This window comes from Pseudopodoces humilis, chromosome 2 (assembly GCF_049639895.1).
Source record: "Pseudopodoces humilis isolate 2021_Gansu_Grassland_sample_001 chromosome 2, ASM4963989v1, whole genome shotgun sequence".
Lineage (NCBI taxonomy): Eukaryota > Metazoa > Chordata > Aves > Passeriformes > Paridae > Pseudopodoces > Pseudopodoces humilis.
The window spans coordinates 68,856,150-69,000,328 of record NC_142201.1 but is presented as its reverse complement, the minus strand read 5'-3'; the positions used below and the strand labels follow the sequence as shown (position 1 = coordinate 69,000,328).

General features: G+C 43.1%; 4 protein-coding genes and 2 non-coding genes across 6 annotated transcripts in view; 5 read left to right on the top strand and 1 right to left on the bottom strand.

The window, feature by feature from the left end:
* Positions 1-24,666: 24,666 nt before the first annotated feature.
* On the bottom strand, positions 24,667-55,954 carry USP12 (ubiquitin specific peptidase 12). The gene is made up of 9 exons (XM_005516277.3): positions 55,762-55,954; positions 44,868-44,948; positions 39,325-39,538; positions 37,268-37,494; positions 32,327-32,403; positions 32,075-32,158; positions 29,519-29,716; positions 27,697-27,775; positions 24,667-27,282 (listed from the first exon to the last, which is right to left on the bottom strand). Exons 1-9 carry the CDS (start codon positions 55,807-55,809, stop codon positions 27,181-27,183), a joined length of 1,110 nt encoding a protein of 369 aa, XP_005516334.2. The 5' UTR covers positions 55,810-55,954; the 3' UTR covers positions 24,667-27,180.
* A 13,227-nt stretch (positions 55,955-69,181) lies between these two features.
* On the top strand, positions 69,182-74,006 carry RPL21 (ribosomal protein L21). Its single transcript, XM_005516278.3, has 6 exons — positions 69,182-69,330; positions 70,686-70,764; positions 71,294-71,355; positions 72,339-72,451; positions 73,106-73,256; positions 73,876-74,006. The coding sequence occupies exons 2-6, from the start codon at positions 70,698-70,700 to the stop codon at positions 73,963-73,965; spliced, it is 483 nt and encodes a 160-aa protein (XP_005516335.1). The 5' UTR covers positions 69,182-69,330; positions 70,686-70,697; the 3' UTR covers positions 73,966-74,006.
* On the top strand, positions 72,073-72,153 carry LOC148184876 (small nucleolar RNA SNORD102). Its single transcript, XR_015772070.1, has one exon. It is a non-coding gene; the product is annotated as a small nucleolar RNA SNORD102 (small nucleolar RNA).
* On the top strand, positions 72,511-72,643 carry LOC148184875 (small nucleolar RNA SNORA27). Its single transcript, XR_015772076.1, has one exon. It is a non-coding gene; the product is annotated as a small nucleolar RNA SNORA27 (small nucleolar RNA).
* A 4,695-nt stretch (positions 74,007-78,701) lies between the features above and the next one.
* RASL11A (RAS like family 11 member A) lies at positions 78,702-80,288 on the top strand. Its single transcript, XM_005516280.3, has 4 exons — positions 78,702-78,868; positions 78,946-79,002; positions 79,076-79,155; positions 79,355-80,288. The coding sequence occupies exons 1-4, from the start codon at positions 78,748-78,750 to the stop codon at positions 79,805-79,807; spliced, it is 711 nt and encodes a 236-aa protein (XP_005516337.1). The 5' UTR covers positions 78,702-78,747; the 3' UTR covers positions 79,808-80,288.
* A 63,779-nt stretch (positions 80,289-144,067) lies between these two features.
* Positions 144,068-144,179, top strand: part of GTF3A (general transcription factor IIIA) — a 5,083-nt gene continuing 4,971 nt past the window's right edge. Inside the window, 1 exon segment of the mRNA XM_005516762.3 lies at positions 144,068-144,179. This exon segment is cut by the window's right edge and continues 37 nt beyond it. Within this exon segment, the coding sequence (XP_005516819.2) occupies positions 144,068-144,179 (112 nt within the window).

Sequence of the window (144,179 nt, the reverse complement as noted above, 5' to 3'; positions counted from 1 at the left end):
CAAAGGCGCCTCTCAGTCTGAGGCTGGCTGGAGTTTATCTCTTACCTTCAACTGGCAGTTTAGAAACATTACGACAATCAGATAACCAGAAATGAATAAGCACTTTGATGGCTCAATATCTCACTCCACAAGTGACAATAAAAAGCTCATAACTTCTCCGGTGGCACATTTGTGTGTGCAGCAGGCAGGGGAGGCAGAGTGGCAGGGGCTGCTGACGCCAGAGGTGTGGCACTCACTGCCCACCCACAGGTCACACATAGGCTGCTTAAAGAAGAGCCCACAAACACAGGTCTTCACAAAATATTTAGGTCTCCCCTGTAGAGCTGTAGCCTAAAGTTATTTTTCCTGGGAGCTCACTAGACTGCAGACAAAAAGGGCTCCCTTGTTCTTACCCTTTTGCAGGGAGAAAAAATGGGGGCTCTGTACAGGTGTGACAGGCCGAGGTTAGAATGCACAATTTGTGAGGCCTCCCCCATGTCCTGAGCTTTCCCCTCCATCTGATCGGCTTGATTTCCAATGGGATGTGCAGCAGAAGTTTTATAGCACCTCAGGGAAAACGCATGCCTGTTTCCAATGGAAATGGGAGGCGGTGAGGTGCAATAGGCTGCGTCCCTGATATAAACAATGGAGCAGATCTGCAGCAGCTCAGCCAGTGGTGACTTTAATTTGCCTCTCAGTGCAAATGTGCTGCATACAGACAGCAAGATGGGAAGCAGAGGGGCTGGAAATCTTACTACTCTCCAAAAAGTCTTCTCCAGGATTGTGCAGGATGTGACTTCAGACAATTTTTCCATGGTGGGAACTTCGTTAACACCTTTTGGGTGCATTATCGCTAATTCCGCGCTAATCCTCCACGGAAGGAATCATTGTGCATGTTCCGTAAGCACAGACACTGCTTTCCAAGGTTTTTCAAGGTTTCCAACCCTTTTCAGGCTTGAGGGAGTAGGATTGTGCGGCCGCTTGGGCAGCGATGGGGGCCGGATTTTGCACGTCCGGGGAGGGCAGAGCCAGCAGCTGTGCGGGGCTTGGTTGCCCTGCCGGGGCTGAGCCACGGCACCTGCAAAGCCCATCCGGGCGGGGTTCAGCCGTGCTCCGCTTCCCGGGAGGTGCCCGGGGGACCGGGAGGTGCCGGGGGGACCGGAGGTGGCTCCGGGCAGCGGCAGGAGCCGCCCTGTCCCACCTGGTGGCGCTGCGACACCGAGCGAGCCCTGCCCGGGGCCGGGCGGACGGCGCGCTCCCGCCAGAGGCGCGCTCCCGCGTCGCCTTTATCCATGGATAATGCCAAGCCTCAGCTGCTACAGAGGGCGTACAGGACTTCTTGGGGACCCCCAGCTGTTTTCTCAGCTGGGTGGTGGGGATGGGTGTTGACTGTGGCCATCTTCTGCTTAAATTAGGACACCCAGACCAGCCAAGGTGCTGTGGAAGGGCCGGGATGTCCAGGACATCGTGGTTACAATTTGCCGAAAGGGAGAAGAGTGAGGAAGACGGGGGGGGGGGGAAAAGGAATTACGAAAATATGACCATAAGGGGAGGGCAAACAATGTTTCCTAAAATCATGGGCTGGGGCCAAGGCTAAGGTGGGCACGGGAAAGATGCAGAAAGGGCAAGAGCTGGAGTTATTGAAGAGGGGTTTCCTAAGGCATGGGAGCAAAGCGAGTGGCTGTGGCTGGTAGTTTACACCTCCTCTTCCGAAAACTATCCACCCAAAAACTTTATGGTCTGTGATGCTTCTGAGGCAAAACAAAGTGCCGGGGCACTGGTATAGTCTGTAAGGGCTGAGATACTCTTCTCCTCCCCGGAACACGGGTCCCCGTCTAGGCTGCACAGAATTAGACCAACACAACTGCAAGTGGGAGTGATTGAGAGCACCCATTTTTCATTTTTTCATTTTTCTGTGAGTCTTTTCCTTTAAAACTGTAAAACCTGGTTGAAGAGAAGGTGCACAGATGTTATGATCGGTCTTTCTGCCAGTGCTGAATTATTCTTAGTGAACATTCTTATAGCTTTATTTAGTTACATTTTATATGGCATATAAATTCACTATCTAATCCATCTTCTGGAAAGCTCAGCGGATATAGAGCTTAAGCTCTCAAAAACATTTCTTGTCTTCTTTGAGATGATTTGGGCTAATGTTTAAGCAAAACAAGAACAAAAAAATAGTAGGCTCATAGGTCTCTGTCACTGTGGACTTTCAATATTGGCAATAGACTGCTGCTGTTTAAGTTCAGTCTGGTGAAATAACTCTAGCTGACGTACAGCAATATCTCTAAAAAATATTCAGTGTTCCAAATGTAGCCAATAGGAGAATGAGCAATCAAAGGAAACAATCCTACTCTGACTGTATGTTGGTACTTCTTTGGAGACTTGCCTATTAGCATTAGCAGTAGTCCATGATGAAAACTTTGAAAAGCCTGAGAATAAGTGGACTTAAAATTTATGCACTGAGGAATTGGAATTTGAAGAGATGTGAGAAGTGAGTGCCTGGGTGAGAGCCTTCCTGGACAAGCAGACCCAAGCTGATGGCTTGAATGACTTACAGGAAGGACGAGGAGTTTGGCAGCTGCAGCAGGAGGGGATGTGCTGTAGGACTCTGCTCCTGGAGCTACTCAGATTTGCTGATTATAGCATGGGGTTGCTCAAAAGAGGAATGAAACAAGAAAGGGCTGTTCCATCTCTCTGAGGAATGGAGAGGAGGTTGCATATGTGGTGGCATTTCCCAGGTGCTCTCAGTGTTGTAAGCAATGTCTACTTTGTCATAGCAGAGGTCTCGTAGCACAACGGTGCGTACAGCCCACTCCTTCCTCTCTCTCTTCCTTCCCTTTCCAGAGCATGTATGAGCAGTAATTCCTCTCTGCTGAAGCCCAGGAGACTCACACAAGCTTTCTTTGGGCATGTGCAGCTGACTGCAAGGATCTGTGGCCAACAAGTTGCTTCAGGACCCCCAGGGACACCCACGTGCCAGTGCCCATGTGTCCCGACTGTTGACCCCATGCCATCTCCACTGCTGATGGCAGAGATGTTGCTGGTTGCACAGGAATGTGGAGAGCTGCCAGGGCTGGCTCCTGTTCCAGGTTTCAAGAAAGGAGTGTGCTGTGCTGATTACAGACTGTTCTTCATCTGTTTATCCCCTCCAAGGTAGCATGACCCCTTCTGCCCCTGCTGTCTCCAGTCTGTCTGTCTCCTCAGGCCCTGCTCCTCCTCCCCCCAGACCTTTTATCCTTGAATGAACTTATTTCTGTGTGGCATTCGAACAAAGATACTTCCTTTCCCTTCTTGCTTCTCTGTGCCAGCGGGAGAAATATCAAAAGCAGAGGCCTGGAGGCTTTCTGGCCTCTGGTCCATGGCACCCAGGAGCTGGAATAAACTATTGCTGAGAAAGTCCTGCTCTGACACTGCCCTGTGGAGCAATCAATGGGTCATTTTCCCCTAGAGATGGCAAGTGTGGAGGGCAGGCAGTGCACAGGGTGCAGCAGGCCCAGTGCTGCTGTGAAGCATCTGCAGAGAAGCTGGATCTGGAGAAGTCTCTGGGGAGCACATGAGATCTGACAAAGCAGAGGCTGATACATTTCAAAAGCATTCATGTCATGTGGTGGTGTTTTGAGACCAGAACATCTACTGTTACGTCCTGCCATGTATTAAACAGTGATGTGCAGAACATTTCCACCTAATTTAGTTCTCAGAAGCAGCAGAAACACCACAATCCTGCTACTAACGAGGACCTCAAGGCAGGCTGCCCACATGGCAACACTCCAAATGGTGCCCACTTGGCAGAATGGTAAAGCCACCAAAATCACAGGAGTGGCATAAATGAAACCCTAAGATATAGGTGGGACCACTTGGAGCATGTTTTGAAGCGGTAGCTACAAGTCTGTTAGATAAGCTGGTACCATCATGTTCCCTTTCCTTGATATCCATGAGCAGCAAATCAGTAATAGCAATTTTTTAAACAAAAAAAACCCCTAACAATTAAACCATGTTTTAAGTCATCAAAAAAAGCACATTTTCCCGAATTGAGTCACCCCAGCATGAATCTCCCTCTGACTAACCAGATTCTCAGGCCACAGTCCCTGCCACAGCATCCTTGCTCCACTGATCTTTCTGCTGCCTTGCTGATCACTGCTTTATCCTCTGCCGGCTTTGGCTTTCACGTGTAGTGATGACTGAAGCGAGGGAGTGATGTGCCTGCATTTAACACCAAACATGATGTGCTTTGTGGAGCCTCTTATCAGCCAGATGAGCTGCATTTTCTGGGCATGACTGAGAAAGAAACAATAGAAAGAAAATAAACCTGGGGCAAGCCTGTGTCTGGATACTTCTGCAAATGCAGCGCAGGCGGTGACTTCACCAAGGAGACGGGGCAGAGTGACACTGCTCCATCTGCATCACTGCAGTTTACTTATCTCCCTCCTGCCCATTTATGGAGGAGAGATGCTCCCCAGCTCAGGATAGTCCATTCAGGTAGGGCTTAGGGACTTTCCCCACTGTGTGGACATTTATTGCAACTGAGGAGGTTCTTTTTTTGTCTAAATTGATCAGTCTTAACTCGGTGCTGACTTTTCCAGGATAGGTATGAGATTCAGGTGGACTTGGAACAGACTGAGCCAGAATCGCTGTGCTCCACTTGCAAACATGAAATAAAGGGAACTACAACAGCCAAACATTAGTGGCTTCAGAGGACCTGCTTCTGGAGAAATGTTTGCATTCTCCAAGGGTGCTGGCTGATGTTTGGAGTTTTCATGATACTTTTGAACCCTCTGTGGCTTTGGCTAGCATCTAGGCCTCAGTTTACTCTTGCTTCTATCTCCTCATTTCCAGAGCCAGTTATGTTCAGTCATTTCTGAAGCATAGCATCCCCCCAACATCACTCACAGCCCCAGCCTCCATTCCAAGGGCTGGACTTGGTCTCTGAGCCAGCAGCTTCTCCCCAGCCATCCATGACTCTCTCAACTCCTGCTGCTGCAAGAGTGAACTATCCCAGCACCGAGAAGGGCTGCAGGCAGTGATTAGAGGACAGCCCTGGGGACTGGGCAGGAGAAAGGGTGAATTGCCTGAATTCAGAGGCAGGAAATGCTCGAGAGCTGGGGAAAACTGTGCTGGTGGGGTGAAACAGAATCATATTGTCATTTAGGTTGGGAAAGACCTCTAAGATCAGCAAGTCCAGACAATAATCCAGCACTGCCAAATCCACTACTAAAGCATGTCCCTAAGTGCCACCTCTAAATGCCTTGTAAATACTTCCAGGGATGGTGACTCCACCATTTCCCTGGGCAGCCTGTTCCAATGCCTCACTACCCTTTAAGGGAAGAAATTTTTACTAATGTCTAGTCTAAATCTCCCTGACCAACTTGAGGCCATTTCCTTTTGTCCCATTGCTTGTTTCCTGGGAGAGGAGCCTCACCCCCACCTGGCTGCACCCTCCTTTCAGGCAGTTCCAGAGAGTGATAGGTCCCCCCTGAGCCTCCTTTTCTCCACCCTAAACACCCCCAGCTCCCTCAGCTGCTCCTCACAGAGCTTGTGCTCCAGACACGTTTGTGCTCTGGGAAATGGTCTCAAAGGCTTTACTGCACATCAGACAGACATCATCCCTGTCTGCAACTTTTCCCTCATCCACTGAAATTGTCATCTTGTCACAGAAGGAGATCAGGTTGGAAGAGCTGGACCTGCCTTTCACAAGCCTCAGCTTGCTGGGCCTGATTCCTTGGCTGTCCTGCACATGCCTCATGATAGCCTTCTAAATGATCTGCTCTGTGACCTTCCCCTGCACTGAGGTCAGGCTGACAGGCCTGTGGTCCCCTGTATCCTCCTTCCAGGCCTTCTTGTAAATGGATGTCACTTTTGCTGACCTCCAGGGCTCTGTGACATCCCCAGTTAGCCAGGACTCTGGCAAATGATGTCCCATCATTGGAAATATTCCAGACCAGGTTGGGTGGGCTTTTAAGCCATCTCATTAGTGACAGATGTCTCTGCTCATGTCAAGGGGATTGGAACCAAATGTTCTTTGAAGGTCCCCTCTAACCCAAACCATACTGTGACTTTATGATTCTATGAAAGTGGCTCAGGCAGCACTTCTTCCAGCTTCCTCAATATCCGAGATGGGCAGTGAGTAGGGCAGTGCGTGGTGGCTGTGGAATACTGAAAAGGATTGAGAGGCACAGGAGGAACAGGAGCTGCCAAGAGCTGTTGGCACAGACAGCCCTCAGGATGATGGCTGCTGACTTTGTCAGGAACCTGAATGTCCTTTACCTTGAGTGGATTTGGTACATGTTGTTTTTGCATAACAGTTTTTCCCAAATGACCTCTCAGGGTGTTTTCTTTCAGGCCTGAGTGTGGTGGGCTGAGTGCTCTTTAACAGGACCGGCTTTTTAAGGGACAAGATGTACTTTCAACTAATTGCCTCTGTGCTCAGGTTCTCTCTTCATTTCCCAACTCCCTGAGCAGTGCCCTTATCTGGAGGGCAGAGGTACTTGTTAGAGCTTTCAAGGAAATGATGCAGAGAACAGATTGACAATTACCATCCATAGAGAACAATCTGTTTAAAATAACATCACTAAAGGCCCAGGTTACTAATTACACTTTATTAGTTGCTTGATATGAGTTTTCTGAAGAAGCAGCAGCAGCTTATGTAAGGCTACTGTTTATACCAAATCCACAGCATGAAGCACCACAACAAATACAGTGTTACCAGATTAAATGTAAAGGTTGTCAGTGGCTACTGAAAATGTGGCCTTTTCTGAAGACAGATAAACCTTCTCATTATTTTTCACCATCTTTTTCCCCATGCAGTGAAAACATCAGTACCAGTTAAAATACAGGTACTGGGGCCTGCCTGAACTGGTGGAAAACCTTGACTGGCGAAAAGGAGATGGCTGGTTACTGAGTGTGCTAAATAAGCCCAGACCCTCATAAACAAATCTCTGTCCTTGTATGAATTAGTAGTATTTTCCACGTGAGTGAGAAGTGTACATCTTCCAAAAGCCAGTCATGCAATCCCAGGGACTCCTTCTGTCTGTCTAAGGCCTGGGAGTTACGGAAATTCTGCATCTCACACCCTTCTCAGGTCTGTTTACCTGTGGGGGCTGAATTCCCTGACTCCTTGTGCATCCCTTACCTTCCCCACGTGGGGGAATGGGAGGCAGCAGCACGGCCATAAGGGTGGCTCTGGCTCCCAGGACCTGGGAGAGCCTAATGGGAGGTGTTCCCTTCCCCAAGGAGATGAGGTAGAAGGTGGTGTGGGATGAAGAGCCCTACCAACATCTCCTGAAAAGCCCAGCCCTTTCCCCCTGAAGGCTATTCTCCATACTCAAATATGTGCCCCAGCATGTCCCCCACACTGCCCCCTCCCTGCTGCCTGCAACAGAAATGAGTTTTCCTGCACAGCTTTGAGCCAGCTCTCGGATTTCCAGAGTTACTGGGAAACCATTTCTTGTTGAATAGATATGCTTATGAAAATAAAGCCATCACCTGAATCCCCAAGAGCTCAGAGACACAAGCACAGTTTGGAGTCCACTGGCTTGTGCGTGATGTGCTTTGCACCTCCACAGGATGTGACTCTGAGCTTCCTCCTGAGCCCAGGAAGCTCAAGGGAGCATTTTCTATGGCACCATATTCTTGCAACAGCTACATGCACGCCCATCCCGGTCTTAGCTAACTCTCTTTTGTTCTGCTAGAGAAAATCATTACTTAAAACACAGTTAAAAAAACCCTCTAAACAGATGAATGGAAGAAAAAGCTACCCATGACATCAGCAAAACAGATACTAATAGACAGATATCAAAGGAATATTGCCTTCAGCTATACACTTGAAATACTCCTGACGTCAGTCTGGGGCACATTTTAGCCTCCTATGCTTTGCATTTAGGAAGCTGAAGTACATTATATATAATTGGTTCCACCTACATAGAATTTGTTGAGGATAAAAGCAACAAGATTGCAGGTTCTCACCACGTCTGTAGGCACAAGACATATTCCTGACACCCCAGCAGCCATCCTGTGCCCACGGGGGTGTACAGGCAGGAGCTGCCACAACTCCCAGCCACCATCTCCTGGTCCTTCTCCACCTGAGCTGCAGACAGGGACAGATTTTGGTGTGTGCACAAGAGGGACCGCAGCCCCATACCCACATACCACTCACAGCAGATGGCGAGGGGGACATAATGTTTTACAGCAGCCTGTAGTGACAGGACAAGGGGAATTGGTTTTAAACTGAGAGAGGGCAGGTTTAAATTAGATATTAGGGAGAAATTCTGTACTGTGCAGTTGGTGAAGCACTGGTTCAGGTTGCTCAGAGAAGCTGTGGATGCCCCATTCCTGGAAGTGTTCACGGCCAGGCTGGATATGGCTTTGATCCACTCAGTCTAGTGGGAGGTATATCTTGTCTGCAGCCTGTCATGGACTAAGTGAGCTTTCAACCAACCCACTCTGTGATCCTATGTGCTTTCACTCGCATTTTCAGCCCAGGAGCTGCGTGGGTGCTATCCTGAACACTACAGATCACAAAAGAGGATAGTGATACTACTGCAAAGGGTTTTACTTCCGTGCTGGTGGCAGTGACGTGCTGACCCGGCTGGGTGCAGAAAGCATCTGCAGTGGACGGGATCAGGAAAGGAGCAAGCCCAGGCAGCACTTGGATCCCAGGCTCCTGTGGGACCTCAGCTGGCAGCATTAGCCACTGAAAAAATGTGTTGAAGACACTTTCTACATGTGACTGCTGGCTTGACTGCTCTAATCAGAAAACAGGTTAATTGAAATAAATAATAGTGCTATTGTATTTCTAGCTGAACTAATGCAATCCCAACAGGCAGGTCAGGACCCCATAGGAGCTGGTGGGAGGAAAGGCCCTGAGATGAGCTCAGTTGTTTGGAGCATGCCAAGGCTGTAAGTTTGATCTCTGTATGGGCCATTCACTTTACATTTGGACTTGATGATCCTTGTGGGTGCCTTCCAACTCAGAATATTCTGTGATTCTGTGAAAGGGAGGCAGACAGAAGCATGTTGCTAGTCAGGGGGACAGGAGTAGCACAGCTGCTTGGCAAGAGTCTTGCAGCAAAAGTCTTCGTCCTGTCCATGAGCTCTGTCTGGTTTGCCAGAGCTCCTACCCTCCTAGATCAGGGCATGGATGTTTTTTCACCCCTCTGGCACCCTGTAAAATCTCCAACCCTGATCCAAATCTGTGTAGCAAGAATTATTGTCCCATTCTTACTGTGCTGCCCATAGCCTCTCGTGGGCAACATCAACGGGTTTCAAAAAACCCTCTGTGTTTGGCTCTTTGAAGAAGCAAACCCTTGGCTCTCTGAGTCAGTCCCACTGAAGTCATTCCCCAGGGAGGCAGGGGCTGCTGAAGGGTGCTGCAGGGAGGTAACATAAAGACTTCTTGCCTTCCCACTGCTCTGCTGCTCCTCTGGATGTAGAAGGATAGCCCAGCTGTGTGGTCTCATTTTAATGCACCTCTTTCCTCTTTCCTCTTGCCAGTTGCAGTTTTTTCCCAAGAAGAAGGTCTCCCCAAGCTCCCAACAGCCCTGAGAACACACAGGTGAGGTGATTAAGGGAACCCAGCAAGACTGAGCAGACAGGCCCTAGTGCTCACATGTTGTTTCTCCAGGTTATTCTGCAATCCCACCAGAAATAACCCCAAAGGCCCATGACTGCCTCTCACAGCACCCACACCAGCAGAGCCAGCTGCTCCTTCCCTTCCTTTCCCTTCCCACTCCCAGCAGCCACACATGGATGAGCACTCCCACACCCTTTATACTCTTCATCATGGCACAGCAAGGAGAGGAGGAGAACAAAGGACTGCCCTGTACCAGTCACTGAACTGGATGAGCCTTTTCTCTGTAGGGATCTCACATCACAAATGACTCCAGGCTCCTGCAGACCTGCAGGGAAAAGGCTGTGTGTGTGATGTGCTGGTGCTCTGCTTCTTCACACACCCCAGGAGCTCCTGAACTTTGCTAGAGGCAGCAGGTGGCACAGCTAGGCTGGGCCTTTGGAAATCAGATCTTTGCCATTAGACTGTATCTAAAGGAAGTTGGCCTATATCTGAGGACAGCAGGCAGAGGAGGGACAGACAAAATTACATTTGTGCTCAACCTGACCTACTAAATCCAAAGAAATTACCTTTGTGCTCAACCTGACCTACTAAATCAAACAGCCCAGCGTGAGTGTAGCAATGTAACATCTTTGCTTCCTACAGACTTGGATTTCCAGAAAAAAAAAAAAAAAAAAAAAAAAGACCTGTAGGTCTTACTGAATCTTTTACTTGTCTGTGCCTTAAAATAAATGTGCTGTTTTAGGACCCAGGCTGGATCTGGCTGTGTCTTTGGGGAAATTCTGGCTAACCCTCCGGAAGGGCACATTAGCACTGCCCTGTCTGCTGGGGATTCTTGTCCAGGTGAGAGCTTGGCTCCTGACACCTGGGCAGCTGGGGCTCTGCAGAGCCACAGGGGAGATGCCAAACAGATCCACCCATGGCTGTCCCCAGCTGCCCAGCACTGAGCTCCACCTCCTGCCCTCCTGCAGAGGCTCACTGCTGCACCATCAGGTCTCTCATTCTTTAATTACATCTCTCACATTATGTACCTGAAATGAGACTGTTTCGTGTGAGGTGAGAATGATTCACTGAAAGGTCTGCTAAGTGACTGAGGCACTTGCAATGCAGACTTCCAGCATCTCTCCCTTTCTATCCCTCATCCCCCACTGGAATAAAATACACTACATGGTAGCAGGGAGCTAACTCTAAAAACCAGAGTCTTGCCACCTGAGAGGGAGCTGCATTGAGCAAGTCAGCACAAAATACTGCAGAGGGACTTTTGAGATGGAGGCTCTCTTCATATCCAAACTCAGGGACTTTTCATCTCATTCCAGATCAAACGTATCTCTGTTAAATTTCAGTATCACTGTTAGGACTGCTTGCAAGCAGGCTTTAGCATTTTCAGTGCAACCTGATTCTCAGAGAGGCCCTGACTAACGTGGGAAAACACGGCTGGCAGCTGCTGTGCTACCCATACAATCACTGCTCGTTGCAGCTACACGTACACCCACTGCTCATGGCAGCCCAGAGGCCTCTTCCCACTTCCTTTCTAGTATTACTAAGAGAATCATCTTAGGGTCTACCTATCTGAAAAATTACCTAAGACATTGGTTAGCCCCGTGGACCTGAGCCATCATTATGCCAATGTGCCTCTCTACTAGGGAGAGATGCACTTGCCAGAAGAACATTAACTTTCAGGGTTAAAGAAGAGGGGGATGGTCTGTTTTGCTAACAGCAAGCAGCATGCAATCAATCCTCAGCTGCTTGGGGAGAGGGGAAGAGCCCCAGTCCCCGCTCTCTGCTCACCAGGTACCCCTCCTCACTGCTGATGACAGCAGGCTGACAGACCACCTGGCTTTCCCTGGCCTTGTCAGACACACTGGAGGGGCTGGTGCAAGCTCTGTCCCCAGGATGGCTGGAGCAGACCATGCCAGGAGAGATCCTCAGAAACGGAAAGTGAGGATTTGTGACTGCAGCTCCAAGTCACTGCCTTCTCCAGACAAGCAAACTGTGGCAGAGTGGGTGAATAATTCTTATTAAGTGGAAGGATATTCACAACACAACCACAAAGCCTTTCCCATGGGTTTATCATCAGCTCTAAAAATAAGCCGCTGCCTACTCAAGTTCTCTCTTGCCTTTGATGACAGCTGAAATATTTGTGGGACTTCAATACCTGTGTCTAGCCTCAAAGCAGCAAGGGCTATTTAAGGGCTTAGACTAGCACCTACAGAAATACAAAGGCTGCCGAGCTCGGTGGATTCAGCTGAGCCGGCCCTGGATTTGTGCAGAGCTGGAGCAGGGCAGCACAGCCTTAGGGCTGCCCTAGGGCGGGCGAGCTGCTCCCAGCAGAGGGATCTTATTTAAATTTCAAGGACATTGTCCACGGCAGAGGGCTTGGGCACCGAGCCAGTGGCAAACTCCTGGGTTGTTTGCTCATACCAGGAATATGCCCTTTAGGGTGTTTCTTAAGAGTTTTGCACACCAGGTAAGCACTGCAAGGCCATTGACCAGAACTAAGGCCCTAGCACTGATACTGGGGTTTATATTTCCCTGTCACCTGTGGAGTTCAAAAATCCTGCCAGTACTTAACCCTGCCCCACCTCTGGCCAGCCTCCTTGTGCCAAGCCTTGAGGGCCCCTAAAGGAAGCTTCAAATGTAGTGAAGGACTAAAAATAGTTAGGAAATATGAGCCCTGATGTGTGTTTTGACAGAGATATTGGAAGAAGAATCATATATAAAATAGAAAATGCAAGCTAAGATGGAAAAAAAAAAGAGATTCAGCCTAGAAAAATACATAGTCCCCTTGGTATGGGAGCAGAGCAGTTATAAAAACCTGAGCTCTCTGAGAAGCTTGGGAGGGTAGTGATGTGAAGGAGACATCCCTGGAATTTGGGCAACGTCACTGACACTTGGCAGGGAGCTTCGTTTTCCATCTTCAGCTCTCAGAAATGGTTTTCACTCCTCAAGAGTGAAAATACCTCAAGACAACCTGTTATGAGAAGTTTTAAAGAGACAACTAGTGGAACTAATTATTTGGGTCTTCTCCTTTACCCGTCCAACAACATGAGTGAAGCTTGGAGAAACTTGATGACCTTTGAGACTCCTGGGTCTGGCATGGGATTGGTTCAGAAGCTGCTGCAGAAAGAGCACTGTGGATAGGGCACAAAACTGGGGGAAAGCTTTTCCTCAGGATGGTCTCTCAGAGGAGGAAATCGGCCTTGCAGCAAGGAGGAGTCCCTGGGTGTGGAGGGTGAGGAGAGGATCCTGTGGAGCCCACTGGGCAGCACACCTCTGGGGGCTGAGAGTACAAACCTGCTCCTCTCTGAAGGTCTCATCAGACCCCCAGGTTCAGCACTTCCTGACAGCTGTCTGCCTCTGATGGAGTTTATTAGTACTTCTGTGATAAGTGTCAGGTGAAGAAGTAACTTCACCTCTGGTTTCCCAGCCTTCAAAGCTCTGGGAAATGTCCTTCTGCCCCAGGGCATTGCTGGCAGGAGAAATGACATGGGGAGCTGTGTCTGTCCATCCCCAAAATTGTTCAAGACCAGGCTGGAGAAAGCTTGAAGAAATCTGGTATTGTGGAGAGTGTCCCTACCCATGGAAGGGAGGTTAAAACTAGATGATGTTTATGGTGCCTTCTAACCCAATCCATTCTACACTTCTATGATTTACCATCGGTCCTGGCTCACTGGGGATGTTCCAGTTGACTGGAGGTCAGAAAATGTGATGCCCATCTATGAGAAGGGCTGGAAGAAGGATTCAGGGAACTACAGGCCTGTCAGCCTGACCTTGGTGCCAGAAAAGGTCCTGGAGAAGGTCATGTTGAGTGACATCATGCAGCAGGGGCAGGACAATGAGGGGACCAGCTAGCCAGCATGGGTGTGTAAAAGGCAGGCTGTGCTCAATCAACCTGATCCTCTTTCTGTGACGAGGTGACAAACTTAGTAGATGGGGGCGAGGCTGTGGATGTTTTCTGCCTGGACTTTAGTAAAGCATTTGACACTGTTTCCCACAGCATTCTCCTGGAGAAACTGGAATGATCATGGCTTGGATGTGTGCACAAAAGGCTGTTTGTTAGAGATAGGACCAACGTCCAACATCTTCATCCCACCTACAAATTAGAAAGTGCAGTTTGCTTGTCTCTCCTTGAATTAATACAAGGTAATTAGCACATCCCTTCGGTAACACTGCACAGGCACCAGCTGCAGGGACAAATTACAGCTCAGGAGCTGATTTCCCAAACAAGCCGTGGCAGGCACACGGCTCAGGCTGGGGCTGGATTTTAGCCAAGCGACGAAGTGGCATTACTGCCATCGGCTGTGAGGAAACAAGTGCGATTTTCTGCAACTGTTTATAAAAAAGATAGCAATATATTTTTTTGTTTCAATAATTGAAATGAGCCCTCTTGACTTTTCCAGAGACCCTTGGATGTGTAACAGCTTAAAGTGAATAGGTTTTGCCATAACTTTTTGTGATTGTAGCTGAATGTCTTTTTATTTATTCATCAGGGGGGAATTGGAAGGGGAGGAATACCGCATTTTGAATTATCAGTGGAGACAGAGGTGCTGACAACTGTGCTCAGGTTTTTAATGCCTAATTAGCAGCATGCTGGAACTGCACCTCCTCTCATTACTCCTGATTACAGCCCCACTACATTTTGTAAAAAAATAGTGCAATGTTTATAAAACACTTCCCCCAGAGTTTGTGTCTGAGCGTTTTTGTGTTGCTGCCAAGCTGTTCACCTCCCCTGGGGGCACAAGAGCTCGTATATTGACAAGGAAAAGGGAAGTGGGTGCTGGGGAGCCATACCCCCTTAAGGGCTTGGTGTAGCTGCGCTGGGGGAGCCACCGGAGCAGCAGCTGGAGAAGTGGCTGCTACCAAAGGCAGGAGCAGCAGCATCCTCTGCTCAGCAAGTGCCTGGGAAAACTGCATTTCTCTCCATCAAAAAGCAGTGTGTCAAACCAGACTGTTGTTTGGATGGGTGGTTAACAACTTACTCCCCATCAGAAGCACAGAACACAACTTTTCAGGGGTCGGTCCTGCAGCCACTCATTACTTGTGAACAGAAAACCAGAAATTCCCCGGGCTGCCACATGTTCTTGGCTAGGCAGAAAGCAGCCCAGCAAGCTTGGTTTGTCATTGCAGAACTGAGGAGTTCTGGCCCTGCTGTTAGATCCAGGAGCAGAAAGCCAGCTGAGGGCAGGAAAGCTGCTGTAACAAAGTCAGTTTTATCTCAGCGTTTCCTTCTTGCCTTACCCAGCAGTTTCTGGATCTCAAGGTGACGCAGTTTGGGCAAGCTGCCCTGTCCTGAGGCTGGGGGTCACAGCAGGGCACTGCTGGAGCTGGAGCACTGCACCCCACTGCTGCCTCCCTGGGACACCCCCATGCCCCCAGCTCCAGTACCGTGGCTTAACCAGAGCATTAACACAGGAAAGCCCGATGTGTCTGCTGTGGAGGGCAGGGAATTAAAATGGCAACGCGTTACATGCAGCTGAGAGTGAGGAATCCTGTGGCAAACAGTAATTAATGATTGATGTGGTTTACCTTTTCCAGCATATAGGCACCCAGCCCCATTGGACTTAAGCTGTATAAACTGGTGGAAATAACCTGACCCCCCCCTACAATTTCAGGATAACACAGTAACTCACTGGGAGATAAAAATGGATACGAGCAGTGCAAATTTAAAATTAGAAAATGAGGAAATAATAGGACATTAGTAGCAGCAGACACAGTACCTCAGATAATTTACAGGTGTTCCAAGGATAATTTTTCTTAAGAAGGAGATCATAAAGTGAAGTCATCTTTCCGATGCTTTTAGTTTACAAATTACTAAATCTTAAGCAGAGAGCTCATGTTACTCACAAATGGAGATGAAGAAAAAGGCATTGTAACTTTGCTAGGAAAAGGAGGCTGACATGGCTGTCCAAGCCAAAGTGCAGATAGAGATGAGGAGCAGACCTGTGACAGGTAGGAGATCTTGGAACTGAAGTGTGTAGTACAACAAAAGCACTGCACAGGCGTTTCCAGACTGAAAACAGAGCAGTGGTCATGTCCCCTCTGGCAAGCAGCATTGCCCAGACTCTGGGCAAGGTTACCCCCACGTTACGTGGACTACCTGGAGCCTGTGAACCTACAGCTCTCAAAAGGAAGAATTCATGAGTCACAAATTGAATTCTGGTTGGGGTTAGGTTTGAATCTGCAGCAGAAACATCCTGCTGCTGAGCCTGGGAAGGCAGAGACCAAGAACTTCCAGTCTGAGTACAAAGAAGACAAATCTCAGACCTACCCCAGAGAAAGGGGAGAGAGTAAGAGGAGAGCAGGACTGGAGCTGGTGGGATGAGTTAGGCTGGGAGTTGAGGCTGAGGAAGGCAGAGGGAGGAACAGAAAGCAGAATCGTGTGCGTGCAGACATCTGCCCTGAGAGGCAGAGTTCAGAGGTGGGGAGCAGATCATATGGAAAACGAGACTTACACACAAACAAGGAAATTTGGAGAGTCAGGGAGAGTGAAGTGAGGGCAAATGTAGGGAAGGAGAGGTTAGTCATATGAGGGTGGGAAGAAATCGCTGGCTCAAACTGACCATATACAAGGTGACATGAAAATTCCCAAGGCAGATGAACAGAAAGGTACTGAGCTGCAGCAAGTAGCCTCATAAGAAAGCCAGCAGGAGGCACCTTAAATGAGGAGCCATTTAGCACTTAGAGGTGTCCCCCAGGAGCAGCAGGATGAAATTTATAGCTCTGTGATACTCAAGGGGTCACATTAAATAATAATAATAGGTCTTTGATTTTAAAACACAGAAGATGAAAGCCTGGCTATTCTCTGTGGTACACAGCAGGAGGATGACTGATCATTGTCATAAATTGAAGAGGGAGAAGTTCAGACTTGCAAGGAGAAGTTTTCCCAGCAAGCACAGTCCAGCAGTGACCCAGGATGCCCAGAGAGGCTGTACCATCTCTGCCCTGGGCATTTTCAAGACCAAAAGAGACAAAGCCCTGAGCAACCTGGCATGACCAGAAATGCTGATTGAACACACATTTGGGAAGGGAATAGCTCCTGCTCTTTCACTAACCAATTTTAATTCATCACAGTGAAAAGCAAACAAGAGGATGGCATTGAAAGATAATTCAAAAAACTTGCCATAGGTGGACATGAAAAAAGAGGGTTAAGTGGGAAACAATCTCCTCCAGACTGGGGAGTCAGAAGATCCCTCCAAGATCACCTATTTTCTTCGAAAGTCTCTGTGAAACTCCTTTGCTATCTCAAATGATTTTTTAATACCAAAATCTCCAGAAGCGAACCATCCTATTTCTCACTCCATTAGCTCAAATGAGTTTCCTGTACATATCCAAAGTTTTCAGTTCTTTAGATACTGATAAATTATCAGTACAATAAACCAGTTATGCTTCTCCCTTTTGTCTTTCAGTGAAATCCAGAAAGCTACAGAGCCAAGCATGCAAAGTTAACAAAGGGAGCAAGGCAGTCTCAATCCAGCCTCTCTGTGTGCATGTTATCAGGCTTATCAAATGTTTCAGCTGAAGCCACTGTGTCTTGTGGAGAGCTCAAATAAGCACAGCAGATTCAAGATATTTATGTTGTTTAAACCCTCATGACTACCCTGTAGTGCTCCTGAAACCTGGACTCCCCATAAACCCATGCAATCAGCTGGCAGGCAAGTGAATGGATGGCTGTCTTCACTCTGCAGCTGTTTCACCAAGAGCTGGTGAACGACATTCCCACAAAACATTTTAGTTTCCACAAATCATCAATTTCTAAAAAAATTTTCTTTGCTGGAAAATCCCTACCCAGTTATAGCTCTGAAGACACAAGTGCACAGATACAACAGGAGCAGACCCTCTTCACAAAGGGCCACACCCCAGTAGCGGATTTTACCCTGGCCCTTGGTGGTTTGGTGATCTCCAGTCCATCAGCTCAGGGAGAGATGGATGGGCTTTGAGGAAGTTGAGACACATTCTGTTGGTGCTCTGGAATAGCAGGACCAGGAATAGCACAGTGGATCTGAGCCAGTGTCCTACTGGAAGCTAGCACAGGGCTCAGCATGCCGTGGTGTTAAGTTTGCTGTGACCAGTGCTGCTTGGTAGGTGGCCCACTGCATGCTCAACAAGCTGGAACTCCTTCTACGCTTCCTCCTGCAGTCCCATTGTTTGCCCAAGCAAATTGCTGGATTTTATTTTGATGTGGAAAGAGAAACAAGTTTCAACAGAACCAGATTCCCTTTTCTCAGAAAGCTGCTCTTGCAGCCCTGCTTTTAAAAGCATGTATTACTGACATGAATGCAATTGCTTTTCCTCACAACAGCACTCTACAGCAAAAAAAAAAAAAATCCCTAATACAGCATTAGTCATCGGCAAAATTCCTGATGACATTGAGTATTTAGTACACAAATATGGCACTGCCTTGGCAGGACTGGTTTAATGTGAATGAATTCTGCAGCAGAGTGTAATGTTTGCCCTTCCACAAAACAGCCAGAGCCTGTCCTGGAGCCCAGGTCCCAGGGCATCCCGGAGGGACCACTGCTCATCTCAGTCACAACCACAATGTTTCAGTCTGCCTTGCTCTTCAGCAGTGTGGGGCAACACTAATGGCTATTTCTGTTATCTGCAGTGGCCACTATTCCTCCTGGTTTACCAGTCCCAATCCAGCAACAGGAACATCAGATTTAGGTTTTAATCTCAGGGCACAGCAGAGGCATAGGGGTAAGCACATCTATACATCCAGCACCCAAAGAATGACTTACAAAACAAAAAATCCAAACCCTCCAGTCAGATGGCCATTCAGTAGCTTGGAATTGCACTTTATTAGACATCATCATCATCATCATCATCATCATCTTCAATGTTTATTCCAGTATTTTATGAAAGATATCCAAACATTTTCACAGAATGGCATGTCTATATTACATAACTTTGTAATTTAGTTTATAACATATTCTAGGAGGAGGCTGTTCTCAAATATCTCTATGATCAAAACAAAAAAAAAAAAAAATTTAGGTCAACAGTATAAGAAAACAGACAAAGCACAATTTTCCAAGGCTTATTAATTCAGTACTGAAGATTTTAAATTCTGTATGGGCTAATTCACCTATTACTGACATGTGAATGAAATAATTATAACTATGTTTGGCTGCATACTTCACTCAGTTTTAGGCTGAAACTTATCCACTTGAATTTATAAAAGCATCCAAATTTACTGCAAATGTTTTCTCTAAGCCCCAAGTGGTATCTGAACAAGACTGAAGTTCTGGAGAAAGACTAGTTCAATTTACTGAGGACAGCAAAGCCATGAGCAAAGACTGCTTTCAAAAGCCTCTTTAAAATTTAACTGCTTTTTCACACTAACATGTGAAAGCTTCACTGTTGACGTTAGTCTTTTTGTATGGATGGTACTAATCATCCAATAAACACAAGCCTTTGCTCACACATGTTTAAATATGCCCAACTTAGGATACCCCTAACACTTTGACCATTACTATTACTAGCTCCAGTGATTTTAAGAAAACAAGGATTTTATAATGCAAATTTTTTTTTCAACACCAGGCACAAAATGGATTCTGTACCTTATGTAAAACTACTGAAAATTTCTATTAATAAGTCAGGCCAAAATTGCCAACTCTGTATAAAAAAAGTTAAGCTTCCAACTCTGTATTAGGCATCCACACTGTAATGACCTTTCCAAAGACACTGTGATTATGCAGCTCCTTTTCATTTCAGGAGACTTCTACTGTTGACACTGAAAAAATATCCAGAAGACGAGAAGGATTTTAAATCATATTGAAACGATTAGTTTCAGGCACTTACATTTTGTTTTTAAATATGTAGCCTGATTTCCCATATAAAAATAGAGGTTTGAAAACATCCACGTTTAGACACCACACTTCAAGCATTTGCACGTCCACATTCAGCTTACGTTTGCATGAATATGTCAAAACGTTATTTTAATTCCTCCTCACACTTTAGGAGAAACATTCAAGAACTGACAGATTTCTGGAAAGAACTCCTCAAGCTGGCCATTAGCAAGAAGTCAGTGATTTACATATAATTATCTAGACATCCACAACAGAGCAATCAGCCAAATAAATGGAACGCTAATGTGACAGCTGAATTCTAATCTCCACACCTTCCTTAATATAATTTAAAAAATAACAGCAACAATGGGAAAACAGCCTTGATACAAGGAGACTTAGAACTTTAATTCACCAAACTTAATCATCTGTAAGAATGATTCCAGTAAATCATTAATCACAAAGCATCAAAATAATTTTCAGTGAAAAACACCTCAAGCCTCCAAAATTACTGTAGACCTTGTCTGCAGAATAGGAAAAATACTTCATTGCTTTTCATTTGACCAGAAAAGGTAACTGCATCTGCACTGAATCAGCATATCAGATAATGCTCCAAGAGAGATGTTGGTTTTTAGGGTCCATATGATCTTAGGGAACACTTGAAAGGTCTGTTCTCTCAGATACTCAAGCCTACAAACATTCATCACTCCTTGCTTCCACACGAATTACGCCTTTTTTTTTCATGATCTGTTTTCCTCATCAAAAAAAAACATTTAAAATAGGTAACTCCTATTAAATTTAATGATTACCTGGATTTTTGTAACCTTCCTGCATGCTGACCCCTTCAATCTTACCCAAACCTTGAAGGAACTAAACAAAAAACAACAGTTCTGCTCCTAGTAGTCGGGTAAACAGCCACAAAACATCAGGAAACGTTTTCTATGCCTGCCCAGCCAGGAATGGAAATTGGAGTCAGATCATGGTTTAATGAGATAATTGCCACGAGCAGATGCTAAAATGCCCCGCAGTTAAAAACCACCCAACTGAGCAAGTTAGAACAAGATGTCTTGACTATGAAAACCACTGAGCATATGCTCACAGCCCTTGAAGCTGCTATGCCTGTTGCACACAAGAGGAAGAGCAGACAACCAGCTTAGGCAGCTCTCTATCCAGGCTTACCACTGATTTTGCAAGGTGTTTTATAAGACGGAATTTTTATCACACTGCACATAGGTGGCTGCAACACTAGAACACAGCAGGACAAGTGCCAGATCACCTGAGATTTGTGGCAGCTGTTTGAAGCACGTTTTCTTGATGGAAAACACTGAAGTGGGACTGGATTAATCAGGGCTCAGCATCCCCACATAAACCCGAGATTTATCTTTTTTTGTGAGGCGGACACTTGGCAGCTGCTTTCTCACATTATTCCTTCTCAGTTTCCAAAATGGAAGTTGGCATTTGTGCACTTAGAGACAAATACTGCTGTGCTGTCACCACTACCCCAGGCAGGTTCCTTGCAGAAGTTTCCAGCTGAACACACAGCTGTGTCTTCTGAAGTGTGTAGATGTATCTGATGTACAGCAAAAGCACCAGGAGATGCCAGGCTTTGGACATGCAGGCTCACTGTGCAGGCTGATAATTGCTGTATTACAGACTGCCCCATCAGCCAGCCTGTCACTGTTTCTAGAGATTTCAAGGCTGTGGGGCTTTTTTTCATCTCACTATAATCCTTATTAACAAGCTTCTGGTATGCTATTCTATTTTATCAAATTTGTCCAAAAGCAGCTTCACATTCTTCAAAAACTTTTACTCACTGAAACACAAAATTATCATGCATTCTACCTTTTTTAAATGGCCCAGTTATTTTTCAAATTTTTTTCTTTACCCCCACAAATATACATTACCTTGCACACAATCCAATAATGAAGACAAAAGACAACTTAGGAATTATAGTATTTTTGTCTCTTTTCTCCTTTGGTGAATTATGAAGTATTCCACATGCAAAATATGTGGAAAAAAAGAGGCCAATTGGTGATGTAATATATATGTGGAACACAATTCTTGATCTCAACTCTTTAATATCTCCCTTTAATACTCCCCAATTCAGAAAAAGTTACCAGAATTAAAAGCAAATAGACAAAAAACACCCCACCCCATCCTCCAGAAAAAAAACAAACAGAAAAAAAAACCCAAACCAACCCAAAAAAGAGTGAATGTATAGCCTGTATATATTGTAATTGTACATTTAAAATGGTTTGTCTCTCTTTTATGAAAAAAACAAAGGAAGGATAAAGAGCAGTGGTGAGTCTCAGAGTCTTACATATGCAGCAAGTACAGCCCTGATGAATGCAGTTTTTCTCCCAATATTTACTGAAGGTTCTTGGTGGCTGCTCTACAAAATTTGGGTCCTCTTAGACTGGGTTTAGCAATTACAGTGACTCCTCTTTGGGAGAAACACTGCATGCCTTTCATAGTCTCCTTAAAAAGAGGAGGAAGAGGGCACATCAAGGTCGCATTTGTTCAATCCCATAATTCCAATTTTCTTTTTTATATTGAAGAGTACTTTCACCACAGAGATGTGACGATTTAGAATACAGAAACCATCAGGTGTTTCCAGTGCAAATACCTTATATCTCATCTCTGACATACAACCCAGTGATTTGCAAACACCGTCTGAGGCTGTGTATCGGCAATCCTCCTTGACATGCAAGATGCAGAGAAGACAGATAACATTAGGATAATGAGCCTCCAGAAAGCCAAATAAATGTCCAAGCACGGAAACAGGCAACTCAAGCTGAACCTTGTTAGCACATCTTGTTAGAGCTGACCACGGCAGCCACTGCAGTGAAGCAATACTCAGTGAAACAGAGTTGAAACAACTTAATCACACCTCAAAGCAGCTGATGTACATCAAGTTGTGTTAGGATGACACTCGAATACAGCCGATCAACTCGAGAGCAGAGGCATCCCTACGTATTAAATCACTTAATAATACAACATGCTAATAAAATGTTTTGAGATCTACACTATTTTTTTCCTAAAATCAGTTACAGAAAATACACAAATGGATCCTAGTGAAGAGTCAGAAAATCTTTGTAGATCAGACCACTAAAATATTACACTCCATATATGCATAATTTTTTTCTGGAGAAGCACTCATTAATACAATCATATCAACCTTAAAAATCAGTGCGGAGACAGAAATTTCAAATAGATTGAAACAGCAAATTGAACACACACACAAAGGCATAAAAAATCCTAGAACAGCAGGATGTTTTGAGCACCCCCTAAATTCTCTGAATACCAGAAATCTGCTCTAAATACAATATTTTGTCTTTTGGGGGAATGCTGCCTTCATATCTGTTGTGTCAGTAAATAAATTATAAAGCTAGTTCTATTTCCAGATAGATTCCTGCTGTGCATTCTCTCTCCTGGATTATATAACCTGCGGAATGCAAATCAAGGACACGACTGATGATCCTTCTGTAATTAGAGTTCCCTAATGATGCCAACATGGGCTCCATAACAAAGACCTGGGTACAAAGTACCTTGCTCTGTTCTGAGCCCTTACAATCCCTTCTTATGCAGGCAGCAATCACAAGCCACTAGAGAGAATGAATATAATTTATTTGTACTTTTATTGGAAACTCAAAGATACCACTCAGTTCATTTTAAAACTGGTAATATCTACAGTCTTCCTTATACATCCAACACATTCTTATAGAAGTTACCCAAAGAATGTATTTTAACAAAGACCAAAGAAAGTTCATTACTGCCTCACCACACTCTACCATTAAAACTGGAAACAATGGATTTCAGGGATCTCTGTATTTAAGAGATGAAGCTGCTGTTTGTTTGCATGGTAGTTGACTTGCACAGTTCATTTATAGCAATCAATCAGTGGCAAAGCTGCTGCAAAGTGAACCACCCTTGAATACAGATTGTGTAGAATATTAATTCAGTAATAACTGAGTACTTGGAGGCTCACAGGTAAAGAGACTAATGTATTATACATCTCACATTATGCTGTGAGAGGTTGGAGGACTTTGAAGCCTTACAAGACCAAAACCATTCATAGTGCATATTGCATTGTTAAGAGGGAAAAACCCCCTGAACATCCAAGACATACAAACTTAAGATCACCTTGGACAAATGTGGGGGAAAAGTGGTAAAGCCACTCTTTGGAAGCAATCAATACCTGCACTGTTTAAACTTTTCTAAAAGTCAAAAGTACTGTCAGTGTAATGCTGCAGCCCACAGATGATTAACATGTACTGAAACATTTTCTTCTTTTAGAGATAAAGGTAACCAAAGAGGTGGTTTCATCTATGAATGCAATTTCAATAAACTGCTCTCAGAGAACTTTAAAAACCCCAAACCAATGACAAAATGAAAACAAAAAACCAAACCCACAAGTGCAAACCAACAGACCACCACCCTGTTACACAGGGAACAAGCCAGGACGTCCTACCCAGCTTCAAGCTGTTGCTCCAGAAGGATACAGATCTGTGGATCTTATCTGCCAGCCCTATGCAGATGTCACAGACTGTGGTGGGGGATCTGAAGTGGCCTCAAATCTCTATGTGGCTACCACCACCTGAATGTCACCTAAGGAGATGCAATCTGATTTATGACTGAATTTTGAAAAAACACAACGTGATTTAACCATTCCTTAAAAGTCACCATTTCTAGGCAATGAAAGGCTACCGATGCAGTCATCACAACTACCAATATGGCAGGGTCTGAACTGTTTGTGAAACCTCAGGTTTATTTACCTCCATTACAAAAGAAGAGTGGACTCCAAGTGAAGAATGATCCCAGATCACCCACAGATACTGTAACCAGCTACAGCTTGTATTTCTGATGCTGAACTCCAGTCCCCTGTCAGTCTCTCGTATGTTAATGCTGTAAATAATTCCATTTTTCTTTCCTTCTCTTTTCCCTCCCACAAGGCGGCAATCCAAGAAGTCCCTTGGGTGACTTGGACGCGTATTTTGTGGCAAGGTACACATTTGTTTTTAAGGGAGAAGTAGTCCAGGAAGAACAGTATTTAAAACTTCCTTCTCTTCGGCCTCAGAGACCACAGACTTACCAAAAACTACTCCTAGAGAAGCACACCACCCAAAACAAGGCTGCCACCCTATGATTTCCCTAACAACACATGGAATAAGATACTTAATGCAGTGCATTTAAACACACTTCTCTGCCCAGGGCCCAGGGCAGTTAGCTCAATACAGCAAGTTCCACATTGTTGTTTTGTTGGTTTTTTTTGTCTGAAAACATTATAAAGTACAAAAGGCAGCTGACTGTCCATCTAGGCTCCACAAAGGATACAGTATATATCTTTAGAGAACATAACTTTATTTAATAGAAGTTTTTTGCTCCAATATACAAAATAAGGGACTGCAATCCCAATTAACATTTACATAGTTACACAGCAAATAAATTCCACCATTTACAACAACTGACAACTTTCCCACACTCCTCAATGTATTACAGTCAAGAAAAAAATCCTATAATGTTTTACATACCAATCAGTTATATTTCATGTTTCTGTCTCTTTTAATTCTGTTTTAAGCTGCAGTTTCTGACATCAGTTTCATTAAGAACTTACAATTATTTCAGCTGCGCTAAAAGAAAAATGAAATATATAATTTGGAATACTATCTCAAAACTCCTATACAAAATAAAAGTCAGTATCTTATAAAAATACATAGCAGGAGTAAAACCAGTGAAACAACAAAAATGTTTTGAATTTTCTTAAGGTATAAAACATTTATCAACTAGCCTCAGCTTTTAACTACATTTAAACAAAAGAAATAAAAAGAAAAAAATAAGAAAAAAAATAAGAAAAAATGAAAAAAGAGACCAAACAAATTAGCAAAGGTAATACGACTGTTCTTTTGCAATACTGTATCTTTAGTATGCAAAGGACTTCATCCTTCTAACATGCACCATTATCCAACTGATTTACCCCTTTAACCCTTCTTCTTTCAAAAGCCAAAAATAGATGTTAACATTATTTGAATCCTTTCAGAAAAATCCAATCACATTTTTCTGCACCTCCCACAATATTTAGGCTTTACTTTACAATGCTGGTAGTTTAATCACGATACGTAATCTTCTATAAAAGAATTTTAGCCAAACCAAGGTGTTAGAAACTCTGCATCTTACAAAAGCGATTTATTATAGTATGACAGTTGCTAAATAGCCCAATTTATTTAGTGACCCTGTTAAAGATTTGTTCAACTGAGTGAATAGGTGAAGTCATTTCCTGAGCTAAAAGATACAGGTAAGTAAATAGGCAGTTATAGCAGCAGACAGGAGACATTCTTTTTAAAAGTTGTAACAGCATCAGTAAAATAACCTTAGAAAATTACAGTAATGTAAAAATCACTAGCTGACAAGGGAGTGACAAGGACATCCAAGACCTGATTGCCATAATCTGGAATGCACATCCAATGACCTTCCAGAAATTACATTCAGCTACTGTCAGACAATATACTCCTAAGAAGGTCAAACAATTCACATTTCTTACAGATCAGGTGTTTTGTCAAGATTTAATTCTTAATGCTGTTTCATAAACCCAAAGCAAGGTAAAACTGCTTAGTTTCAAAAATTTCCACTATACAGCACTTAAATATTATTACTTTTGCAGGAATGTGGTATCTTCAGTCTCATGAAATTCCAAACCTATTTCTTATTACTCAGACTTAATTTAATGTTTAACATAAGTTGACCTGGTTTTAGGAGAGGAAATAATAGTCTTAGAATTGTTTCCTTCGATCCAAATCACTCTAATTTGCCTAGAGGATGAACCATTAACAAATCATCAAAGAACTTCAAAGACCGGTAAACCACCACTGCACCAACATTTTCTTATGATTTAAGTCTTTTACAAAATAGTTTGATCACTTTTTTTCACCCATTAATGGGAAGAATCGATTCTGACTTAATTAAACAAAGTACCTGAGTTAGATACCAGTTCCTCCAGTAGGAAATCTCTCTTCAGTGTTATGAACTTTTTTCCAATATTGTAGGCATCGGTTTTGTAATTTTTATTGTCTCTCCTTGAATATTTAAACATAATTAGTTTAAATGGAAATGAATATATAAAATTTCCAATACTTGTTAGAATAAAGGACAGTACACAAGATCCTAAATTACAATGATCTATAAATAAAAATAAACTATTACAAACCAAATCTTTCCCCATACGGAGATTAAAAGCCATAATCTTGACTGATTGTTCCCGTTCACACATTATAAATAATGTAAGCTTCTCCAGAGAAGCAAAGCATCCTTGCCTCCCTGACACCAGTTTACACCTTCAGTTAAACCACTTCCATCAAGAAGGCAATTGAGTTGGGCCCAGACATAACTTCTTACTCACATGTTAACCCTCCAGTCCTGAATCTTTCCAAATAACTTCACAGGGAATCCTTAACTTTTATGCACAACGTCTGTATAAAATACAGATTTCTAACGCTCTTAACTGCACTGATCTGGCAGCGCAGTGAGAACCTGATTCAAAGGCCACTGAAGTCCATGGAAGGCTTCAAGGGGCTCTGAACCAGGACCACAGAGATGGTATTCCCCAAAGGAAAGCTCCTGCAAGAGTGGCTGGTATCTCTTTTTGTTTATGGGATGCAGTGGAGATGTGCAGTCAGCATACCTGAGCAAATAAAATGAAAATGATACAAAAGTTTTAAGAACCCCAAACTCTTTACTTAGTTGTGTGCAAACTGTGCTATTGCCCCTAGAGCTCCCTGCTTTCCTTCTTTTCAGTGCTTGCTCCATTCCAGGATAGAGAAGATGTGAAACACAAAAATCTCTCTTCATTACAGCTCCCCCTCAGTCCCGAGACTGATAGAAGAGGATGTAACCAGACTCAGAGTTCTTTGAGATGTCTGATGTCAACCCGTAGAATTCTTCAATAGCTTGTGCATCAATTTTCTGCATGTAAAAACACAAAAAATTGAAGTAGGAATGTCTTGTGTAATATACACATAAAATTAGGTTCCACTCTAGAAGTTACTGTCAAACCAAATTCACTTTCACATAATTACATAAAATAAAAAAATCCAAATAATTCTTAAAGTTGTTATGTTTCAGCTTCCCCTCAGCCATCAACTGCACAGAGGGTAGGGGCTATGTATGTTTTAAACAATGGTGAAAGACAGTGATCATAAACAAAGGAGGTTCTTTTAAGTATAAAAGCCTAAATGCAATTCAAAGTGTGCACAGCTCTGCATACACAATTATTGCTTTTTAGACTGGGGTTGAAGCCTCTTTTCATCAGTACAACAGTCACTTTACTTTAAATTATCATATCCACAAGGGGGGTGCATGTGCTCTGGTTGGGCTTACCTCAACAATATCATCATCAAAAAGCAACCAAAAATCATGACTCTTCACTATTGCAATATAATGTCCTCTGTTAGGGCCACTGTAAAATAAAATGAGGAAAGAACATAAACCATAACACACATATGTGATGATGCATTCCCTTTAATTGTACATCTTGTAGAAAAACAATATTTAAAAGTAACTAAAATGGCTTCCACTACAATTTCTGTTTGAATGTGTCTTGCCTTTTTTTTTACTCTCTACTTACATCATCCTTATAATACAATCTTATTTATTAGGCTAAATAAAGGATTATAATTTCAAATAAAGAATGAGCAGCACAGGCACTGAAAATATAAATGAAATCTGAGACAGAGAACTGAAATCACTTCTGATATTTCATAGAGACAGAACAGATCCCAAACTATTTCTGATCTTCAGAAAGAAAAAAGCCTGTAGAGTTGCTGCTCAACTGCAGTCTCTTTATCTGATCCACTGTAAACAGAAACTGAATTAAGCTGGCAGCTTAGGAGTCTCAAGAAGCTCAGTAATGAGAAGGGCTCCTAATTAAAACTGTTACAATGCTTAGCCTCCTCAGTTATGGCAGACAAGAAATTTCTCCACAACTGTGCCAGAAAAAAAACAACCCACCATAACTTTTGGAGTGTCTTATTTCTCATCAGGTTTCAAGTAAGGAAACAGTACAATTTCTGAAACAGCTGCCCTTTACAACTGAAAGTGTATAACTAAGTGAAAGCAGTTCTGGACCTGCCTGAACTGGCTAGCAGCACTCCTATGTTTTTGTGCCCAGATCAGGGAGGGAAGGTTGCCATCCCTGAGGGAGATGTCTGTTATCACCAGATCACCAACATCATGAAAACAGGGGCCACCTCCTGCCCAAGGCTCTGAGAACAGAGAAGTTCCCAAGACTGCAGCTTCAATGAAGAAATGGTCAGAATGGCCAGAAAGCATTTCCCTTATAATCCAGAACAAGAGTGTCCCAAAAAACTATGACACAAAGGCTTATTTTCCAAAATTGTCCAATTTGAGATCTATTTATCTTAACTCTACTCTTTAGTCACTGTGAGAACACTAAATAAGTAGAGCAAATTGCCCAAAGAGAAAGTGAAATCAGGATTCCTAGTTATAAAACTGTGCAACCTAATCTAATGTCAAAGTTACTCTGCTTTGAGTCTTAGTATTTGACATAACATAAATTATTCTGTGATTCTAGATGTCAAATTGCAATTTTCAACTTTGGGGCTTTACCTACTCAATAAGCACTTTATAGAACAACCTGGTTTTAAGCCTTGAAGTCACAAAAACATTTGTTGAATACAGCAAAAACAAATATAAATTCAACAGTCCTATTTTGAAAGCAACAAAACAAAGTAATCGACAAAACTCATAATATATGGATGTATTTCAGAAAATGTTGCTCAAGCCTTAAGAAAAAAAAAACACACCCTAAAGGAAATGCTTTATAAATGAATCTTTCTATAAAGCTTTCCTTCCTAAGAAACCTTTTTTCCTTAGGAACTGTTTTTAAATATTATTATATGATATTGTGCATTTTGTGTTGGGCTTTTTTAAAACATAGTGAAGTTCATATAAAGACCTGAAATGTGAAATTTTTCATAATGATCTGTCAAAGCAACAAGGCCATAATTTCTGTCAGGACTGGTAATTTCTCCCCACAACACTTTTTTTTTTTCCTAATAAAGTTTTCCTTTTAAGAGGTCTTTAAATGCTATTGATTTATATTATACTGCATGCTTTGTGTTGCTCTTTTAAGCACAGTTATGACTATAAAAAAATCCCTTGCTTAAAGCAGAGTTATTACCTTCCACAATGAACTACCACAGCAACAAGGTCATACATTCTGTCAGGATTGGTGGCATCTCCTGAGGTGTTAAATAAACGAAGCTCTAAAGGAAAAACTACTCTATAAGAGAGTTTTGTGTATCGATGCAGCTGATCCATGTACTTAAATCTCTTCAAATGGAGAGCTAGAATCATAGGCAGCTTTTTTACTTTCATCCTGAAAAAGAGAACAAACCCAAAAAACCAACAGTATTTCCAATATCCATCTGAAACATTCAGTCCGTATCAACAAACAAGAAACCTGTTTTACTAACATCTTTAAAAACCTTTGCAAGGACTAAAAGAACCAAAATAATAATCTGTTTAAAAGTATTTTGTGTTGATAAACTAAAGGGAGATTTTTAACTGAGAGAACCGAAAATGTATTTATTTAAAACAATAAGATACAGTTTATAAAAAAAGTTGTGATGAACTCACATGATGATTTAGACAAAGATCACATAGCACAGAATTCAATTTTCAAGTATATCTACTTATAACTTTCTGGAGTTCCCAAAAGCAAAATCTAGATCCCACTTGATCTACCCAGTGCAGGTATTGCAAGACAGATATTTTAGAGGTCCTGTTCCAGCTGAATTTCCCAGTAAATCTGTCAAGTCAAACAAGCTCTTTAAAATAAGCTTTGTAACACCATTTTGTCACTTAGGTGTTATTCTAAGTTTTCCTAGCCATTCATTTTCAAGCCATTCATTTAAAATTTCCAAGGGACATAAATGTAGCCCACTGTTATCCACCTACCTCCTGCTATCCAAACAAGATAAGGCTGTGCTCTGGCACAATAATTTTGCACAAATGTTGCAGCAATGTTTTACGGAACTCAAAGCCAGAACGTGACCTAGTTTTACTGAGGGCTCAATAGCCCTTTTCCCTAGCAAGAGGTATTGAGATCTCACATCAGTGCCTACAAATCCTCCTCAGGCAACCATAGCTGGCCAGGCAGCAAACACAGACTTCCAAATCTTTGGGCAATAAATCTGCCCATCCTCAAAGAACAACCAAACCAGAGCGCTCTGCTTCTTGGCACAGCCAAGATCAGCCTTAGATCAGCACAGTGCTGATTCTTCAAACTTTCAGCTCCAAAAGGCAGTTCAAAAGTCTCTGCAATACAGGCCAGGTTTCAGACATGTCTGTTAAGACCATACCTTCAGAATGTCAGGAAATCTGTAAAAGACAACCCTTTTTCAAGAGATAGGGGGACTGTGGACAAATTCCTTGCTAACTCACCTGCCCACAAGGGAAGTAGGAAATTAAAACAGCTGGAGCAGGGCAGAAAGATGACAGAAGGAGCTATTTTTTTAGGGAGAGTTACATTTTTATTATATTATGACTATAATTTTTGTTCTCTTTTCAAAACTAAGTCCTTTTCCTATAATGTAACTGTGTTTGGTAAGAGAAGCTCTTTCAATGGTGAAGAAATTTGGTAGCTGAGTAGTCCCCATCACAGATAAACTGTTTTATAGAGATGGAAGAAAAATATAGTGTATATGTAGGGAAACTGAACTTATGCCCCACGTGAAAGCCAAAATACAAACAATCAAAGCTGTGTTTTGCCGATACGCAAGTGCCTACAGTACAGGTTTATGTCAACCCAGTTTATACTGGTCAGGGATCACATTGCCTCCCACACAGAAAAAGAGCTCAGGCAACAGAAAACAGGCCAGGCCTGGATTCACAACCTCTACCAGACACCAATTAGTAAGCTCAGGCAATGTGTGCAGGCAGACTTGGCAGACGAGATATTCAAAAGCTGTGTGTGAGATCTATGGTAAAGCAAATAACCAGCAGCAGTGGTATAACCAGTAGAGCACGTCAGAGTTCCCACTCCTTCAGCCAAATACTTTCTCAGATAATAAATAACCACACAGTACACAAACTGACAGGTTTTTCAAAGGTGTAAACAAGACTGGAATTATTAGGCAGACAAGAATTGTTTTTAAACAAACATGATGATTTTCAGGCTTCCACAGAGCTTCTGATGATTTTCAGGAGCACTGCCAAGCAGTTTAGCACAACTAATCAAACATGTTTAAGAAATCAGATACTCAGTTAACAACACCAGTTACAAAAAGTGCTATCAAACTGATGCTTTCAGCAACTGGAAAAATTATTTCATTTTCAAAACAAAAGTAAGTTTAAAAAGTCACATGCAATCAATGACTTTTCATCATTGCCAATTATATTTGATTAGTCACTGACAGTTTGTTTTAACTTGGCTTTTTAACTTATTTTTGGTCTTAAGACTATTCATTTTCTCATTTGTAAAATAAATAATGATCAAAGGAGTCCCAAAATGCTTCACATGGATTCCCACTACTCATGGAAAGAGACACATTGAATTCTAGCAAGGGGAATGAAGGCAAGTTACTTTTAAGTGGAAGAGTAGAAAAATTAAGGGGAAAAGGGTGTTCTCTCCATACACAGACACACAGACACAGACACACACACACAAAAGAAATCCCAGAGTATTTTCATTCAATGCATGGGTTACTTTTCTCCTTTCCTAACTGTGATGTACCTTTTATGTGCCTCTTGCTTACTGCGACATTCTTCACAGTAATACTTGTATTCACTGCACAGAGTTTCTGTGTTGCTGAAACCCCTGAGTAAAAAAAGAAAGCTTTAAATACTAGTTTTTTACATGAAATATCCATATAAATGTACAGTATCAATATAAATGTATACACTTAAATCTGTATTTAGTTTTATTTCCTGCTTTCTGGGTAACAGGTAAAGACAAGCCACAAAAAATTCAGATTTTTGTGCCTACCTTAAACAGTGAGTGATTGAAGTATTCTGCTCCACATCAACTGAAAGGTCTAGGAAGTCTTCATCTTTGCTGCTTACCTGCATGAAAAGAAGACCCAACAGAACACAGTTAAAACAAATAATGCTAATTTACCTCTGTTTTTCAGTACCACTTTCTATTGACAGAATATATCTTTTACCCTATAACATCCTTTAAAAAATATTTTCAAGTGGCCTTTCTATTTCAGAGATTTGCTGAATTTTCTGATTTTTTTCAGAAAGGGTGAAGTGTGGGTGAGTCTCTGATTGTAGATAATGCCAGCTGTCATTATGCTGTGATTTCAGATCAACAATATTAATGTCAAGTTTCTTCTACACCTCAGATTTTTCAAAAGAAGAGAATCACTGTGATTCTTCTGCTTAGTACTCTCACTTCTGTTCTTCTCTGACTCCCTTGAACTGAGAGTTATGTATTTGCATGTCACAGTGTACCTAATGAACAGCATGAATATTTTGAAGCCTCTTCCTGGCTAGATTCATACTCTTAAAGGAACAGCAGCCAATTCACAAAAATGTAAGAGTAACAAGAAAGTAAAACAGAACATTCTAGAAGCAGAAAATAAATCCCACCACAAATCCTGACAAATGATGAAAAAATCCGCAGCTGCCCTGAAAGCCAACTATGTTACTGAAGTTTTTAAAAAAACATTAATGTGCAACTTTAACTATTGCCTGCTAGTGTGTCCTCTCTGTATCTAAACATACTCAGTGTCACTCATGAGAATGTCCTCTGCCTAGACACAGAAGTAAATGCTTTCAAAAAAGATACCTGGCTGCAGTTTCTTGACTGAATGCAGGGAAAGTGAAATGGCTATGGGGAAATAACATAAGTCGATCTTTTAAACATATGAGATTTATTTTCCCTTTCCAACTCAGAATAAAAAAAAAAAAAAAAAGAAGTGGAAAGTTGTATCTCTGATAAGAGATAAGAATCACACAGATCCTAAGGGCAGTGTACATGGAGGAAAAGAAAAAAAAGCAGATGGTCAAGACAACTATATTTGAGAATTAATACCACAGGGCAAATCCAAACACTCATGAAATTAAGTTGAAAGCTTCTATTAATACCTGTGAGAGGACTGGGCTCCCACTGCTCTGTTCCTGGTCTTTCCAGGAGTTAAATGTGCATGTCAAAAAATGCCGTTATGTCAGTACACATAACTTCTATTGCAATATTCAGATGCTCAAGTGTAATGTTAATGCTTTTAGAGAGAGCACAGAACACATATGGAAAACTTCCAAAATGTTTAAAGTGGGGAAAAAAAAAGACACCTGCATCTTCACTGTGCTGCACATTTCCTGCACTCAGGGATGTATTATGGTTTAGTTGTGTGGACAATTCTTCAAAATATCCCCTCACAAATCACTCTTGGAATTATCAGACCTCCATTTATAACTCTAAGAACTCTGGCGGAAATCATTGTAACTGGGGATTAAGAAAAAAAATCAGCTCTAGAAAATACTCTGCTGCTGCCGTCTTCAGCAAGGACATCTGGAATTAGGGAGTCATGTGATTGGTGTTATTCAGAAATGCAATTAGATAATACTTCCTCTTTTGGTCTAATCAAAGAAAATTACGTGAAACAATACAGATTTCACAAGCAGCTTTATCCCACACAGAAGCTGTAAGGGCATAGAGGATATGGAGAGGAGGGAAGGGATGCGTTCTACTTGGTTAAAAAGAGATCAGTACTGAAAACAGAAGTTCACAAAAGGACAATTTCCATTCTCTGTGATAATATGGCCTTAGAACACCTCACTCAAGTTATCAAGAGGAACCATTAAAGGTTTTATTGCAAGAAGAGCCAAGTGAATCTTTTTCCATTTATGCTGGTGATTTATAAACTGTTATTCTTAATTTTTAAGACTCTTTGAGCCTTAGTATTTGAACAGATTTTTCTAACATGAACTCATACAGTTTTAATTAAAAATAAAAATAATTTAAAAGCCACTCTGGAGTCTTACAAGCCTTCTCCCCCCTTTTTGTAAAGGTTCTGTTTCAAATAAACATAACTAGGCTTCTTAGATTACAATCAGCAATACCATGTATTTCAATCATTTATAGAATGAAAAAAAGATGAGCACAATCAGAAAACCTCATCACTTGCAGAATCGAGCCCTGATGTGTTCAAAAAGCTGTCTGAGTGCTACTAACAGGAACATCTGAGTAATAGTGAGGAATCTGGATGTTCCAGTGTTGGTGTGCTGTTCTCACGTCAAGGACACAATCTGCACCCACACAGCTCAGCTGTACTCTGATGACTGAAGCTGCATAGAACACAGAGCTCAGAAGGCTGACACAGAATCCCTTATTGCTTACAGTTGGGAATTTCACTGGCAATGTGAGTCTGCTCACTGGCAAAAGAGCTCTTGCAGCTGCCATGTGTGCTAAAACAGAAAGCACTTTTAAAAGAAGCTGAAATAAAGTGTGTGATTTATCTTGGTTTAAAAAAACAAAAGAGAAATGAAAATTGGATATAGCTAAAGGCTCTACAGTACTCATGAGAGAGAACACTGGGATTTTCCTTATTGCCTTCTTTCAGTCCAAAGCAGAACTGAACCAAAGAATTTTATGCCTTGTAGAGTCATTTGAGCCAAGAGTAAGACCATCATCCGGAAATTGATATGGTGGTTTGGTGGTTTTGATAATTTCCTCTATTTCTCTGTAGAAGTACTGGCCACATGTAGCTGTTTGAAATTTAATCTTAATTAAGCCAATTCCAATACTTTCTGGTTTACTGTTATTCTTCCTTAAACTATGAGAGAAATCTGTAAAACCAATTCACTTCTAGCTAATTTCTATAAATTAGCCATAAAATTTACATTCACTTCATCATTCTTCCTCTACCAAGGGAGGGTGAAAGCATTATAAAGAGAAATCACATTAAAAACACGTAAAGACAACCTACAATACTTTTGTAACATATTCATTTAACAAAATGGCTTGATTCACAACATAAATCTTTGTTAAAGAATCATATCTATGTCCCTTATACTCCAAAGTCCATTCTTAAACTGAGGGTACATCTTTAGCCAGTTCAATTTTTTTCATTAAGATGGGCTAATGAAAGAGTGCATCTGGAAAGATGTTCTTTTCCACAACCAGGACAACTAAAATGAGAATAAAATTTTGCTCATTTTAGGAACATTGAGGAGGTTTGTCCAATTAAAAGAAAATGACTGCCACTTTGAGCAAAGATATATGCTATGATTTATATTTAAATATGCAATAAATTTCCAATTTAAATTAAAAATATACTAAGGCTATCATCTTGTCATTAAGAAGCAGTAATTCATCCCCTATTTCTTGTAATCTTATAGATGAAGTATTTCCAAGTACTCCTAATATTTTAACTTGTATTTCTGAACACAGAAAGAATCCAAATGCCAAAAGCTTCTAACAAACATCAAAACAATCATAGATATACTCAGAATTTTTGGACATCAGACACTATTCACAGTCGTAATTCCCACTGAATGTATTCAAATGTGTTTCTAAGTGTTCATTTTCAGGTCACTGTGTTTTAGACACAAGCTGATATACTAAAAAGAAACTGATAAAATAGTTTCCAAATTACTTTGATTATTTTCTTGTTCAGCAATAGCTGAATATTACTATTAGCTACAGTTAATAGAAAAAAAAACCCCAAACCTGAGCAGAGTTACTAGAATTCTCAAAATTGTGACAGATCTGATAGCTAATAAAATATGCTGGCAAAGAGCATATCAATGTTTTAAAATTGCATTAAGGATGGTACCTAGATCAAAATCCTGACAGCAGTAATTCATAATGCCACATGAGGAAAGGTAATGATGCCATTTGTGTCAAAAGACTTAGGCTAAACTTATGTTTCAAGAAAAAAAACAAAAAAAATCCCACAGCCGAAGAACTAGAAGAGAAACACTTGATAGTTGCAAAGAAATACTTATTAGGGAGGGGAAATCTGCTAGAAAACAAAAAAAGATAGCATGGACTCAGCACCTAAATTACTCATAGTCTGCAGTTACATTATACATGACATTATGAAGTTCTATTCTTTGAAATAAAAGAGTCGGGTATTTCTAGAAGACTGAGAAAATTACATGTGAAATATACAGATTTGATTAATTCCTCCTTTCCAGCGTCATGCTGACATATCTGCATTACCTATTTAAGTTGAAGAAAATTGGTATGAAGAGTTATACAAAAACCAAGTCATTTAGCTTTTTTACAATTTCTAAGAAATAGATCATGACAGAATTACTGTAATTTTTAAATTGTGCTGCTTTTCCTCTATCTCAAGCTGGCAAAATCCAATTTTAATTTTTTATGAAATACATTCTTTGTCTTATTGTAGAACTTCTCAAAAAATATTTTAGTATAGCATACTCAGAGTTCATTTCTTGGGGTGTAGCATTAGAAGAATTCCTGTGGACAGACATTTAGAAAAGGATTACTTTTCATGAACATGAAGGTATGTTTTTTGAGAATCTCCATCTACTATCAACGTGCCAAAAGCCAACCATCTTAATTTCTTGGTATCTTGATTACAATGGCTTTAAATTTAAAAACTAAGAATCCATGGAAACTGATTCATAATACTTGTTTATGAGATGTATCACTAAGCATGACATTGAGTTATTAAGACATTAAATTAGAGAAGAACCTCACACCCTCAAATCACAGACTATATTTTGGTTAAGAATACACCACTTTAGTATTTTCTGATCTAAATTTTGAAGGTGATTATGATTGCACTGACAAAAAATCCAACTGAGCATTTTCCTAACACTGATCAAATGTCTCTTCCTACAATTCATGCATCAGCTGCTGGAATGTTTTCACTAACGAAGAAAAAACACAAAGAGCATGCAGCTCTGAAACACAGCAGAATTTTCGTTTACAAAGCACATGAAAACTCACAGTTTCACAGGTAAGACATCTGGTTTCATTAGTTAATGTTCCCTGAAAGATTTCGTGCACCCAGGTGGGGTCTGGCGGGCTGTTGTTTTCGCTGTCCACGTTGCCGTTAGGCAGGTGCCCGTTCTGCTTCTCTTGCTTTCTCTCCTCTTGCAAGATGTCCGCGATTGTATTTAAAAGATAGTTTAGGAACTCGTGTGCATCCTGCTGCATGTAGTTATCAAAAAGTTCTGCGAGATAAAACAGGTTTATGAATGGCTCAGTTAGTGCTATACTACAGAAAGGTTTTTAAGGGAGTCAGATTTCAAAACCACTCCTTTGTTTCACACCTTGAGTCATTCAGGGCAATACAACACCAACCCAAAAATGCCTACTTGATAAACTAAGCCAAAAAAAATAGTGGGTGGGAAGAGGGGACAGCAAGTCAGCTTGCACTGACAGAAATCACTCAGCTGATTGGATTTATCTGAAAATTGAACCATACTGCAAGAAAACCAGGGCAAAATTCAAGGGCCTAAACACAGGTGTATGTGGAGTGCCACCTGAACTGGTAGAGGTCATTCTGCCCAGCCTCCAGATGCCACTGGATCTCCTACAGGGGCAATGCTATTTCTGCCAAGCTTAGGTCAATGTCTTGGGTAACACAGACTTAGTAATAGTTCTTTTCTCTCTGACCAGGAACTTCTTAGAGGAAATTTACCTGCCTATTCTATATCCCCAGCTAACACCATACAAGGCTTTTAATGTGCAATTACTTCACTTTGCTGGCAGTCCAAGAATATTCTAAGAGACAGGTCTTCAATGTGCAGGAGTGGAGAGATGAATGAAAAAGATACTCAGTGAAGTTCAAGTTTTGAAATGCATACAGGGAGTCCAGGGAAGCTTTACAGCCATTCACCAGATGGCATCTGGGAATAAACTTCAAATAAGAAAAAAAAAGTCCAGGGTTATTAGCTAAGTAGGGAAACCTGGTGCTAATCTAGGTCATTTTGAGAAATTAAGTAGTTCAATAGGTCAGGCAAGAGTGTGAACCATGTAGTTTATTTAATTAACTACTCCACTATTTTTGAGACAAAGGAGTTGAATCTAGCCAATTGCAAGGTCTTTATTTAATCAAGTAAATCAAGGCAGAGCAAGAGCTACAAGTCTCTTGAGGTAAAAGACTTCAGAGGTTCTTCACAGTGTAGTATCACAAGCCTGCCAAGACTATGTGCCCAGTCAGTAATAAGCATTAACTACACCAAAGTGAAAGCTACAGATTGTTCATTTTACAATTAGAAGAACTTTATGCAAATGTAGCAGTATACCTCCAGCTGACTTCAAGACAGCAGTTGCTTCCCAGACAATTAAACTTTAAGGTCATCAATGGAAAAATACATATAAAATATAAAAATTTTTATAAAAATACATCCAAATTGAGTGGCAGATTACAAGGCTTCATTTATACTTTAACATCAAAAAAACTTCTAAAACATTCTGACCAATTAGCCCTGCAGATAAGAAACAAGAAATGTGAAAAATCTCTAGAAATCTCTAGAAAATTAGGATAATGATGACATTTAAAAACAATTTTCCAAAACTACTTTGTGGTTTTAAAAGTAGGTCAAGTTACATATTGCATAAATTCAAAATCAGTTTTAAAAAGTGGGGGGCTTTGATCAAGGTTCTTAAGAGCAAGTCTTCCCACAGACTCAGTTTGGAAGACTGATTCCTCCATTCAAAAAATGTTTTTTTTAAAAACAAAGAACAAAGGTTTTACAGTGAATTTTGATTACAAATATTAAACTCCTGGAGAAACAAAACTAGCAAGCAATTTCATAAGCAGCCAGTGACAATATGACAATACACTTTAGCTCTATATGAAGAGAGACAAGGATTCTCTCTCAAAACTGCTCCAGGGTTACACCCTTGTTCTGAGGCTACCTCTTATTTATACTACAACACCAAGTGCACTTTCTGTATAGGTACTTCACAGAGCATAAATATATAGGTATTCCACTACATCCACTTCAGAATTAAATCATAACTGGTATAATTATTACACAAGAAAAAAAAATTACCATTTTCTTTTCGTAATCTTGTTATGAATTTCTTGGGAGGTATTACTCCAACTTTTTTCTTCTGGGTGGCTATACTGTGGAAGAGATCAGCTAAGCATGTAAGGAGATTCTCTTTTTTTCTCGGCTGGCTCTTGTATGCTAAGACTTTGTCTCGAAATGGTCGACAAAAATAAAGTGCCTGGAGAACCGAATTGCAGTAGCACGTATTCCCGAACTACAAAATAAGAGAGAGATCTGTGAGTTTGCATTCTATTACTGTAGAGAGGTAAAATTAATTACAAGGTATAAGACAGTGCATAAGCAGGGGCCAACTTTCTGCAAGTCATTTCTTCCTGACTTTAAGGTAGAAAAATGTATTGATGATGCACAAAGGATTACCAAGTACACTGTATGTAAATGCATGAAAAACCTAGGTTAATTTGAACAATACTATTTAATTTTGTCTCACTTAAAATTTAACTCATTGGTAATATTTTACATCTATTTGGGTCAAAATGTTCAAAAAATACCCCCAGTGTCACTACTCCCAAAATATGCTCAGGTAAAAATATCTGTCTACCGCACATCAGTCAGAACAGCAATGAACATGCACAGCATGACCTTGTTCTGTGAAGAAATTCAGCTGAAAAATGGAGAGCATCTCACACACTTCAGGAATTAGATTCTCCAAATCTTAATAGCTGTCATTGAAGTCTGAAATAACTACTTTAACCTGCTCCTACATTTTCAGTTCTCGTTCCAGGGTGACAAGATTTGTTCAAGGAAACTCCTGAATGCCAATATGACATGGCCTGCTTAGGATTCAGAGCTATGGTAGTTAGTAGCTTGAAATCAATGCTGCAGGGAAAAGAGAACACAACTGGGATAATATGAAAGCTAAAACCTAAGGCATCATGTGCACACTTTGAAGGACATAAGCCACTGGACTGAAAGAGGAAAGCAGAATCAGCAAGAAAAGCATCCATAACCCACTTTGTGCCAGGACGCACCAGGTGGGACACTCCAGACGTCCCCCTTCCTCAGACTCCTTTAGGCACCTGAGGTCACTGACACCGTCTCCAGCTCACCCCAGCACTGCAAACATCCCCACCACACCTGTGAAGGCATTGTGAGCCATCAGAGGATACAGCCACCCTAATTTTATGCTGCCCTCCTCCAGTGAAACCTATTATCCAACACTGAAAATGTGGGAAAAATCTTCATGAGGCCCTCAGCCAGTAATCCAACCTTTCAGCTGCAGTCATGCAACGTGCAAATTGAAGCATGCACCTACTACACACATTCTGCAAAACGTGGAAATAACATTCAGATTTGTGTTACACAGAGATAGCAGCACACAGAGATAGCAAACTCTGAGAATATTATTTTGATGGGGAGACTTACAGAGCAAAGACTGCCTTTAGAGATATTTTAAGAGCAGGTTCATTCAACAGAGAAAAAGAACTAAAAGCTTTCACATCTCAGGAGTAACAGGGAAGTAACTACTTTTTGCTCTCTCCCAATTAAGACAAACAAGAGCACAATGCAATTTAATTACAAAACTTAAAAATTAATTACTTTATTTTAAACTAATGAATTACAAAGAGCTACTTTCTAAATAACCAAGACACACTCAGAGAATAAGTAAGAAACATATTTAAAAAAAAATTAAGATGTCATTAAGGTATCAATATTAAAAAGTGATGAATTTAACATCCATTATTTCTCTTTATTTAAGCTAGGAAAATGCTTATATTAGCTTCTTTGTGGTCCAAATCTGCAAATAAGTCAATGGAAGAGGAAAACTGGGGCTTTTTACCTTAAAGGAAGTTGGTGGAATCACACAGTAGCTTCTGTCAAAACATTTAATATTGTAAGCTAACTATTTCTGAGTTTGTAATTAGAAACAGCCATAAGAAGAGAACTACATGAAAGGGTTAAGAAAGTTCTTAAAATTTAATTAAATTGGAAAACTGCTAAAATTTCTACAGCAAGTGTCAAGAGATGAAAAGCAAGCAAATTAGAATTTTCATAAGATTCCAGTTTTAAAAAGGAGCAGTCTGATGATAAATTAATTAGAATGGCAACCATGCAGTGAGACTAACAAAATATGAAGACCTCAGAACACTGAACAAAATTTAGATTAATTTAATATGAATGTATGTTAACCTACATGCCTGTGAGTATGAAATAAAAGCAACCACATTAAGTTCATAAAAGGCTTTCTCCAACCAGATTCAGAAACACAGCAGGCAATAGAAGACCGTTTGAAAGCAAACTCCTGAAGAAAATTTAATTAGTTCACATTTGTTTTATCACCAAAGCATCGGTCTTTATTACTTTAAAACTCAAAATCTTTTTAAAATAAATGCTTCCAATCATTAAAACAATTAAAATGGCACCTGTACTAAACAACAAGTGGGAAATGTTTGGAGGTTTCTAGACTATGCAAATACTCAGTTTGATAAACGAACAAATGCTGGTCTTCCCACCATTATTACTTCAGTTCCCATCTTTAGAGAAGCACCCAACACCTTGCTCCAGTCTCCCCATGCTTCCAAGAGACCCCTTCCTCCTCCCCACCTCAGCCAGCACTGCCCAGAGCCACAACACCTGGGAGTGAAAGCCCTGCAACGTGGAACTTCATGTTTGTCCAGCCTGCCTCAGAACAGCAGTAGAAAATGTAAGAAAGACCTTGTTGGAACCATCTTATGCTGTGTATGACTAAGAGATGTAAAAAAAAAAATAAAAATCCACATTTTTTCTTTTTATCAGTTCATACTGTTTTTCTTCTCTAAATTCTGAGAAATCAGATTGTTTCCTTTCACAAAAATACTGCATTCGCTATGTTTTACACACACACCCACCCCTGAAAGCAAGGTTACAACACCCAAACCTATGTGGAAAAATGAGACAGTAGGCAGAAAAAACATCACTGTGCAACAAAAACTCTGCACACCCACGAACACTTATAGTCCTATAGCTTACTCTTCTGATGCACATACAACTGGGAAGAAATGTGGCTGTTGAACCCCATCCAACAAAGAGATTTACAAGAACTTAGATCTGCTTGGAATACTGTCTTTGAGCAGCTCTGGGGTTCCTCCCAGCTCTGATGCACTGGCAGCTCAAACAACTTTTCGTTGTTGCAATGGGCCATTCCAGTGAATAGGGTTTCTCCAAAACACCTGGACTGAATAACCAAACCTTCTCCTCTAGAGATCTGGTGAACTGCTGAAGAGTTTCCAGAGCAGCTGAGATTAAAAGTCTTATTTCATCTTCACTGGATAAAATGTGAAGCACATAGATTTGAACAGTTTGCATTACTGCACTGAAGAGGGAAAGCAGAATGATCAGCAGATTTGATGTTCCTGGTTGTCCATATGCATGGGACATCACACTCCTAATGCTTTCATCTTACCACATATCCTACATATTTCCTGCTGATTTAGTGAAAGATATTGTCCCTTCAAGTCTTAGCTGAATTTTCCATTCCCATCAACCATCTGGTCTTCCATATGTTTCCCACAACTGCCCTTTCTTAGGTCGTCTTTTACCTCTCAAATTGCTCTTTCAGCACATCCTCTGAACAATCCCTAGATTCTATAACAAAGCTGGAAAAGAGGTAAGACAGTGCTTTTGCCTCCTCCTCTTTTATGCCACCTCTGGATCAATTGTCAGACCTCTATTTCAGGACTGTCATCTTTATTTAAAAAGCTTTTCTGTATTCCAGACACTTCAAATGGCCACTTATCACACAGTTAGAAGAAAGCTACTGACTACCACATTATTTCCCTTTTTCCCATTACTCTGAAGAAAGTTAGGACAAACAAATCAATAAACAAATTAGAAAAACTTAGCAGTAAATGTAAATGAGCCTCTAGGAGCTTCATTTCTTGCAATTGCTACAAAAAAAATAGAGAAATCAATGAAGGAAAAAATTGTGATTTCTATCGCTTCTCAGTCTAATAGTACTAATTTATAATGTAATTATCTAGTATTTCTTTTCATTATCATTATCTCTATCATTCTTTCTAGTCATTGGCCACAGTTTGTTACTTTCACTTTTCCTGGCAGATTTACATGCTGCAAGTTTATTACACATTTATGGTGTATATGTGCTGTGTTAGTAAACACAACCTGCAGAACACATCTGAAAACCATTCAGGCATCAACGTGATTGAATTTCCTTAGCTAACCACTGTACCTGAAAACCAGCACCAGTGTGCCATAAATGTAATGAGATCCCATTTTATTATTTGTTACAATTTTAGCCCACAAAATTTTATTGTTTGAAGCTAAAATAAGCAAAATTCCTGTAGTAGACAGAAAATTAAAAGCACTCTGATATATTGTAGCTGCCTGTCTCTTATGTGTATGGTTGAGGGCAATGACAGATAGCCCCTCAAATTTCTACTCCCTATTGAGTACAAAAACCAGAATTTGTTTATCTTCATGACATATAAGGAAGATTGTCCTCTATCGAACGTTCTCTTAAGGGTACAAAACTATATAAAACTTCAAGATTAGGTGTACAATATAATTTCACTGTTAAGTCTTAAATCCTCTCTGGACTTGGACGAGAAATTAGGAAACAGTTTATCTGTCAATGGAGTAATGGATTTGCAAAAACCAAATTTGTCACTGGAGAACTGGAAAGCCTAAGCTCAGCTGCAGAACTACAGGTATTAACAGTGAAACTCTTGTATTCCCTCTTCCAAGAGAAATAGCATGGCATTCGGAGGCTATTTCAGCTTTTGTGAGAAAGGAAAAGAAACCACTTGAATTTAAGTGGTGATGTTGTGAGATGCATGGAAGTCAGTTCATCAGTGTTTACTGACTCCACAGTGCATGCTCAGATTGCAGACTCTCAAAACAGGTCCATGCTAAGCACCTGGAGGTAGAGACATGTTACAGGACAACATTTAAATTATCAGTTTCATTAAGAAAAGCAAGACAATAGCTCTTGTTAAATCAACCTGCTTTAACTATGCCGTTTCTGAAGCCAAATAAAGAGAAAAATTTAATTTTTCACATCAGTATAATGCAATTTCTAACAAGATATATTTTACATAATCAGAAATTAAAGTTTAAAACACTGAATTATTGATTTAAACAATCCAATATATTTTTTCTGCTTTGATCTTGGGGCTGTATTTTTTATCTTAATATAAATAGCAGATATAAATACTTCATAGGATCATATCTTTCACGAGTTTTTTGTTCTTTTAATGTATTTATTTTACCTTATTGGCATATTATGAACCAGTAGCTACATATTTGAAATACCCATCTTTAAGACATACACATTTTAATAACATTAAAGTGATGTAAAAATTACCCTACAACTAATAAAATTAAATTAAAGTATTCAATAGGGAGCCCATTTCAACAATTCAGTAGCGTATTTTAACAGATACACTAAATACTGAAACACATTTCAATAGTAAAAATATTCAGTGATTACATCATTCAGAATTCTAAGTATTTACTCATCCCAGTCTTGTAGTTTAACCAACCCATTCCTGTCCTTTCAAAGCAGTACGTTACGGTCTGAAACTCACATTAACCAAACCAAAATAGTGCTCATTGACTGGAAATTGTTCCGGACCAATCTCTTTCTCCAAAGCTGAGGCATTGGCGCCCTAGAAAAAAAAATCAAAAGCAGCAAAATATTAGTATGGCAACAGTGAAAGTAGCTGAGGAAAAAAAAGTTTTTCAGCAAGGATAAACAACCAAAACCAACTAACCATCCATAAAAAAATACTTGCAAAACACCTGATTACAACTAAAAATTACCTTAGAGTTGTTTCTGTCTGTTTACGTGCTGTTCAAAAGCATCTCAAAGTTATATAACTCTCGTGTATTTTCATGCAATTACACTGTTTTGATGTTCTGTCCTTATTATTTCCAGAGTTGAATTACTTTAATAACACTTGCACTTATACAGGATGCAAAGCAGGTCATACAAGGCCAACTGACAAGCTCCTTCTAACAAGTGTAATTTTCATACTGTAAAAGCACATTCCAGAAAAAGTTAAGAGATGCAGACTGTTCATAGGAAGCAAAGAGACTGGTCTGTTTTACTTACCCTGAAAATGTAAGTTGTTCAAAGTGCTTTGTTAAACACCTTGAACTTTGTAAAACTGAAAGAAAATGCATTACAGAAAGAAAGGTGTGCATTACAAATGCTGCAGCCTTTGCCCAAAAACTCTGTTGGGTGTGATCCTCAAAAAGAAGTCAGAGAAAGTTACTTTGGTTACTCCGCGGCTGCTGACTGAACTGGTGCAATAAACACTGGGTTTCAAAGAAAACTGTTGCTTTCTTTTTTATTTAAAGACAGAAAAACTTGTATGCTGGAAAATTCAGAGAACAAAAAAACCCTAGCTTTGGGTGAGCTCTTACACTGATTGCTTTCAGGGAAATAGAAATGCATACAACTTTTTGCACACAACGAAACTTTTATCTATATATCTATCTACATATATCCTCAATGAGAAACACATGAGCATGAATATTGCAGCAGGTCTAAGTGCAGCTAAAATAGGGCAAAGTACGTTAAAACCAGTTGCAGCTCCATCCCAACAAGTTCATTCTTTACGCCAAAGATATAGCAAACAGCCATTACATAGGATATTAGAACAAATTAAATCAAAATCACAGACTGCACTAAAAACAGCACATAGGATTGCACAGATTAATTACGGGCAGGGAGTACTGGAGCAGAATGAATATTAGAACTGTATCAAGATGTATACAATTAAAATGAAACAATGATGTGGCATCTGCCATGGAATGACCACAGAACTTTACGCAAACTGCCTTAGCAGTTCTGAAACTGGAAGCATGTGCTCAAAGGCCCATTAGGAGGGAGCAGCTTCAACCAGAATAGGGCAAAAGACAGGAAAACTCCACGCTGGACACATCACAGTTCTGCTCCATTCACAGCATAGCCCCAGCTGCTTTCATCAGTCACATCCCCTCCAATTACCCAGTTTGATAAAGCCTCTCCTTTACTGGGGATTTAGCTGCAGGGCTTATTACTTTAGAAGGTGCTCTCAAGTGGAGATTACAGTGGTGAGGGAAAGGGGTATAAACCCTCATTTAAGATTAATGCACTCTGTGACTCTGAATATTTAGTTTTGCAGCCTTATTTAAATGCACCCACAGGCTCCAGAAAGGTGAGTATTACAAATAAACTAGGAAAAAGAAGGAACTGTGGGGGCCTTTAATGCTATTGTTAAAATCTCTACTTCTTTAAAAATAAATTCAAGAGAAGGTTTAAGGAAATTCTTTCTCTTTTCAAAGCTAGGGTGGAGTAGCTGCTTTATTCCATCTTTGAACGGAAAATATTATGATATAAACATTGATGTTTCTGTTTGTACAGACCTGAATACTGTATTTAGTTTTCCAGCACAATAAAGATCTGACTTGGCAATAAGAAAGGCATGCTGAGATACTACAAGATCGTCGTGGTTTTCTGATTATTCAAAGATGCTTCATTCAAGGCTCAGACTTTCACACTATTTCAAAGCATGGCATCATCTACGTTTAAATGCAGTTGTTTATGAATGTTAGTACAATCCAGCACGGATGTTTTACACCAATATAAAACCCCTTGAGCTACTCAGACTTCCCTTTACAGCTCTCTTTTTGTCTGTCATAAAGGATGCTATCTCTCCCTCCAAAGTAATCATTTACACTGTGCCCAGTGTATTGGTTGCAAAGAGCAGAAACACAGGAATAGTACACTAAAATGCGTGTTCACAACTGACCCATAAAAGCTATTTTAAAACCTAACTATGCCTTGCTTCAAAGTGTTTCCCAGTCATGATTACAGTCCACGTTATGAGTCCCAGCTGACTCCTATTATTATGCAAATACAGATGCAGGGGGGGAGCACTGCAGCATCACCAACTATTACGGTACTGTATCATCTCTTGGACATGAGGACAGAAGAGGTTAAAGGAAGAAGTGGGAATGCCTCTCTTTTCATCAGCCAAGTCGGAGTTACTGGACTTGGGAACACGATTTGGGAAATTTCAGGCTGTGCTGTACGCTGTGGTGTAGAGAATTTATTGCTCTGCCACTTAACTGGGATCTCAAGGGGAAATCCCCAACTAAAACTCTCTTTTTTGGGGTGCTCAATAACACATAGAACAGTTCAGTCTCCAGACTGCAGCCTGGCTTTGGTATTACACAGGGGACAGAAAGGAACATCATTAAGTTTGGCCAGCACACCCACCTCCAATTTCCCTTGTCCTTCTGAGGAAAAGCACACACGGTCATTATCCAAAAATGAGATGCAACAGAGGCACAGCAGAAGCCCAAGAAGATGATAATACTGCAATAATACTGGGATTTACCACTTTTTGCTTTGTATCAGTGTAAAAGCTATGCAGCTACACAACCAAGCACTGCCTTCCAGCACAGAGATAACAGTACAGGCATAAAGAACACTCATTTCTCATAGTTGATGAAATACAGCCTTACAAACTGGAAAGTTCAGCAACTAAGGTGTGTTTACAAGAACACAATATGAAATCAAGATTTGTTTTTTATTTGTTACTGAAAATTATCTTGGAAACAGCATTGAACTATCAATGATTACACAAAAATCTTCACAAACCTAATGAAAGTTAGGTGCAAAACAAATACTGCAGATTTCATCCTCCAAAATGATAAGTCCTGTAACCTTTACTTAATCATGTTCAAATCAGTTGAAAATTAATTGCTTTATCTTCTCCATCAAGCTAAAGAAAAAAGCTACACTATTTGATTTATAAATTTTGCCTTAAATGCTAATTCCTTAATGAAGATAATAAGGATAAGAATCTGTGTTTGCCACGTTAATCCCTTAATTTTCTCAACTTTTATTTTTAAAAGAGCTTGAGTTTTGTACAAATCAACACATTTAACACTAACTAGATGAGGGGTTTATTTCAGTTTAGTAGAATCAAAGCCCAGGAAATACAGTGGAATAGGAAGGTGTATTATCTTCGAAATGTGGATAGTTCTATTTTCCTGATTTGCACATTTTACAAACATAAATTGTCCCAAATTTCTAAAATAAACCAAAAAGCACACTGATGCCATGCATTTCAAGGGAAAAGGGAGGAAAAAAACGAAGCACAGACAAATGCAGATGCGTTTTTTTGTTCCGTTTTTCACTTGCTGGGACAATATCATTAAATGCTATTTACTATTGCCTTTTCTCACAGCCTCGGAGGCCACACTCTTGTGGTGCTGCATGTTGAACTAGTCCTTCTGAGACACACCAACAGCTGACACAGGGATCAGATAACTGGAGCCAATCTGTAAAATTGTTGCTTAGGATCTGACATACACACCTTGGGTTTCAGAGCACTCTTGTCAGATTAGTTATAGGCTGGTTTTGTGACTGAACACCAGCTACAGCTGAGCTGTGCTGTCTGATGTAGTTTCCTCCAAAAGCCATCTAATTTGTGCGCTCTAAGACTGCTCCCAAAACACAAACGAAAGCATGGTAAATTGGGATGCCACCCTACATTAAAAATACTGTCTAAAAACATGTCAGGAAGCAGGCAAACAATTGCAGTTTTAAAGTGTCCTACCTTGTCATTAGCATCCAACCCAGCAGGCAGAATTTCCCTTACAAAGGCCTGATTCATAACCAGCCTAACGTGCTTGGAAGCTTACACATCTTATTGGTCTGGGATAGGGGGGTTTGATCTATGCCGTCCTAGAATAAAGATCAGTCGGTAGCTTGGTGGGTCATCTTTTCAGTTGTTTAACAGCTTTACCCTCTAGTTTGACTAAGCTATAAATTTCCTGAGTAAAATCAGAATTTCACCTTTAAAACTAACTTCTTGTCTGAAAACTTGTATTTGTCCAGCATCCTGAAGATCCATTTCTTCCTTCACACACGCACTATGCTAGATCCTTCTCTACAATGCTCTCCACCTCATTCAAGAAGCAAGGAACAACACTGATTAAAGGTGACTCAAATAACTAAACCATGTTGCACAGGTATATGGAAGGCAAATTTTTTAAACATGACCATAGCTATAGGTAAATGAACAATACCACCACACAGTGCAGAACTATTACCCTTTCTAGTGAAAGAAGGGCATTAGAGGAAAAAGGGAAACTCAGTAACCAGGAAAAACAATGTCCCTCAACAAGCGTAAAATTAAAGGAATTATTTATAATTTGCAAAAATAAATCTCAGTACAGAAGCACTTACCAGTGCTTTCACTTCCTTTTTTTTTTTTTTTTTTTTTTTTTGGCTATTGATTAGAAAATTCCTCCTTGTTTGTGTGACTAGTGAAGATATACAGAATTTCACAGCCCAATGCACTAATTAATTCACTGTGACTGAAGGAATTATCTGTTAAAGAAGAAATGCAGAATTCTACTCTTCCAGTTACGTTTTATCAGAATATGTGAATTCACAAATTTCTCTATATTCATATGAATCAGGATTAAGAGCAAAGAGAACAGCTACCTTAAATCAGCTCATATTTGTTGCTTCAATTGCAACCAAAACTGAAACACAATTCTTTTGGTACTGTTTCTAGCCAGGAAATAGCAGTGGAATATGAGTGGGATTCAATAATCATTGTTGTTCATTTCTTTGCAAAAGAACATGCGTTATTAATACATTAAATATTTGGATAGTTTCAGTTCATGCTTTTTAAATACTTCCAAATAGTGTTACTTTATTAATCAGTCTAAGACACAGTCCTGCATACTCTCATCATGTGCAGCTAAGACAAAAGATTTTTTGAATATGAAGTAAAAACACTTCTGCCTGGGTAAGGAAAATTATACCAAAGCACAAAATTAATTTCTCTTCACATTTGGTATGTCTACCAAACATTCACAATGTATTTTCCTTCAGAGCAACTAGATGTGGTCACATTTCCTTGTATATGACAAGTGTATGATGGTGTCTCCTTTTGAATACTGAAGTCATAGACAAGTAAATATTTCAGAAAAATTAGACTCACTTAACTACCCAAAATGCAGGGCAAGTGGGGAAAACACACTTGCTCAATTGTTGTTTCTGATAAACTGCATCCTGTGGTGTGTTTCATGTGCTTTTATTACTTACATAATTCCAGTTTCAGAAAACAAATATATTGCTTTTATAACTTCCCATTTTCATGGAATCATAAAAAAAAAATTCAGAGTTTATAGAAGATGGAAAAAATGTTTATTCTGGTCTACTTACGTTAATACAACCTTCTGGTTTTACACTACAGAAAAGATCTACATTCCTTTTTTCCTCAACTGAAAGATCAGATAGATCTTACTAAAATAAACCACTTGTTAAAAACATTTTACTTTGGCGATCTTCCTAAGCTACTAAAACAAAAGTTACCCCTTATAGAGGGCTTTTATACACCTCTTCCCCTCAAGAAATTTGAAAAGCCCCTTTTGCCACATTTTTACGAAATCATTCCTCGAAGTTTTAATGCAAATTAGTTGCTTCAGGAAAAAGTAAATACAAAGACTACATAACTGACCGATCTAAATATTCAAACGTTGTCTAGTAACGGGATCAGTTGTTCCCACTGACACAGCTAAAAATTCTGCTGCCAAGACTAGAGTCCAAATTCGTACTTCATTCTTTCCTTGTGCTTAGAACGTGCAAGATGAGTATATGCATGTGTGAGGGTAAAAAGAAAATGGAACACTTTACATAAATAAAATCATCCAAATAAGTAGTATGTCAACTAAATAATTCCCTGTGCTGTTGTAAATACTGCTTTGCAACTACGTAGCTTTGAGAATTTTTTCTGTGTTTCATATTTGACAACTTTTATGTTAGAGTCAAATTCCTATTTTGATGAAAATCTAAAACAAATTTGTCTAAATTAATTAGTATACTAAACAGTGCCACAAACCCAGTATTCTAAAGACCAAATATAAATATTCATCTTTTATTACCATATTGCAGCATATTACAGCTAGAAAAATGATGATGATGACAAATGCTTGAATCTTAGTGTCACGTTTATCACCAGAGTGTCTCCTGGTAAGAACTCCAACAGATGAGAGAACCTCCCCACTGTGGTTTAAGCTCCTACGCCAACTGCCTAACAAATACTTCTCCAAAATCTCCTGCGCTTGCAACAGAGCCGCCACAACAGAACAAGTGCCTCAACACTCCAGTGCATGGAGCATGGCAGATTCAGGTCATCGTGCCAGAGTGAAATGCAGTGGCTGAGACACAGCACATGTTCCTTCTTGCCAACTGTGCTACATGAGCAAGTCAGACAGCTGGATAAAGGAACGCCACAACACTGCTGTTTCCTCTGGGTTACCTTAGTCCTTTCCTTCTCTGCTGGTTTTTTTCCATCACCTCCTCATTTTGAAGTGGTTTTCCTGTAACTTTTCTTTCCTTGCTGTAATTCAATTCTCATTTTTTCCAGCATAGGTCCTTTGTATACTTTCCTGTGGAATGTTCTAACCTGATCATCAATTAATGTTTAAGTATTATAATTTGTGCTTCAGAGGAGACAACAATTAGAAGAAACAGGATTGCGTATATTATAGCCATTGCTGGCTGGCTGCAGACTCTGGCAAACATCGATTTACATTAAGTGCAGATTTCACAATCAGGTTTGAAACTTTATTGTAAACAAACAATTCCTGAAGCAGTAAGAAAGCCCACAAATGTACACCTCTCTCATTGTTAACTAGAAAATTTTCCTGCAATTGGGAGTTTTTTTAAAGACTCTCTGCTATGACACTCAAGGTAGGTGCACTTCAACCTTCCCTCAGCTGGGCACTTCCAGGGCCTGTTCCCTCTAAGATGCCTTTTCCTACACACGCTTGTTTGAACTCCAGTACCTCTGAAATATCTTCACCCTTGTGAAATGTGACTGAAATGGGGAAAAGGGTGCTCGCGACAGTGCCCCTCAAGAGGAGGCAGGAAGAAAAAGGACAATAGCCAGCCACCCAGCATGATTCCACATGTCTTAATCCCTTCAAAAACCAAACAAAAATTTGGACTCTAAGATAAGCAGAGGTTTTCATGCAGAACGCACTGTTACATCACCCAATCAACTTCTAACCACAAACTATGTATTTGATGTCAGTGCTGGGGGGCTGAAACAATCACTGAACATGTTCAGTGACAGACCCTTTATCCAAGATGATGAGCTAGCAGACAGAGAAGGGAATACATAGGCAAACACCCAAAACATGAAGATTTTGATGTCTAATGCTACAGCTTTTAGATTAAATATTGTTTTAAAATATCACCACACTTTTTCAGGTTGTGCCAACATCATCAACCACTTTCTAGAAGAAACACTGACAAGTACTACTACCATTACAACTTCCTTGTGTATGTCTGAGACTGACATCTTGGAAGCTTCTCATAGCTTTTAAGCTACAAATGTAATTTCCATCCTCTCTTTGCTTCAGCTACTCAAAGACTTGATGCCTTTTAACTGCTGGCAAGGGTTTCCTGGATTCTAGACAACAGAAGCAGAAGTCAGAAATACTAGATGCAATCTGCGAGTAGAGCAGCTAACTTCATTGCAGTTAGCCTAGGTTACTTTATCCTTCCTCAGCTATGCATAAAAATCCCAAATAGTTCAGCCAAGTAAGACTTTGATTACAGTTTTACTCAAGGATGAGGGTAAAGACCAAGCTCCACTTTTACTGCAAAGACTTAAAAAATAGTTTTAAAAAGTAGACCACACAATTTTAACCTCATCCATTTTGCAGCAAGAACAGGGGCTAAAGCAGTCAAGGGCAAAGGTATTCTCAGTGCTTTTCCACAATCTTCAGCCTTGTAATTAAGACTTACTACAGCACAAGGAAGCATGAATGGTGATATAGAGCAAAGAATTTTAAGGAAGCTGAAAAGCGATAGGACACTAGAACACATTACTGCAGAAGGAATTCTGTTAACACTGGTATGAACACTGGGGTATAGAGCAATGAACTAATGCAGCATATACAAACCAACACAGATAGGATGTCCTCTTGGAAGATCATCCCCAAAAGGTACCACAGAAAAACTAAACATACTGGTTATCACTCTTCACTGTACCCACACAACCTGCCCATACTGTAGAACATAATACATTGCTTTATAATATTTGGGTCTTGAACATCAAGGGTAAGATGCATAAATTATAAATATATATATATATCTGCATCAGCAGAAGCAAAACTTGAATTTGGGTTAGAAAAACAGAAGTCATGAAACACAGAACTCCAATGGAAGAGTTTCTTCAGTCTAGTTCTAGACTGCTCTGTTACAGATTATAAGCATACATGCATGCTAAGTTTGTATAGACACAAACTGTCTCTTGACAAAAACTGCCTATTATTGGTAATAAATAATCACAAGAAGACACAGAACGGTGTGAGAGTTCTTGTAAGACGCATGGGAAAAGGCAAGAAAAACTTGTAAGAATTCTTAGGTAGTTCTCTGGCACTTTATCAAAGTGGGTTGACACGAAGAAACGTTGCCAGGAAAAAAAAAATACTATTACTCAGCAATTATAATCCTCTTCTATTTTGTAAAACATATGCTTAAACATAAGTATTTGACTCTTGTTAGAATTAAAAATATCTGCCTCACCTCAACCACATGGATCTGAACAACACCACATTAGACAGCAAGTGCTCCTTCACACTATCTTTAGAGATATACTTTTAAGAACAGTCTTATATTAACTGCTGAAAAGCTTTTACAGCTCGTATCCTATGCTAGGTGTCCCATATCACAGTACTATTAAAGCTCATGGATCAGAACGGCGCAGCAAAAATCTCATGCCTGGAGTTTATCCACCTCAGCGCACATGACAGTGATTGGACAGATAATATTTAATTGCCATCAGAATTTCAGCTTTATGGATACAGACACTTTAGTTAGTAATAAGAAGATTTTTAGTTGAAAATGTTGTTTCAGGATTGACCTAAATCTCAGTGACATAACATCATGTCTAATAAACACACATACAGAATAATCTTGAACTATCTGCTTGTCCAGTCCAGACCTATGGTTTGTATGCAGTCCAGAAGCAGAGCAGTGAGGTCTCACACTTGACCCAAATCAAGAGGCCAGCACTGAATTTATGTTGACACAAAGGCCAGCGGCCAACTCGGGATGAAAAGATGTCAGCTACAATTGCAATAAAAGATTGCCCCAGCTCAGGCAACAATCATACTGATTCCTCAACAACCTTCAGAGAATGGAAACTCCTGAAACACATGGTACATGTCCTACAAATCTGGCCACATAGAGATGTCAGTATGACACCTGATAAATATAGAGCTGATAAATTTAAGAAGTCAGACTCTTCCAATTCCAAACTAAAAGATGTCATCTCCCATGTCAAAAAAACTCCATTATTCCAGTGACTAAACACCACTTGAGCAATCCCATCCAATGGGCTTACAGATATTCACTCAGAATTCTCACAGGCCACCTCTGAAACATCTGTTTGAGAGATTAAAGCCTCTTTGCAGCAAGATTTATGAAAACCATAAATCAGTTTCTAATAATATGAAATGTAAGCATTTCCCACTGTTTGATGTTGTGAGACATTATAACGGCAATTCAGCGAATTAACAAGAGTAGATGACAGAGTGTGTTCTTCCCCCTTATTCATTTCTTCCCTTCCCCCGTGGAAACAGATTTGGTAACAAGAACTTTCACATGGCCATGTAATAGGTGGAAGAGAGCACAAATGTGAGAACTTCTACTATGAACCATCAGCACATCTCTTCCATGACAAGCAGTAACTTCTACTGACTAAGGGATATTTCCTTCCTTAAATTCATCACTCGTCCATCAGCGAATCTACTGAGCTCCCTACCCTTCTTTAAAACAACCCAAGAGAGCCTTATCACATCCGTGCCTCTGCTGATGGCTCTAATTCATCACGAGAGAGAGTAATGAGAATGCAATCACAGGGAGAAGCCTCCTATGGGGACCTGGATCGATGCACACCAGTCAGATCACACGGACGGGATGGGATGCCCGCACTTCCCCGGGTAACCCGGGGAGCTCCCGCCCGCGGATCGGCGATTCCAGCCCCAGCTCAGGAGCGCAGCACTCCGAGGGACAGCAGGAAGGAGGGCGCTTCCAGAAACCGACCGTAACCACCACACGGCTGCAATGGGCAGCCCCGGACCGGAGGCGATGCCCCGGAGCGCTCTCCCCGCTTTGGGCACACTTTGGGGAAGGCTGTGCCCGGTCCCCCCTGCGCTCCAGCCCCATCCGGAGCCGGGACCCCGCGCCGCCGCCCGCCCAGCCCAACCCCCTCGGCGCCCGCATCCAGGTTGAGTCTCCCAAAGCCGATTAACCCCGCTCCGCTCCCGACCGCCACCCACGGCACCGCTCCCGCCCCGCGCCCCCGCCCGGCCTCCCCCGCCCCCCGCACTGCTGCCACCGCCCGCGTCCCCACCCCCGGGGAGCCGGCACAGCCCCGGCCCCTCGCTCACCATGGTACAGATGGAGGCGATTTTGGAGACTGTCATTAGGATTTCCATCCGCCCAGCGCCATCTTCCGCCCAATCACAGCGCCGAGCCGAGCGGAGCCGGGCCGGGCCGGGCGGGAGCAGGAGGGGAAGAGCAGGAGGGGAAGGGCAGGCAGGCAGGCAGGCGGGCAGGCAGGCGGTGGGGGCAGCCCCCCGCCCCCGCCCCCGCCGGCGCGGGGCCCCCGCGGCCGGGCGCGCAGCTCCCACCGCCGCCCCACAGCCCCGCTGCCGCCGCCCGCGCCCACCGGCTCCCAGCGATCCCGCCCCGCCCGGCCCGGCCCGGCCCCGCCTCCCGCCGGGTCAGCGCCCGGCCCCCGCCCCGCCCCGCCCCGCCCGGCGCCGCGGGAAGCGCGGAGGGAACCGGCGGGTCCGCAGGTGGCCCGAGAGTTCGTAGGGAGTCATCGAATCGTCAGGGATGGCAGAGCTCCCTCAGATCTTCAGTCCAACCGTGCACCCAGCACTGTGACCCCTAAACCACATCACCCAACGCCGGATGGAAACGCCTCTTAAAACACCTCCAGGGACAGCGACTCCACCGCCTCCCTGGGCAGCCTATTCCAATACCTGACCACAGAATCACGGGATGGGTCAGGTTGGAAGGGACCACAGTGCACCGGCCTCAGACATCTGGGAAAATAAAGCTGATGTGTAGAGTAGTCATACCAGGTAATTGAGGGACCTACTTGAGAAAGAGCTTAACCATGTTGTTTGTCTGCAGATTGTAAGAAATCTGGATGACTTGTTCAAGATGTTGGTACCTGCACTAAAGAAGCACACAGCTAGCCAAGATATTTGCCACCCTGTCTTTTTTCATACATAGGAAAAATCTAGTAGATCAAGATGCATTATTATTAAGAACAATGTCAATGCACACAAGGTCTTAATAAATACATCTATTCACTGTAAAAAGGTATTTTAATATCTATAACATTAAATCATTAAGATTTCTATGAGCTTCACAAGTAAATGCTCTTTAACAACTAAGTTAATGGAATAGTAAATTCTCCTTCAGCTGAAACATAAAAAATATTACTTTAGAAAGTATTAGAAACGAACTCTACTGCAACCTGAAATATCCTGAAATATCACATAAAATTATTTTATAAGATACCTGTCATCTAGAATTGTATATTTCAAAAGTATAGTAGCTGAGAAAATGAACACCTCTTGGATGACTACATTCTGAAACTGTTGCCACAGAAACCATGGGGGAGGACAGCATCAGGGGAATGAGAAAGAATAGAAACAAAAGTAGTGGATTGGCCATTTATGAGCAAGAAAGCAAGAATGGGTATTTAGCAGGATAGAAGTGTCAAACCTTCAGATATCCAGCAGTTCATCTACTGAAATACATCTGCTGCCAGAAACATCTCCAAAACAATTCCTTGCAGTATTAATCAGACTCACCACGACAGATACTCCTCTATCATCCAGAGTCGACCAAAATTCAAAACATGACCTGAAAAAAATAAGGCAGTGTGGTGTTTCCCTGAAGCAGAAAAGCATAAAAAGCAATTGCAGTGTTGCAGAAGCTGATACTGTTATCTGGGAGATAATTCAGTTTGGAACCAATTATGTGGCATCAAGTGGAACCGTACAGGCCAAAGAATACCGCAGGAAATTTTGAAAGGCACTCAGCTGGAAAGTCAGAGATTGCCTAGAAGTTTCTTCCTGCCCATAGATTAGAGAAAGAAGGTGAAATATACTCGTCATGAAATGCTCTTTCTGTCTCTAGTTCCAAGGCAAAAATTCAGTTATTTTGGAGTTATTTCAGTTATTATTGGATTACATTTCAAAAAGTGTGGAGAATGTCTGGCTGTGCTGGCCTGTATCTGGCAGGTGTGGGTAACCGTGGTTGGAGACTAAGCAGAGCGGCTGGGAAAATGCTAAATTAGTAACATACAGAGAGACTGTTTTTTTTCTGTGTAAACTAAGTTGCTGTGTTATAAGCAAACTGAACTCACGCCACATAGAATGAGGGGAAATACAGAAGCACTTTCTATACAATCAACCATTAAACTAGAGTAAAATATGTGGAAATGAATAGATTGAAAATCATCCCGTAATTGTCATCATCAAGCCCTTTGGGGCAAGTGGAATTATTCAAAAATTAAGTATATTCGGTGAGCTAAGGAAAGAAAGGGTGGGTAGACCAGGACTGTGCCTGTGTTTGTGTATGCTTGAGGCAACAGAGTTTTGAAAACAGAATGACTGTAATTCATATAGATCAGCATGGGAACTGACCTGGTCTGAGAAAAGACATCAGTCATGTCTTGTATTGCTGCCTGACCAAAGGCAACCAGAGCATCTTTGCCAACTGGCCAGCCAATCTGCTGAGGAAAACTTTAATAAGAAATAAGGAAGTTTCTTGATCACAAACCATGGACTTGGGGATAATTTTAGCCTGTCTGATATCTCCTGCAAGTATAACACATTAGGATGCAAGCAACCAAGGAGATTTCTGGAAGGCATCAAGGATAACTTCTTGATTGTGGCTGACCCACCCAGGAATGTTTTGAAGCTGGATCTGCTATTCATTACCAAGAAGGAACTAGGGATGTAGTGATCGATCCCTTGTTTATCAAAGCCTGGGTTATAGTGACTGAGGAATGGAGTACATGATCCTGTGCAGGCCGAGGAAGGAGAGGAGGAGATTATCAGCCCTGGATTTAGAGGATCAGGCGAGTTTATTCAGGAAACTAGTAGATGGGATGCCATGAACAGCAGCACTGAAGGGTAAAGTTACTGAGGAAAGCTAGCAGGAGAGTGCTGGGGTCCTAACAACGGGAAAAATAAATAGAGGTATTAGCATTTTCAGTACTGAGAAAGCAAAATTGATATGCTGTCAATATAGAGAGAGTAGCTAAATGAGAAATTAAATTCAGTCTGGGGTTATCGCAAGATCTGCATTGTTTGGTAAATTCATCCCCTTCAGATACATTCTATTTCAATATAAACTCAAGCAGAGTTACTTAAAAGTACAGTGAGCAGGTCACATCTGCAGGAATGAGGGGCTTAGTTGTCCAGAGCAGTGACTGGAAAGAAATTTAGAGTGGCCAGGGGCCAGTCTAATGCTACGGTATGAGCAAATAAGGGAATCCTTGCCTACATAACAAGGGGACTAGGGATGTGGCAAGTAGGAAGAGACATTATTTTCCCTTCAGATATGACATTGAACAGATTTTTGTAACAATACTGCACTAGCCTCTGGTGTCCTTGTTGTCAAAAGAGTGCTGAGAAATTATTTCAGGCAGGACAAAATTCTTTGTATGGAGAGACTTAAAGAGCACAATCTGCTTGACTTGTAAAAAAGACTGGAAGTGTCTACAGTGATCTTTAATCTTTCACAGTGAGAGGCATAACACGAAAAATATCTATAAACTGAAATGAAACAAATTTTAATTATAAATGGCACATGTTTTTTAACAGTGGAAGACAATAATGGTTGGAATATGCTGCCAAGAGAAATGGCACCTACAGTATCTCCTAAGGGCTTCACTAAAAAATGGATTCTTTTCTTACAGAGGTACATCAGTTTAACAGATAGAAAATCTGTCCTGAAAATCTCTCAGAGCACAAAGTTGTGGTTATTGCATAGCATTTGTATGACCACAACATCTAAGAATATGAGTCAGAGGCCACAGCATTTTGCCTCCTCAGTCAATATGTGAGACACTAAGAGGAAACCCCATTCTATCTTCTGAAGAACTTACATTCCAAATGTACAGAGACACAGAGGAGCAAAAAGAAAATATAACAAGGGTAAACTGCTGCTGCTTAACCTGTGCCTCTCCTTGTTTCATAATCTTGTGGTTTGGAAAGCAACCAGCTTACTCTAGGGAGTGTGGGTAGGTTGGCTTCAGAAACTCAAGAGTAGGCATGGTACAGGTGTGTTTGTGCCTGTATCATCCGTGACTATAGATGGTTTCGCTGAATCTGGGGAATATCAGGTTTTCATTAATATTGCTCGATGACAGAATTGGTCCCACAAGTCTATTTAACCCTCCCCTAACCAGTCAAACCACCAGCTGGTCAGACTGTTGATGCATTACCTGCATGCAGACACACCATACCTGTTGTTACACTAGTGTTCAGAGAGACTGCAAGTGATTGCAGTCCTACTATAACAGGATAATTCAGGTAGGACAGGACCTCTGGAGGTCTTCAGTCCAACCTTTTGCTCCCAGCAGAGTCAGCTCTGAGGCCAGAGCAGGTTGTTTTGTGTATATGGCAGCTAGGGACATGGGCTAGTGTAGATTTGGCGGTGCCGGGTAAACACTTGGATTTGATTTTAAGGGTCTTTTTCCAGCCTAAATGGTTCCATGATTCTGCACACCTCCACTTGTTCTGGAAATTCTTAAATTTGGGTCCAGACATAATAGTGGGGGTGGAGGGGAGGCGGTTTTGTCCTTGTAAGAAAGCCATCTGAATTCACCATCTGTATTTTTATTGACACATATCCCAATGTCATCCACCATTCTCATGACAGATTAACCAGCCTTGCTATGGAAATGCATCTTACTTTGTGAACAATGCATGTTCCAGGATTTGTGCTATAAGGCAGTAGAGAGTAAGACATAAAGGAAATTTTCCCCATCTCATATCTCATAATTGCAAGAAAACTTGGTGCTGTATAAATTATACAGGACTGTAATCTTAACACATTATGAAAATTGAAATTGGATCCTTCTGGGGAACTGAACAGACAACAGGAAATGTATTTCAAAAATAATGTAATCAAACCATCTTGTACTGACTGACAGATAGTGAAATGTCTGTATTAGTAAATTATTTTTGTAAATTACACTGAAGGTACATTTTCAGAAAATACAACTATTTTCATAACAGCTGTACATGCTCTCTGGCAGCCATTACGGGGGTGGTGGTAAACTACCTGGATATGGGAGGATCTGAGCAAGTAGTTAGACAAGTGATGCATTTTATTCATAGGTTCAAAAGCATGAGTTGTCTTAGTTGTAATCATAAGCAATATATGAACAAAGTATTAGCACAGAAAAGCATATAAACTGTACAGATTATGATGTACAATTATACATAAATATTACTTTATTTCTTAGCATTTTTATCAATAAATCTCATAATATTTTACAAACAGATGTGAGACATGATCATTTTTAGACCAAATCTGTTAAGAAAATAGATTAGGCAAGAGTTCTCTGACAGGGTAAAATTTGCTCATGGTGACTTTTCCCTTACATTCATTTTAGAAGATCAAAGATTTCCTCAGTAGAGGTGTTGAGTTTTGTTGGTTTTTTGTTGTTTTGGTGGGTTTGGTTTGTTTTATTTTTTTTCTTTATAAGCGGAGGGTAATATTTGTTTCTTGCTGAGTTCACACATGTAGATATTTTGATACTTTGATTTTCACAGCTCAGCTGATACTGGGCGTCTTGCCATATATGTATAGCTGGCAAACAATTAATCTGCTCTACAAAGGTTAACCAGCATCTGAAAAGTTAAAAGGGAAAATAAAAAATATGATGCCACTAAATTGAATAAAAAATTCTACAAATACAAAATATGTATCAGTTAAGAGAGATTTCCAAAGGACTGTAAAATGTAAGAATTTAGTTGTGTTGAAAATAACAATAGATTTCTAAACTGTTATCACTGAGTCTTTAGACTTCTAAAAGAATGTGGACTTCTAACTGGAAATAAAGTTACAATTTGTAGAATATGATCAATTAATAAATGGTAACTCTTTTGAAAGATGTTACTGCAAGAGAGGTGTGCAAAGATTGGGTCTCAGTTATCTTGATATAAAAGGACACAGACAAAAATAGTAACTGTGTGCTTTTTTACACTGTTCTGAACAGAATCTTTTGAATAAATAGGGCCACAAGTATATTTAAAAAGAAGGGGGAGGGTAATATTGTAATGAAGTGCTTTCAATAATGGAAACTTTTTTTTAAATAATGGCTTTGATCCTTGATCCAGGCACTCGAAATGCCACTGTTTCAGTAACTCCAGTTTCTCCTTAGTCTGGAACTTTGGGAGTCAGTGACAGTGTCTAACACTAACTTGGAATATCCATTATTAGAGGTAAGAAGTACAAGATGCTTCCTCAATCTCTGTGTTCTCTACCAGCATACCAAGCAACACTTCCCGTTGCAGTCAGCAAGGTTTTATTTTTGTGATCTGCGCAGCAGCTTCCCAAAAGAAAGATTAGCTGTCATGGAATAACAACAGTGACGCACCATCTGACAACAGGCAGCCTCCAGGTGAAGAGTTTGTATCATTACAGTCTTCCCCCACTAATCAGCTCCCTACAGCACCAAGATACAAGGGAGGCTAAGGAGAAATATGTAAACCAGCAAGGAGATAGATATGCAATAGAAAAAAATATCCAAAAAGAGGTAGGAAAAAAATACTGAAAACTGTTTTGTGCAGATAATAAATTTGTTAAAGAGCATTTACCATTCCTAGCCTGTGTCTTTCATGACACTAACGGGTGGTGAATTATTTTTGTTTTAATTGAAACAGTCACAGCAATATTTTGTGCTTCCGCTGATCTAAAGCTATTGTTTAAGACCTTGTTGCAATCAGTTCTCAAACAATGCTCTCTTTGTCAGCAGTACAGAAGTAGAATGATTTTGATTTCTTCTCTTGCAAGATTGATACTCTGGAGAACCCACAGTTCCCCTCTGTACTTGCAGATGGTCAGTTAAATACTCCCATCTGGTTACACTTGTTTTTTTCTGGTTATACTTAGTTTTTTCTAAAAAACAAAGCTAAATAAAACCCCACAAACAAACAAACAAACAAAAAAGGGAGAAAAACAAACAAAGAAAAAATCCAAACCCAACAACAAACTACAAGTTATTGCATGAGCAGCAGAACTAATAACACTCCATTTCATACAGTTTGTGCCCTGTGTCTTTATACTGCAGTAATCCAAGCATCACTTCTTTGTCCCGTATGGTCTCATTTCCTCCTTCCATTTCCCCTGCAATTTCGCAATTTCATTTCCTTCTCTCTCCCTGCAGCACTTACTGCCATTTTCCCTGTGGGAATTTTTCCTTGTTTTGTCCCTTCACTTGCCTCTCTCCCTTGGATAAGTTGCAGCTACCTTGGAGCAGCCCATATGCTGATTAGTTCACATTGCTATTTTGCATATTCCGTGAAGGACTCCACAGCATTTCACAAATATTAATTAATTGATCCTTAACAATAACCCTGCTCCATATATATGTGCTATTATTCCAATTACATAGATGGGAAAGTTGGTCTAGTTTATTCTTGGTTGGTCAAAGTTTGGTCGAGTTTATCCTTTGCTAATTCTCTGTTTCACTTCTCCTTGATTGACCATTAATTTGTTCTTTTCTGGCTGCAGTTTTTGTTCAGAGCAGCTATTGTTGTCTCATTGACAGGAGTTGTCAGAGTGTAGCCAACTCTCATTATTTTATTGCAAGCCTTGTGATATTTGATAGCTCCCTTGCAACCACAGTTCCTGGGATCAGGTGATCAGGATTACTTGAGAAATTCACCTTATTATAACAAGATTATGGCTCAATCAGCTAGAAAGCTGGAAAATGATGGCAGGACTCAAAATGTTCAAAACAGGGTGAAAATAAATGTACATGTACTTTTTAAAAATACAACTATTTTAAGGCATTTGTACCTTGTGATGTCAAAGGCTCTGTCTCAGGTTCATCATTTAAGATACTGGTATGTGTAAGACTGCAGAAGCTACAGACCATTTCCCACTTTGAATAGGAGGCAGAAAGCAAATCATTCCATGAAGGCCAACATTTTCTGACCACAGATCCAAACTCTGCTAAAGCACCTAGGAAAGAACACATAAGTGGAATTATAAACACATGGGAAGTGCTCTAATGCACTAATAACAGTGATAGATAACAGTGTGCTTTTTACCCCTGTAGTTTCTGGATGTGATCCTTCCTTTTCTCTCAAGAAGATACTGTGCAAGCAGGATAGGAGTTTCTTTTGGCATCCAGAAGATATTTAAATCTAGAGTCAAGACAATAATGTTTACTGAAAGATTGTTACAATGAGTTTGCAATAATTCTGGTTACTTCATGCATTATTAAAAAGAGCATTTTGTAGCATTATTAAAATAGTAAACATTCTACTTTGTCTTTAGGCATTCTTACAGAAGAACAAATTTAATCTGGCATAATTCTCCTTCTGGAAGAGAAATTTAAATTTATGCTTACTGGAGTTCAGCTAACACTAAACAGAAAACATTCCTTTACCTGAAATGAAACTAGCAACATTTTTTATAGACCTTTCCTGCCAGCAATGTTCTTTGCCATTTCATCAGTAACTAAAAACAATTATGTTAGTAGCTGTGATCTGAACAATTAATGAGAAATGCAAATGGATACTTCAGATCCAATTTGCTAATAGAATGCTATATTTATAGACTAGACAATGATTCCACCCACATTTTTGCTTTGTGCTGTTACATCCATCAGACCTTTTTAAACTTTTTATTTTGTTGATGATTGTGATCATCCTCAGTAACAGCAGAAAGTATCTCAGAAGCAATGGGTGTACAGTAAGCAAGCTAACAGGCACAGTTTTGTATAAACTGGACACTCATAATCAAGAGAGGTGTGTGGGAATGGGAGCAAATGCATAGAGCCTACTAAATGTGCGGAGGCTTTGAGAACATGGGGTATTTAGTCTGGTAAAATGAAAGTGTAAAGGAGATATTCTGTGCAAATAATTACAGGAAAAGAGCAAGCATTGTTCTTCCAACTAGAAGTTGGAATCAAGACATAATCAGACATAAACAAAGGAAGAGAAAATAGCATATTAATCATTAAGTCAATTCTTAAGCTGTAGTTAGTGACTCCCAAGAGGGCTAGCAAAGGGCTCAAGGTTGGATTGTGAAAGATTGGAATTTTATAACTATATTAGAATATTAATTCTATACTTATATTCCATACATTATTGAAAAAAAATCCCCACAAAAATCCCCACACTATGCAGATTTGCTACTGGCAGCTGCTGAGTTCCTCCATGACAAAGGAGCAAAATTATCTGTAATTATCAGTTGTATCAGTGTAGGAGTGGCTAATCACTTTTAGCCAAAACAAAAATGTACACTGAAGCTGATGGTGACAATATAAGGAGTTGCTTGTTCCTGGGTAACTGGTTTGGACCCAGGACAGGTTACAGAGAGACAAATATGTGGTAACACAGGAAGTATGAGAAAACACTGAATGATTATACCAGTTGAATAACTGAATAATGGATACATTGAATAGTAAAACCAGTTGATTGAGAAGTTGCTCTGTTAGTAAGGAAAGAAAGGGACCTTAATTGCTTTTGAAATGAAGTCTGATAAATCTGAAGTTTGATAAATGTCTTATATTATTTGGTACTAGTAAGAAGATGGTCACAGTTACAAAACAGATTCCTTGGAAGCTCCTAATGATTTCTGTATGGGTAGAGTACCATGTTAATCAAATAAGCAGCTGAATGACAGAACTTGTTCAGTATTTCAGATTTCATGGTGTAGTCTCGATAATGATAGAAAAAAGGCCACTTGTTTCACTCTGGTGTCAATCCACCTGCATCAAGGAACATTTTGAATTGGCAACAAATTTTTAAGTACCATAAGTGTAATGAAAACTTCCACCCATGTGTGACATGCTGAGCCCAGTCACAATTCTTGGTCTATAGAGTTTTTGCCTTTACATTTCTCTCAAAGGCAGGCTGTCGTTTCTCCCATTCTTTTCCCCATGATATGCCTCACCGGCAATGCAGCTCAATACAGCCACCTGCACTGGCACTTCTGCAATTCCACAAAGAGTCCTTTGAAGATGTTTGTCTGCACTGTCATTTTTTGGAAGGGGATTGGTTGATTAGACCAATTGTTGATTAGACACTAATTTGATTGATTTTTAACTCACATGGAACTAGGCTCAAGTTTGTATTTACAGAAGGGGTTTTGTGGATAAAGAGATGAACAAACTACAGAAATAAAAAGGTTGGTTGTTAGGGCTAGAATCACGGGGGAGCTGAAGAGACCATAAAAGGGGACAGAAGCATGACTCTGAGATGCCATATAACACGCTCCTTTTGGAAAGAGTGAACAATGGACTAACTGGGTCACTTGAGGAGATGACACAGATTATTTTGGTTGGTAACTTTCTGATTAAAATCACAGTATAGATGCTGCACTTCTCTGGATGGGGTAACCAATCAACTTCACAATCTTGATTTTCAATTTAGGATCTTGGTTTTGCAATCTTATTACAAAAGGAACTGCAGATTTTAATCCTCTTTAACATCTATTCTCAGTTATTTCTGTTAAAACTTTACTCCAGTCCTAATCAGCTATCTTTTTTTTCTTTTCATGTAATGAATGCATTTTGTGAGACACAGGAAACCTACACCCTAGTGAAGGGGAATATTTTTCATTTTTCACCTCAAAGCCCTTTACAAACTCTCATTAATTTAAATTCCTTCCACACACCTGCTGAATAACCCAACACAAATGGAATGTCACACTCAAGATCTCTGTGTGTATCACTTGGTCTGCTAAGTGTAGGAGCAAGCCAGATCCCACTGTGCATTAAAATTTCAGTGAAGGATTCCTGGCAACCCCATGTGCAAAATCATCACAGCACATTTATTCTTTACAGAGAGCCATCATCCACACAGATGCTGCAGAGAAATGTCAGAAGCAAAATAGGGCTCTCCCAGAAAAGATACCAGGATCCTGACTGTGGGAGCTTGGGGACTGAAAATGGTTGGGGTTTGGCATGGTTCTTTCCACTCTGAATAACACAGTGATGTTTATCTGCTCTCCACTCCTCTGACTTCTAATGAGCCCTCCCTTTCAAGCTCCCTTTCCCAGCAACTTTTGAATTGGCTCTCACTGAAGCTGTTTTCCCTGTCTTGCTCTACCTCTAAGCCAGGCAAAGTGGGAGGGAAACAGTTTACCATGATGTAGAAAGATTTTTGGACTACATCAATGGGTGGAGCACCAGCCTGGGACCTTCATGGTGTTTTGGATCTTTGCGTTAAGCTGTGCATTGCTACCTGCGTTCACCTATCTTGAGTACCTGGTGTTTCTGGAGCAGAACCAGATGTGGTGCTTGCCTACAGCCTAGAAGAAATTGGAGTATGGATACTACAACTTGTGGTTTGATCAGGGAAAAGCAGTTTAGGCTGGGTTTTTGAGAAGGCAGGGCAGTAAGGGGAGCACATGCAGACTGGAATGTAGAGCTGCAGGTCTCCCCCACGTCTGCTTGGCTGCTAGCTTGTTTCCACACCAGAACTCCCCCCACAAATTGTGCACCTTTTTCTGCTGGAGACAGCCATTTTTAAGAAATCTTCTTGTGTACGACATGCAAAGGCTTTGCAGTCTTTAACTGCTCATCAGGTCTCAGTTCTGGGAAACCATGTATCAAATGTTGGTGGATAGCATGGAGTTCTGGATCAGACTCAGCATCCCTAGGGAGTGATTCAATAGAGACAAACTGTGAAACATGATTGTTTCTTTGAAATGTGGAGCTAAAGAAGGATTCTGGGAATGTGCTAATCAAGGTAAATTTATGAATAGAAACATTACAGAAATTTTGAATCAACCTGCCATGCAATTTATCCAGGAAAAAATATGTAGCAAATTCTGAATGTGTTACTTGGCCACAAAAAGAGCAGAGCTCAAATAAGTTCCCAGTTACTGCTCCCTTATGAATGACACTTTCCATACTTGTTTCCGTATGTGTTCTGTATGTGGACATGGGTTTCAACACGTGGTGTTTCTTCCTTATTCCTTCCAGGTCGATGTGGAGATTTGTCCTCTGTGTAAATCACTGGTAAGATTAAGACCTTCAGCTCACTCACTGCAAATGCCTAGCTTCCTTTATCCAATAATGCCTTTTAGGATTTGGCTTCCTGTCTTTGCTTGATATCCTCTCTGAAATCTGTTGCCAACGCACTTTCTCACCTAAGAGGTAAGTTCAGGCTTGTAATGATCTTCATGCTTGGAAAAGTTTCATGGTACCTGGGCTGAATGCACATTAAATTATATGGATTTTTCTCTGCATTGATATCAAGTGCTGTAAATTCTAGATTTTTCATGGTGAAGGGATGGAGTACAGACACATTTTTCTAAATGTAACAATTTACTCCAAAGGGTTTCATGTGGAGACAGGGCCTGTCTGTCAGAACACGTCCTGCCAGGTAGCTCTACAAGCAAAACCTGATAGTGTATTTAATCCTCCATATCCATACTTGCAATACAAAAATATTAAACTTGCTTTAAAGTGATGACTGAAAGGGCTCGAGTTTTGCAAGACAACATTAGTAGAACTGTGTATGTTTTTACACCCCACTTTAAGTAATCATTCCTCCCCTAAATTAAATAAGTGCTTCGATCATTCAAAACAAAAATTTCTGCAGAAGGGCAACTCCTCGCTGAGACAAGTTTTGAACCGTCCCTGCATGTTTAGCTTGGGGGAAGGAGGCCCTCTCTTGACTCAGTGCAATCGGCTTCCCATGATGATTGCTGTCTGTTCCGATACTGGAGATGCACAAACACAATGAGTCACTGCCAGCTCGGGAACCTGCTCACCGTTTGCTTCCTTCTCGCAGCCGACGCAACCTGTGGCACTGTAAAGGCTCTTTGTGGACAATACGGGCTTTATTTATCTGGTGGAAATCTCTACCACTTAAATTGGAGATTGTGGCATCATAATACGAAGCAACCTCATTACAATACTAAGAAACCCCAAACCTGCGTAGCCTCTTCACCTCTGGTTGCTGGCATACTTCTCCCACCCCGCTTCTCTGATTCCCGGGATTCCGGGATCTCCGGCCGGGCAGCCGTGACTGACACACAGCAGGCTCACACTGCCGTGAATTTAAATATTGGTGCACTGCCTTCATGTCGTAAAACACCCTGCTGAGTGCTTATGTTTTCCATTTCCAAACTTATGACTCCTTATGGAAGGCGGGCCAGCTGCTCACGGCAGGACTCGCTCCTCGGGATCCCTGACAGACACCTCGCTCTCTGTGTCCCTTGCTCCCCGCCATCCCCGCTGCCAAACCTCTCCCACCCCCATCTCAGAGAATCACAGAATGCGTCGGGCTGGAAGGGACCACTGGGGGTCATCTGGACCAAAATCCCAGAGCACACGGCACAGGATTGCGTCCAGACCTTTCTTGAATAGGTCCAGTGAGGGAGGCTGCACAACCTCTCTGGGCAATCTGTTCCAGTGCGCGGTCACTGCCCGGGAAACAACTTCTTCCTCATGTTCAGCTGGAACTTCCTGTGCCTCGTTTTGTGCCCGTTGCCATGAAAACACGTGCACAGCCGTGACACCCCCGGCGTTTGTTCCTGCTTCAGCCGAAGAGTCACACTTTCGCCGCTGCTGTATTTCGGGATCAGCATCCCGGCGCCCGCTGCCCCTCACGACGGGCCCTTCTCGTCAGGCGCGGCACGGGCAGCCCCGCCAAGGCCCCGCTGTTAAGGGCGGGCGCGGCACCGCCCCCTTCCTTTGGAGCCGGGCCGCCATTTTGTGCGCACGCACGGTGAGCGCCCGCGCCCCTCCGCCGCTCCGGGGGGACGCCGTGGGGACACGGGAGGACGGGGAGACGGAGCGGGGACGCGGCCAGAGGGGTCGTGCTGCCGGCAGGGGCGGGCGTGGGGCCGCCGGCCCTGATGGGAGCACCACGGCCTGCACAGGGCGGGGAGTGAGGGAGCGAGGAGGCCGCGGGTTGCGGGTGGCCTTGCCGGCCGGATTGCGGGGGGGCGGGCAGGAGGGAGGTTGCTGAGGGTGGAAAGGGCCGCCGAGGCCCGCGGCGGCTGCAGGTACGGAAGTGCAGCACGTGGCGGCGGGCCCGGTCACCTCGCGGCCGCCGCCGGGATGCAGGGGTGGGGGAGGCGGCACAGGGGTGGCTCCTCGGGGCAGACACCCCCGGGATGGCCGCGTAGGCCTGCGGAGCACGTGAACCTTGTGTAATAGTGGCCGATAAATGTGGAATTTCTGCCTCATGGATGCCTTGTAAGGAAGAGCTTAGGGAACGGGGTAGAGGTGCCATCGGGGGACATCTGACAGCGCCACGGTCGAGAGGCTGTATCCTGGTGCCTGGCAAGGGCATGTGGAAGGAGCGTGAAGTAATTAGCTGAAGTCAGAAGGAGAAGCATGCACTGGATATAAGGGGAATAATGATAATGGGAATAGCAAAGCCTCCAAACATGCTGCCTAGGGAGCCTGTGCAGTAGAGTCTGGAGGGAAAGTCCTGCAAGGAGCAGCTGAGGTCTCTTGGGAACCCTCATCGCCACAGCTTCTGCACGAGTGGAAGTGGAGGCGCAGGCACTGATCTTTGTCGTGACCAGAGACAGGATCCAAGGAAGTAGCATGGAGATGTGTCAGGGGAGGCTTAGTGTGTGTATCAGGGAAATGTTCTTCACCCAGAGAGTGGTTGGGCACTAGAATGCTTTCTCAGCACCAGCCTGAGAGAGTTCAGTAATCTTCTGAACAGTGCTCTCAGGTACATGCTGTGACTCTTCAGGTGTTCTGCACAGAACCAGGAGTTGGTTTTGGTGGTCCTTGTGCGTCCCTTCTAATGCTGAATATTCTTTGATCCTTGAAGGGTTTCAAGAGCTGACTGGAGAAAGCTCTTGAGTAGCCTGGTTTAATTTCATAGTAGACCTTGCTGTAAGCAGGAGTTAAACCTTGCTGGTATCCATTCTAACCTGAGTTAACCTGTGGTCCTATGAGCTCTGATTTCCTTGGATGCCTAAGTGAATACCATTGCTTGAATTGAGGTAGTGTCATTCTGAATAGGCTTAAAGACTCCATTAATCTGAAATATATGAAAATTCCATCACCTTTGTGGCGAGCGAACTAGTAGTTCTGAATAATTTGCCTTCATTTTTACAGTAATCAGCCAAAATGACGAACACAAAGGGAAAGAGGAGGGGGACGCGTTACATGTTCTCGAGGCCGTTCCGCAAGCATGGTGAGTTTCTCTTACAGTATCAACACTGCATCCAGTTACTGACCTGATGGACAGCTGGAGTCCCTGGGGATGGACTATGAAACTAGGGCTTGTGCCAAAGGATTTCTGACAACTTGGGCTAAAAACTGTAGAACTGTACACAGAGCTCTGAGATCTTACTGCAAATGCATTGGTATTCTGACTGCTTGACAGTAGCCACAGTGCTAATTCTGTCAGTGCTTCAAAATTAGTTTGAAGGTGAGGAAAATATTTTAGCAGTTAATTAAAACTTAGAGGATTTTTTTTGTCTGATCAATAAGCAGTTGCATTTATATCGATATATTAAATAATGTAATGTCTCTTCAATTTCGGTATTGGAAACACAAATTAATTTTTTGTTAGCTGGGTATTTTAAAAATTTGAAGTGTGTAATTGCTGCTTTAAAAAAAAAGTAAATTGTATGAAGTGCATGATCTGTGTCCCCCATTCTTTTTTATGTATGTATGAAAAACCAGGCTTCCTAAATATCTAAATTTCTGTCTCTTAACAGGTGTTGTCCCTCTGGCTACCTATATGCGGATCTACAAGAAGGGTGACATAGTTGATATCAAGGTACTTTCTGCAGTGCTGTGTAACTAAAAACTAAAGCAGTGTGGTCCTGTGCAGTCTCCAGTTCCTTGGGGTGGACTCTTTTGTTGCTTGGGTCACGTGTGTTAAGACAGGCACCTGCTTCTCACTTGGGGAGCAGTATTGGCATGACAGTGCTGCCAGAGCAATAGTAGCACTTCGGTGTCATTTGCTGGTGTATATGGGTTTTTGTAGATACTTATAATTTGGCTTTGCTTTCTTACAGTGTGTTCAGCTGAAAAATGGGAATGAAATATGCTGTAGCCAATGTTTGAGTTGGCTACTGGCTCAACTTTCATAGGAACCACAGCAGTCACTTCAGTAGATGTTCTGTTATGAGCCATGATTTATGGTGGGGCAGTTCATAGTTACGTGACTGTAAAGCTGTACTAAAACTAGAAATCAAGAAATAAAAGTAAGGATGCATCACATGTATTAATAAAGGCGGGGGGGAGTGAAATAGCATTTCCCGTCACTTGGTATTTTTTAGAACTTGTCTTTTAAAGTTGACTGTACTTTAACAACTAGTTGTAGTGAATGTGAAAGCCTTTCATCAAGGATTCCTACTTGGTTGAATCCTTTGGTTTCATTTGGAATGCCACATTCTTGTTGCAGTCACACAGAAGGTGGTGTTTAATTTGCTAGTTTGCTGTTTGACTTGAAGAATGTGTTGTTCAGAATTAGCACTTCCTCATGCACTGGAGCTTGATGATGAATGTCTCTTGTGATTGCTTGCTGTTTCTGTAAGCAAAGTGATAAATCATTTCACCGACGCTGAAAGCTACCAGAACTGACATAGCAAAATGTGCATGGTTATAAATTCCAACTTTGAGATAAAATGGGAATATTTTAAAGTAAGTCTTAAATAGTTTGAAAGATACACTTTAAATTACTTCTGAAATAAAAATCATATATGCTACTTTTCACCCCCCCCCCGTTTTTTTTTTCCTTTTCTTTTTGCTTAATAGGGTATGGGTACTGTTCAAAAAGGCATGCCCCACAAGTGTTACCATGGCAAGACTGGAAGGGTGTACAATGTTACTCAGCACGCTGTGGGCATTATTGTTAACAAGCAGGTTAAGTAAGTAATGAAATTCTTTGTATTGAAACTTAATATTTAAGGAAGTTGAACTGTAATTGCACCCTCCTTTCACTTTGCCAGTTAGACAGTTCTTGTCTTGATTGGTCATTCGAGGTGGGTAAAGTGTATTTCCTTTTTATAACCCAGGCAAATGATGCTCATTTGACTTGGATCCTGTCAGAGGAAACAGTTTTTATTTTTCTTATCAGCACCTAAAGTCACATTACCTAGCAGGGCTTCTAAGCCAGCGTGCTGGTATTGAAGCCCTTTTAAATACTAGTCTGTAGCTGTATCCAGCTGAATTTTTTACAGTTTAGTAAAAAAAAAAAAGGTGTTTTTGGTTCCAGGAGCTGGACTGCTGTGCATCGATAATAAAATGACTTGTTTGTATGCTGAGAGGCTAAAATTACTTATTCTCCACAATTTTAATTGGAAATTGTGAGCACATTGTTATATGTTTTTATATAATAATAAGCTTTTAGTTATATGTAAGTTATATCTGATGTGTATCTGCAGCTGTGTTTTGAGGTATTGCCCTTTAAAGAAAAATGACATGTGACCTCAGTCTTACTGAGTTACTTCTGTAAGGGCTGTAAGTCTTGATTTAAAGTGACATTTTTCAAGTGAAGATTAAAAACTGACTCCCTTTCTTAGGGGCAAGATTCTGGCCAAGAGAATTAATGTACGTATAGAGCATATTAAACATTCCAAGAGCAGAGACAGCTTTCTGCAGCGTGTGAAGGAAAATGAAAGGAAGAAAAAGGAAGCAAAAGAAAAAGGCATTTGGGTTCAACTGAAACGTCAGGTAATGTTTCTGTTGAGGTCACAATCCTTCTGCAGGAGATAACTTAGTTCTTGGAGTAGTGGCCTCATGCAGTGTGTTGGCATTTGGGCTGTCTGGGATGTTTGGTGCCTGAGCAGAGCTGCTCTGTGCCGGATGGAAATTGTAGTTGCAGCTCTGAACAGAGGGTTGGGTGCTTTCTGTGCTGTTGCTAAGTCTGCAGCAGCAGCTTTGGATGCTTTTAAGGTCAGTAGAGTCTTTGGTTTAGTTGAATTTTTAGTTGCAACAGGTTCTGTTGTAACCCTTGAAGGAAAGAATTAATAACCTGACTTCAGAGGAGAGGTAATGGCTCTTGCTTCTAGAACTGCATGATACATCACTTCATGTTCATTGGGTTGGACAGCTGCAGAGGGTAAAGCATAGGCTTTTAGGACGCAGGACAGCAGCAAGAGCCAGGCTTGCTTTCTGGCAGATCATTTTCTTACTGCTATTTCTTGAATCAAATTTATGAGACTAGGAATGGTAAAATTTCTGTAATGTTTCTATGATAAGGTGCTAAATGGTTGACAGAATGTTATTTTCTGGAAAGTTGCTTTTGAGCTGTAGTGCTATGAGTTTTCGTTTTTTATTTTTCTGTTTACAGCCTGCTCCACCAAGAGAAGCACACTTTGTGAGAACTAATGGCAAGGATCCAGAGCTGCTGGAGCCAATTCCTTATGAATTCATGGCATAATCTATGTTTAAAAAATAAAGAGATGGTTTTGGACAAGTGTATGTGATTGTGGCTGATTCATTTAGTTGGTTTTGTTTTTTTTTTTGTTTGAACAGATGATTTAGAAACCTTCTTTTATTGAAGTTTATTTATTTAGCTTGCATTTACCATGATGCTTAGTCATTTAAATCATCTGCAGCTTTTGCTGATGAGTTTTGTCATTTATATAGATGATAAATGCTAGGAACACTGAAATTTGCTAGTGCTTAGTAATGATCATAAGCTGTTATGAGGGGACATGGAATATTTCACCAGAAAACTAAGAACTTGTATCAAGAACTGCCCAGTTCACTTAAAAGGCTGGATTTTTTCTTTTTGTAGGAAAAGAAATAAGGGGCTTCAGATTTCATTGACGCAAGGTTTTGGCTAAGGGGCCTCATGAATACCAAGGAATTGTCTAAACTATTTTTGAAAATAAGGAAATGTCTATAGTGAGATTTTGTCTTCGACCATTGTAACCTGTGAAATAATGTTTACAGCATGCCTGTGCCAATAAGCATTCTTACAAAATAGTAGTAGTTTAGAAACAAGGGTTTAATTCCAAAACAGCCAGCCTTTGTATTTTGATTTTTGACATTTTAATTGGCTGGCATAGCTAAACTCTTTCATTTTATATGTTTATTGTATGCCTGTTGAATGTTGCAGTGAATTCCTCTCATCACAGATTTACTGATGTCTCAAAAGAGCCCAGTGCTACCTGTGCAATTCTTAAATGGAAGATCTTCAGCTGACTCTTTACTAGGCAGTTCTGGTTTAGTGAGCTTTGCTTGAAGCAGTGTGAAGCTTGCTAGAGACTGCTGAAGGGAACCTGCTTGGTTAGCCTTGAAATCACACAATCTCAGGCTTAGTTTTGTAGTTACAGGTAAATAATAGTTTACCTTGAAGTGTCGTGTCAGGCACTGCTCATCTACCTTCTGTAAATGATGTAAAACTAAAGTCCACGTGACTAGAGAAGCAAGTGTCCTCAAGCTGTAGGTGTTGGCTGTTGAAAGTTACTGAACAGTGAATTGCAGGGCAGCTTGTAAGTGTGGGCGTAAGGAGCAGAGACACGAGTTTTGCTTTTTACCTAACGCAGTTGTGGGTGTTCCTGTTCTCATGGAATGTAGGTTTCAGACCTTGAATTCAGAGTCTGGCTTGGGCTGGTATTTAAGGGTGATGGGCTTTAGATGCTGGAGTTTTCAAGTTCTAGTGAGCAGATTGCTATGTTTGAGGTTCTCCAAGCTCCCATCTCAGAAGGTGCAGCAGGCTGTTTAGCTGGAATGACTTTGGAAGTGACTTGGAGGAGCTTGCCCCTTTATCAGGCTGCTCCATGACAGTAGTGCTGTATTCTGACACCAGAGGTGTTGGACATGGGGTGCACCACTGTGTCCTGAAGCCCTCACTGTTCCACCTTACACACTTGGCTTTTATGGTCAAGGGCTCTTCTTGGAGCAGCAGGATTTGTGTACTTCATCAGCCTCTTTGGCTTGTTAGTTTCCACAGCCATTTAAAATTGCTATTTGCCTTCCAAGATAAGCATCATTTTCCACTAGGCTTTGCAGGAATTAAGGGGGAGGGTATTGGATACAAACTTTGGTGATGGCATTTTAAATTTGCTTCTCATGCATGCATGTCTAAGCTATTTTGGTTCTGTGTTTGGTTTGTACTCATTTGTCAAAATCACAGAGGATTAGCTGTAGCAGCAGGATGAAATGATTAACATCATAAGTGGGGCATAGTTCTAAACTTTTGAACTTACTTTCAACTATTTGGAATAATAAGACTGGACAGCATTACCGTGGTCTTGTTTAAGAGCTGTGCTTCCAGAGACACCACATTGCAACACTTTCCAATTTATTTAGAAGAACTGTTTTTAAGGTCACTATGCCAACAGTAGTTGGTTATAAATGCATATTTGGAAGCCCTGTGTGGGCTGGGAAGAGAGAGGGAAGTCTTTCCTTGGTCAGGATTCCCAGAAATGACTGAAAATGAAGCTGACTTTGTACAGGAAGAAAATAACCTTTTTTTGGTTTTGTTTTTAGTGTTTGGAAACAGGACAAATAAACTAAGGTGTAACCTGCTTGTTTGTTGCACTCAGTGCAGTGGGGGTTTTCATGCTCATCTGAAGCTTGCAGAAGCACAGCCCAGACACTTAGCAGACCTCGATACCTGCTGCTGAAGTTTGCTTCCTGTCCGTATGGCTGCCCTGTTTTTGCACAATCCTGACGAAAGAGGGAGATCTGTGAATTGGGAAAAGCTGAAGAACTGCCTGTTGGGCATCTCCAGTCCTGGGCTGAAACATATGAAGCATGTTCCTTACAGGGTTTGGAGTCACCAGTTTTGACTTGCCCTGGAAGGGGTTTTACACTCTAAACCCATAAGCTGTAACCAGTTCTCCCTCCTTTACAGCCACAAACCTTTACTGCTGGTTCCCTGCCAAAAGCCCTGACAAAATCTCCTGTTGTCTCCTAGAGAAGCAGCAAGGAAGCTGCCTTCTGAGCTGTCGGCTTCATCTTTTTTAGCATATTGGCAGCACCAGGATTTGAGGTTTCCTGAGCACTGTGTAGGCAGCGTTAGGCAGGGAAGGTCAGTGGAAAGGCAGGAGGGACTGGGAAGGGGGAGGAGGAACCATTGTCAGTGCAGAGGCTGTATGGGGTGGGAACATTGCTCCCGCCAGCAGCACCCGTACAGCTTAGGAACCCAGAAAAATAAAAAAAGAAGCTCCAAGTGCTCTCAGGATGCCATCCCTGCCACTGTCACAGGAGCAAGCCACCTACTCTCCCCCCAAAAGTACTGCTGTTGAACATTGCAGAGCTTGGACCAGGGAGATGTGTCAGGCAGCAGTACGGTGTACCTGGCACTGGGCAGTGTTGCTGTGGGAAAGGGGGTAGTGATGGGCTGTAGGGACAGTGGTGTAGGCCATCTGCAGAGGTGGGTGACAAAGTACAGCCTGGCACTTCCAAGTGGTGCCTGCAGAGCACAGAAAGGCCCTTTGGAATAGCTTTGAGGCCCACACATCCCAGTGGTGCTTAGTCTGCAGAATGGGGACAGCTAATCTGAGCCCCAACTGCTTCAGTTTACTGAGCTGCTCCTGTTGCACCTGGGTAGGTGTTGATGGAGACATAGTCCATCACACCCTGGACATTAATTCCTCCACAGGGCGTCCTACTTGGGCTTGGGTAATGTTATCTCTCTGCTTGACCGCCCCCATGTGCCTTTGGGGGTGCTCCCAGCAGCAGGCAAGGCAGCTTGAGCTGTACAGGTGCCCATAAAGAGGCAGCTTCTCAAGGTTTGAGAAGGGCGGCTGTTTAATATTGCTTTCACAGCTCAGCGCCTGGGAATCATCTGCCCGGAACGGACTTGTTTCAGTAGCATTCTTTCAGAGGCACACTGAATGTACTCTGATAGCTGTTTTGTAAAGAAATGTATAAAAATAGCTGCTGCCGGCACTGTGAGTGAGGTCAAAGACAAGCAATCCCCTGACAATAGGAGCAGATGACAATAACAGGAACCTCTGGAAACCAAGAGTTTTTGGTGATACAAGAGAAATCTTGTTTCTTAAAAGAAAAGAGCTTTCTGGCATCATGGGGAGTAAAGCAGAAACTTCAGGGGCAATAGGTTTTGGAAGTTGAAAGATGCCCTGGAAGTTAAAAGAAACCCATAGGGGTTCTTAGGCACTAGAGCAGCACAAACAATCAACCGCGCTTCTTCCACCGTGCTTTTCTGCAGGTACTGCTTTAAGTGATGTTACTTAGTATTATCTTAACTCAGCTGCCTGTGTGTGAGCATCCAGGGTCACTTGGCCTGTCTAAGCATCAGCCTGCATCTGGGGCCCAGCAGCTCTCAGGATGGCTCCATCCCTCTGTGCCATGAGATCAGTCCATTCGAGTACCACCCACTGTCCTCTTCCATGTTGTGTCCTGCTGGCATGTGCTATCTCCTTGAAAAAAATTAAAGCAGCCTCTGAATAGGTTTTTTTCTCTTTTAAGCACTTACAATTGCAAGGCAGTACACAGCAGAAGCAAGAGACAGGGCAATGGTTTGTGGAGACTGAAACATCTGCACAGCTGCTTGCAGGTCTGAGGCTCATTTATGGGTAGCCCATGGTGGAGCACCATTCTCCAGAACTTTTCTGCTTCAAAAACCCAAAGAGCCCAATCAAGACCACTTAGGTTTCAGGGCTGGCAGTTGCTTAATTCACAAGCTGGGTTTTCAACGCCAGCTGTAGAGGGTTGTGTTCAGGTGTGGGAAACAAAACAGTCTGAGGTAAAATAATAATTTCCTTTCTTTCAAGACTGGAGTCCCGATCTGCAAGGAGGGTGGCGCATTTTCCCGTCTGCCTCGGGCGGGGGGGATGCCCAGCAGGGTGCTCGCCCCAAACGTGGGACACAGCTTGCATGGCCTGCCGAGGCTGTCCCCAAGACTCTGCTGCCTGTGCACGCCGGGGCCACCCCACGCCCTGGCAGCGGGGAGGGTGGGAGAAAGGGCGAGGGGTGCAACCTGGGGTGGGCAGGTCCGGAGAGGGCTGCAGGGGCGCGGCCGTGCTGGAGGGCCGCGGGGCGGTGCCGCCGGGGGGCCGGACCGGTGGCAGCAGAAGCGGGCCGGGGCGGGCCGGGGCGGGGCAGCGGTGGCGGTGGCGGGGCGGTGCCACGGGCGGTGCTGCCACTGGGGCTTTTAAAAGCCACCGGGGCCGCCCGCTCTGGGCGCTGCCGGCCGAGCCGAGCGGAGCCGGCCGAGCCCTCCGGCTGCGGAGCCGCCTCTCCCATGCGCCTGCCGAGCATGTCCCAGCCCTTCCTGCTGGCGCCCATCGCCGAGTGCCCCCCGGGGCCGCCCGGCGCCCAGCTCCGCCTGGCCGTGCTGGGTGCCCGCGGCGTCGGCAAGAGCGGTGAGTGCGGGGCTGCCCGGCCCCGGCCCCCTTCCCCTGCCCGCCCGTCCCGCCTAACGCGGCGCTCTGTGTTTCAGCCATGATCGTGCGGTTCCTGACCAAGCGCTTCATCGGCGACTACGAGCCCAACACAGGTGAGGCGGGGGGCGGTGGGACAGGGCGTGGCGGGGCCCCGCGTCAGGCGGCTCACGGCTCTCTGCTCCCCAGGCAACCTCTACTCCCGGCTGGTCCATCTGGACGGGGACCACGTTGCCGTACAGATCCAAGACACGCCGGGATGCATCCAGGTACGGAGATATTTTGGCTCAATCAGTTCTCCTCTGCTACCCAAAGGCTTGGCTTTTGAGCCCAGATTTCTTGCATGCCTAGACTTCGTCTCCTGAGACAGAGCTCAGGCTTCCCTTTGGACCCGTTTGATGATGCTGTGATACGGCCTTTATGCTTTCATGACCCAATGCCGAATCTGTGCTCTCTGTTGTATGGCAGGTGCAGGAAGACTGCGTGCAGGTGCTGGACTCCCTGTCCAGGTGCGTGAAGTGGGCAGAGGGCTTCCTGCTGGTCTATTCCATCACAGACTACAGCAGCTACCAGTCAGTCCAGCCTCTCTACCAGCACATACGCAAGGTGCACCCCGATGCCAGGACTCCCATCATTATTGTGGGGAACAAAGCAGACCTCCTCCATGCCAGGCAAGTACAGGCAAAAGAGGGACTACAGCTAGCAAATGAACTGGGCAGCCTGTTCTTGGAAATCTCCACCAGTGAGGACTCCCAAGGTGTGTGTGATGTCTTCCAGTATCTTTGCAAGGAGGTCAGCAAACTACAGCATGCTGGCAGCACGGACAGGAGGCGGTCATCCATCATCCCTCGGCCCAAATCTCCCAACATGCAAGATCTAAAGAGACGTTTCAAGCAGGCTTTATCTTCCAAAGTCAAGTAAACCTCCTGATGAGATCCCATGGGACTCAATAGAGTTTATTTTTGTAAACTAGTTAATAAAAATCTTTATTTTTGTACTAATGCCAGCAGTGTAGAAGTAAGTGTGTCAAAGCTTGCAATTTCCTTGCTGTTCTTTCATTTGACTAGTTGGGTTATTTTTGGGAAAAAAAAAAGCTGCATAGCAACTAAATAGAGGTAGTTGGAAAGGGGACTTTTGCCAGAAGGCTTTGATTAAATTTCTTTTTTCGGGGGACTGGGATTTTCTGTATTAAGCTACTCATATGATTTTCTCTGGGGACCTCGATTTCCTGTTTGTAAAATGGGAGTGTTAATGATGTAAATCATTACCTGCCTCTATACAATGCTTGGAAAGCCCATGGTGGAAAACTTTGTAGGAAACAAAAAAAAGCTCAATTAAATATGAAAATATGGAAGTGTCTGTAAGAATTCTGGTTATAATAGAACTGCTTTCCTCCCTCAAAGCTGTTGTTTTGCTTGCACCCGTAATAGCCTGAATGCTGATAGGCTGTTGGGAATGAGCTCCAATTTCTGATGTGCCTTAGAGATCTGTTCTACAGAATTAATCATTTGAGCCCCAAGCATTTAATAGGAGGGTTGAGTTTCTCCCACAGATTGCTGTGGAACAAAGTGCTGAGCAATCCATAGCAGAGGAGTGTGTGGGTTGGCTGTTGCTTTCTCTGGAAACATGCGATAGGAAGGACTGATGCGTAGGTTCCCTGGACAGAAAATAGCTACATTTGAAAGGAATCACATCTTTATCTTCCCCAGAGTAATTTCGTAGCTATTGGAAACAGGTCAGACTTTACTCTTACTTCATATAAACTCTAAACCGTACTTAGAATGGGTTTTATTAACTGTTTGTTGGATGTCTGAGCATGGAATGTAGGTTTTGCACTTCCAGGATGCCTCTGAATTATGTATGTGAGAAATAAAACTATTCCATGCTTTGTAGAAAGTGGAAGTGGATAAATCCATACTGGGAAAACTCGCTGTCCTCGCTCAAGCGCAAGTCCAGTAAGGTTTTATTTTGTGAAACCTCATAGATTAAGTCAAAAGACCACTTCCTTCTTTCCTTGCGCTTGGAAAGGCAGGTAGGTGCTGTGCCATGCAGTTAGTGGGCAGTCCCTGTTGTTTCTGATCCCTGGGCCTTGAAGCTCCCTGGGCCACCTTCGCTCTTTGCCTACTGATGTTGGTTATTGAGGGAAGGGTGATTGAGGTAATTGAGGGAAGTTAAAGACGATTCTCTGTGCAGAAGCACCAGAGACCTGTGTGAGCACCGGGCAGGGTGTGGGATGCCAGCAGCACCATTCCCCACCCAGGGCTATGTGCACATCTTCAGTCCAGGCATGTGTCCTCCCTGAAGGCCCTGTGCTGCCCTACCAGAGGGCACAGGAGAGCTGATACCCAGAGCTGCAGGAACAGACTGAAGCTGGGTCCAAAACTCTTGGAGCTAATTCGTGTAAAAAGCATAGTGACAGCCTGGACAAACCAAAGTATGGTTTAAACATGATAATAAAATATTTAACACATGTTAAATATTTCTTCACTGTGAGAGTTGCTCTGCCAGGCCCAGGACTCTGGGCTTGAGGGGTGTAGGATGATGGGGTTCCTGAGAGCAAGCACATCCCTGACAGACTTGAACTCATCATATGGACCATGTGTCCATGGGAAATTTGAAGAGGAATTGATGAGTCGCATGTGGGATATTTGTGAAACATACCATCTTGAAACCAGGATACCAAATTGTTTGCAAGAGAAAATCCCACTCTGGTGGAATTTTGGGTTTTTAACCTGCAGATTTTGTCTTTGGAAATGATATCCTACTCACGTATCCAGTATGGAGTTTTGCCAAGCAAGTTGCTAAAGATACTCAGCGCACACGTGGTACAAAATATGATAAAGGGGCAGGTAATGTGTGCTGGACAAGTCTGCATCTCACCATAGTCCTCAGCAGCTGGGTGAAAAATCACATTAGGCACCGACTTAGGTGCCTCTCACTGCCCCTGGCAAAGCAGGAGCTTGGGTCCCCACTCTGGTACAACAGGGGGAGAGGTTGTGCAGGAACTAGTGGCAAATCAAGGGGCAGGGATGGGCAGGAGCAGGGGGATAAATACAGTAATTTTCCCCATCTCTCTCTCTCTCTCACACAGGAAAAAGCTAGAGGTGCTACACAGGCACCCGTGCTCAGGTCAAGGTGCAGAACCTCCTGTCTCCACCCCACACTTCTCATGCTGTAGGGCTGCTTCAGCCACGTGTCAGGAGCAGGATGAGCCCCTCAGGGATGTATTGGGGAATCTGGATGACTAGAGCATGCCGATGGCAGGGAAGGAGTGCTGCTCTGATATGCCTCCAATTTAAGGCAGCAGCTGCTTTGGACCACTCTGGGTAACATTTTTGGGCAGAGGTACATAAATTAGGCACTCATGGTGTTTGTCTGAATTTCCCCTGGCTGGCACAGATCTACTCTCACCCAGAAGTTTTCAACCCTGAGCTGACAGGTAAACAACAGGAAAAACCTGCTGGCTCCCAGCACATTTTACCCCAGCATTTTCTTCAATCCCGAGTGGGCAAAGAGGGGCACACCAGGGCAGGGGGGCAAAGCATCTCTCAAGTACTAGCAGAGCAGCTCTGAAGCCTTGTTTCTCCTGGGCCATGGTCACTTATGCCTTCCCTACTGAATACTTGCCATCCCCAGTCTCTAAGCCCTTCACAGAGGGGGCAGGGTGGCTTCAGGAGGGTAAGTAGTGCATAGCCTGGCCTTTCTCCTCGATCAGAAGAAAATATGCCTCTGCCTCTTTCCTCCCACCACCTCCGCTCTGAAACAGAATCACAGCAATTTTGCCTGACAAGATGGATGAGTGGGGTTTCAGAAGCAGGGATATGTGTGGCATCACACTCTATTATGGCTGCTACTACATCAGCATCTCCCCCCTGCTGGACTATTTTGTCTACTTATCTTCAAGCTCTGAAATCATCCAGTAATGCTTTAAGGCTTCATGAATTTTAAAATTGCAGCTGCCATTAACCTGCTCTATATAACCTTCAACTCAGGAGCTGCACATCCCTAGACAGAGGTAGGGATGTTTTCTTTAAAAAGCTTTATGGATGTCCCCTTTATTTTCTGTCCCTCTCAAGCACCTGGACCCAAGCTGCTTCCTCACTGTCTGTTGATGGGGGCTTGCCTCTCAGCACAGGAAATGGTCATGCTGCAGGTTCATGCTATGTCCTGTGGTTTGTTTGAAGGACTGTGGAAGGCGGACTGTGAACAAGGATTGTATTCACACCATGGGCAAGAGTTGGGTTCAAGCTTCAGACAGGGAGCAAAAGTGATTGAGATATGGATGGATGGATGGATGGATGGATGGATGGATGGATGGATGGATGACTGGAAACTAATCCGCATGCCATGCATGGATCTCCTGTAAAGTAATTTTATTCCTGTGGGACTTCATTAGCTTTTGGTGAATGGAAGGTCTGAATAGATTCAGAATAAAGTCCTTTAGGCAAAGGTGACTTTTTATGGCAGTTGCTCTTGACACATGACCACTGGTGATTCACATCAGTACGGCAGCAGGATCTCTTCAGTTTCTCCTGAAGTGAGGATCCAAAGTCTGATGTCCTTCTAGAAGCAATATCTTTGAGAGTGATGCTGTTGTTGTGTCACTGCACCAAACTGTAGGCAACACTCCAAAGACTTGTGTCCCTGAGGTACCTTCAGTAACATCTCTGAAAACCTTGTTATGAGTAGCATGGCTCACAAAACAGCAGCTCAGATCACATCTGGGGTAATTAATGACAATTCAGATTTCCCTGTTGATTCTCAGGCTTGCTCTTCCACCAGTCTCCTCATTTCACCTATCTAAAAAGAGGGAGAAAGCAAAGACTTTTTATTGAAAATGGTTTTGAGGGAATTGGTTCATGAAATTTTCTTACTACATTCAATGTTTGATGCTTTTGACTGAAAGAATAATAAATGTATATTGTGACTTGTTATGCAAGTGTATTCTGTGGAGCATAATCAGCTATATACTATCTTCCCGCACTACCAAAAGAAAAATTAGGATATAGAGATTGAGCTTTCATTTCAGTGCCCTGTGATACTTGATTTACAACTGAAAAGCTACGTAGTGAATTTTGCATAATGATTATAGAGCTTCATAGATGTCATAGCTGCTGTTTTGAAAAATGTTCTTGGTGTTTGCTACCCATGTTTTTCCTGTATGACAGAAAACAACCAGCCCTAGGAGCAATCCTCATCCAAGACCCTCCTGGTGTGAGCTGCTGTGTAGAGGTGGCTGTTTCAGCCCCATGCTCTGCCCCTTGGGCTTTGCTGGGCAAGTGTTTGGGCAGAGGTACCCACATACCCAAGCTTGTGGGGTCATGCTTCAGCAACCATATTTTGCTCTTGACCTGTGCACAAGATTTCCATTAAAATGTATCTGTCCGGGAAATTGCACAAGGTTATTTGTCAGCGTGCATTACTGGGAAGCAGTAATTAATTCTTAAAGCTGGAATATTTCTCTTCTAAGGTATTTGGCTCTTTCCACATTACTAAAAACATCCTCTTCTCAGGTTTCAAATGGTCCTTGTAAACATTTCATAGTAATTTTATCCCTTGGGACGGTAAGCCAGTAACAACAAATATTGTTTCTGGGAGCAGCTCAGAGAAGAAGGGACTACACTCTCCCCCAGCTGGGGCAGTGAGGTGAATTACAGACTCTGTCCTGCAGCTGATACTTCTTTCCACTCCTGCAAACAAATCCCTGAACAGGCAAAGAAATGTGCCTGTTGTTTGGGGCTCAGAGCCTTTAAGAGCTTTAAGAGTGGTTTGATCTGAACCATGCTCAGCTGGCAGGCCTCCCAATGCTACCATTTCCTTTTGGTGTTAGAAGTCCAAATATCTCTTTTAACCCTAGAAGACAGACTTGGCAGAAGCCCGAGGAGTGCAGAGATCATGGAGAAACCATAGCGACAGCAGCATGATATTGGCAGCCCCTTAGGATCTGAAGCAGATACAGAGGTGTTGCCTTCCTGTAACAAAACAGCAGGCGATAAATATGGATGTGATTAGGCTGCTTTGGTTGAAAATTCCTTGGTAGTATTCAGATGCTGAGAAAGAAAAGGCCTGGCTGTCCCCACAGTGTGCCCAGGGCCAGCGATGAGGGCAGCTGTCCCCCAGCCCCAGGAGCTCACCCTGGGTCCTGCCCGTGGCTGGGGAGACTCCTCTCACCTCAGCTGAGACTTCTCAGCAGCTTCTGAGTAAAGCATGCACTACAGCCCATGGAAAGGGGATATGCCTAAGATAGATAATTTTGCTACTCCACAGGGAGAAACCACCCTGCATGATGCCCCCAGAGTGGGGGCACCTTGGTCTGTGCTTCCCAGAAAGGAGGAGATAAGTTCACAGTCCAGACTTACAGTATTTTTTCATTCTTCAGCATCTTTGAGCCTCTGAACTGAGCTGGGGAAGAGCTGGCCTGAGCTTTAGACATGAAGTAACCACTCCATCAGTACTGACAGGAGGATCATTTGAGGATTTTATATCAAAATTATGATTTTTTTTCCCTTTCTCTTATGCCTCATGACTCAGACAGCATATAGAGGCTAAACCAGAGAATTCTGCTCGGGTTTATTGCATTCTTCAAGGTGCCCAGTATCCCATTCAAGCGGGAATGTCCTGCAGATTAAAGGTACATAAAACACAGTGTTAGTCAAGAGGGAATTTTTACATCTGCCCAAGTGCTGCTCACATATGGCCTATTAAAAAGCTTCCTATTGGGCTGTTTTTTGGCTGTTGCACAACAAGGCTGTTATTAGAATGTGCATATGAGCTACAGCACCTGCTCTGTGCTAGGGGCTCGCCATCCCTCAGCCACACAGCAGGAGGAAAGGTGCTGTATTATTTTAAGGAAGGCCTTGGGAAAGCACTGGTGTTCCTGCAGTGAGCTCAGTCAGGTGCAGGTGGGCTCCATTTCCTTCAAACAGGTACCAGGAAGTGATTTGCCATTAAAAAATGTCTACAAAATGTCATATCTGGATGCTCATGTTTTTTTCAGGATGTAGCAAATGGAAGCAGATGGAGTGTGACTCCTGGTGACCCTCAGTATTTAAACTGGAAGATGCAAACATAAGAGTTAGCCTGAGACTCACATGCCTCCCTCATGCCAATGATCCTGCTATAGAAGAGCCCGTCTAGAATTAAGGGTTATTGGCAGGAGGCAGAGGTCTGTGCTAATTTGGGCTCATACCTTGAAGATAAAATATGCATCTGGTTGTTGAGGTGACTCCTAATTTTAGCTCTGGTGTTGAATAATGGAATAGCATTAATAGTCTGATGTAAATCTGTCCATATTTCTTATGCAAAATTACCATCTCAGTAGTGAAACAGGCTTCTTTGATTTTGCCTGGATGCTGAAGAACGGTGCACAATAAATATGCATTCAATTAGCTTAATGTGAGTGAACAAAGACCTATTGCCTAATATGTCTACAATTCTAAGAACTGATGCATCAAATGCAACGAATTGTTTCCCCAGGCTTTTGATTGTTTCAGGGATTTCTGATCAAGCTTGCTGAGAAGGCATTATAATCTGTTTGTTTTTGTTAATGAGACATTCAGATATAAAGCTGATAAAATATAAGAAAGACATGAAGCAGAACTGAGGTGTTTTAACCTGGGCAGTGAGCTGTCTTGCTGGCTGCACTGTCCTCTTGCATAGTGAAGGAAAAACACAGGAGGAAACTGGGAGTTTCAGGGGTCCACCCTCATGTGGATAGAGCAAAGGAGAGGTTAAGGAGGTGTCAGTTCTGCTTCCAGCCACACCACCCAGGCACGTGCCTGTGTGCTGTACAATGGGGACTGGTAATTATAAAAGCTTCTTGCTTACCTGGAGGCAACACAATGGGCTCCTCCCACTGCTTGTGCCCTTCCTGATCTTCAGCATCCTCCCAGTAGAGAGCTGAGCTGGCAAACATAACTTAGACACTGGGGAAGTTTCTCCTGGCAACTGCCTGAAAGTCTCCACGGTTGTGCCTATGCTTCCAGCTCAGAGAGCTGGAGACTGAATCCCAGTCCCAGCATCCAGTGGTCTGGTCCATACCCACTCTGCTTAAAGCTAATTGCCCCTAGATTAGGAAGGTCTGCATGAAATAATATTCAGTCCTGGGACTCTCCTGGACCCTCTAGGATACTCAGGTCCTTAACAATATTTTCTTTTCCTTTTCTTCTTTCCCGCTGCAGTTTGAAATACCCCAAATTATCTGAGAGCTGTGTTTGAGCCCGTAAGAATGGTATTTTTAGCATGCAAAACAGACTTCGTGTTTTCTTGCATGAGGCTCACGGAGGCATTTTAGAGTGCAATGCCCAATAGTGTCCTGTTAAAGGCTGTGTGGGCAGGAGCTAGCTCCACCCCATCCATGCTCTCTTTCGGGACACAGCGTGCGGGAACGAGCTCTTCCCAGGGCAGTGCTTGGAGGGAGCTGGCTGGGGCCACCTGCAGAAGAGATAGGCAGTGTCAGCTGGAGTAGGCGGGCAGAATTCCACCACAGGAGTCCACTCAGTGACCCTCCTTTAGTCCCCTGAAGATACAAACCTGTTCACCTTAGTGAAGATCAGGATTTTGTTTTCTATAGCTTGCCACTAATGCAGAGAGTTTGGCTCCATTATCTCTGTCATTCCACTTTGTGCAGATTCAGGCCGATTTTAGACTTCTCCTAAGCCACCTCTTTGCCAGACTGCCCAAATCCATGCCCCTCAGCATCTCTTTGTGGCTCATGTGCTCTAAGCCACTGACCATCCTGTGGAGTTTCTCCAGTTTCTCAATGAACTACTGAACTGCAGGTCCTAAAAGGGACAACACTTCTGGGGCAGATTTACTAGCACTGAGAAGAAAGGGAGCAATAGCTACCCTCCAGTTGTGTGGAAGTCCCATAGCAAAGCCCAGGTCCTTTCCTGCAGGGCTGTTATGTAGCCAGAAGGATGCCATCCCACACCAAAGCAATGGGTTTGCACTGCTCTCGTTAAACTCCATGGGATTTCTATTGTCACGCATCCCAGGTTTCTCAAGGTCCCTCTGGACTGCCTCTGCCAGCTCTGCCAAATGGAGATGGCTGTCATTACTTCTAATCTATTACCATCTGTAAATGTGCTGAAAGTGCCCTCTGTGTCATCAGCCTGGTGACTGATGAAAATATTGAACAATATCAACTCCTGTGTCATTCCCTGGGGTCCTCTGTTCATTACTGGCTGCCAGATGGCCCATCACAACATTGATTATTATTCTTTGACCTAATGGTCCAGCTAATTTTTGGTCCAGCTAATTTTCAATCCATCTAACAATTTGTTCATCCAATTCATGTTTGCATGAAAATGCTGCAGGAGAATTTCCAGCTGTCAGAGCTGTTTCTGATCACTGCAGGTTTCAGCCATGAGGTCACATCAGCACCCTCAGGTGAATCCCGCCCACTCACCTGAATCCCAATACTTACAGCTTCTCAGGGCAGACCTTCATCTGTTCCTCCTCTTACTGGCTGTTCCCCTTCTTCTCAAATCATGCTGGATGTGTAAGACGTGGGAGTAAGCCTTGCCAATGAAATGTATGCAAAAAAAAAAAAAGCATTAAATGCTTTGGTCTTTTTGCTTATCATCTTGTCAGTGGGCTGGCTCACACATTTGTTGATGGACTCACAAATTCTCCACGTTTTCTTTTGCTGCTAAGACACGTGTAGCATCCATCCTTCACGTTTCTTCTTGTGCCATGCAGTCTGATTTCCAGCAGAACTTTGTCCTTACTGATTTCACCCCAGAGTGGATGATCAATGCTTACAGGTTCCTTTCGGTTGCCTGCCCATTCTTCCAGTTGTGAAGAATCTCTTATTTTGCATGTCAGTTAATTGAGAAGACACTTGCTCAGACAAAATGCTGCACAAGGGGATGGTTTGCTCATAAGCTGTTGTTTTCATACTCCCTGGGCCACTGTTACTCTTCTCTGATCTCCCAGGCCTTCATCTGGATTTAGAGTGTCAGGCCACAATCGTTCCTCCTTGGCATCCCACCTCCAGACTGCAAACCCCCATCTGTTTGGGTCCATGGCACCAGCTCAGATCTCACCTAATTTCTGAGAAGCACAGGCTTAGTGCTGAGGAGCCCTCCTGCCTGTTGGGAAGGTAGAATTAGAAAGAAATTATAAATATGACTCTTTAGCCAGAAAGGCTAAGGAAGAAATACAAATGAAAGCACGGTTTGAATAAGTCAAAGAAACTGGGCTGGTATGCCAGAACACATTCTTTACTGCAATAAAACCAAGCTGAGACCCCTCTCCCCAGCCTTATAAGGAAAGCTCTGAAAGACCCTGAGATAACTAAAAATATGCAAAAACTGTGATTTCTATAGGTTGCACACAAATGTTATTGTATTAGTATACTTAGAAAGATTGGTTAGTAAAGGAATAGAATATTCAAAGGTATAGGTTATATAAGTGGTTGTATAGGAGAGCTCGGCCTCTTCTTCTTTTTCCCCTGCTCTCTCACTTCTGTTCTGTTACTCTCTTTCTTAGCAATCTTAAGTCTTGAGCTCATGTATTCATATTTTACCCCCTTTTGTATTGTTCTCTCTGAGCCTGCTTTGAGCTCTATCTGCTGGCTCATAGCAGGCTCTCTCTCTCTCTCCCACGCCCTGGAATAAACTACTAACACCTAACTCGATTATAGAGGTCTTTTCCGTGTCTCAGACCATCCCCAGAAAGCGTCTCCTACACCTGCCCTCAGGCATTTTGACAGTTCAGCTTTATCTCTGTGGGGCTTGTCTTGTCTCCTTCATGTCAGCTGTAGAGAAGACAGCAAGTAATTAATGTAAGATGCAACACAGGGATTTAGGGCTGAAATCTGAAGATAATTTCTAAGAGTCTGGGCAGTTTGGTCTGGAAAAGGAGCACATCAATCCCATACAATCTCACCCTTCAGAATTTTTTTCATAAGAAAGAGGAGGGCAGTGGGGTTAGGTACTCCTGCACTGGGTCTGGAAAAGCTGGATGAGTTCCTAAACTGTGCTCAGCCCTTCTTTTGTCATCTCTTCAATGTACCACCTCTTCAATGCTTCGTTCAGCCGTGAGTCTCTGTCCATTTCAGCTCCTTTCTCCACATGACCAGCTCCTCAAGGGCTATCTATGACCCTTCCATTTTCTGGTCTAGAAAAATGCACTTCATTCCTTCACTATCAGGAGCTCCATTTCTTCATGGTCAGCAGATCCATCTCTGCATGGTTTGGAAAACAATGGAGCCATGCTAGTGGGTGTCTGTGAGCACGCAAGCTTTTTGGGGAAAGGGGCTGTTATCTGGAGATATAACATCCTCCATCTCCGTGGAGAACGTGGTTGAAGGCTGCCCACCTACCCATCAGCTTCTTCCTGGAGGACCCAGAGAAATGCAGGGAATGTGCACGGCTGATCTTGAAAGGGAGCTGGAAATATAAACCAGAACAAGTCTCCCCCACACATGACTCCCCACCACCAGCACTGGGAATACTACTGGGTGAGATGGAACTGGAAACCTCCCTTTGTTGGAGCAGCTCCCATCTAGCAGGGAGCCCATGCTCACGAGCATGACCATCAGCAGTGGCTTGAACATTGCCAGGGAGCATTTTAGATGACTTAATTTAAAGAATCACTCAGCAAATACCAGCAGAAATCTGGTATAATTGTCATAATTTTCACTCTCAGCGGTAACTCCCTTTTGTCCTCCCCACGTCAAAAAGCAACACAGCTGTGTCCTGTGGCCCTGTGGTCAGGACACTTTCTCCATTGCTAGCTCAGCAGCATGCCATGGAAAGATTGCACCACCTCATCAGTCACTATCAAATGTGGAATGCAGGGCTTTGCACTCCCTGGAGAGGAAAGCCCTGGTGCTCAGGGTGCAGCTTTGCTCCCCAGGGGTGGCTCCAAGGGCTACCACCCCTGCAAGGGCAGGAGTTGCTCCTGCCTGTGCTGCCCACCCTTGTCTTCCCCAAAAACTTCAGTCAAACCTGGGCTGAAGCTCTCCGCTTCAGCATGTGCATTTCCAGAAAAAAACCCAGAAACATCCAATCACATCCACTCTTCCCCAGCCTTCCTGCAGGTCAGGTTTAGCCCATGGGAGCCACAGTTAAGGACATTCACAGACATCCCAAGTCACAAATCTCTGCCCCAGCTAGCTAAAACATGATGTTATAAAAACAAAACCACCCCCAAATTTCTGCATTACCTAATGAAATCAGCCTATTCCTTGATGAGCTTGTGCAATGTTTCACAGCTTTTCAAAAGCAGTTTATAAAAACATTAACCCATGGATATTCACTGCTCTGTTTTAGTTCCTAGTGAACACTCAGAATTTGCTGCAAAACTGTAAGCAAGATGGGATCTAGTTCTGGGATGGTGTTTTGCACACTTCAAAGGGCGGGGGTAAAGAAGATGATGTCTGTTTTGGGGGGCAAGCATTGTACATATAATAATGTGCATTCAAGAAGTACAACACAACTGCTGTAATACTTTATATTATTTAAACAACATTTAAAATGGGGAAGCTCGGGATGCCTCTTGAAGTTTGTCACTATCAATTTTAGTCCTAAGGGCACTTTGTGGCATCAAAGGCCTTAATGAAATATTTCCCAAAGCAAATGGGGACTTGGAAAACTTTTATATCTTGTATTTTTTCTATCCTTATGATCCTTTTCTTCTCCTGAAAACTCTGTATAATCTATCCACAAGCAGGTAGTCTGAGAGAAGATTTTATTACTGACAACTACAGACAGTTTCTCCTGTCTGAAAAATAAAGATAGATTCATGTAGTTTTTGCTGCTGCTCTCAAGAAAATGCCACTTTCCTCACCAGAAATCAAAGACAGGCTAGACTTTTCTTACCAATTTTTCTAAATTATTTCTAATGTTCTTAATTTTTGCTTTCACAGCACAAGTCCTGTGGTGTGACTTTTACTTTAAAACCCTCGGCTCCTGGAGACAAATCTCGTCATTCAATGCAAATTTCTGACCTTCACAGACTAAAAGAAAAGTGATGGGCTATAATGTAATATGACCCAAAGGTTCAGAAAATTAGAGAACATCCTGAGCTCCAACGCTTATCTTTTAAATGGTATGATTTTTAAATCAATCTACTAATGTAGAGACCGAATTAGGAAAGAGAAAGGGTGGCTTGTGGCGATTTTTCTCCCTTCTACAGCTTTTCTCTTCAGTACTTTAAGAAAATGGTCATGCGATCCATTGGAGTGAGCTGAGGAAAGTGGTGTCAGCCAAAGTCATTGGGTCATGGAAACCTGGGAGCTGCAGCTCTTGAGAGCTCCAGAGTGGGGTTGATGTGCTTTGGGAAAGGAAATGCTGGTTACTGTACATCATCTGCTGGCTCTCCTGTTGCCCTCTTCCTCCAGGGTTGGGCAAATTTGATTAATTCATCCCTTATACTTGCTGGAAATGTTGCTCACTGAGGACTGACAACTTTGTTTAATCTTCCTGGAGCTGTGCTCAGAGTCTCGAGCAAGTTGTTACCATGAACAGCTCTAATTTAAACCAGGCCCTTGTTACTATCAGTCAGCATGGGGCTTGTGCTCAGCTAGGAGAGCCAAAGGAGACAGCTGAGAGAGGAAGAGTGCAGGAAACAGAAGCCTTGTGTGCACAAGCCTTAGCTGGGAGCTGCTGCCTGGGGCAGACTGCACCAAAAAGGGGGAGCTACTGGCACTGCTTAGCCCTGACTCAATGAAATAAGCCTCTAAAGAGGGTGGTATTGTCCTAACTCCTAAACTGAGATCACTAAGTGCTTATAGGCATCAGTGACATGTGAACAACCAAGGAAGCTCTTACTTCAGGCCTGGTAGGATCCATCTCCACCAGAAATTTATAATGCTCAGAAAAGTCTTATTTCCCTCTGTGCACAGGTAAACACTGATCCCAGGAACCTCAGTGCACCTTAGCAAGAGATTTTGCTGTGGCACGGAGTACCCTTGACTGTGTGGTGGCCAATGTGGGGATCTTGCTGTCTGTCTCCAACCCCACAGACACCAGCATGTGGCAGCTCAAGCGAAGCACAAAAGAAGAGAAAGTTACAGGTTTTTTTTGTAAGTACTGTTTTTTCCTGTGTTCCAGCATATAATAAATATATAGTCTCATCTTGTTAGCATCTACTGGTTTTGTTTGTATAATGTGGTGTTAAACCTCTGCTGAGTTCTGTGTAAATAAGATTTTCTGCTGAGCTCCTGATCAAGCAGAGGCATTGGCTCCAGGCCTGCTGGGGACAATCTCTGGTCTTCTGTTGTGGGGTGCAGGACCACACAGCCTGTACTCCCTGCCTTTCCCTGTCCCCATCCGTGTCCCTGCACCCCTTGCTGGTGTGTTGCCTCTCCTTCCTACCCTTGTTTTTGCCAAGAGACCAAACATCACCTCTCCAGCCCAGGTGGAGCAGGGTACCCTGTCCTCCCAACAATCCCAAATCTGAGCTGTTGGGGTGGTGGTGTTTTTTGCTGCATAGGTTGGTGTGGATGTTCTCTTCCCCTCCAGAAGGAGATGAATGGAGGAGCTGTTGGGTTAGCACGTAATTGGATTTGTCTCTGCTGCAGTGGCCTGAATGGGTGATGGATGGTCCAGCCAGCTGGAAAGGAGGTGCTGTCATCCCCTGCTAACGGACCTCTTGTGCTCTTTCAGAGGGAAGGGGTCTCACCAGGGCATCCTCCAGGAACCTTCTGGAAAAAAGAAGCATTTTGCATGCATCCACAGGGACATCCTCCACACCTGCCCAGCTAAGGACACCAAGGCTTGGAAAGCACCAGTTTTGCTCAAACCTTCTTGCTCTTCTCCACACACTTCCCAGTACAGTCTTGAGTGCTGGCCAAAATTTATTTCTTCCTTCAGAAACTGCATTTGTTTTAGGCAATCTCAAACACCGTGTTTCAAACTCCTATGTGCTTGACCTGTCCTCAGAGCCACCTCTGATAAGCCTGGGTTTCTGCAGTTTGCACTCCAGAAATTTCTGCCGGTCAGATGAGGAGAGAATCTAATTTGCCAGTTTAACGTCCCTTAGATTACTCTGTAGACACCAGTCAAGTTGAAGCTGGCTTGAGCTTCAACTCAAGTTTGTGGCTTTTAAGAAAAGTGCCAGATGAGTAGTGTGGCTGGTGATGCTTGGCTGAGCCAGAGAAGATGGGAGATGGAAGATGACAAACCAGATGGGAGAGGGAAGGAGATAAGCCAGGACAAAATACTGTGGGGCATTTTGCTTCCCTGCAGAGCCAAGCACTCCATACCCTCCATCTTCATTTCCTGGCTTACCTGCTCCCCACAAACAGCCTGCAAGGACATCATGTTTGATGAGTGGCATTACAAGAAGCCTTTTCAGTTCTCAAGCTCCCCTTTGCTCTCCTCTGCTCACAAGAGTTATGACAACAGCACCAGTGACCACAGATGTATGTGTATGTCAGTTCCCGGCATTCCCCACCCCGTGCGGTCTGTTCTTACATAAGAGTTGGGGAAGATGCTTGACAAAAATATTTTCAACTTAAAGCAATGAAACAGAGTCTTGATGACATCATTTGCTGAGCAGCTGCAGATAAAGAGCTTGGGTTTGTTTTCTTTCTCCCACAAAAATGGGGTTACACATTCTTCCTACCAGACCCAAGTAAACTCAGTGCTAACACAGCTCACTGCTGGGGGAGATGAGGGTGCTTGGGGCACAGAAGGCATGATCAGCACCAGAATGGCTGTGCCTGCTTCTGCATTCTGCTTGCTTGGCAGTGTCAGCAGTAACCCAGCTGGTGTGCTGATACACCCCCATGCTGCAGGAGGACTTGGCTCCTTTCCTTACTTAGAAGAAGTGCAAGCAACTGGTTGTGCTGGGCTGTTGAACTTACTCCCGTCTGCTTCTGTTTGCAAAGCAAAACTCCCAGCCTTCCACACAACCACACAACAATGGGAAGAATATATAAACACTAAATATATATATAAATCAGAGGAACAGGCCAAGAGGTGCCTTGAAGGTACTTCCTACAGCTTTTACATTCTACCTGTTGAAACCCTGATGCTCCTAGGCAGATGTGTTGACTTTCCAGTATCCAGGCAGCTTTGGTATTTGAGCTGCTAAAATCAGAACCAAGCACTTTCTGAAACAGTAGTGAATTGCTTTGTTTGCCCCGGATTGCTCAGTGTTCCCAGTGCTTCATTGAGCAGTCTGCCTCTGAACTGTGATGTCAAACTTTTCTGGGTGTCATGCCTTTCGCCCCCAAGACCCCTGACACACTTGACGGAGAGACGTTCTGATGGTGTTGCATCATTCCTGAAAACTGTAGGTTTTTCTGCAGTAAGAGTAGAATTATATGAAGTATGAAACTTCACTGCTTCTCAGGTGGGCTTGAGAGCTAAGGCATTATTTTACTGGTTGTGGTATCTGATACTTTATAAAGTAGGGAAAGTTGTACTGGAAACAAGAGCCACTGTGAAGATCTAAGTGCTAAAATGAAGATTATATTGCAGATGCATTCCTATATCTTCTGTAAATATTTATTTTTGTATAAACATAGAAATATTTTGGTTTCTGCTTAGTGTGCTGGCTCGTGTTTTTTCAGATTGTTCCCCCATACAGTCTGATAGGTATGCCTTGTCTTCTTGCAGCCATTGGCTAACTGCATCATGAGCATCTCTATTGTGTAGAGGTGAACTGAAAACCAGGGTTTGACACAAGGAGAGTGTCAAAGCATGGGTACAGAAGCCAATTTTTCTTCATTTCATTTTGCTGGGAGTGAAAACTGCCTTTATTTTTCAGGAACAGCAAAGTGGTAGTGTTTCTTTTATGACAGCACAAATAATAAAACACTGATTATAGTTAAGAATGCGATTCAAGGAAAAAACCCACTTCAATAGAAATTTGTTTTTATGCTACTGTTTATTTCACAAAAGCTTGCTGAGTCACGTGCTCTGAAGGGTACCTGAGGGGGAGAGGGATTACATATTCCACACCAAGATGACAGAAAATGCTTTAAATTTTTAGCTTGGGGTTTTTTGAGAACAACTAAATCTTCATTGATTTTTCTAGAGATCAAAGCTGAACATAGTAACTGGAAAGAACAGCCCCAGGGAGAGCAGAAAAAAGAAATTCATGACACTTTACATTGATTTAGCCATTATGTTCCACTGGACAAAGAGCCATTACACATCATTGTCTCCAAAGATGGCCTTGATATTTGCAAGTACTTACACACAATTACAGCTTTAAGTACAGTAACAAGAGATAGAGCTTTGCCCTTCCCTCTTTATTTTTTAAGTCACAAAATTGCACAGTGGTTCTGACTCATCCAAGGGAGCCTGAAGAGGTGGGCAAACCATCACTATGTTCTCGTTTGTAGGGAAGGTACTAAAAGAATGGAGAGGAAAAAAAACCTTAAACAGCCATGAAGGAGGAAGGCTTTTCCATGCAGATGAGATGCTCCTCTGGGTCTCACTACCTGTTGGGTACTGAGAACTTCCCAAAATACTTTTAACTCCCAGTTTCTGGGGGACACATTCAAGGTGTTGCCTGAACATCAAAGAAGAAAATTTTGAATTAGGCTTTACCATTTCCATTTTCACATTTTGGGCAGTGAAACACAACCAAATCAACCAGCTGTTGAATATCTCTGAAGGAATTGTTATATGACTATTAGTTAAGATCCAATCTGTGATTTTAGAGAAGTTGCCACCATCAGATTCTCATGTCATTTTTTGTTTCCAATGGAGAAGGAGTGAATTCAAGTTGCCTTTGACTTGATCAAAATCTTCTCAGGGGTCAGAGGCTGGAACATATCTCCCCAAAGAGCAATACATTTGCTTCTAGCCCAGAAGACCTGGTTATTCCTAGTTAGGACTTACCTGAGTCACCGCTTCTCAAGCTTTTATGCAGGTAGCCTCATATTTCTTTTCACTTCTTGATTCCTTTATGGACTTTCAGCTCTATTTCATTTCCAGGATCATGAACAACTTTGTTACTTCCTTACTTCTCACTCCCTTTTTTGCTGTGGAAGTCTAAGGATATGCTCATGACTTGAAGATAGATCAGTTATCCATATAATGACCATCCAGATTCTGCACAGCTTTGTCCACACTGCTAAACATAGTGGAGACTAGATGAGTTATTTTGGAGACTAAATACTGCTGGAGACATACCCCAGCCTCACTGCCATGCTGCTCTGGGTGTTCACAGCACTCAGGGCTAGTTCTTCTTGTACAAGATTTCTCTTGAAAACAGATAGCTGAAGACATCCAGATTGGAGTCAGGGAATGAGCTCAGAGTGTGGACAACTGCTTGGGGGATTCAGTACTTGAGCTGTCTCTCTGGTTCTCTTCTACTCAGTAAAGTAGGTATCCTTTGAAGGTTGCTTGTTCGTATACCTTTGGTCCACTTATGTGTTTTTCACATAAACTGTTGTGGCCCCTAGCCAGCAGACATCTGTGTCTTAGACAAAGGTAGCAAGTTCTTACTGGACAGCCTGGGCGGAGTGTAGAGTCAAGAGCTTGAGTGAGAGTACTACTGGGGTTCAGCTTCCACCAGGGTAGAAGTCAGAAGACAAGGGAAATCCCAGATTACCACATCTCCCATCTCCTGATTGACCCCATTCAACCGTGCCCTTCTCTGCAGACTGTACCTGAGAAGGAAGGGATGGATAGATAAATGGATGAATGGATGGGTAGATAGACAGAGAGACAGAAAACATATTTGATGTGTTAATTTCCTGAACTTCTATATTCTCTGGCTTGGTTTCTGTCCTTCTTAGCTCCTCCTGAGCTAGAGCTGTGAGAAAGATGGCAGAAAATGGAGGGAGTTAAGATAATGTAAAGTCATGGTCACATTGGCCACAGGTGCCTTTGGAATGGATACCAACAAATGTGGTATAAAATAAATGTGGTGTAAGTACAGTAATGCCTGGATCTAGTCTCCAGGACTTTCTGTCTAGTGGGCAAGTCCCACCAAATTCCATTTGACTCCGTAAAATCAATAATTGCTGTCCCCAGCAGCATCATACTCAACCACCTCTTGACCAGCAGTGCTTCCACAGGTGCTTCCCAGCAATACACCTACACTGCACGCTTGCCTCCCTCTCTTTTCCAGATAAATGAGGGCTGTATACCTCTGCTTCATTCTGGGGACATTGGTGGGGTGAGCGTGAGGAACCCTGGACTATATTTAAGGTCAAGCCCTTGCCCATGGCAGCGAGTACACACACTCAGGACACAAAAACAAGAAGCTCCCAGGATATTTTGACCCATTTGATGATGTGATGTATTTGCAGATCTGTGGAACAAAGAGTTGCCCTACACTTTGTCTCCCTAATTGTCCCCTTCAATTACCTGCACTGAATCCTGTGACACCTCAGCTTATGTAATTGCCTGAAGGTATATACCTGTAGGGCTTCAGTGCCGCCGAGCTGCTACTCCTCCACCACAGCTATGGAACCCTGCTTTTGTTGGACGCTGTGTGATAAAGCCTTCATTCACTATGTAGTGCTGTTGTTCCTTTCCAAGTGGCTCTTATATTTCCTCTCCCTGAGTGCACTGCTGCAAAATCTTTATAAAAGATAAAAGAGAACTAATTCATTGTTTGCTAACAGCTCCCGTTTGTGAGGGGCTGAACACTCAGGTCTCCAACACTCTTTCATCACTGTGGGCCTGGCTTGGCCCTCTCTGGGGCAAGCAGGACTTTATCTTGATGTGAATTAAGCCTCAGATGCTGAAGATGATATCAATAAGTTAAAAAAGGACAAGCTTGGCATTTAGAAGTATTGTGTAGAATAGACAGAGGCACACTTGCTTCAGAGCTGGGGATTAGGAATTCTGGTCAGTGGAGCTGATCTTGATGTTGACAGCCATGGGTTACCTTCCCAGAAATGATGCTGTGAATTAGCACACTCTTTTCCTGCTAAGTAATGGTCTCTGTAGTAGAAGAGTCACAATGTGGCTCATGAGCAAGCAATTGAATGTGATATTTTATGTAACTGTAGTAAATTTATCATCACAATCTTCTGAAGGGAGTATTGGGCAGGCAATGACAAAGGCCAAGGAATTGACTGATTTAATTCTGCAGCCTGAGCTGCTTGGCATAACTTTAACTGGAACTGAGGATTTTGGTATCAGTTCCCTCTCCTGACAGTTCCACCAGCTGTAAGGTTCCTGTGGCAAGCTATCAATCCCTATTTATTCAGATGGCTAGGTGCTTCCTTGGGCAGAGATCTCCTGAGTTCCCAGGTTAGCTTCTCAAGCTTCTTAACATCCATAAGTTCCTGACAAATGGCCTTTGTGCATGTGTAGTGGATCTACTGCTTCCCTGACATTGGAGAACCACTGTTCTAGGGTATGTAACGGTTTGAGATGTGTCCCTGGCAGTCTTGTTTGCAATTGTTTTGAATAATTCAGTACCAAGATTTGGGAAGGACATCTAGGCAATTTTTAAGGTCCCTTCCACTCCAAATCTTTCTAAGTTTCTGTGATTTCCCTGCAGTTTTCAACTATTTCATCAGACTTAAGTCTACTTTATTGATTGCAAAGCAGGAATGTCCATTGATTTGACTGAATTGGCCTGTTTCATAAACAGCCTGTGGTTTTGGAAGGGCCTCTATCTTTTAAGGACTGCTCTGTGTTTTATAGCTTCTCCTCCTGGGCTGCATCCTCCAGCCACTGTTACTAGACCTGTAGCAGTTTGCATGCAGCACCTGCAGAGATGACCCAGTGACTCTGAGACAAGGAACCTGGTAAGATTTTGCTCTCAGCTTCTCTAGTGCACTTCTGCCCATGTGATTTTCTTTTTTTTCTTCTTTCTTTTTTATTTTTTTTCCCTGTAATTAAGTGTAATCATAATAAATACATCAGGTATAAAACAATCTCCTACCTCATAAAAGGTATCCAGTTAAATTGCCCATGTTTGCGTGGGAGTGTTTTCTTTTTCACTGGCAACATTTCCTTATAAGGAGTAATAATGAAGATTCTGTTAAAGAAAAATGTGTATTGAAGGTTTACTATTTCACTGGTTTTCTGTAGAATCATTTACGCAAAGCTGTGAGTCACCAACTGAAGTTCAGTGTCTGAAATTGCTGGCAGAGTAAATTAATTTTGTGCATGAGAGATCAGTAATCTGCATGCATTACAGTCAATTCATAATCACTTTAAAATCACATGGCAAATGATTATAATTAGGACAGGAGCTGTTCAAATCAAGAACAAAAGAAGGCCAGAACCTAAATCTATTCATTGCTACGTTTCTTCTCCTTGAAGGTTTATGGACGATGTCCCAGCTCCTAACTGGAAAGCACAGTTGAAATCACCACTGCTCCTTCCAGCTGCTGCCATGTTGTCAGCGAGTTTGGTAGAAATGCTTGTGCAACATTTACTCTTAGTACATGTCACAGAGACCTAGGCATAAAGGCCTAAAATAGGCAGGCCTTGAGAGCAGTAACTTCATTGTCCTGCCTGGATAGTTGAGCCTACCTGGAAAATTGAAATGACCTCTGTCTATGACTGTTCTGTCTGCTCCACACGCAGGCTCTGCAATATCTATCACTACAGACCTTCCACTGAGGGGTTCTCTCTTTAGAAGCAAGGAAGAGTCATCTCTACGTAAAGGGAATATCTCCAAAGGTGAAAGATGCCTCAGGAAAGTACATGTCATTCTTGAAAGAGGTTACTATCCATTAGCCCTTCAGACTGCAGGAGGACTGAGACCAGGGCTAAGTGACTAGGAAAAATCAGAACACAATGAAATCTTGAAAAGAGATGTTCTGCTGATGGAGGCTAAGACCAACACAGAGACACCCTACCTCCACTCCCCAGCCCCAATACTGATAGTGCAGAGACAGGAGCATGAGCTGAGCCTACACAAGCCCCAGCAGCCTGACTGGAAGCTCTTGACACAGCTCCCATCTCACTGGTGGTGCAGAGGCACAGTCCCTTCCCTTAGGGTGCTCGGTGCCCTGGTGGGAGATGGCAGATCTCCTGGCAAGGTAAGCAGCAGAGGGAGATGGGGGGACAACCTCGAACACATGAGGAGGCGATGCAGCACATCAGCACCTGAAATACTACCCAGAGTTTTGAAACTATCAGAGCAAAGACCAGGTTTAAGGGGGACTTCACTGCAAACTGGCTTTTGCCTCTGGGTGTCTGTGCTTCACCCATGCACAATGGGTCAGGTGGGAGGCAGCACCCACACAAGTGGTGGGTTGTGGGACAGCATGGCCCCACTGCTGCCAGCAGACAAGCTGACAAGCTCCCCCAGACCCATGGTAGGGCAAAACATTCTGAAGATAGATTCATGCAGGAGAAGGATGCTGACTCCAAAATGCGTAGGCATAACTGAATCAAAGAAGTGAACTCACCCAGTTTACAGCAGCTGGTACAGATCATCATTTAACTGAATCAGAACAGAGCAAAAGCTTCCTACCCCACAAATCCAGATGAATGTGATTAATTCCTGTGAAATTTTATTATCAAGAGGTTATATTTGGTCTTCATTTGAAGATTTGTGTAAGGGTCTTTTTTTGGCAAGGTCAGCAGTTGTGCTTTTTCACCAGTTTAGAAATCCCCAGCACTCTGTGTACCGTGGCACACACTTATGACACAGAGCTGCTGTTTTGGCAAAGCCAGTGCAAGGAGTGAGGCCACGGGCCCTCCCCTGCCTGAGAAGGGAAGCATTGCCCACCCCACTGCTGCTGTATGCAGAGTTGAAAGACCTATTGCTTGCTGAGATGTCAAGACTGTGGCATCTCAGTGTCATTTCTGTTCTTAACCACAACTTCTATCAAAAACATAAACCCAAGAGAGGCCTATTATTTTCTCTTCACAGGTGAGAGAGAAATAATATCAGCTGGCAGTTGCTGCTGCCAGAAAAAAAAATGAATCTTCATGCTGGGAGGCTGCTGAAGTCCCTCAAGCAAGAAAGTTTTCTCTCTTCTAATGACTCCTGGATGACCCAGCAAACCCTCTTACCTGATAGCCTGCAGTTTACATGAGAATTGCTGCAGGATTTCTCTAATGTGTGTTTAAGATGAGATTGATCTGAGAAAGGATCCTTGCTTCTCTTGCTAAAGCTCTGACCAGAAGGACTTTCTCCAAGTGAGATATTCTAGATCACACCGTTCTTTTGCTCTCAGCAAGCCAAGGCAGACAATGCTCCTGCCAGGTTTTTTCTTCCTTCTTCAATGCCCTCCATAGTAAGGGAACAAGAATGGCTAATTCTTGCCTGCATGAGGCTGACCCTCTTCTTTTCCTAAAATTAAAACACTCTCAGATGTCTTGGTGGAGAATTAGTAGCTGTCCTGAATAGCACAAGAAGCTCCAAGGCCCAGAGACACCATATTTAAGACTAACAACCAAGCATGCTGTCATGCCCAGATTTTACTTCCCTTTCAGCCATACAAGAACTAGAGAAAAGAAACTCCAGCAGGATCAGTGCATTTTCACTGATAACAAATCCAGACAATGCAGGATCCAGACTGGTGCTCTTTCAAGACATACGCGAGTCACTACAGCTGTTCCAGGACATGAAATGTTTGGGGTGATGACCAGAGGTCAAGGTGCCTTCGCTCTGATGCAGCTCAGCAGCAGTGAGGCTGTACAGTGTGCACCATCTTGGCAGAGAAAGCTGACAGGACAGCTATGGAGACATTGTTGGTTAGGATATTTATCATATCCTAACTAACGATGTCTCCATATAAATATATGTGCTGTCAATCACTAGTGTAAAACCAGATGTTGTGAGCTTGCATTTGCGGCTAGCCAGTTGAGAAAGTGACAAATCCTTCATCTGCAGGAATAAGAGAGTTTGGCATAAAGATTTTTCTTTAGAAATGGCAAGGAAGAAGACTGATGTGTCTCAGCTGATTGGTTAAGAGCAGGTTAAGACCAAGGGAACAATGGACCTGAGATCAAAATCACAAAGTAAAAAGAGGCAATTTAGACTTAGGGTGCTTTGAATTTGTGCATTTGTAAATAATTAAGATGATCCTTAACGGGTTGTAATAATGTTTTTATACATCCCCAGATAAATGTAAAAGAATCTGGCTATCAATTTAGCCTTTGCACACATATCATGCTCTGTAAAACCTTCAAGTGCCATGTTGAAAGGGGGCTACACAAAGGCTTCGGAAAGTCAGTCCTCTGAACAGGTCCTGAGCTGAGCAAAGGGAACAGATGGGAGTGGCTGGCTACCAACTCACCCATCTGCCATGAAGATGATCTGTGAGCTCTGAAGTTAGCTTCACATGTCTTAAAGAATTGTGACTGGGGTGATTGCTTATTGCTGGGATCACATTTAGGACCAGAAAGGCTCTTTCCATTGTGGTCTTATAAAGTCCTGCTCTGTTTCTCAAGCCTCCCTTGCAAGCCAGATGATGCATCACATCATATTACACTCCATGTGCTTTTTTTCCTCTTCTTATTTGCGAAAAAAATATTATAGCTTTAGAGCAAGATTAGTCTTTGATGAAGTGTGGTAGTTCTGGAAGAGGGAAGTAGTAGTCTAGGGCAACTTTCATCCAAAACTCACAAGCTTATATGGTCCTTGTTAATCTACTGGAGAGACCAACAAACAGCATAACAGGCACAGACAATGAGTTTCAACACACTGTCTGTAACAGGCAGGTACTCGTGAAGTTTAGCCATGTTAACAGCATGCACTGGTAGCTGGACTTTCATTTTCATCTAGAACAGAACAGAAATCTGCACTACAAATTAATGGGATGGGATATCTACACCCCATGTGACAGCAGCTTAGCAAATGTTCAGAGGAGCTGCTTTGAACAATCTCAGCTGCATCCTTCAAGTCAGTTCAGTGTGGCTCAAGCAAACTTGGCCAGGACATGCCATTACTCAGAGGAACATCAAGGCTGTGATGGGCTGAGGAGCAAGGAAGGTAGGAAGTGGCAAGAAATGCTGTGGAGCACTCTGCATCAGCTGGACTTTGAAGGCTGAATCTGACTTCATTTTTTTACTTCCTTTTGATTAGGGAGAAGATGGTTATGAAAAAGAAAACCAAGAAGTAGCCAGACCGGAGAAGGTCTATTTAACCACTGGATATCAGAGTGCAGTTGGACTCTTACGTGACAGAGAGGAGGTGAGACATCAAGAATCATGGAGATATTTGTCAAGGAACACATCTCATGAAAATCTTATCTTGCAGATGTTCCTAACATCTGCCTCTTCATACTCGGTGTCGAAAAGAAGATTCCTCAAGAATAAATATTATTAACCAAATAATGGCATGGATTCTCAAAAGGAAGTTTCCTGCCAGAGCATTATCTGTTGTGGAAGAAGATGCAACTCCAGATGTTTATTCAATAGGCCTATCATTAGAAAAAGCACAGTGTCAAATAGCCAGGTTGCTTTATGCAGCATCATGAATTATTAGTCTGAGTTATACAGACTTACATTCAACCTCCCTGTCTCCTGCCAGCAAGCTTTCCAGTCTCACATACCAACATAGTTCATGTGCAGGATAGACTTATTGAATTTCCCTCAGCTAGAGACTGCCCAGCCTCATTCATTTTAATTTTAGGTTTTCTTGGGTGGTAAAGGTGCAGATTCCTACATTTTTTGAAGTATGCTTAAGCAATATCCAGGAAATTGATGCATATCTGTACGTGCTCTAGTGTTAACTAAATGGTCCTTAAGAAATAGGCAGCAGATGTCTTAAGGCAGAAAACCCCAGCATTTCACAAACAGTCTCAAGTTCTGTTTATTTAAAGAATGTACTTAATAAGTCCATTGTGAATATAATCATAAATAAAGTAAAATGGATGCATTTGCCATGACACTTTTAGCTGGAACTCTTCCGGATTTTGTTTTCTTTGGAGTTCTGTAAGAGCTGAAGACTCAAAAGGTGACCTTCATAACTCATTAATCATCACAAAGCAGTTCCTTGAGGGAAAGAAATATGAAAGGTATGTGCAGTGCCAAAAGAGGGCGGCTTGATTCACAGCAGATTTGAGAGTCTGGGCTCTGAGCCAGAGGAGAAGAGAAATGTTAAAGAAATGGCCCATCCAGTCCCCAGATGCATGGTGGGTCCATCCAGGCTGATGTGCATGGTTGTTCCCCCTCTAGCCTGCCTGTTCCTTCTACCCTGACACCTCCTGCTGGCTCTGCAGAGGTCAGGGCTCACCTCTTTTGGCAACTCAGCTCTGTGGTATGGTGGCTTGGCTTGTTACTCCAGCTATGGCTCAGCTCTAACACCATTACCTCTGCCAGAGACTGTCCTTACCTTGCTTTTCACTAGTATAGATTGTCTTCTCCTGGGCTTCTTTTTGGTCTCTGGATACACCTATGCAGCTAAACCAGGAAGGGACAGGACATGAACCTTCACCACTGGCCTGCAGCTGTTCTGGTGGAATACTTGGCACACCCCCAGCATGGTTTTTGGTCCCAGCAGCCACCCTTTGGTGCAGCAAACACCCAGGCACAGTTCAGCTCCCAGGAGACTCTATGCACATACAAGTGCCATGGACTGTGTGGCTCTACACCTGAGCTGTAGGCAGGTTATCCAAGCAAATGCACACTGCCATGGGCATGTTCACTTCACACATACAGTTTCAGCCAGTGGGGTTCATCCCTCTGCAGTCCCCTCACACTTGGTTGCTCTACAGTCTGTTCTAGGTCAAAAGAAGAGTCAAAAGGAGCAACCAGGCATCCCAGAAGAAAATTTCCTTGGGCTCAACAACACAAGATTTGTGAGATCTCAACTCATGAAAAAATAATCCTGACAGACAGAAGAGCCCATGTCTATCATCACCCCAGAGGTGAGACTTGCTGTGTGAGTGTTTCAAGGGACCCAGTTAATTGCTCCACTAGTGCTGGCAGTGCCAGGTCTGGGTGCCCTCACCATGGGTAGAGCTATGGCTGCTCATGCCCTCTGTGGCTGGGACAGGATGGCAGCTCCATTGGCACATGCCATTTTTCACAGAGTGAAAGGACTTCAGAGTGAAGGGCTGCTGGATGCCCTTCACTCTTACCCCACACATCTTCCAGCTCTCTGAGCTGTGCTTGTGGCCATTTCACTGTCTGAAAATCACAGATAAAGTCTCTGGTGCATGTTGCAACTGCTCTCACATGGTCTCTTGGAGGTTAAATATGCTGATCCTGTTTTTCCCCTCACACAACAGATGCCACATCTTCAAGCTTGTTCTATTTGAAGCAGTCACCAACATCTATCTGCCTTACCAGCGCAGTGTGCAGTCGGACCTGGAGAGCCTCAGCTACAAGATCTGTAGGAGTGCCATTACAGATTGAGGCCCATACTTGGACATCTAAGTAAAGATCTGTCTTTAAAGGCACTCAGCATTGCAGATCTCCCTGATTTTGTCAGTTGCTCACTTAAAAGGAATGAGAATGTGATTAGCATGGTACAACTCTCCATAACTCATCTGGGATAACTCCTTGTTTCCTCAGGCAAGTCTTCTTTTAGCCAAGCTTGCTACAGAAATGAAGCTCTTGCTATACCATGGTTTAGAAAGGCATGCATGCAGGTGTTCCTCCTTGTTCCTGCACTATCAAACTGACATAAGCCAATGTGTCCCATTATTTTCACAAAAAACAAATGGCTGTGTACAGGAGAAAGAGATGCTGGGAATGTCTGCATGGGGAAGCAGAAAAGGACCAACGTCTTCACAGATGCCAGGGAAGTTCTTCGACACAGGTACATTAGGACTACCATAGCCACTGATAAAAGTCTTGAAGCTGGCACAAAATAATCCAGTGACCCAGCAGAAATCCACCAGGAAACCACTCCACCTACATTCCCACCATAAGTAATTTTTTCTCAAGGCAAACACATCGCCAAAACTCTTCATCCCTCCACTTGCCCAAGTGCTCTTTCTAAGTCAAAGAATAACAAGAATGTGACTTGGTTTGGAGGAACGTGAAGTTGTTCAGGAAAGGTACAAAACCCTCAAATGTTTAGGGAGGAGAAGCACAGGTACAAGAGCACATCCAGAGATACTGAAGTGACGGTGCGCAGCAAATCACATACTTGCAAAAAACCCACCCCCTAAACTCTATTCACACACATGTATTTTGTCGTGGAAAAATGGGTGAAAAGACCTTTTTAAAGGGCTAAAGCGGTAGAACAGAGCCCTCTGGTCCCACTCCAGCACAGCAGCTGAGCAAGATTTTATTTTAAGGGCGTGTGTAATCTCAGTAAAGCAAGTAGGATTTCTTCTGTGCTTTGAGTTAAGCACAGGTTGAAAATTGCTTCTCTGGCTGGGACAGGGTGTTTACCTTGCAGGTCTTCATTGCTGCCTTGACAGCTTCTGGGAGTGGGCACTGAGACCACTGTCTTGGTGGGATGACAGAATCCAGAGCTAAGGCACAATTTCAGGAGAAGATCAGAGTGATCAACTTATAAGGTAAAATCCTAAAGCAGAATAAGGTTTCTCTTGTGTTTTAACAGTGCTTGGGCAGATGTAAAAGCAGTCTGTAAATATCTGAGGAGAGTAAACACTGTTGAGAGAAAAAAAAACTTGGGGAAGAACACTGGCAATATAATCAGGGTAAATGAGAGAAAATTAAGAAGAGAGAAATTCAGATTAAATACTATGGACATACTGGTGAGAGAGTTTAGGCTGTGAAACTGCTGCCTACAGTTTTTGCTAACTTTCACAGTTCTGCTTCTCACAAAGCCATCCGTCTGGAATTGAAAAAATTGACATCAATACTGTGGATTTTTAATTTGTTTTAATTTTAATTGGATTGTCTTTGCATCATTAAATGTATCTCTATTGAAACCCGGCCACTCAATGCCACCTTTACAAGAAGGAAGAGCCAAATTACACTCAGAATATTAGTATCAGTCCTAACTTTTGTGCAAATGATGCTAGATGATGCTAGAGCAATGGAGATCAGATGCTGTTCCAGGCTGTTCAGATTTAGGTGATGTACTTTGGATGTCCATGTATTTTCCTTCTAATCTTTCAATGTAAAAGACCTTGCCATATATTCACATAATTACTTCTATAATCTAAAAATAGTTGACATTTATTCACACAGCTCTTTTGCATGGTGAAGCTAAAGCACACTGGGATTTTAGTATGAGCAGTCTGTCTGAATCTTGTGTGTCAGCAAAGGAGAACCAAAGACTGGTGCCACAGCCTGCAGTGAAGGCAGACCTGGCGCTGCCTGTGGCTATGTGTTTCAGATAGCTCAGGGCTTCACTTTCACAGAGGATGTGTTGCTGGTTGTTGCTGATCAGCTGCCTGGATCCACAACCATGGGACACTTTGGTCCTGGTGGGAGGATTCCAAATGCCTGTGCTGAGCTAGACAACAGTGTCTAGGTTGTGATGAAGCCATCATTGCCCCTTGGCAACATTGCATCCTGGCCTTAGGCAGGGCATGTCTTGTTTCTGCTCCTGTACTTGTCTTTTCACTCTGCTATTGTTTCTGCACAGAAGGATGCTGTAGGATCAAGGAGAGCCCAAATAAACACAACCCAGGGTCCAGACCCATGGGCACAGTTGGCTGGCAAAGCCAGCTACCACAGCAACTGTAGAGAAATTGTTCCCACTGGCACCTGTTTGTCTACAACCCCCCCTGGATCTCTTGTTGCACCAAAGCTGGATGAGAGACACTGGTGCAAGAACACAGCACTCAGTCAGCTCACAAACCACACTCTCCCTACCTGGGAGCTGGTCTGCCAGGGCGAGGGCAGAGCCTACCAGCCCTTGCGTGAGTCCCCTCCGGCATTCCCAACCTGCTGCAAAGGCAGAGGGACAGCAGGTCCTCATTCTGCCAATGATGGGGGCAGAGCAGTGAGCTGACCCCAGAGCTGCAGGTGCTCCTCCTCCCACCATGGCAGTCACAGCATTGAAAGCACAAAGTGGGTTTTATGGCTTGATCCTTTGCTGTGAGTAACTTTTGCTGCTATTTGCCTCCTTGAGGTTGCCAGAAGAAGCTTCCATAAGAGATTTGAGGCTTTGCTTTTCTTCTGTGATGATTCTTCTCTTGGCAAAAGTGCCTCCATCTACATGAGCATCTGGCAACTGAGCAAATAATTTCAAGGGAGCTCAGTTTCTGTGGAAGCCTTGCATGTGCCCCTTACTGTAAATCTCCATAAACACTGGTGTCACTGTGAGATCGGACGGCAGCGATTGCTGTGTTTCTTGATAAACACAGATGGTGTTTATGCTTAAATATGCCAAATGTGGTAATGAGAGCAAACTTTCAAAGGATTTATTTTTATGTTGTTTCCATTCTGTCCCTCTGATAATTAAGGCTGCTGTGACCTGCCTTTTGAAGGAGGAAAATATATTTATGCAGTGCTATTCAGCTTTCTGAAATAGTGAAGGAAGGTTTTGTTTGGTTTTTTGCTGAAGGACACTGAGCTCCTGTTTCCCAGGTTTTATTGCCCTGTATTGAAAACTGTAGACCGAGGTTTACAAGGATAATTTGGCTGTTGGTTCATGTACATATTAATTGCTTCTAAATCTTTCTGTATAAAATTGCTATTTTTTTCTTCTCCAGAAAGTGACATTATTGTAAGAGTTGGAAAGGTTTTACTCTGTTCTGTGTAGGTTCTTATGCCATGGTCATGCAGTAGCATTGACCACCAGTGAGGATGAGTGTGTTCAGACACATATCTGTCTTCTGAGATGTCTCTTCTCTCATTGCCTCTGGAGGTGAGTGTGCTGGGAGGTCCTGTGTCTGATAAACACTGACACATGCAAGAATGAAAACAAATGCTGATGTTAGAGGCAAGATCTGAGGAAGTCCTACACTCTGTGGAGAGGGTGACAGCGCTCCCTACATAGCTACAAGCCTCCTTGCTCTTCTGTCCCTATGGAAAGGAGCTTCTTTTCCTTAGGATGAATTTCTTTACTGAAAGGATGGTCAGGCATTAGAACAGGCAGCCCAGGGAAGTGGTGGAGTAGCCAGCCCTGGAGGTATTTAAAAGATGTGTAGATGTCACTGAGGGGCATGGTTTAGTGGGGAACCTGGCAGTGCTGGATTAATGCTTAGACTTGATGATCTGAGAGGTCTTTTCCAACGTAAATGATTCTATGATTTTATTATTCCTCCTACAGGGACTAGTTGAGGTTTCTTCCCACACACACATCTGCCATCCCTCTTGAAGGAGAGTCTGCTTGTCTGCAACACAAGCACAAAACTTCCCCCAGATTACGGTGCTGAAAACCTGGGATAAATCCAAGTAAGGCTGCTTTGAAAGGTCAATCTGACTGACCAAGCTGGAGCACAGAGCACCCCTATTTGTCTTCTGTCTTCAGGCCAATGCACAGGAAACCTTTCAGAGCTAATGCAACCTTGTGCCACGAGCATTGGCACTGGATGCTTGGGATGAAATAAATGGGCTGTGACATTTCAGTGGGGTCAGCGTGGAAAAGATGCTAATGTGACATATTGAGCAAGCTATGACAGACAGCTCAAGAGATGCCTTTCATCCAAGGGCTCAGCACCAGCCATGCTTGTTGTGGGTCCTCAGGATTTAAGTTTTGATCCTTGTTATCCCGCTGTTTTATTGCACTAAAGGTCACAGACTCCCCGGCACCTCTGTTGTTATCAAATACAACCTGTAGCAGAGTCTCTTACACTGAGTTCTTAAATAGCTGTGCCTAAATGTCACTGTTACAGAAAGAGACTGCATGCACAGAGACTGTATGTTCTGTTGGCACAGAGCTCTTGCAGGGATAGAAAACTAAGAAGAATAAAAGAAAAATGTATGATTTCTTTGTATTATTTTAAAATTTTGAAATCATCTTGAGATGACTAAATAATGCAAGCAGCTTTCTAACAATTTGACCTTCCAAGAATACCTGCTTCTTTAAGGAAAGGTAGAGTTTCACCCTGTATTTTGTGGCTTTGACATAAAAATAATATTTAAAATTTTTATTCTCCCTTCCTGTGGCCTGCAGATGCAGTGAGGAAGACACTAAGACATGTTTTTCTGATACAGCTGTTACCATTTAAATCGCGGCCAACAAAAGCTGTGTGCAATAATAGTTTCAGGAGTCTATAATGCAGCAGCTATGTAAGAGACAGCTGTATCTGTTTTTCTTCTTTCTTCTTCTTTACTTCATCTTGGCATCTATAGCTGTATTTACAGACTTGCACAAGAGGCCTAATTTCCTGCACTGCCAAGCATCTTCAGCTTCCACTTTTGAAAATGAGAGTGAATTAGGGGGCTGAACCCTGGAAGCAGGAGGTACTGACTTCCATGGCTACCTCAGCATCACAGTATCAATTGGCAAGACACTCAAATGCAGATCACAGAGCAGGAATTGCTGATCACACCCATTTCCCTCTCAGGGCTACACACAAGTCCGTAGGATGCTTCTGGTCTATGGAGTCTGTTACCCATAAAAGCTGACCCAGCTGACGACATGGACTTATTCTTCCTGGGTCAGTGCAAAAATTACTGTTGAAATGATGATTGGATCACCTGAAGGATGGTGGTGTAGATATAGAGGTTTTACATGCATTGAGTGAGCAACCTGTGATGAAAGCTTGGCTTAAGGCTAACATTTGCACAGGTGAAAACCAATGAAAAAGGCCTGGCAAACCAGACACTCACAGGGACAAGCTTAAAAACAAGTCCAAGTCAGTTGTTAGAGTAGCTGTTAAATACACAAGAAACTCAGGCTTTCAGTCCTTCTGGTCCAGACTCTCCTACAACTTTCAGAAATTCACCTCATAGGAGATTCATATAGCCTAACTTTAGGTATTTAGTCTCCCTCTGGAATCAGAGGAGAGAGAAAAGCCCTTCAAAGGTAATTCATCAAACTCTCATCCAGGAATATGTCTTAATGACCTCTGCTGAGTTCTCCCCATTAACCCCATCATTATCTCTTCTGTACCCGGGAATGCAAAACTGGGTGCAGTATGTAGACGTGGTATAATGAAGGGTGATTAGAGGGGATCATCCCTTCTCTTGATCCACTACAATGTTCTTTTCACTTCCGCATGTATGAGCAAAGCCTGAGAAACAGTCCACGTAGCCCATCCTTTTGACCAGCTTGTGTGAAATGGTGTGGCTATAGGGTATTTCCCTGGCCCTGTTACTACCCCATGACAAGAGCAACACTACAGCTCCACTCTCTATGGACCTCTGGGCTTCCTCACACACATCCATATGAGTTTTGATGTTTAAATTCCAGCAGAACTTTATTTTACATCCAGACTCAAAGATGGGAAATATCCTGACAACATTTTAACAGGATGTGAGCAATATCAGCTCAGAAGAAAGAGTCTGGTAGACAATGTAGAATGACTGATTTCTTAAAAGAAACACTGGAATTTGCTTTGATTTTTGCAATGACTAAGTAACAAAAATAGTCACAGTCAAGTATTAATCCAAAATAAATGAGGCATGAAGGATTAAAACATAGAGATCACTAGATTTTCCATGTCATTTGATTTTAAACAGTTCTTAGGAACTAGGAAAAACAACAGAAGTGCTTGTCTTTTTATGAAAAGGATATTTTTGAGGGCATGCCTCAGCATCCTGAGCTGAATCTTAAAATAAGCTTCTGAAGTGTGGCACAAGAACACGAAAAATATTTTAAGAGCAGCTGGAAGGGACTGGGATTGAAGTCCCCGACTACAAACAGAAAGAGGTCCCAGGAGCCGTCTCATCCTCAATCTAGGCTAATTTCCCCGAGTCCGTCCTGCTCGTGGTTCCCTGACTTGCTGGCACCACCTGGTGGCATCCCAAACAATGTGGTTTATTGAGAAGCTGGCAGAGCAGTTTCTCCCTCTGCAAGAATGGATAAATCTAAACCACAGCAAACTCTATTTCGACACTCAGACCATGATTATTAAGAACTATCAATCAAAAAAACTTGTCCTAGTCTCCTTCGAATCCAAACCAGTCACGTTGCACTTATATGCAAATTCCTGGCAGTATCATAGCTGGGCAGGTTTCCAAGATTTTCACATAACTGATATTTTTACAGAACAGCACTGACATTTATACAGCTGTAAATTCCAAAGGACTTCAAAAGCAATAATTGTGAGGTACCATTAAAGGGTTGGAAGATGTCAGCTGGGGGTAGGTGAGCAGAATATCTAATAGGAAAAGAGAGAATTTTTCCAAATATGCCAAAGGACATCTGAGCTAAATCATATTCTTAAAAAAGTAAAAGTGCAGGATGTTAACATGCAGGAGCTTTCCTTATAGGAGCTTACTTTACAGATTTTATCCAAAAGAGCATCACAAGATGAGCTGCACAAAATTTCATCCAGTCTATTATTGGAGATCAGAAAATAAAGCTGCTAAACACTCTCTTTCCACATGGTTGACAATCTGAACAAATAGTTTTCTGTATGATTTCCATTCTTGTAGCTCCAGAAGGAGTTCATTTTATAATTCACAAAGCAAAACATAATATTAGTTATTTGCATCACACGTGAAATGTACTGTGTTTTCTTATATTGTTCCAATCTTTAGGGCTGACTGCTGGGGAAACAGTGACTAATGCATGAACTAACACCCTGCATTGGAGCCTGGGGAAGTTTTCTTAGTGATCAAATGGAGTTAATCAGGAGAGATTTAGATTAGAAAATATATAAATGAAGTAATAAAGGCAATTTATTAACAGCAAGAGGTGATATCTATTGATCTGCAGAGATACATAATCAAGAAAGACTGCGATGAGGTTACTCAGAAGGAATATGGGAGACAGGAAAAATTTAAGGGCCCACTAATTCATATGCCCATGAAGGGCTGAATAATGTAATATAAAGAAGTGGACATAAAACAGGAATTAAAAAAATAGGAAGAACATTGATCTAGAAAAGGTAGGTAATATCAAATAAACCTGACACCTTACTTCACAGGGCAAAAAAAGTGTTTAGTCTCTGTAGGTATCTGAAAAGCACCCCATTGGATGCCCTCAGAGAAATTATCAAACAGCTTTCAGAAAACTGGGTTCAACACAGCACATATGTAAGGCTGGGCTTTCAGGTTGCAGCAGATTCTTCAGGAACTGGTCAAAGCAGAGAGCAGAACCCCGGGATGGTACATAGAGATGTTCAGTCGGTGCACAGGAGTATTGGGATTGTAAGGGAAGAACCGATGGCCTTGGAGACTGGACCAGTTGCTCAGATGTACTAAAGGGAAACTCACAGTCCCTGGAAGGGATGTTAAGAAATTCACAGTAATTCAGCACTTGTCCTTTGGGAATGGCTAACAGGGAAAAAGAGATTTTTATATTCAGGACTGATCTTGAAGCTGCTTTCTCCCAGCCTGAACCAGTTTCCTATCACAGAATGAGAATCACAGAATGGTTTGGATTGGAAAGCATGCTAAAGATCATCTAGCTCCAACATCCCACAGATGCCATGGGCAGGGATGCCATTCACTAGACCAGGTTGCTCAGAACTCCATTCAACCTGGCCTTGGACACTTCCAGGAGTGGGGCATCCACAACTTCTCTGGGCAACTGTTCCAATGCCTCACCACCCTCACAGTAAAGAATTTCTTCCTTATATCTAATCTAAACCTGCCCTCTTTCAGTTTAAAACCATTGCCCCTTGTTCTGTCATCTGCCCATATAAAAAGTTCCTCTCCCTTGTTTTTATAAGCACCCTTCAAGTATTGGAAAGTGCTGTAAGGTCTGCCTGGATCCTTTTCTGCAGGCTGAACAACCCCAACTCTCTCAACTTGTCTTCACAGAAGAGGTGCTCCTGTGAAGTCTGTGGCCTCTCTGCATTCTTGTGGCCCTTCTCTGGACTCACTCCAACAGCTCCATGTCTTTCCTGTGCTGGACCCCAGAGATGGACACAACACCCCAAGTGGGTGTCCACAAAGGTGGAGTGGAAGTACAGAATCCCCTCCTGCTGGCCACACTGCTTTGGACGCAGCCCAGGATGTGTCTTCTGGGCTACAAGCCCTGTTGGCTCATGTCCATCCTTGAGAACAACCAAGGCTTCTCTTCTCTCAACAGGGCTTATTATTCTTGCTGGTGCTCCTATCCCGGTCTTGTGCTTTAGGAGCTGACTAAAGGTGTGAAGAGATAACACGAGGAAAGAGGACAAGCTGGATTAACATTTATGGCACTGCAGATATTGCAGTGGCTGTGGGTGCTATTATACTGTGGGAATGCCAAGGTACTGCTTGTACAGTCTCTACCACTGCCTCACCTTACCTAAACACTCACAAATTATATGCCAGGTGCCAAAATAATAAAAAGCTTAAAAATCACAGTATTTGAAAGTATGGGTGTTGTTTACTTTCTATTCACCTTTGAATTTGACCCTTTGAGTAGTGTATTTACAGCTTTTTCTTTATGGCTGCATTGATAAGAATTTGCAAGGTTCAGCCTCATGCAAGAACCAGGATGCGGAGCAATAGTGCTCCAGCTCTAGCTTTCTGGCTGTGCCCACAGTCAGGCACTTGGTGAGTTGTATCCAGCCAGGGCAGTTTGTTGAGCATAGATGCAAGGGTTATAATCTGAACCTTGACTATAATATTTCTTCCAATACCAACACAACAAAAGCCACCAGCCTGGAAGCATTTATTTTAAAAATGACACGAGTATTTAATTTTTTAAAATTTGTGTGGGATTAGTTATTATTTTGATTTTAGATCACAGCTAGGCAGATGCTTTTTCCTAATTTTACCTTCTACTCTCCAAAAGGTAAAAAATATTAGGAAAAATAGCATTATTTTGCCATTCTCAAATAAATCCTCAAATAAGTGGCAGCAATTTTCTGTAAAGAAAACTGTACTACTGTTACTTCATATTTTTAGTTGTGCTCTGGACTGGTTGTGAATTCTCAATGAAAGAAACAGATCCAAAATTTTATCTTAATTGCAGGGGTATAAATGACAGGGGAATAGCCTCCATTCATGTTTCAAGATTTCCTATAGCCTTGCACTGCTTCATTTGAAGTCTCAGCTTTTTGTCAAACCCCACAGAAGGTCCGTGGCATGTGACACACAGCCTTCACACAGTTATCAAAATAATGAATTGGCTTTGACCTTGACACAATTATACGAGCAGTTAAAACAGCACACAGTGACAGTTTTGCTGGCAAGAGTATTTTAGAGTCGTAAAAGCACAGAAGGAAGCTGAAGGTACGGCCGGTAGATGTCACCCATGCACCAGGCACCAAGCGTGCAACCCTCACCCCAAAGAGCCACCTTCCCACCGCAGGCGGCAGCCAAGACAGGCAAGGAGGCCTGAAAGGAAAGTTTACCTCAAATGCAGCCCATGGACGGTGCAGGGATATTCAGAGGCCATCATGGGCATCCTGAGTGGGGAGACTCCTGTGACCCATGCTGGACATGGGGAGAGCACACAAACTTCTGCCTCCACTGTTGGCATCTGTGCAAGGGGTGAGCCCTAAAGGGAGGAGGTGTTTCTGTCAGCTCTGCTGGGCACAGGAACACCTGCACCAAACAGAGTGCCAGCACCTTGGGGAGCTGGTCTTCATCATCTCCTCATCTTCAGCACCATCTTCATCTCCTCCTCCCATCACCGTTTCTGGGCTGGGGATGTCCCTGACAGAGTGTCCCCCCCGGCAGTCCTGTGTGCTGAGGGTCTTGTGTTCCCCAGCATGGCAGGTCAAAACTGCCAGCCCCTATCACTCCTCTTTACGCCTGCGTGCCATGGAAATGAAGATCCCAGCTGGCTTTTTCCCCCTCTAAAAATCAACTGAAAGCAGCTTGGTGCTATCCAGCTTAATCATTAATTAGCACTGAGCTGACCAATGGTGCTTGTCCAGGCTTTCCGTAAAACATCTAAAACCAAAACCCTGCAATGTTCCCCAAGCCCTGTACCCAAGAGTCTCATTAATCCCAGACATACTGACACTGCACAGACCCCACATTTTTACCGCAAAAGGTTAAGAAATAGTCAAACTTACACCCTGATCTGCTTATCAGTAGGGGATTTGGGCACAGCCCAGGGTGGGTTTTGCTGCTGCATCTTTGCTCTGGCAGAAGGCAACTGCTTTGGCTGAGCACCTCCTGCCTCACACCAGTGTCTGGTGCTGGTGGGGAACATGGCTGTCTAACCAACTCTCACATCTTACCAGCTAATAATGATTCCTGAGCAAAACAGTGGGAGTGCCCAGACTGGAGAACTGAGAACAATATCAGATATACCAGTGGCTCTGACTTTTTGTGGTCTGACGAGCTCCGTGCTCTGGTGTGCCAAGTCATGGGCTTTTTAAGTCACCCCTGAGGTTTACAGTAATTTGGGCACTGAAACATAGGATAGAGAAGTATTAATTTAGCCAAGCAGTGAGAGATGTGATCATCCCTAATTATGGCAAATGGATCAAAGAACATCACTGATGTTTCTAGGAGTTTTTGTGTGTCAACCAAATGAGAAGAAGACGTTTTACCTTGCTGACTCTGGACAAATAATCCCTCTAGGATCCCTAATCACACACACTGATGGCAGCAGCCACAGTTAACATGGTGGCTACAACAGGTAGCTAAATACAATTTTTTCTAGAGAGAATAACAGGTCTTGGGCAAAAAAAAAAAAATAATATAAATATCACTCTTCTGACCTGTCTGGCATAGCTAGACTTCATTTCCCAAATCAGAATCCTTGGAAGGGGGCAAGTTCACTTTGTTTTCCTGACAGGAACAAAAAAACTGTCAACAGAAATCAAATTAATCTGATGGAGTAGCTTCCATCCTGCACCTCTTGGCACGGGTGCAGGAGTTCCTGACTGGTTGTGTTTCTTGTGGGTGGCACAGGATAATTATTTCAAAGCATGGTACCTTTTGTTTCAGTGCCACAAGACTTTTCCAGGGGGCCTCCAGAAGGTGGAAGAAAATGAACTCTTGTTACCATCCCACTTTATGTATGAAAAAGGTGGGTAGAGACCACCTTCCCTGAGTTCAGGTGGGAAAATAAATAGAGGGGCATTTCTATATCCTGAAACCCAGTAAATACAGGGTTCAAGGAGTTGCTGACTTGCAGCCTTTCCTGGGCCATACCATCCTTGCTTGCTGAGAAGCTCCCCCAGCTAGTGCTCTCCTGGCAGCTGACCTAGCTGTAGGCAAACCCTTGATCCTCAGGGCTCCTCTGCCTGGTGCCTTCCCATGGTTGCTTGGTCAGACCACTTAAAAGGCCATTTAATTTCTTTGTTTCAATGGAAGATGCTCAGTCTGGCCTTCAACCACGTCTCCCACTGTCTCTGAATCTGAAACCTGCTGTAATGAATAAAATATTTTTTTTTCTTTTTAATAGTAACACAAATATAATTATCACTCACGTGAGCTGCACAGAATATCTTGAGCTATGGGAGAGGAAGACCCAGGCACCACTCCATTCCTGTGCTGTGTGCAGTGTGACTGTGACTGACACTGAGATAAAACCTCTTATTAGACTAATTAATGTAGCAGCAGGCAGGATGTGAGGCACGAGGTCATGCTGGGGCACACAAGCCAACCCACAAAAGCCTCTGGTAAGCAGGGCCTGAGGTTCTTTCCACGAGGTGGGGCTCTGTCCCCAAATTTTGCAGCTTTTCCTGCTTTCCTGAAGGCATGTGCAGCTTTTTCCTCTGAGGTGCTGAGGGTGGTGACAGTACTCCTGGAGACAGGAAGGGAGAAACCTGGGATGAAATTTTGGTGGAAAGGTGGTTGGAGGTGCTCAGCATGGGGATACTCAGTGCCAGCCCCCTGAAAGATGCTGATTGCAGGGAAGTCTTCAGCACCCCTTGCCTCTGCAGTGCAACACTGGGGGGCAGCTCAAACCCCCACCCAAAACCTAAAGCAACAATATTTTTGCAAAGAACCAGTGAGCTGGTGCTTGGAGGGGGCCTGTGAAGGCTGAATCCTGCAACATACTAAACACATTTTCTCCCCGGGTATTGAGAATGTTCAGTCAAGGCAAGATGTTTTTGCCAATGGGTTTTCCTAGTAGGAATTATTTGCTTCAGGTGGCAGTTTCACAGACACAGGCATTTTCCCCATTTCCCTGCACTTGATATGAGTCATGTTAACATCCCAGTAAACGTGTTTTCTTTTCAGCTACATTGCTTGTAACAGTATTTGCCTGAATTAGGGCAAGTTTGCTCTGCAAACTGCATTCACCTTTCCCACATACAGCGCAGCTGTTCCCTGTATGTTCTCGCAAGGTCCTTGTTTGCACAGACTTTTGTCAGCAAATACATCCCCCTGAACAAGCCACTCACTCTGCCCAGCACTGATAGGGGAGTTGTAAGTCCTGCAAGACACCTTCATCCTTGTCTTCTCTTAATAGGCACCTGCCTTCGAGATGGCGCCAACAAGGCTTTGCTCACACCATCAATCACGGCACTGGGGTTGACCGAGTCCTGCAGAAGTGTGAAGGAAAGAAGCAGGCATTATTAATTCTTCCTGCAGTGAAAGCTCTTTGATAACACAATGCTGACACTCACTATGTATCCCCACCAGCACAAACACAAAGGTCACCACCTCCTGTCAATACTCAACACAAAACCTGTACCACACGCCTCCCACATGCATGACAGCATTGATGGCCACTCAGGTGGAATCATGGTCTGTGGAAAACACTAAAGCAGTGGTGCGTGCTGTGATGGTGGAGGGGCAGGGAGCTGTGCAGGGGCTGTCCTGATGCCAGAAAGCAGGACGGAGGGTGGAATCAGGGCAGGCTGCAAACTCTGCTGTGACAAGGGCTTCCAGGCTTGGACATCAACCTGCAGGAGCCAGAACATTCAAGAAATACACTCATTTCAACGATGTGTGGGCACACGTCCATCAGATCTGACTGCAAGATGCTGCCAGCTTATCTAGCAGGCTGTGAAGCAGCCTTGACTCCTGGGCTCTGCTGAGCCAAAACTGTGACACGCTGTGGAATTGGTGACTTCCAGGGGTTGTGGACCTCTGTTGCAGAGCTGCAAGGTGGAGCCAAAGCTCTGGGCAAAAGAGATCTCTGGTGTCCAGGAGAAATTGACTTGAGCATGGATTTTTCATGTGGAAGTGTCACTGTGACCATGGGAGGTATGGGAATGCTGACATATTAGTGTGTGCTGGGCTCCTCATTGCTCCCATGGTTCTTGCTGTGCACACAGAAGCCTGTGCTCCTGGTTCTCCAACTGCCTTTCCAGTCCCATCCAGTCCCATGTCTGCTTGGGCTTCAGCCTGAGATATAACCTTTGAGGAATGTAGTGATTATTTGGATCTAAGAGAAAGGGATGAGTCACCAGAGAGTGTCACTGGCTCCAGACAAGTGTTGTCTTACAGCTCCTGAAGAGACAAAAAATTCATGGATATGTGTGTGTAGGGAGGAAGAAAAGTGAATAAGGCAAAGACAACTACCAGGGACTTTTCACCATCTGACATGTCCTGAGATACACACTGGGGCTCCCAGAGAGGCCTTCTCCTCCCTTCCACCAAGGTCAAGGACTGCTGTTCTGTACACCTCTGGGAAGAATTACTCTAGCTTTGCTGTCAAGTAAATTATCCAGCCACTGATTTCCATCATTTTTGAAGCTGCCACTCAATTCTTACACAGAATATTTCAGTTTTGAAGTGGACAAAAGCTGAAATACCAAGCAGGGCTTCATATCATGTACCGTGAGCATCCCAAACTGAAATTCAGAGCATGTGTTGGAACTTGTTTCTTACAAAATCTGGCATATAGGTAGCCAGCTGGGGATCTGGCTCTCATCTTCCTAGTCCTAAAGAAGTCCACAGCAAATGTTTCTGCTCTCAGGGGCAGGTACACCTACAAACTTACACATCTGTGCTACTCTGACCCCAACCAGATCTTCCAGATGCTCAGGCCAGGTTGCATCTTTTCTTTAAATTGTATTTAAAAACTTAGCCTTCATCACAGCCAAGGCATTGCCTAAAATAAGAATGAAGTTTATTACAGAATCCACAATTTCATGCCTAATGCAACTGATTTAGTTGGTTTCTCAGAGAGCAAAAGCAAGTGTCCTGGCAGATGACTGCTTGAGGGAGACCTTAAAGCACAGATCCAGCTTTCAGGCAGATGCAGGAGGGTCTGCACCAAGCCTGACAGAGTTCAGGAAGCATTTGGACAATATTCTCAGACATATGGTGTGATTCTTGGGGTGTTTTGTGCAAGGCCAGGAGTTGGACTCAATGGTCCTGATGGACTCAGGCCCTTCCGACTCAGCATATCCTGTGAGTCTACAATTCTAGGTCTGCCCTTCCATACTGTCAGTACCCATGCAATCTTCCCAGAAAGCACTGTTTTCTTTGCTCTGAGTTTCCTGTCACAGGAGATCCTCCACTGCCTTTTAGCTGGAGGGCTGGCTGAAGCTGCCTTTAAACTTCAGAGGGGATGAAGGCAAGACATGGTTCTCTTCCCGTAAAGTGCCTGCAGCAACTCCACCCTCCAAGCTGGCTTGATACTATCTGCAGTTATTTGGGCAGATATTGAATGAGTAAAGACTCTTACACATCAAGCATGCACTAAAAGAGTCTGAGGAATGGTATTTTACTTCATTGCCAATATCTTGAACTGCTGTTCCAAGCTTATCCTGATCTGGGGACATATCCCTATCTCCTTGAAAGCAATCAGGCACAAAGCTGTTACATTAGTGATTCAGGTCCTCACCTAATTCCACAGTCATGTCCAGGTCCAAGAGTATTAATCAGGACTGGCCAAGTCTATCTGACTTTTAACTGGCCAAGGCTATCTGAGACACCTTCTCTGACCAGGATTCATTGAGAGATGAGGATATGGTGCTCGTGACAGGTCTGGATAGAGACAGTTTGCAGGTAAGGGCTGTGGTCTGTGATGCCATTCTAAGGGTTGGGCTGCTGTGTTAAGAGTTGGACTGAAGTCAAAAGTACAAGTACTGAGGACAGAACAAAGGCTGTCTGTACTGATCATTCAGTGCCAGGAGGAAACCAGTGGTGACTTTGCCCCTATTCAATGAGCTTGATCTGGTATCCAGAGTCATTTCTCACCAGGCAGTCATGGCTCAAAACATTTGGGATCAATAAAGAGGGATATTTTTTGCTATCTGATGAAAGCTGAGAAACTTCAATCCAGTTCCCTGTGGGCAAGTGTGTAGTACCACCACTAACATCTGCAGGGGATCCACCTGGCTATCCACACAGGTCAATTACTTGTAGAGGCTTGCAGCTTGCAGCTCAAACTTACCTGAGACCCCCTCAGGGCTGGAGTGTTTTAGCAAGGACTCACTCTGGTTCACGTATCTAAATCTGTCAAAGGATGTTTTTGAAGCAGCACAGGGAGATTGCATAAAGGTTGTGTGACATCTCTTGCTGTACTGAAAGGTTATCTCAGCTGGAAAACTCAGAATTGGTGCATTTCCAATTAATACACTTCTGTGCAAGAGATGTAAGAGTCCACTAGATGAAGTCTAATTTGCTGCACATCTTGGTACTTATTTCAAGGAAGTATGAGTTCAACTTTAAGAGAGATTCTATCTGTTGTTTCTATCACTGCATTCTGACTATGTAGACCAAGCACAACAGAGACATTAAAACCAAATGACCATGACAGGGAAATGGATCCAATCATAGTTTAAGGCTGTAACAGCTGAATCAAGCAGTCTGTGAAAGAAGCATGAAACCTGCTTAACATGCTATTGCTTCTTATCAGAATGGGATTTGTTTTGATGCAGCAACTCAGCTCATCATTATAGTCAATGGTGGAGAAAGTTGGGAGAATGTGAGGACAGTCACATTAGTCTAGAAAGGTATTAAGATAAACCAATGAAACCAGAAAAGGAGAATGACAAACTAGGGAAGTGCAATGTGGAAACATGACCTGTTTGCATGGTCTTTAGGAGAATTATATTTGCCAAGTAATCTTGGTTATCTAATGCACATGGGCAGGGCACGTCTCTTATTATGTGTCTGTACAGAAACTGGCTAAATGACACATGAATATAATTGATGGTAATATTATATTAATAAGAATGTTAGTTATATTAATAAGAATAAAAGTAATGGAAGATGAGGTCTTCATGCAAGAAATCCTGCGCAACAGCAACAGGTGAAGTTCAAAGCCTGTTGTTCACAAGGACGTAGGCAGCATCCAAAAGAATGTATGGAAGCTGTGCATTGGTATTAACTTACAGCATAGCTGCAAGAAACTTAAAATGTGTACCACGAGGTTTCAATTCAAAAAGGAATAGGATCCACATCTAGAATGGAAAGGAAATTAATCTTTTTTGAAAAGAAAAAAAAAAACCCAAACATTTTTTCCTAGTAAAGCAAAATATTGTAGTTCTGACTTCTGAATGTTAACACAGAATCATTTTAGCCCAGTAAAGGACTTTAATGACCAGAAAAATGCAGTTTTTTTCATGTAAGTGTAAAGACAAAAAGTATCAGAAATATGACTGTTTTTTATGATTTTCTTGAGTTTTTATGACATCATTTATAGAGGGTGATTAGCTATCAAAATATGTTTCAGAAACATCACAAGGGCAATATTCAAGCTCATCTGTTGATCCATAGCAGTAAACAAGTAAACAAGTGTGGTATACTTACCATGTAACTTTCTGAAAGTGGGAAAAACTTTCCTGGGTTTTCAGTAGGTAAAGAATTGCAGTTGCCATGCATAAATTTGTCCAACCTCACTTGACAGAGTTTTAAAACTTCCAAAGTAATTTCTGCCTAAAAATTTATGGTTGGTGCCAAAAATAGACAAAGACATGACTGAGGTGTTTGACTCTTCAGAACTAAGATTAAAAATCAAGAAAATTAACATTTATCACCTCCCTCCTTCCAAAATCTGACACATCCACATAACAATTTCTATCATTCTCAGATCTGCTGGTTTAAAGAGAAAAAACAATTATCTTTTCTAAATAACAGCACTGTGTCTATTTGTTTTCCTGTGTAACAGGAGAAATAAAGTAGTGCTTAGGTGATCCTCTAAAGAAGTCTAGGAAGATGCTTTGTAAGAAAGGGAGCTAGATAATGGAATACCAGGCTGCTAACAACCAGACAGAGGTATGGTGTTTACGGCCAGAAATAATCTGATTTCTTTCATAGAAGAGCTTGGAAAATGTAGATCCTGAATATTGTCATCTCAAAGGTGAATGAAATGGTGTCAGTCTGCAGTGACTATCACATAATCACTTAGATTGGAAAAGACTTCTAAGATCATTTATTCCAACCCAGCACTGCCATCTCTACCACTAAACCATATCCCTAAGTGCCATATCTCCCCAGCTTTTAAATATCCCCACAGATGGTGACTCCACCACTTCCCTGGGCAGCCTGTTCCAGTGCTTGACAACCCTTTAAGGGTAGAAATTTTTCCTAATATTCAATCTAGATCTTCCCTGGCACAACTTGAGGCCATTTCCTCTTATCCTATCTCTTGTTATGTGGAAAAGGGACCAACACCCCCTCGCTAGAATCTTCTTTCAGGAAGCTGTAGAGAGGTTTTTTACTAGCTAGTAAATGTTAGCCCATGGATTTACACTTCGGTTGGAAATTAGGCTCCTAACTTCTGGTGAAGACAGGACCTCCTGACATGGTCTGAGTGTCCCTCATGAACCACCAAACCACTTTTCTGGAAGTGAAGGCATGTGGCAGTTCAAGGAGTCAGGACAATGGCAAGCTTTGCTTCTGAGATGCAATGGCTTCATTCTCTGTGTGCTGTGTCAGATGCTTTATGCATGCAGGGATCACAAAAGAGATAATGGACTTGCCCAAGCACATTAGAGTCTGAAAGACAACATGACTTTTATGCAATTAATTTGCTTTCGAACACTAATAAACACTGGTAAATATTGGCCCAAAGACAGCAATAAAATAAACACTATGAGTTTGGGTCCCATCCTAAAGCCCTGGAAGTTTTTTCCCAAAAGTTTCTTTAGTTGTAGCAATACAGAATGAAGCCTTCATATTGCAGGGCAATCGTGCTCATGGGCCTAGAGGTTAGACCTTTACCATAAGCTGTTTTCCTCCACTGACTTTCTCTGAGCTGGAACACATCATTGCATCTATGATGTCTTATGGTGTCCAGCCCATCTTTGGCCCTTTGGTCGATCCAAACTGCCCTAGCTCCCACTGGATTTGGCTATAAGGGCTCTATTTCGTTTTCTGCAATTCAGTCACTGAAACAATTTAGCCGTCAATTCAGCAGACATCTGCAAGGTCAGACTTCTGGACTAGAGAGCCAAGCTCAGGGGAGATCCAACAAAGCCCTGCACACCGCACACCACGCTCTCTGGCCATGGAGCAGAGCATGTGGACCCACACTGGCATCCCAGAAGAGCTGGTTTCAGCAGGATAGGGGTAAATACAGTAGCCTCAAAGAAGAACCCAGTCCTTCTCAATTTGTTTTCCTGTGAGCCCCAAACCTTTCAGAGCTGTTCAAAAAGGTCAGCAGTGTTTCAGACTGGAACAGCACACTTGGAGCACATTGTGAGACACCTGTCGGAGACTTGTTGAAGCTGGCCAATGTGGCAGCTGCCTTCTCCTCTCAACACATGGTTAATACATTAAAGCCTCTGTTTGACCATAAGAGAGATAAAAAATAGGAACAAAGTCTGAAAACACATACATTGAGAAGCTGTTGGGGAACCAAGCTATGAGAACAGAGGACTTTTATTAGATCTGATTGCAAATGCAAAGTAGAAATTGTTATTTTAATGGAGGTGTGTGTGCAAATACAACCAGAAAGACCAAATAAGCAGAGAGAAATCTCAGAAGTGTTGGAAAAGCATGAACTAGGAAGAAAAGTATAGCCTGCAGGCTGGAGAATGGCATAAGAAACACCAATAGAGGTCCTTTTCCCTCAGGCATCCCAGTCTCTGTGTTGATCATTGGGTTCTGTTTTGGCTTCTTTTTTATTTTTGAATTTAAATTAGTCAAGAATTACCTGACAATTCCTTGTCCTACTGACTAGATGAATATGCCCTGCTGGGGCCAGAAGTAGCAGCCTGTTTCAGTCTGCATATGACGTTCACATGAGAAGCTGTGGACAAGCAAATTCTGCTAAGTAGTCAGGGATCAGGGACATCACTTTATTAGGGACCATAAAGTTTTTGAGCTGGGGTATTTTGGTATATTTATCAAATAATACTCAATCACTTATATCCCCCTTATATATTTGGGTCCCCATGTCAATTAGGACATCACCCTCCAGTCCCTGCTACCCCCCAGGAATGGTGCTCCCGCAGTTTTCCTTACCAGGGCTCCAAAAGTACTCAAAAGCTGGATATGGCTGGGGGGTGTATCAACTCAGCTTGGCCCCATCAAGACACTGTTTAAGCTGCTTTGGCTTTTATCTGGGATAAATCCCAACCACCTTTTACAGACTTTCCCAACCAGGGCAACACCTTAGAAAACAGGTTTCCTCTGATACAAACAAAAGTAGAAAAAAAACCAGTACATATAAGCAGGCATATAAAAATCCACATAGGATGAAGGGAAAAATCTTATACATCTGACTTCATTAGATGAATTTTATTCTTTAGAGATTTGAAGGTCAGTTGGATGAGCTTGCCTAGAACAACCAGCAAGTAAACAGCCCTTGAGCTGCTCCAGCAGACCTCAACCCAGTCAGCTGCTTTCCTGCCAGCCTACCTGCGGCAGCTGCACACCGCTCAAGTGCCTCTGAGGACTGAGACCTGGAGAGTAAATAGCTGTCCACAGCTGCTGGGAATGGAGTCCTCACTAAATGGTGCTTGAAGCTACGATCACCTAGAGTGGCTGAAACATGATTTTTGAATACGTGTAATTGTTTATATATTTATCGTTTTTTTACTTAGTGTTTGTCAATTTACAAGTTTATACTGTTCTGGCAGGTTCATTTGCTTGCACAGGGATTGAGGCCACTGCCTGTGATTTGTGGGGTGCACTGTGGGTCCTTCCCCCTCCCACACTCCCCACCACTTCCTCTGACCGCAGCACATCTGGAGTTATCCCACACACCTTGGGGAAAGGCAGGCAGAGGAGTCATGTGAGGAACTGGGCACTGCCATGCTAAGCAGGGCTATGCCTGAAGGTTAAACATTCCCCTTCCTTTGAGATGGAAGTCATGCACCACAACCTCACCCCTGTGGCTGAGTTTAGGGCACTTTGCAGGAGAAAATGTGACATTTCAGGAAAGCAAGCAGGGTGCATACATAGGAGCTTGACAATGTAGCCCAAGGTGAAGTCATTTCCCTGACGGAAGTGATGGGTTTCCAGTAGCGCTTGTATCGATCTGCAACTGTCTGAACATGGTCTACAGGACCAGGGAACAATGAGAGGGACTGGACCTGAAAACAGTTACTTTAATATACCCTTTTTGTACCCTACCTATGGTTACAAGATGGAAAGGATACAGCATATCCCCAAAAAGAGTTCATTTGTTTTGAGTAGCCCTTGCATAGCTGGAGGCAGGTCTGATGAAGGTGTTGACAAACACGAGAAGAGTCCTATTCCACTTCTGAAAGTGGAACTTGTGCACTTGCACAAAACCAGTGGGCTGAAGCTGAAACTAAGGGCAAGAGGCTCTGAGCTGGGCAAAGCAGGTCAGGCTGGGTGGTCTGCATTATTTGTCTAGCCTTCAAAACCTGTAAGCGTGTCTCAGGAGAAAGGTGGAATTAGAGTTTGTCCAGTTCATTGCACAAAAGCAATGATGGTAATTGCACTGACACTCCAGTTTGCACTGGGAGAGCCGCCCAGTACTGCTTTTTATGAGAAGCCACCTCAGAAGCCATTTAATGCTGAACTGACCCACAGCAGGCTTATGTGATGGCAGAGAGACCACAAATGGCCTCATGTCCCAGGTTCCTTCATGACATCTTTCCTTGTATCCACTGAATCAATTTTACCTGAAATGTTTGCTGCCCCTGAGCAGTGAGGAGGAGGCAGGAATGCTAAAGATAACTCTGTAAACAGGAAAGGCATGGAGGGGTCAGAGCCCAGGGGAAGGATCAATATGTTTTCTTAGCCAAGGGGATGAATGAATTGTAACTAAGGGACAGACACCATCAAAACAAAAAAAAAAGATGTTTTCTTTCTTTAAGACAAACCACAGATGATCTTCTTGCCTGTATGAGACAAAAGTCCAGATTCCTGGGAAAATCAGGAGACAACAATAATAATAATAATAGTAATATTATTAATAGATTACTACTACTACTACTACAACCAGTAATAATTATTGTAATAGTAATAGTAATCCAGACATGCCCCTACAGAAGAGGTGAGTAGGGTGCGGGTTCAGCTGCCCATTCCCTTTGCAGTTGAACGCATTTGGGTACTTGCACACCAGGGATGTCCCTGCAGCCTGCAAGAGGCTTGCACAGGAATAAATGCTGACTTTCTGCAGTACCCAAACAAGCTTCCCAGTGGCTCTTTCTAGCTGTTTTTCCTCCTCCTTTCAGGCACCTCTCTGTTCTGTTTCCTGGCATCTGTAGCTTCATCTCCTTTATTCCCTTTGCTGCCTTTTCTTCCCCTCACAGCTCCTGGCTCCCTGTTCTGTGTGGGTCCCAGGCTCTCCCCCAGCCATGTCAATGCCAAGATCATGTGAGGCAGGAGAGGCTGCAGGGGCTAGGGAAAGTACCCCTGATGCCACCCAGTTTGGGGTGCAGCACTGTCCTTGCAGGGAGAGAAGGGAGCAGAAAGAAGAGTGGAGAAGCAGAGTTGGAGGGTCCTGGTGTAACTGATCCACTCCTAGGACTGGGAAACAAACAAAACATCCATCTCTTGGAAGAGCAAGGATTTCAGGTTCCCCTCAGTTAACTGGGTACCAAGAAGTCCTACTGTCTGATGCTCAGAAATGTGTCTGTCTGGGCTCCTCTTCATTGCAGGGGTCTCTGCATTGCACAGACTCTGCTCACCAGAACTGTGTCCCCAGTCCAACCACCTCTCCCAAACCTTGTTGAAAGTATTCCTGAAGCTTTTCCTTCACAGCCTCTCCTCTTCCTGAAGCCCATCTCTCCTTTCCCCAGGGGCTCCACTTCTGACCAGTGCTTCTGCCTCTCCTGAAAGGCCCAGCTCTGATGGCAAGGGGAGCTCAAGTGTCCCGGGACACTGACAACAGCCACTTCCCAGCTCATTTAGCCACCACTAATCCATACTGAAACCATTGCTTTAATGGCAAAAGGGTCTCTGTTCTACATTTGATATTTAAGAACTTGATGAAATATCAAGCCAATAAGTGGCTGATCCCCACCTGACTGGGCATCGCTGTCCTTGCCTCTAGATTTCCACTTGTCTCCTCATTTTTTGCTCCCTCCTGCCACTGCCACCCCATGCACCAACAAATCAGATTTTCCATCAAGGATTTCTCCTGCCCATCTGTCAGGTTCTCCTTCCCCTGCTCCATTTGATTAATTGGCAAGGCACCAGCACTTGTAGCAGCAGACATCACAACCACTGACACAAGAACTTTGTTTATCCACCCTCAGCTCTGTAGTACGATATTGAATAAACAGGCAGGGCAAAAAATGGGTTAAGGCTCCTTTCAGATATCAAGGTGCTGTTTTCCCTTCTAACAATAAACTCTGTGGAAGGGGATCCACTAACACAATTCTGCTAGGTACACAGTCATGGGTGGTGGCAGAAGGGACTGTCTTGCTGGAGAAGTACTCAGAAAGGCTGTACCCATCAGCTCTCCAGCACTGGCTTGAAGAGTTACCCTGACATGCCTGTGACAGGTGCTGCCTCTCCAGGCTCTGATTCCCCAAAAGATGAAAATCTTTCCCCAAAGCTTAGTCTTGCTCTGTAGGATCGGAAGCTCACTGGCTTGGGTGCTGTGGGCTCTGGGCTCCCAGGTGGCTGAAGAGCCTCAACATATTGTAACAGCATCCTGCTCACTGATATGTTTGTGTGGGTTAATGCACCTTCTGGTGCCTATGCTTCCGTGAGTGTTTCTGGTCAGGAGCACCTCTCCTCCTACACCCCTTTCCCTCAGCCCTTCTCCACCACATGTGAGAGGAGGGAGTGGGCAGAGAGCACCTCAGCCCTGAGACAACGTCTGCATCATGTCTCACAGCATGGAAAGGTTGTGTGCCAGGACTAAAGGATGAAACCTTACTGGGGGCACTGACTGAGGCCATTTAGTGACTGCTTGCCTAATCCTTAGTTCCCAGTTTGGTGGGTATTTTGTGCCTATTCAAGCAAGAAAAGTACACATTTGGGATCTGTCATCACCCCCATGCAACCAGAGAGCAAAAGATTTAATTCAGGAAGAAGGCACCTTCAAACATCTGGCATCGCCTCTCCAGACGAGAATGAGAAAATACATGAATGTTTTACATCAGGCATTTGTTTTGTCTGTTGAAAATTGTGGTCTTCCTCTGGTGGAAAAAGATCTCATGCAGAGGATTAAAACCAGTTGTACCGCTTTTAAAATCATCTGGAGGAAAGTAAACCTCTGCTTCAAGAAGGATTCAAGTTTGTCTGTGCAGAAACCAAGAGACCATGGAAGGCAAAGAGCTGTAAGAAAAACCAGCCCTCGGTAACACAAGAGATGTGGGTCTGTTTGCTTCCACAACAGCAGCAGCAGCCGTGCTGCTCAGAGAGCATCCAGGTGATTCCAGCCCTGGGAAAATGGGGACGTTATAAGCTTCTGTGTAAAAGTAGCGTCTATCTTTGCTTCCCTTTTAACAAGATTAGTCTTGCTTTTCTCTCCTTCTTTCTTTTGCTGTCTGCTGGCCACCTCCGTGCTCTCCCACTAATGTGATTAGCGGTGCATGGGGACCATACTGGCAGCAACTGTCACAAAGATCTCTGCTTACTTGAGTGCACCTCTTTCCTCAATGAAACATCTTGTGTTTATGGTCACAGGGGGTATTGTTAACTCCTGGATTCGAGTAGAAAGGGATATTTACGACCCTCCCATAAAAGTTGATTCAGGGAGACATTTAGGAAAGAAAGGGACAGAAGACAGATGTGTTTCCTACCACAGATGCTGAGGAGGTTCAATTGTTCTGCATATGTAATGACTTTTTATGGTTCCTTACAAATGCTTTCCACACTGCTAGAAAGGTGCCTAAGTCAAGTACACATAGCTGCTTGCAGAAGACAATTTGGTGACCATACAGGACACTACAACTTTATATCTTGCTAAATACACCAGAGATGGGCATCACTACGTGTACAACATGAAGTGGAATATCTGTCTGCACTGAGTCATGGCCACCCTGCTGCCTTCCCCAGGGTGCAGCTCTGCTTTCATTAACATTTCCTGGGGCTTTCAGAGCATGTTTACTGTCATGCCCATATGGTTAACACTTACACCACCTATTGATTTTTTTTCTAAGTGAGGCACATTATTGGTATTATGTTGACAGCTGCAGTTTGTGTCTCCCCAAAAGAGCAGAAAAGGAAGCCTAAGTCTTCCTAACTGTGAAAACAAATAAGTACTTGTAGGTGACAGGAAAAAAAGTTGCCAGATTACAGGTCTGAAGAGAACAGTTGAACAGTTGACCAGTGACTGAAGCATAATTACAGGCAAGAGAGGAAAAGGAAGATGGCAAATTGCTATGTTATCCTAACAGCAGCCAGAGGATTCTTGGTTACATGATGCTTCTGCCTCAGGCTGGCTGGTTTTACTCTCTGATGTGAGCTCCCGCAGGGTGACAAGAGCTAAGGTGAGTGTACAGGAGGAAATTTGTATCTCAGGTGGTGAGATGAGCTTGTGACCATTTACAGCAGTGGACGATCTCGCTGAAGCCACCAACTCTGGCTCCTCTGTGCTCCTGTGACAGAAACAAAGACATTTTCCAAGAAGTCTTATGCCAAAAATGTTGTACATAAAGTGGCTGTGCAACAGGATGCCTGCCGAGAAATGCAGTTCATCCCAGCTGCACCCACCCTCCTCCCACTGTCATCCAAGGGATGGAGACTGACACTGACTGACAACGTCCTCCTGTCTTGATGCAAACAGAACAAATGGGAAAGATTAGCAGCATGAGATCATCGAGGAGCTTGTGCACTTGCTTTTGTGCTCAAACACAAATATTTCCAGCTGGCATGTGGGGTTGCAGCATAACAGAGCTAACGAGGGTTTCACTGGATTGACTCTCACTCTTACCAAGTTAGCTATGAACTTAAATCCCAAGCAGGACAGGCTCAAGTTGAGAGTGGATGGTTCATTTTCAAATGCCCAGATAGAGTCCAGATTGTTATAATTCAGAGATGAACTGCCACTGTAGGGGCAGCATTACAGGGTTACTGTACCTGCTAGACTGATTTCCTGCAGTGTGCAGGAACATCTCAAAAAGGGTTATGACCAGGTTCCCTGCACAGAGAAGTAATTTCTAATGATTTTGTAGCAATGGATACCTCTTTGTCTAACAGCTGGCAATACCAGTGTCTCTCCTGCATTCTCATGTCGTGGGTGTCCATTCATTACCCTGGGAAAATAAAACATTCCCAGATGGGGAAGATTTTTTTGTCTGGTAAATAATTAATAATGAAACTACAAGCTGCTGCTTGTCTCATATGCTCATGAAACAAATGGTACTTTCTTTGCCTCTGAATGAGCAAGGTAAAAATCTCATGGGATAGACAGCATGTCTACTAAAGCCAAACCTCACTTGCTAGAAAATCTGGACTAAAATGACTGGGGAACAGCCAAGTTCAGTAAAGGCTGGAGCAAAAAAATGTTATGACTCACAGAAATCCCTGCTCAAGGGAAAGCAAGCTCAGCCACAGCAATATCATCTCTCAGGAGATTTCAGGTATGCTCCATCCAGATTTCCTCTGACATGGATAGTGGCCATCCTCTGGGATTTACCTAACCATGTGAGTAGCGAAGACAAGAGTCCCCCTACCCCATGGAGCTGAAGTGAGACAATAATGGTGCCTGGGTAGAAGGGAAAGAAGGCACACTGGAGAGAGCATCAGACTCCTCCTACCAGCAACACAGTGCTTCTTAATGTGAGCTTTGTTAATGTTCAACTACCTTGGGATAAAATAAGCTCTGATGTGTGTTTCTGGTTTCCAAGGATCTTACATTATTTCCAGAACTGTAGGGTCTTACCTCATCCTCCAAAATGCTGTATTTTCATGACCAACTATTCTCATCAATGCTTTACAGGCCAGACCCTGTCATTAGATCCTCTACCAGCTTTATTGACTTTTTAAGAACAAATCCCTTTATTTGAGAACATATTTCTTTCTTTCCTTCCATTTGATGTAAGAAGTATTATAAAGTACCTATGATAAGGAAAACCCCTGGCCGCCAGCCCAGGAAACCTGACACTAGGGATATCAGTGACAGCAGCTTTTCATGCATCTGCTGATTGTGCCTTTGCAATGGCTCCTAGGAGGGTACCAAAAAGGGCAGCACTGGGCAGAGGTAGTCAAGCTGGTCTGGAGCACATCACTTCAGTAACTGAGACCATGGTGTCCCTCTGTGTTTGACCATGGTCCAGCCCCAGACAGATGGAGCTCTTCCCGCCAGCCACTCAAAGTCACTGGTGCCCTGCCTAGGCAGTGGGCCTGTGCCTTGCTGATGCTGGCTGTAAGAGCAAGCTCTCAGTTGTTACTTTGCCCAGATTAGCCTTGTTTTAACTCATGTAGGATTTTGAATCCCAGCTCTCTGCTGCCCCAGTGATTTGCCTGAGCCCAGGATGTGGCCTTGCATGTTGGGGTGGGGCACAGCCCTGCCATAAAGGGGGAATGCTGTGAGCGCTGAGGAAATGAAGCCAGGAACGCTGAGAGTTCTTGGCCATAAAAAACATGCTGCAGGCTGTGTCTTGCTGAGCAATGTTAGTTCCCAAGGTTTTTTCCCCTTGTTAGTGTCATAAAACCTCAGTGAAATCACCTACAAGCTTCAGAAGTTGCGTGCGGGAGGGGGCATAAGTGTAGAGCCCATTGTTGGTGCCTGTAGAGATTCTTCTGCTTGAACTGGCTTGTACTGGTATGGCTTTGCTGGGCTCAGTGGCATGGTCATCGACTCAGATCCCAGGAATCATCATTTTCTTCCTCGAAAGTGGATTATTCTGCTAAGAAAATTTTTGAAAAAGGAAGTCTGTGCTGGGTTCGGAAACCTTGCTGTTTCATCCCTCTCATTAAGGACAGGGCATCTATTTAGCAGGACTGTTTCACATAGGAGATAGAGCTGCAAGCTGGTGGCAAACCAATGGACCAAAGCACAGAAAACAGGAAAACTCAACCAACAGGCACTTTCACCGCAACACATCACTGTGCACATGTACACGACATGGCACCTTCTGAGTATGGCAAATCTGTAAAAGTGCCTCTGGCTGAATGCTCAATGATTCAACTGACCCCCCCTGTTTATCATTAGCAAATTGATGCAATCTGTCCTGCCTGCAAACCATACCTAAGTTGATTGCATCTCTCCCTGTCCTGATGCCATCCCTCCCTGCCCCTCCTGGGCAGCACGTGGCTCAGCAGGGGTTTGTCATTTGACACTGGAGGGAGCTTTGGTCTGATGGGCACCCAAGAAGCACTGTTGTGTGTGGTTTTGGTTCATTGAAACATAGAACCTTAGAATGGCCTGGGTCGGAAGAGGCCTTGAAAATCATCAGTTCCAACCTCCCTGCCATCCACAAGATCAGGTCATTCAAAGTCCCATCCAACTTGGCCTTGAACACTTCCAGGGATGGCACAAGGAAAGACAGAAGGCAGGACTGAGAGGCAGCATGGGCAACAGGAAAGATGTAGGAGAAAATGATGTGGTCCAGATGTCCTAATTACAATTAACATCTGTAAAGAGAGCTAGTTATCTTCATGAGGTAAGAAGACTTCTCTCAAGAGCATGAGCTGAATGACTCAGCCTTCTACTCCCCAAGATCTGCTACAGCAAGGAAAGGCAGTTTCCTCTGAGGCAGATGATGTATTTAAGACACCCATCAGAGGCATGGCAGCTGCTTGCTATGGAGCACAGCAACATCTTTTAGGTGGGCAGGAAAAATGGAGGCCAAAGTAGAGAGCCAGAGAGCCTAATGTGTAAATCTGGGTGGTGACTTATCATCCAAGATGGTTGTAGTCACAGACTTACTAATAGATATCAGGTAGAATAGTGAAAAGTATCTGGTTTTGCCAGCTTGATGCGGAGTGAAGAAGAGGTTTGTATTTTTCTGTTTACTGTGATGGAGATATGGAGACTTTTCAACAGAAAACTGTTTTAAATCCTTTCCAGAAAACGCAGCGCATATTTGCCCAGCTTCCAGCGGCTGGGAGGTCTGGTGGACTACATCTTCACAGAGAGCTTTCTGTTTAAATACATTCAGAATTAGGCTTTTGAATTTAATGTTGACCCTGACTAAGTGTCACAGCCAGCACTGTGGGACAGCTACAGTCTTTGGACCTGGCTCTAAAGTGATTAAAGTGACTTGACTGAACTGGCTTGTCACTCCCAGGCTCACAATTGATTAACCATGACCAAAGTAACACCTTCAGATGAGAGGGTGAAGGAGAACCATGCACTGCTGAGGCTCTTGTTCTGTGTTTGTAACAGCCCAGTGAAAGGCTGGAATCCCTACTGGGGGATGCCAAGGCCTGGATGAACATGTAGCACAGCCTCTTGCCCCAGACTTCAGTATGCAGATTTATGAATAAGCACAAAATGTGGGTGAATTTTTCACCCATAAATAGCCAAAGGCAGCTGAGAGGATCTGGGAAGAGCAACACAAAACAATCAAAGCAAAGTGTGATAGAGATCGAGGACAATGAGGTAACAATTATAGGGAATTCTTGGTCTAAATTGTAAGCCTACACAAAAGCACTTTTCTGTCTTTGATGACTTCATTGTCCTTGTTCTCCTTCCATGCCCTTCACTCTGGTATCTTATTACATCCACTCATGTCACCTTAGCTTAATTAGGGATGTATGAAATAACCAGAATGTTAAATGCTGAGTTTCTGTCTGGGACTGCAGGTATGAACAAACCGCTAAGTAGAAAATGTCCTAAACCTGTTATCTAACAGAAAAAACTCTTTCTGTGGGAACAACAAAAGCAAAATTTTGGCTTATATTTTCAAAAGAAAAACAGAAATCAGAGGATAATCCAAAGAAGTAGATTGATCCCAAACAGATTGCTTTGGGGTGTTTTGTGGTTCAGACAATGTTGTGTTTCTTTCCATTCTGAATCAAACCAAACATTGCAGTTGGAAGTTCCCCACAAAAACGGAGCTCATCCTTTCTCCTCTTAGTCTGTCCCTACTTGCCCTGAGCTAGTCTGCTGCTGGTTCAGTGCAGACCTGGTGTGGTGGTCCCAGCCCCACATGTTCAGACAGTGTCATGCCACACTCCCACAGGTATCTCCATCCTCATGCTATGAAAGCACCACTCTGATGGGCTACCGTGTACCCCTCACCCATTTCAAGTGTAGTTCCTGCTCCCAGCACAAGGTGCCAACCCTGTAATTTATTAATGGGGAAATCTCATGGTATAAGTAGAAGACCTGGGCTTGAGGGCTTTGTGGTTGGAACACAACCACTTTGCTCAGGAGTCCATCTCTGAGCAGCATGGATACAGCCTAAGGCATAGAAATGATCCCTGTTTTAGCTCTGCTTTCAGCACGCATATGGTGTCTCTCTCTCCACCATGGGAAAAATGGCCTCATCTCTGTGTCTCCAGCAGGAGAACCCCTTCCTTCCCAGAAGTGCTGTGAGACCTGGACTGGGCTTGGGAAGGGTAACATAAAAGCTATGGCAGCTACCTTATCTCCCACTTTATAAACCAAGTGTATGGAAATTACCCAAGGAACAAAATCTGCAAAGTAACCTCATTATCCCTTTCTTTGTGGAGTTTACTGTAAACTGTCAGGCTTTGGATCTTAATTTGCTGGGAAGTGCAGTAATGTAATTAGCTAAACTGATAACGAGTTGAGTGAATTCTTCAGAGGAAAGGAGGAATGTGCTAGACAAAGAGAGAAGTGGAAGAAGAAGAAAAAAAATGCTTCCTTCGGCAAGAAATAAATTTTTTCAGTATGTTAATGATATTATGGAAGACTTGTTTTGGTCAGAGGGAACGCCATGCACAAGTACTTTCTTACTTAAAAAGGACAAAATTTCTACAATTCCTAGAATCTCTTAATTATTTTTAAGAAATAAAATTAATGCATATTTTGAAACAAATTAATTTTTTTTTCCCCTAAGAAACATCTTCCCTGTCCTGAATTTTCCCTTGCTTGCCTACAGCAGTTAAAAAAACAAATCTAGGGGAAACCATCTCACAACAAACACAAGAGCCCCATTTCTCACTGTTGATCCCGGGTGAAGCTCTGCATGCTCCTGGCCCCCTGCAAGGCCTGTGAGGCATCACAGGCTCTTCCCAAACCCAAACCTTGTCAGAGATCCAAGCAGCCTTTCTGCTTGGCGCTGCCATCTCTGCTCGCAAAAGATTTGCTGAGGACCATGCAAAGCTCCAGCTTTGCGTGAGGCTCAGCCAAGCATATCCCTGCCCGAGGGGCGGCCGTGCCAGTCCTGGGGCCAGAACAGGTTTTCCTGGGCTTGTGAAAGGAAGGACGGAATGAAAGGAATGAAGAACAAAAGTTTCTCTTGTCACTAGATGGCCCTATCTCCTTTGACTAAACGCACACGGTTTTCTTTTAACAGTCCCAGATCTGCAGCCCTACAGCTGTGTGCTTGCAGAGTCCTCAGCCATATCTGGGAAGGGAAATCTCTGGGAGGTGGAAAAATTCACCTGGGCTTTGATGATCGTTTTTATTATGTCCTTGGTAACTTCCCTGAGTAAAACTAATGCTGTTGCAAGAAAACTCCTGCTTTGAGATTTGTATGAAATGGTACACTTGTGGAGAAGTTCTGTGATTTCCTCATCTCAGGCTCCTCCAGCAGCTATGCTGTGCAGATTTAAACCAAAAAGGGAGGAATTTAAGAAGCTTCTGGGCATTTAACTCAGGTGCAGGCTGGTGGAGGGACAGGAACTTCTTCAATCCTTTATTAGGTGGGAGACAAAGTGGAGCTGTCTCCTAGACACTCCTGAGATGAGGCAAACTGGTGGGATGAGGCTTTCCAAGTTCCTTGTGCATCACCAGCCACCCCTGGGGTCACCTGGCCCCTGCCCAAGGGTTGCTGTCCCCATGTCAGCAACTGCCATCCTGTCCCACACTCAGCCTCTGGGACCTGCTTCTGGGCTCTGTCTTCCTGGGGCCTACAGCTTCAAGGCACAAATTTACCTTCTGAAGATGCTCTTGTTCAGGGACAGGGACACCGTCACAGCCCATGCACAGCAGCCTGGAGGAAGGTCTGGGATGATGCAGGCAGAGGGGGACAGTGCTGCAGAGAAGCCACCCCATTTTTTTGACCTGTGATGCTGGTACAAAAGTCTTCTGGGATTTTGGATTCTCTGAGGTAGAGCAGGCAGGCAGCTCTGCCTGTTGGAGCAGAGTGCTGGCATTCAAATGAGGGGACACAACTCTGTGCAGTAGGCAGAGGACATGCACTAAAGCCCTGTGGACATCTGCTGCCCCAAACCCTTACACTGACAGCCACATTTTCATGTTTTGGATGTCTCTAAGTAACTGAAAAGCTACTGCAGGTCTGACTCTGGACAAGCAAGCAGATCAGATTGTTGCTTTCCCCAGAAAAAATAAAAATACTATTATGTTGAAAAAAACCCAAATATGTTCAGAGCTTTCACTGGCTGTATTGGCTCAAGGCTGAGTATTTTATCAACTGCTAGATCTCTCAAGTGTATTCAAGTGAAGTTTGAAGCAAAATTCCTCCCTGGAAAAAGTTACTATCTGAGGATATAATCCAAAGCCATGAAAGACTGGGAGCATTTTTCTACTGATTTCAAAAGGATTTGGATCAAGCCCTGAGGAGTTAGTCCAGCATCTTCGCTCATATCAGCAACCTCTGTGCTTTGAGGACACAACCCTTGTAATAAGAACTGTTTGCAGGGGTATTTGAAGGATCACAGCTTCAGCTGCACAAATGACACAAGACATGAGTGACCACTGTGGGAAAGGAAGCAAATTTGCTTATTTAGATAATTAACAGGCATTTGAGACAAGTGTTGCTGTCTAACACATTACTGACAGACTAATAATTCTGTCTGACGAAGCAGCAATTATAACAATAGTTATGGTCCACTAAACCAACCAACCCTCCCAGCCACTGCTGCCAGGAAAGGAGGGGTAAGGTTGTGTTTCTCCTTTGTCCAAGTGAACAGGCCACGTGCCAGAGGAGCATCCCATGGGGCTTGGCTGTGAGAAGAAGGGCTCACTAAGCTACTGAGTGTCAGCTTCAGAGGATGCCTTGCTTTTATGGCCTCAGATAGCTGCAGGCATAATTTTGCACTTGCAGTTTTGGTCAGAAGGATAACTGCGGCCCTTATTGACCCACGTTATGTGATGCCTCGAGAGGCCAGTGCTGCGAGCACAAATAGTTGTGGCTTATTAGGAAAGGCACCATTTGCAGAAAACAGACATAATGCTGGGTGTTATGTCCCTTCTGAAAATTGCCTGTGCTTGAGTCAGTACAACCCCTTCAATCACAGATTCATAGAATGGGTCAGGCTGGAAGTGACCACAGGGGGTCCTCTGGACCAAATTCCCTGCTCAAGCAGGGCCATCCCAGAGCACACGGCACAGGATTGCATCCAGACCCTTCTTGAGTATCTTCAGTGAAGGAGACTCCACAACCTCTCTGGGCCATCTGTTCCAGTGTGCAATCATTGCGCAGCAAAGAAGTTCTTCCTTATGTTCATCTGAACTTCCTGTGCATCCTGACCTTTGCCTTACTGCTTGGCACAATGTCCTTCCAGCAGCTCCTTCCCAGAGTTGCACTGGGGAGCTGAGGAGTATCTCTACTCACTTCAAGGGACTACCACGGTGAAAAGGGGAGCTGGGGCCATTTTGTTTTAATCTGGTCTTGTCTGATCCTGTCCAACGGCTGGGTGAGCTGAACGTACGGGTAAGCAAATCCTCCAGGATGAATGTAGGAATGGGGTGAAAAGAGCTGTTTCCCAGAGAAGGGACCCTCCATTATCTCACAGCCCATGGAGGGGTTGTGCCCAAGTCTTCCTTTCCCCCATCCCACACAGAAAGAGCTCCTGGGGAACCAGATCATGGAGTCAGGTTTTTCCCTTCTTTTCATGCAAGTCATGAGATACTGGTAGAGATCCAGGACCCAGGTAGCAATATGAACTGACTGGCCTCAAACTGTGTAAGGAACACTGGGACTTGGCTCTAATTTTCTTTGTATGGCATACAGAAAATTTTAATTTTAACATGTATTTTAACAGGATAGTCGATGGGAGGGCTGATGGGCAGCAGAGGGCTCTGTCTGCTGCTCCCCACAGCTCTACCATGCATCTTCACATCCCATGCTTCCCACAGACAGAAGGAAAAATCAACTAATGTAGATTCTTCTGTTTCTTCTCTTCAGGGAATCAGTCTATTGAGAAATTCATTAAAATCCACTGTTCCCAAGATAGAAAAACATCACCTGACAAGAAAATGCTCTTATGGAAATCAAGTCTTTGATAGCTTTACATGCTTCTTGAACACAGGGAAAGCCAGTCAATAACATCCCTTGCGGCCTAAAAGCAGAAACATCTGTCAGAAGCGGCTTGCTGGGCTGAATATAGCAGCAGGAAAGCCCAACTGATTAACTCCATCCTCTTCCTAACATGTTTTTGTGGTTCCCAGAAATCCCTAGAAAGGGCTTCTGAGGACACTGGCACCATTACAAGCCAGCTATAATTCAGTAAACAGAAAGATGAAGAAAACATTATCCTGACTGCAGTTCACCTCTGGCATCCAGGTTGCATAATTCACATGTACTCCATCCTACTCTTCCTTAGCTGTACAGCAGGCTTGTGATTTAGGAAAAAAGGAAGAGTGAGCCCACACTTGATGAAGGAAAGAATAAAGTGATTGTTGTGAGAAGGAAAACACAGTTGGGGTCCATACAACCTTGCAAGTAGACTGGAGCAGGGGAAACTGGCAGAAAATATTAAAGAAGAAGAAGAAACAGAAGACACAGGGAGTGTGCCTGTGCTGATCCTTCTTAGTGCAACCACTCACCAGAATGCTTCTCCCAACCCCTGCTTTTTCCATCCACATTTGTAGATTCACCTCTATAGAAAAAAGCTAAAATTACTTCTTTGCTGCGTTTTACTTCTGTCCTACCTTACATGTGACAATTCACCATGCATAACTGAGGGACTTCTCCAAAAACTGCAGCAAGTTTCCTGACAACTCTTGTCAACTTCATCACAATTTCTCCCCTTACTCTGGAAAACAGAAAGTCCTTTCATTTTTTTAGACATGTGTCTGGTCTTGTTGCAGGATTGTTGAACCACCAATGTAGCCAGGGTCACAAAACTTGTTGGGACCAGCTCACAACACATAAATAGTAGTTAGTGTCATGCTTAAGTCACAGTCTCTCTGCATCCCACTGCTATTGGACCATGCCAAGAGACATCTAGATATGGTGCCTCTAGCAAACAATATTCACATTGCAATAAGTCTAGAGAAAAAAGTAATCTTTCAGTTTCCAAAGCTTCTCATGCAGGAGAATAATTTCTGCAATCACAGAGCTACTCTGGAAGCACATTTAAACATATTTATCTTCATTTTAATAGACATTCAAATAACTTCTGTGTAATGTTCATAAACATAAGATCTTTTGACTTAACTGTGATGCACAAAGAGAAGCAACTTACCCTGGAGATGGGGTAAATACCTCTACTTATAGCAGAATGCTGGGATGGGAAAATGAAACAGTCTTTGGTAGAAAATTTTATGTGACCCATTCACTCCGCAGTTCTTCAGAAGGACGAGTATTCACAGCAATATGTGAAGTCTTTCCCTGATTGATACTTAATTCTGAGTAGATTCTGGTAGATTAAAGAAATAATTTCAATCAGAATCTGAGGGATTTACTAGTCTGTGGGGGTTTTACGTGTGTGTGAAGTTGTTCTGTGTTTTTTTTTTTATCTTGAGGGAATGAACTGCCTCATTTTTCTGAGTTTTTGCTCCCTTTCAGCTTACAGGTTATTAAAATTTATCAGCTGTAGTCTGGACCTCGCTCTGGAAATGTTTCTCTTCAGATTTAATTTTTCTCCATTGCATATGTCTACCTCTGAGCAGGTTTACCTTTCACCTCCTACAGTGGAAAATTATAACATCAAATCTGAAAGACAACCCACTCTCTTTCTAGCTCTCCTAGAGGACTCTACAAAATCCTTCCTCTCACAGTCAAGTCAGAAGACATCAAAAATGCAGCACGAGAACCCCTCTGGCCTTGATTCACCCACTATTTATATATTTCCAAAACTGGATTAGAATTCCCAGAGGACTCTGCTGAAATCTCAAACTGGCATTGCATAGTGCAAAACTCAATGTGAAGAATACTTGTTCACTGTATAACCAGTTGCAACATTTCCGAAGTTTTCTGCCTTGCATGCTATTTCCTCACCTGTTCTAGAGGGGCCTGAGGCAATATCATGTTTTCATAAGAAAGGGGAAAAAATGTGCTCAAAAAAAAAAAACATTTATAACCTCTTTTTTAATTTTCTGGTTTGTTTTTTATTGCAATACCAAAAAACTCCCAAACTACCAAAACCACAGCAACATTTTCTTTTACGTATTTTGGTTAGTATTTGTTAGAAGCTGAGATTTTTTTCAGACTGACTGCCCTGCTGAAAAGAAGTTGATTTCTTGCCATTGCTTTGTGATGGTTTGACTGACTCAGCCCTCCCCTTAATCCTGCTACAGATGAGTGAGATAAGATACATCCCCCAGGGCCATGGGAATCTGCTTCTGGCCGATATGAACTCCTCTTGCTCTGCCCAGCATCTTCCCTCCCTGCAACGTGCTGTGCACAGCCCTTAGGTTCCCCATCCTTTGGCACTTGATGTGTCCCTTCCCTCCTCCAGTTCCCATACACTGGATTCCTGACCCTCATTCCTGTCTTTCTTTCCCCAGTTCCCCAGCCTGCTCCAAGCACTGCCATCTGCTCAGGCTTTACAGCTCTGAGGACACAAGCAAGGAAGAAGGATTGGGAATTTTTTCCCCACAGGATGGTTCCCTTGTCACAATCATATTCCAGCTTTCTTACCCTGTTCCTCATGCTCACTCTGTGGGGAGGATTGCAGCAGATGGAGGATGTCACCTAAAATAAAGTTTGTGTGACAACTCAAATAGAGCAAAACAGAGCAATGATGTGCTCATAGAACCACTTAGGTTGGTAAAGACCTTTAAGATCATCAAGTCCAACCAGTAATCCAGCACTGCCAAGTCCACGTCTAAAACATGTCCCCAAGTGCCACATCTGCACATCCTTTAAATACTTTGAGTAATGGTGACTCAACCACTTCCCTGGACAACCTGTTCCAATGCCTTACAACCCTTTGCTGAAGATTTTTTTCCTAATACACAATCTAAGCTCCCATGGCATAACTTGAGGCCATTTCTTCTGGTCTGTTCACTTGATACCTGGGAGAAGAGAGAGACCTATCCCTACCTGGCTACAACCCTCTTTCAAGCAGTTGCAGGGAGCTATAAGGTCCTCCCTGAGCCTCCTTTCCCCCAGACTAAACACCCCCAGCTCCCTCAGCTCTAAGTCAGTACGAGGAAGGTGCTGGGCAAGGTATCACAGACCCTCAGCTCGGCTTAGCCTCATGTCCTCTTCCTCTCGCTGTGACCTCAGGTGGCCTGGGGATACAGTAGGACCACAGGCTGGGGTGACAGGCCATCTGCCATAGAATCCAAAACAACCCAGGCTGAAAACACCCAAATTTTGGGGCAGGTGCTAAGCAGCATCCAGCAGAGGCTGATGTCAGAATCCATGAAATTGCTCTGGTCTGGATCAGAGGCTGATCAGCATTATGCAGACTCATCCTCGGGAAAGGCAGGGAGCCAAACCAAACCTGCTCGGAGAGCCTTTGCCCAGGACATGACCTGGCACCTGCAAAAGCCATGAAACCCTTTTCAGGGAGACAGCAGAGCCCCTAGGTCCTTATAACCTCAGGAGGGTTATTATGTGTGGCAAGGGACACAGAATTAGACATGTGCATCTCTGCATGACTTTATCTCCTCTGCCATGTGCTGGATTCTGCACCTGGGACAGGGTGACCCCGGGTGTTCATACTGTCTGGGGAATGAGGTGCTGGAAAGCAGTGCCATGGAACAGGATCAGGGGCTCCCGGTGGATGGCAATTTGAACATGAGGCAGCAGTGCCCTGGCAGCCTGGAGGGCAAAGCATGTCCTGGGGAGCATCAGGCACAACATCACAGCCGGGCAAGGGAGGGGATTGTCCTGCTCTGCTCTGGGCTGGGGCGGCCTCACCTCGAGTGCTGGGGGCAGTTCTGGGTGCCACAGTATAATTTTGGGTGCCATATATTAAGTTGTTAAAGAGCATCCGAAGGAGGGCAATGAAGACGGTGAAGGGTCTGGAGAAGAAGCCGTATGAGGAGCTGCTGTTCAGCCATTGGTCTGTTCAGGCTGGAGGAGACCGCAGAGAGAGCTCATTGCGGCTGCAGCTTC

Excerpts from the sequence above, each read along its gene's own strand:
- USP12 (XM_005516277.3), bottom strand. The coding sequence starts at position 55,809 with ATGGAAATCCTAATGACAGTCTCCAAAATCGCCTCCATCTGTACCATG. Across the intron at positions 32,404-37,267 it reads GATGTCTTACCTGTGAAACT|GTAAGCAGCAAAGATGAAGA; the intron begins GTGAGTTTTCAT and ends CTTTTCATGCAG. Across the intron at positions 27,283-27,696 it reads TTGATGATGATATTGTTGAG|AAAATTGATGCACAAGCTAT; the intron begins GTAAGCCCAACC and ends TTTTACATGCAG.
- RPL21 (XM_005516278.3), top strand. The coding sequence starts at position 70,698 with ATGACGAACACAAAGGGAAAGAGGAGGGGGACGCGTTACATGTTCTCG. Across the intron at positions 71,356-72,338 it reads GTGACATAGTTGATATCAAG|GGTATGGGTACTGTTCAAAA; the intron begins GTACTTTCTGCA and ends TTTGCTTAATAG. Across the intron at positions 72,452-73,105 it reads ATTGTTAACAAGCAGGTTAA|GGGCAAGATTCTGGCCAAGA; the intron begins GTAAGTAATGAA and ends TCCCTTTCTTAG.
- RASL11A (XM_005516280.3), top strand. The coding sequence starts at position 78,748 with ATGCGCCTGCCGAGCATGTCCCAGCCCTTCCTGCTGGCGCCCATCGCC. Across the intron at positions 79,003-79,075 it reads CGACTACGAGCCCAACACAG|GCAACCTCTACTCCCGGCTG; the intron begins GTGAGGCGGGGG and ends TCTGCTCCCCAG. Across the intron at positions 79,156-79,354 it reads ACACGCCGGGATGCATCCAG|GTGCAGGAAGACTGCGTGCA; the intron begins GTACGGAGATAT and ends GTTGTATGGCAG.